This window comes from Petromyzon marinus, unplaced genomic scaffold (assembly GCF_048934315.1).
Source record: "Petromyzon marinus isolate PM22_M1 ecotype Great Lakes invasive population unplaced genomic scaffold, UKy_Petmar_22M1.pri1.0 PM_G_Scaffold_81, whole genome shotgun sequence".
Lineage (NCBI taxonomy): Eukaryota > Metazoa > Chordata > Hyperoartia > Petromyzontiformes > Petromyzontidae > Petromyzon > Petromyzon marinus.
Window position 1 is genome coordinate 223,362 of NW_027423037.1, and position 144,179 is coordinate 367,540.

At 46.2% G+C, this 144,179-nt stretch overlaps 1 long non-coding RNA gene across 1 annotated transcript; it reads right to left on the reverse strand.

The window, feature by feature from the left end:
* Positions 1-1,552: 1,552 nt before the first annotated feature.
* Positions 1,553-5,413, reverse strand: LOC142921538 (uncharacterized). Its single transcript, XR_012939526.1, has 2 exons — positions 5,189-5,413; positions 1,553-1,984 (listed from the first exon to the last, which is right to left on the reverse strand). It is a non-coding gene; the product is annotated as an uncharacterized LOC142921538 (long non-coding RNA).
* Positions 5,414-144,179: the final 138,766 nt, after the last annotated feature.

The following is a 144,179-nucleotide window of genomic DNA, read 5'->3' on the forward strand; positions in this document are numbered from 1 at the left end:
GAGGCTCTACCTTGGTAAACAACAACCACCACAACCACCACCACCACAACCGCGATGAGAATTTCTCACCTCGGATTTCAGTTCACGTGCGGAGCGGCAGATTCCTGTTACCTCGTGACGTCACGCGGCAGCAGGAGGTGACGTCACTTGAGTGGTACAAGACACTCCCCTCCCGCAACGAGCGGGTCTTAATTTAAATAAATTATGTTAATGAGTCCGGCCCATACGTGGAGGGATGGGGCGTGGGTGCTGAAACCCGTCGCAATAAACTCGCGACGGCCTTCACGAACACATTATGTTAATGAGCCGCCAGTCACCGGGCGTAGCTTTGCCCAAATAAGGATTGTACTTGAACAGATAACGGAAGTTTACCCAGGCAGAGGTGACGTCACGCTCAAGGGCGCGGTAGACGGGGTGGGGTGAATACCTTGGTGACATGACGTCACTGGCGAGGTACACCTCCCCCTGGCGTTTCACGCCGATGAGGTGATGCTGAGTGGTGACGTCACAGAGCGGGATTGGAGTTTAAGTTGATTTTGATTCATTTTCCATTGCTCCCTCCCTTGAACTCAGCAACAACAACAACGTGGACATTGCATCCCACTGGGATTTTTTAGCACACAGCGTTGGTGTACGGTGCTTTTTTCAGGAATATTTTGCTGTTTTTATTTCATGGATTTTCTGTTTGCAGTCACACAAAGTAGTCACTTTAAGATGTGTTTCTTGTTCGTTTTTGTGTTTGTTGTGGTTGCACTTGATTCAAGAGCCGAATGGCTCACAGGGGTATGCCAAAATATATAAACTGAAACTATTGTGTACACTGTGTGTACACACTGTGTACGTACACGCTGTGTGTGCACTGTGTGTGTGTACACGTACACACTGTGTGTACGTGTACACTGTGAATGTACAGTGTGTGTGTACACTGTGTGTACACACACAGTGTGCACACTGTGTGTGCACTGTGTGTGTGCACTGTGTGTGTCTGTGCACTGTGTTGTATATACACTGTGTGTGTGTGTACACTGTGGGGGGCACAGTCATCTCAGTCGACCAATGGGCATCTTTTCATCAATTTATTATTTTCCAATTTTCTTGTTTTTTTGTCTTTCTATCTACGTGACTTTACCGAAAGAACCAAGAATGTGGTAGCACATTCTCTATTTATTGCAGAGGTTCAAGGTTAAAATCCGACAGGCACACCTGGCTACCCCAGTAACATTCACCACAACATGCGCAGTGTGCTAAACGGCAGATGTAAAACAAACCACTGTCGCTCACAACGCACATTGCATGTTGGTGTCACGGTCAAAATTGTGTCAATTCCAGTAACACTATCCAGAAACTCCACAACGGAGACACGCACCCCCTGTACCAACGACGGAGGCGCAGGGACAGATGCTCGATTACGTTGGAATCGATCTGCAGACGGCCAGCAGCTCCGTGTCGCCTTATCTCGATCCCGCGATCCCTACCAGGTGATAGTCCGCATCGAACCAAACCCCCGGCAAGGCCATCGTCTACTTAACGATGAGAGAAAACTCACACGAAATGTCGTTTTCAATGAATAAGCTTTTAATGAAGAAATACAACTATACAATTCAAAACATAATACAATTAAAAGCTGTTTCATTTTCAAACTTCAAGACGGAGCATCGGGAGCTTGCGTGGAGGCGTCGTTCGCGTGCAATTTTTTTCGTGACTTTCCTGGCCCAAGGCCGCAAATGGTTGTGAGGGGTGCCGCAGGCGGTCAGGCTTGCTTCAACTCTTGGTCGTGAACATCCAGACGTGAATCAGCAAGGAGCATTTTATGTCCTAGTTCGAGAAAATCTACGTCAACACGTAATACAAAACTACAATTCGTGTTGCAGAGAATGAACCTCCTCTACGTGTAACCTTTGAGTGGTGTGCCACGTAACTGATTAATGATCCGAGTATGCTCCTTATTTCAAAGACGATGAGTTGCTGCAGAGGGAGATGCTTCCTGAAAACACAAAAATACCCTTTGACCTGTATCACAAGAACAATGAGTCTCACCTGAGTTCTCTGTACAGGTTACTTCCAAACACACACACACGCTTTGTCCTAACATCACTTATTCAATGTTTGACCCTTATAGACAACATTTTACATGTATGCACACAATCAGACAAGTATTCATTCTAAATTGAATTACTGCACTGAAATATACTGCATCAGGTTACATCGCATTAACAAGAAGCTATTTTAAAAAAATACGCACCGTCTGCTTAACCGTGTATGTACAACGTACTATTGTTGCGTCATTCAAAACGAGTAGGCCGTTGCATGCTGGCGTCTGGGTCAAAATTTATCAAATTCGAAACATTGCCTACAAACTCCACAACTAAGATGCCACATCAACCATCGCCCCCTACTGACAGGCTCTTGTCCACATGCAGGCCGGTGCAGGGCCACCACCTTGTACCACACAGGGGCAGCTGCTTCTTGGGGATGCTCTTCGTGTGTATGAGACGATACAAGACTCCGAATTGCCAGAGGCGATTAAGCAAGCACCATATAAGTGGAATAATTGAATAACAAAAATCACGACGTTTCGGCCAAAACACAAGTGGCCTTCATCAGGTGAAGGGACCGTGCTGTCATGATGAAGGCCACTTGTGTTGTGGCCGAAACGTCGTGATTTTTGTTATTTTATCTTTTTACCTACGTGACTTTACCGAATAGAACCAAAGAGTATGGATCCTTGCAGTCACGAAAGCTTCAAATTTAGAATGTAATTATTAAAACCGAGTGAATGCCTGGGAGCTTATTGGCTCTCGCTGCTGGTTAGAGATTAACCCAACGCACAGGTCCACAAAGACTGGCCGCTCTTACCCTGCAGGTTTAACCTAGGAGCTGAGTGTTCAACTTCACATTCTTGTCATTAAAGGCCTGTGACAAAGGTGCATCTATTGGAGCGACCAGAGTGGAGTCGGCTCCGGGAGAGGCAACCACCTCGCCCCACGCTGCTCCTCCACTTCGAGCTCTGCGGAGAACTTCGCCACCACCACCACCAGCGTGGCGATCTTCACGGCTGTGCTCACTGTGGTTTTGCTGCTCACGCAGCCGGTGGTGGAACTCCTCGGAGGATCTCGGCGTGGGGGTTCGAACATCAACGGCTCCAACGCCACCACCACCACGATCAACAACTACTCGGGACTCGTGAAGGACGTCTCTCCACCGGCAGCGGTCGCCACCTGGGGACCGATGTTCACCAGCGGCCACGCAGACGGACAGGAGAGGGACGGCCCAGCCTGGCCCCCCCGGGATGTCTTGGCTCATGGACAGCGCGCCGACTCCTCTCCTGCACGCTGCGGGTCAGCTGTGCAGTAGCCACAGTGAGGACATAGTGGACAGCGTGCTCCCTGCCCTAGTGCAGGCTATGGGTCAGCTGTGCAGTAGCCACAGTGAGGACATTGTGGACAGCATGCTCCCTGCCCTACTGCAGGCTATTGGTCAGCTGTGCAGTAGCCACAGTGAGGACATTGTGGACAGCGTGCTCCCTGCCCTACTGCAGGCTATGGGTCAGCTGAGCGGCAGCTGCCAGGATATAGTGGACAGCGTGCTCCCTGCCCTACTGCAGGCTATGGGTCAGCTGTGCAGTAGCCACAGTGAGGACATAGTGGACAGCGTGCTCCCTTCCCTGCTCCACGTCGTGCGTCAACTGTACAGCGGCTGCAAGGAGGCCATCGGCTCCACCGTGCCGCTGAACACCCCGCACATCGCCGTGCGTCTTCGGCGTTTCGTACGTCGCAGAGTTGAGTGAGCAACATCCATCATCGTCATCGTTACCATCAGCCACGGTCAATCCACTGGCGGGTAGAGACTCCCCGTGCCGTCGCCACCTCCCACGATGCCGCTGTGCGGTGATCCATCCAGCACCTGACACGTGGAGCGATTTCATTGCTTCGTCTCCCCACTGGGCATCCTCTCGGATGACCACCTCACCGCCCATCAGCATCACTCGCCCCCTTCACACCATAATCTTTGGTTCTATTCGGTAAAGTCACGTAGGTAAAAAACAAAACAAAAAATCACGACGTTTCGGCCACAACACAAGCAGCCTTCATCAGGTGACTTTACCGAATAGCACCTTGCAGTCACGAAAGCTTTAAATCTAGAATTGATAACCCCTTCACACCCTCCACCGATCACCCTCAACTCCACCCGCGGTGTTTTCAGCAGCCTGGTTGGGCACTGGAACGGTATCCCGGACAGTGCCGGATTAAGCTCGTGCGGGTCCTGTGGCATGTATTATAAAGGTGCCCAAAATAAAATAAAAAAAACACAATTATTAAAACGCAAAGTTTACACATTTACCGGGTCACCATTTGACTTTGTATTGCCTCGGAGGAAGTCCACCCACACCTCCACTTCCACAAACTGCTGGGAGTTGCCTCGCTCTGCCTCACAGTCAGAATTCTCCTCCTGCTTCACGTTGCCTCTGTCGATGTAAAGGTCCCATTTTCGAGTTGAATATTCATCTTCACATTTCACCTTCACTCCTTTGCTCTTCACTTCTTCACATTTCACCATCACCTCTTCATGTTTCACCCCGATACCTTTAAAAGTGTCCAAGCTGGGATTTTCTTCCGGTTCTTGTTTAATGAGGGATGGGCTCATGGTGGCACTTTGACTTTCACAAGCTGATTTCAGACTCCGCTCCTTGTGATCTTCTGATGCTTCTGTGTTCTCTGGTGTACTTTAAGTTGTTGTTGCTGTGCAAACGCCTTCCCGCACGGAGTGCACCTGAAGGGTTTCTCTCCTGTGTGTTCTCTGGTATACTTGAAGATTTGATGAATCTGCAAACGCCTTCCCACACACACTGCACTTGAAGGGTTTCTCTCCCGGGTGTGTTCTCTGGTGTACTACAAGAAGAGATGAACGTACAAACGATTTCACGCACAGAGTGCACTTGAAGGGTTTCTCTCCTGTGTGTGTCCTCTGGTGTACTACAAGAGTAGATGAATGTGCAAACGCCTTCACGCACACACTGCACTTGAAGGGTTTCTCTCCCGTGTGTGTTCTCTGGTGTATTTTAAGAGTAGATGAATCTGGAAATGCCTTCCCACACACAGTGCACGTGAAGGGTTTCTCTCCCGTGTGTGTTCTCTGGTGTATTTTAAGAGCAGATGACCGTGAAAATGCCTTCCCACACACACTGCACCTGAAGGGTTTCACTCCTGTGTGAGTTCTCTGGTGGGTCTGAAGAACTGATGGCCATGCAAATGCCTTGTCACACACTCTGCACTTGAAGGGTTTCTCTCCTGTGTGAGTTCTCTGGTGCTGTGTCAAATTTCCAGTCCAATCCGTGCTGTATGCACGCTGGTCGCAATGTTGACTTGTCGTACCGAGCTGCTGTGCTGACTGCCTTTGCTCCATCAGACCAGCGTCAGCTGCAGACAGAAAATAAGAATATCCACACCATCTACACGTCAGTATCGAGCCATGGAGGAATGAATATATACAGTCACAAGTGACTTACACGTCTATATTCATTCATGTATTCATGACTAGCTGTACTACCCGGCTTCGCCCGGGACTTGGATCCACCACGTCCGGCCGCCTTTGTCTCCCCAGTGGCGATGTTCACACCACGACAGTTACTCGTTTGAGGCTGAGTCTACCTAGGGGAGGCCCAGAAGCGGTTCAAATAATCGTCACCGGTGGTGGCCATGAGCGGGAATCGAACTCGGGTCACCGGGTTCGTAGCATGGCGTAGCGTTAACCGATACACTACAATGCGTTATGCTTACACACACAGACACACACAGACACACACACTGACACACACACACACACACAGACACACACACACAGACACACACACACAGACACACACACACACAGACACGCACACAGACACACACACACACAGACGCACACACACAGACACACACACACAGACGCACACACAGACAACGCTAACCGCTACACTACAATGCGTTACGCTTCCACATGCGAGGGTCACGTGACAGATTTGACGTCACAGCTCACTTGCCGTGCAAAACATCTATACATTATTGAGCTCCCCCCCCCCAACAAAAACACAAAAGTGTATTTGTATAATGTTTGCATGGTGTACAGTCTGGAAAGTACCCACATGGCAAAATTTCCAGTTTGTTGCATGTCAGGAAGTACGCTAAACATTTTGAACAGACGGACGCAATCACAACTTTGCCTTTTATATATATTTGGAGATGCAGTGAAAAACTTTCCCAAATTCATCACACGGTTTCAGTTTTTTGATTTTCAGTTTGATTTATTTTGGTTATAGTCCCGTGAGCCATTCGGCTCTTGAATCGGGTGCAACCACAACAAGCAACAAAACAAAAACACGACCAAGAAAATCATCTTACAGTGACTATGTGTGACTGTGCAAACAGCACTGTCATGGCACGCAATGAGAGGGCAAATGTCATAAACATTCCTGTAAGCCCTCGCACCTTCAACATTAATGTTGCCATAGAAACGTTGTGGGGTGTTTTGCTTCATTTAAAAAAAGATAATTATCTGTTATTTTCATTTTATTTTCTATCTACGTGACTTTACCGAAAGAACCAAGAATATTAATTCCTGCGGTCACCAAAGTTTTAAGTCAAAACATTCACACACGTTGACAAAGCCTCACCTTGTGTTGTTGTGGGCAGGTCGCTTCTGATAACAGCGGTATAGCAGCTCAAGCGGGCTTGGCCTGCTAACAAAAGAAAATAAAAACTGCGTGAATATTGACAATAAAACAAAGTTACAAAGTAGCGAGCCGGGTGAAGACAAATAAAACTTAAGCGAGATCATTAAAGTGAATGCAATCAGGCGAGGGCAGGAGGCAAGGCCCCACGTGGCTAGGCCCCGCGTTGTAAAGTTCCAACCTGGACATCGATTCCCATGCTCGCTGCTACTCAACTGACATCCCTACGAGAGAGAGAGGCTCTACCTTGGTAAACAACAACAACCACAACAACCACCACCACCACAACCACGACCACCAACACGATAATAATTTCTCAACTCGGATTTCAATGCAAGAGCGAAGCGATCGCTTCCTGTTACTTCGTGACGTCACGCGGCAGCTGCAGGTGACATGACGTCACGTCCGGGGTACAAGACACTCCTCTCCCACGAGCGGCTCCGTAACTGAATAAATTATGTTAATGAGCCCGGGCCATATGTCGAGGAATGGGGGCGTGGGTGCTGAACCCGTCCCAATAAACTCGCGGCGGCTTTCACGAAAACATTATGTTAATGAGCCACCAGTCACTGGGCGTAGCTTTGCCCAAATAAGGATTGTACCAGAACAGATATCGGCAGTGACCAACCAGAGGTGACGTCACGCTCAAGGGCGCGGTGGACGGGGGTGGGGTGAATACCTTGGTGACATGACGTCACTAGCGAGGCACACCTCCCCCTGGCGTTTCACAGCGATGTCATGTTGAGTGGTGACGTCACAGAGCGGGAATGGAGTTTAAGTTGATTTAGATTCATTTTCCATTGCTCCATCTCTTGAACAGAGACCCCTTGCGTGCGTGAGCTCAGCAACTACAACGTGGACATTACTGTGTGTACACACTGTTTCTTTGTGTACACACTGTTTCTGTGTGTACACTATGTGTATACACTGTGTGTGTGTACACTATGTGTATACACACTGTGTGTATACACTGTGTGTGTGTACTCTGTGTGTGTACACTGTGTGTATACACTGTCTACATTGTGTGTGTGTACACTGTGTGTACACTGTGTGTGTACACTGTGTGTGTACACACTGTGCCTGTATCTCTGTGTGTGCCTGAGTCTCTGTGTGTGTGCCTGTGTGTGACACCTGATGATGATTGCTTGTGTTGCAGTCGAAACGTCGTGAGAATTTAATTGTTTTATATTTTTGTTATTTTGTTTCCCTTCTACGTGACTTTACCGAAATAACCAAGAATAAATATCAGCTCTATGTTTTCAAGTAAATACAATTTGGGTAGTGAATAAATTATAGTCTAAAGAAGCTACACATGACGAATTGTAGGCAATTATAGTTATAATCAAAGACTTTTTTAAACAATAACGTGGTCCCTGTAGTTGCCGTTAGAGACACAAAATCTGCTTGAAAACAGTTCATCAACATATATGAATACATTGATTCGAATAAGCAGAGTTAATTTCATATTTATGGCATGCCAGCTATGTGTCAGTTTTCGATATCAACATCACCTTATAAAAGAATAATATTTAAAAAATAAGTGCACAACTTTATCCGTGATTAACGCTGCACTTTCCGTCGTATTCCTGCAGGGGGCGGTGTAAACCTACACCCGCCCCCTGCATGCGAACGACGGACGCGCAGGGACAGACGTTCGATTACGTTGGAATCGATCTGCAGACGGCCAGCAGCTCCGTGTCGCCTCATCTCGATCCCGCAATCCCAAACAGGTGAAAGTCCGCATCGAACCGAACCCCCGGCAAGGCCATCGTCTACTTAACGACGAGAGAACATTCACACGAAATGTCCTTTTCAACGAAGTCTTCCAGATGTAAAATTTACTTTTAATGAAGAAAATAATCTAAATCAAAACACAACACAATGCAAAGATGTTTCATTTTAAAACTTCAAAACGGAGCATGGGGTACTTGCGTGAATGCGTCCATCGTGTGCAAATGTTGTGACTTTCCTGGCCTGAAGGCCGTCAATGTGTTGGACCATTATTGGTGTACAGCGTCTCAACAACAGCAGTGGGGTTTGCTTCAACCGATAGGTACGAACATCCAGACGTGAATCAGCAAGGAGCATTTCTAATCCCAGTTAGACAAAATCTACATCAACACGTAAGACAAAACTATAATTCGTGTTGTAGAGAATGTACCTCCTCCTATACGTGTAACTTTCAAGTGGTATGATTTGTAACTGATGAATGATCCGAGCGTGCTCCCTATTTCAAAGACAATGAGCTCCAGAGGCAGACGCTTCGTGGAACACAAAAACACTGTTTGACCTGTATCACAAGAACAACGGGTCTCACCTGAGTTCTCTGTACAGGTTATTTCCAAACACACACACACTTTGTCCTTACATCACTTATTCAATGTTTGACCATTATAGATCAAATGTTACAAGAATGCACAAAACCAGACAAGTATACATTCTAAATTATTGACAGGCATATTAACAAAATTGGATTACTGCAGTGAAATATACTGCATCACATTACATCGTCTTGACAAGAAGCTTTAAAAAAAAGTTGCACATTCTGCTTCACAGTGTATGTAAAACATGCTATTGTCATTCAAAACGAGGCCATTGCATGCTGGCGTCTGAGTGAAAATGTAGCAAATTCTAAACATTACCTACAAACTACACAACTGAGATGACACATCAATCATCGTCCCCTACTGACAGGCTCTTGTCCACATGCAGGCTGGTGCAGGGCCACCACCTTGTGCCACACAGAGGCAGCTGCTACTTGGGGATGCTCTTCGAGTGTTTCAGACGAGGTACGACACAAAACTCCGAGGTGCTGAGGCGGTTAAGCAAGCACCATGTAAATGCAATTATTATAACATAGTGAATGATTGGAAGCTTATTGGCTCTTGCACCTGGTTAGAGATCTACCCAACCCACGGGCCCACAAAGACTGGCCGCTCTTACTCTGCAGGATGAACCTAGTAGCTGAGTGTTCAACTTCACATTCTTGTCATTAAAGGCCTGTGACAAAGGTGCATCTATTGTAGCGACATCGTCTCTGGCTTACACATCTATCGGGTCTCCACTTGACTTTGTATTGTCTAGGAGCAAGTCCACCCATACCTCCACTTCCACAAACTGCTGGGAGTTGCCTCACTCTGACTCACAGTCAGAATTCTCCTCCTGCTTTACAATGTGAAGGTCCCATTTTGGAGTTGAATCTTCATCTTCACATTTCACCTTCACTTCTTCGCTATTCACCATCACTTCTTCCCTCTTCACCATCACCTCTTCATATTTCACCTTGATACCTTTAAAAGTGTCCAAGCTGGGATTTTCTTCCGGTTCTTGTTTCATGAGGGATGGGCTTATTGTGGCACTTTGACTTTCACAAGCTGATTTCAGACTCCACTCCTTGCAGATCTTCTGATGCTTCCGTGTTCTCTGGTGTACTTGAAGATTTTATGAATGTGTAAACGCCTTCCTGCAGAGCGCACCTGAAGGGTTTCTCTCCCATGTGAGTTCTCTGGTGTACTTTAAGATGTGGTGATTGTGAAAATGCATTTCTGCACAGTGTACCTCAAGGGTTTCTCTCCAATGTGTGTACTCTGGTGTTTTTTAACAACAGATGACCGTGAAAATGCCTTCCCACACACACTGCACCTGAAGGGTTTCTCTCCCGTGTGTGTTCTCTGGTGTACTTTAAGATGTGGTGACTGTGAAAACGCCTTCCCGCACAGAGTGCACTTGAAGGGTTTCTCTCCCGTGTGTGTTCTCTCGTGTACTTGAAGATTTGATGACTGTGCAAACATCATCCCACACAAAATGCACCTGAAGAGTTTCTCTCCAGTGTGTATTCTCTGGTGTTTTTTAAGAACAGATGACAGTGAAAATGCCTTCCCACACACAGTGCACTTGAATGGTTTCTCTCCTGTGTGTTCTCTGGTGTTTTTTAAGAACAGTTGACTGTGAAAATGCCTTCCCACACACACTGCACTTGAAGGGTTTCTCTCCCGTGTGTGTTCTCTGGTGTTCTACAAGAGTAGATGAATGTGCAAACGCCTTCCGACACATCGTGCACCTGAAGGGTTTCACTCCCGTGTATGTTCTCTGGTGTGTTACAAGAGCAGATGAACGTGGAAATGCCTTCCCACACACAGTGCACTTGAAGGGTTTCTCTCCTGTGTGTGTTCTCTGGAGGGTCTGAAGAACTGATGGCCATGCAAATGCCTTCCCAGACACAGTGTCTTAAAGGGTTTCTCTCCTGTGTGTTCTCTGGTGTACTTGAAGATGTGAGGACTGTGAAAATGCCTTCCCACACACAGTGCACTTGAAGGGTTTCACTCCCGTGTGTGTTCTCTGGTGTGTTACAAGAGCAGATGAACGTGCAAACGCCTTCCCACACACACTGCACTTGAAGGGTTTCTCTCCCGTGTGTGTTCTCTGGTGTGATTTAAGACCAGATGACTGTGAAAATGCCTTCCCACACACACTGCACTTGAAGGGTTTCTCTCCCGTGTGTGTTTTCTGGTGTGTTTTAAGAGCAGATGACTGTGAAAATGCCTTCACACACACAGTGCACTTGAAAGGTTTCTCTCCCGTGTGTGTTCTCTGGTGTTTTTTAAGAGCAGATGACCGTGAAAATGTCTTCCCACAAACACTGCACTTGAAGGGTTTCTCTCCCGTGTGTGTTCTCTGGTGTGTTTTAAGAGCAGATGAATCAGAAAATGTCTTCCCACACACACTGCACAAGAAGGGTTTCTCTCCCGTGTGTGTTCTCTGGTGTGTTTTAAGAGCAGATGACCGTGAAAATGCCTTCACACACACACTGCACTTGAAGGGTTTCTCTCCCGTGTGTGTTCTCTGGTGTGTTTTAAGAGCAAATGAACCTGAAAATGTCTTCCGACACACACTGCACCTGAAGGGTTTCTCTCCCGTGTGTGTTCTCTGGTGTTTTTTAAGAGTAGATGAATCTGAAAATGTCCTCCCACACACTGCACTTGAAGCGTTTCTCTCCCGTGTGTGTTCTCTGGTGTGTTTTAAGAGTAGATGAATCTGAAAAAGTCTTCCCACACACACTGCACTTGAAGGGTTTCACTCCCGTGTGTGTTCTCTGGTGTCTTTGAAGATGAGATGAATCTGAAAATGCCTTCGCACACACACTGCACTTGAAGAGTTTCTCTCCCGTGTGTGTTCTCTGGTGTGTTTTAAGAGCAAATGAATCTGAAAATGCCTTCCCACACACACTGCACTTGAAGGGTTTCTCTCCCGTGTGTGTTCTCTGGTGTTTTTTAAGAGTAGATGAATCTGAAAATGCCTTCCCACACACACTGCACATGAAAGGTTTCTCTCCCGTGTGTGTTCTCTGGTGTGTTTTAAGAGCAGATGAATCTGAAAATGTCTTCCCACACACACTGCACTTGAAGGGTTTCTCTCCCGTGTGTGTTCTCTGGTGAATTTTAAGAGCAGATGACTGTGAAAATGCCTTCCCACACACAGTGCACTTGAAGGGTTTCTCTCCCGTGTGTGTTCTCTGGTGTTTTTTAAGAGTCGAGGAATCTGAAAATGCCTTGTCACACACAGTGCACTTGAAGGGTTTCTCTCCTGCGCGAGTTCTCTGGTGCTGTGTCAAATTTCCAGTCCGATCCGTGCCGTATGCACACTGGTCACATTGTTGACTTGTCGTACCGAGCTGCTGTGCTGAGTGCATTTGCTCCATCAGACCAGCATCAGCTGCAGACAGAAAATAAGAATATCCACACCATCGACACGTCAGTATCGAGCCATGGAGGAATTAATATATACAGTCACACGTGACTTACACGTCTATATTCATTCATGTATTCATGACTAGCTGTACTACCCGGCTTCGCCCGGGACTTGGATCCACCACGTCCGGCCGCCTTTGTCTCCCCAGTGGCGATGTTCACACCACAACAGTTACTCGTTTGAGGCTGAGTCGACCTAGGGGAGGCCCAGAAGCAGTTCAAATAATCATCACCGGTGGTGGCCGTGAGTGGGAATCGAACTCGGGTCGCCGGGTTCGTAGCGCAGCGTAGCGCTAACCGCTACACTACAATGCGTTACGCTTCCACACACACACACACAGATACACACAGACACACACACAGACACACACAGACAGACACACACACAGACACACACAGACAGACACACACACACAGACACACACACAGACACACACAGACACAAACACACAGACACAAACACACACACAGACACACACACACACAGACACACACACACACAGACACACACACACAAACACACACACAGACACACACACAGACACACACAGACACACACACAGACAACGCTAACCGCTACACTACAATGCGTGACGCTTCCAAGTGCGAGGGTCACGTGACAGATGTGACGTCACAGCTCACTTGCCGTGCAAAAAATCTATACATTATTGACCTCCCCCCCTCCCCTTAAAACAACACAAAAGTGTATTTGTATAATGTTTGTATGGTGTACGGTCTGGAAAGTACCCACATGGCAAATTTCCAGTTTGTTGCATGTCGGGAAGTACGCTAAACATTTTGAACAGACAACACACACAATCACAACTTTGCCTTTTATATATATTTGGAGATGCAGTGAAAAACTTTCCCAAATTCATCACGCGGTTTCAGTTTTTTGATTTTCAGTTTGATTTATTTTGGTTATAGTCCCGTGAGCCATTCGGCTCTTGAATCGGGTGCAACCACAACAAGCAAAAATACAAAAACACGACCGAGAAAAACATCTTACAGTGACTATGTGTGACTGTGCAAACAGCACTGTCATGGCACGCAATGAGAGGGCAAATGTCATAAATATTCCTGTAAGCCCTCGCATCTTCAACATTAATGTTGCCATAGAAACGTTGTGGGGTGTTTTGCTTCATTTAAAAAAGAAAAATTATTATCTGTTATTTGATATTTTATTTTCTATCTACGTGACTTTACCGAAAGAACCAAGAATATTAATTCCTGCAGTCACCAAAGTTTTAAGTCAAAACATTCACACACGTTGACAAAGCCTCACCTTGTGTTGTTGTGGGCAGGTCACTTCTGATAACAAGAGCGGTATAGCAGCTCAAGCGGGCTTGGCCTGCTAACAAAAGAACGAAAATAAAAACTGCGTGAATATTGACAATAAAACAAAGTTACAAAGTGGCGAGCCTGGTGAAGACAAATTAAACTTAAGCGAGATAATTAAAGTGAATGCAATCAGGTGAGGGCAGGAAGCAAGGCCCCGCGTGGCTAGGCCCCGCGTTGTAAAGTTCCAACCTGGACATCGATTCCCATGCTCGCTGCTACTCAACTGACATCCCTACGAGAGAGAGCGAGGCTCTACCTTGGTAAACAACAACAACAACCACCACCACCACAACCACCACCACAACGATGAGAATTTCTCACCTCGGATTTCAGTGCAAGCTCGGATCGGCAACCTCCTGTTACCTCGCGACGTCACGCGGGTAAGCAGGTAACATGACGTCACTTCCGGGGTAAGAGACACGCCCCTCCCACAACGAGCTGCTCTGTAACTGAATAAATTATGTTAATGAGCCCGGCCCATATGTCGAGGGAAGGGGCGTGGCTGCTGAACCCGTCACAATAAACTCTCGACGGCTTCAATGAACACATTATGTTCATGAACCGCCAGTCACTGGGCGTAGCTTTGCCCAAATAAGGATTGCCACTGGATTGATATCGGCAGTGACCCAAGCGGAGGTGACGTCACGCTCAAGAGCGCTGTGGACGGGGGAGGGCTGAATACCTTGGTGACATGACGTCATTAGCTGCCACTTCATGCCGATGAGGTCATGGGGATGGAGTTTAATACTCTTTGGTTCTATTTACCCAATATAACCAAAGAGTATGGATCCTAGCAGTCACGAAAGCTTTAAATCTAGATGGAGTTTAAGTTGATTTAGATTCATTTTCCATTGCCCCCTCCCTTGAGTGCGTGAACTCAGCAACAACGTGGACATTATTGTGTATACGTACACACTGTGTACACTTTGAGGCCACGTGAAGTGTCAAAGGCTCGCTGGAAGGAGGAAGTCGCGTGACAGACTCAGCAGTTGCGATGGGTTAACCGACGGATGGCTATCGATTAGAAATCACATATCCCTGCGTCTCACCTGTGAGTGGCACCGCCTCACGCTGTTGTGGATCCCCACGTGGCTCGGAGCCTCAAAAGCTCCGTGACTCCTGGGTGGTGATACAAAGACAAAGATCCCCCATGTAGCCTTAACAGACTGTTGGGGCAAGTGCAGTTTGCAAGTAGCAGCACCACCTATGAAGGCCAGAACGGCACGCGAAGGGAGTGGGTGGCCAGCACCATGCCCGACCACCTTTGTCTCCCCAGTAATGATGTTTACACACCGCACCGGGCACTCATTTGAGGCTGAATTGACATAGGGGAGGCCCAGAACCGGTTCAAATAATCGTCACTGGGTGTTGGCTGTGAGCGGGAATCAAACTCGGGTCGTTATGTTCGTAGAGCAGCGTACTAACCGCTAGACTACCGCCACACACACGGTACACACACACACACACGTTACACACACACACGGTACACACACACGGTACACACACACAGTATACACACAGTACACACACACACACGGTACACACACACACGGTACACACACACACGTTACACACACAGTACACACACACAGTACACACACACACGCACAGTACACACACACACACACGGTACACACACACGCACGGTACACACACACGCACGGTACACATACACGCACAGTAAACACACGCACAGTACACACACACAGTACACACACACGCACGGCACGCCCACACTGCTTCCGTCACGTGACTAAGGTTGACGCGCCGCCCCGTCTCCCGAGGTGACCTCTTGGCTCTCTCGTCTCTCCTCGACACGTAGATTCATTTCTTACTCTTACCTAGAAACGTCATTGTCTGTCTGTCTCTGTGGACGCAACTTGCGAGGAATTGTACTCACAAACTGTGGGGTTTACGTTTCAAATGAAGTGCCCAGATACCACGCGATAAGCCCCGTGGTGAGCCAGTGCTATTCCTATTTCCAATCCATCAACATGAAAGTAGTTAAATTAACAATTTATTACCAATCTACATATATATCAAAGGCAAGTTGTGAATGTGTGCGTCTGTTCAAAATGTTTAGCGTACTTCCCGATACGCACCAAGCTTGAAATTTGCCATGTGGGTAATTTCCAGACTGTACACCATGCAAACATTATAAAAATAGACTTTTGTATATATTTTTTTTTGGGTGGGGGGCAAATAATGGATAAGCATGAAAACACCACGATACATAGGACTTACTTTGATAAGACTCTTGGAATTGATTGTGTACATGTTGAAATTGGTAAATTTGCATTTTGAGCATACTGCTGTTTTAATAAATGTTCATGATTCTGAGAATATAAGTGTAATGCTGAGCATCATAATGACCATATTGGAATTGTCATCATGAATGGGGGTACAATGATTTTTATAACAATAGGAATGCAGTTTTGAGCATGACTATTGATATTTCGGACTCATTTATGACAATAAATTGATGATTTTGTTTTGCTCATCAATCAGGATACTGTTAATGATTCGCATGCCCATAAATTGTTGAAATGACTAGAAATGCAAGTTGTGTATACTCTCCAACCCCATTCCTCTACCTACCCATTCCCTTGACGGGCTCCGTGCCCACTTAAACCCATGACGATGGCGGTGACGATTCCACCTCGCTGTAACAATCAAAGCACCTCCAATTTCTGAATGCAAAGGTGCTGGTTGGTGTAACGCCAAAACACATCGTCAACGCCGCTCCCAAGCCCGCCCTACGTTAGTTACATCGTTAGGATCAACAAAATAAAAAAGTTCCACAGAGGAAACTAAAATGACATTATGCAATCCCCAAAGTCGCACGCGGTAGGCTACACGACTCGGAGAACAACGTCAGACTTCAAGACTTGCATCGCCATCATCATCATTCTTCCTCTCCACAAGTCATCGCACGTCAATATTCAACAAGCTGCACACACGTGCAAGTCACCTCTCGACCCGCCACCTGCACAGTTAACGCGATCAGACCCGGGGGTCAAATTAAAATTGTGTCGTCTTTGGTGACGTATTGCAATCGGTGTCATTGACAACGGTGTCCGCTTTTGCGATATCTGCGTGTGGTCTTTTAATTATATAGATACGTAGTCAGTTCATTAGTATGGGGTTCCTCTATAAGGAATTGTAATTGTAAAATGTATTACTTAATAATACGCTTCCAGGCCGCACTTAGCTTGTAGCAGTCAGAGCAGTTAAAATGACTGTACCTGTGTAGGTATAAAATAAATTTAATTAAAATAAAATAAATTTTAGTTATTAAAACATTTAATTTAACGTAGGTATAAAATAAATTTAAATTAAACAAACTTACTAAAAAAAATAATTTAACATAGGTATAAAATAAATGTAATTTATTAAAAATTTAATTTAACGTAGGTATAAAATAAATGTAATTTATTAAAAATTGAAATTAAACGTAGGTATAAAATACATTTAAATAAATTTAATTTATAAAAAAATTTCAATTTAATTTAACGTATGTATGAAATAAAATTTAATTTATTACAATTTAAATTAAATTTAACGTGGGTATAAAATAAATTTTAATTACATTATAAAAACTCATTCATTTACAAAAAAATACGTAGGTATAAAATAAGTTTCAATTAACTTAATAAAAATTATTAAATTTAACGTAGGTATAAAATAATTTAAATAATAAATAAATTGTATTTTCTACCTCCGTGACTTCACCGAAAGAAGCAAAAAGTGTGGACCCACGTGACATCAAGGCTGTCCTAGTCTAGGCAAGGCCTCAGGGTGTACCGGGCCTTTCACAACAACAGCAGCAGCAACAACGGTTCTCTTGAGAAAATGCTTTAAAAAAAAAGTCAACGTAGCTTACCTTGACACTCGCGAACTTTAATGATTAAAATAATTAAACAAAACTAAACACTCACACGCACATGGGCGCGCGGCGTTCAGCGTGTAGGGCTTTAAAAATGGTAGCGTCCTCCCGCGATCTGATTGGTCGCCGCGTGCCAAAGTGGGGAGGGGGGGGGGCAGCGATCCGATTGGTCGAGAGGCAAACCTGGGAGCGTCTCCGGCGATGGTGCGCAGCGATTGGTCAACAGTTGTCATATGCTAATTTTGGTATGCTAATTAATTTTAATCTGTATGCTAATGCAGTATATTTATCCATACTCATTAAGTTTAATGTTTATCCTAAATTAGTTAAAAATGTATGCTCGTTTAGTTAACCTTCTATGATAGTATTGTTATATTTTTTTATGCTATGATAACAGCAGTGCATATTGCTGTGGTGGTACCTGCTATGATTACAGCAGGTATACTGACTAGTGGTACCTGACACCTCTCCTTCTTTCCACAGAGCTACAAGACAATCAGAGTCTAGTCGTCCTTCACATCGTCAGCAAGACGGATGAGGTGAGCTACGTCTGGCTGTGTGTGGCGCCGAGCGTGAAGATTTTCTTCTCTTCTGCAGCGTGCGTCCACGTCAACTTTCACCATCAAGCGCGCCCAGACTCCTCCACGGCTCCGCTGTCTCTCCTGCCCTCGTCCTCCTGCTTCCGCTCCGTCCGATCGCCCCCCTCTCCTCCCGCCCCTTGCCGTCTCTCTTCACACGCGCACTCCGACCTCCCTCGCCTTCCACGTCAGGAGGTACGCCCGAGATCACTCGTCCTGCCCGCACCAACGGCTCACCCATCGTCTGACCGCGTCTCCGTTCAGGCAGGTAAGGGCACCATCACGGCGTAGCGGTTAGCGGCGCTGCGCCATTCTCGCTCAAGGCCAATGCCAGCGACAATTAGGGGCCGTCCGTGAATGACGTCACGCACCTAGAGGGGGGGGCGGGGTCAGACATTTGTGACAATGTGTGACAAGGGGGGGGGGGGGTTTGAGAAAAGTGACGTCACATCAAATTGCGCAACTATAAATAAATATAAACACGTTCTACTTAAATTTTGATTTAAAGCTTTCGTGACTGCAGTAATTCATATTCTTAGTTTTTTCGGTAAAGTCACGTTGAAGAGAAACAACAAAATAACAAAATATATATAAAACAATAAAAAAAAATTCTCACGACGTTTGAGTTATGGTCGAAACGTCGTGAGAATTTTTTATTGTTTTATATATATTTTGTTATTTTGTTGTTTCTCTTCAACGTGACTTTACCGAAAAAACTAAGAATACGTTCTACTTAATTAGACTTTGTAATAAATGTTTTTTACCTACAACATCAGTATGCAGCGCCACATTAACAACGCACTACAATGACAATAGTTTAAAGTGATTTGAAGCATGTTTTATTTTTTGGGGGGGTGGGGGGGAGAGCTTTGTGACGTCATATTTGAGGGAGGGGTCTGATTTTGTGACGTCGTGTGACGATGGGGGCGGGGGTCAAAAATCCTCTAAAATCGCGTGACGTCATTTAAGGTCGGCCCCTTACCTGAAGCAGTCCCGAGCGTCACTTAGGTGGACTCAGCCATAATTAAGGAGGTGGTGAGGTGGGTGGGGGTGCTAACATCAGAATTGGAGAGACGAGCGGCCAGCCGTGGTTCTGTCCACACCAGCCCCTGGTGTTGTTCCATTGCGACCCTCACCGGTGCTCGCTAACAGCGCACGCCCAGTGGGAGTCGATGAGTCCGTGGGTTTCTGTGCGAGTCCGTGGGTCCACGTGTGGGTCTGTGGATGCGTCAGTCTACATTGGGGAGCCTTTGTCTTTGCAGTGTGGGGACTAGTGCAGCACTAGTATGTAGTAGTGTATGGTGCAGTGTATAGTAGTTTATAGTAGTGTAGTGTATAGTGTAGTAGTGTAGTGTATAGTGTAGTGTATAGTAGTGTATAGCTTAGTGTATAGTGTAGTGTATAGTAGTGTAGTGTATAGTAGTGTGTAGTGTATAGTGTAGTGTATAGTAGTGCATATTGTAGTTTTGATTGTAGTGTATAAGTGTATAGTGTAGTGTATAATAGTGTATTGTATAGTAGTGTAGTGTATAATAGTGTATATTGTAGTGTATAAGTGTATAGTGTAGTGTATAGTAGTGTATAGTGTAGTGTATAGTGTAGTGTAAAGTAGTGCATATTGTAGTGTATAAGTGTATAGTGTAGTGTATAATAGTGTATTGTATAGTAGTGTATATTATAGTGTATAGTGTAGTGTATAATAGTGTTCAGTATAGTGTAGTGTATAGTAGTATAATGTATAGTGTAGTGTATAGTTTAGTATACTAGTGTAGCTAGCCAGGTGGTGACCACACTAGTGCGTGCATCTCCACTCGTCCGTGTTTGCAAGTAAGCGCTCGTGTGTGTATGTGCACCCGCGTGTTTGTTCCTGTCTGTATGTACGCACACTGTTGCACATGGTTCGCTCGTGTGAGTGTGTAGTGGAACGCACTGCTCATGAAAACATTGCCTCGTTACGTGGTAAATGATGCGGCACAACAGGAGGGCACTATAGGGATGAGGCTCTCCAGTCTTGGTGCTGTGAATTAAAACAGCGCCAGGGTGGAGCGTCCCGTCCCTACAGCTCGTAGCTGTGACGGAGCGAGAGTGATCAGCGGACAGCCACCATGGTTGCCAGGTAAGGGGAGACTTCACCCGGAACTCTCCTCCACACGTGTTCCCCGTGAACGTTGTCGCAATAAACGTACGATCAGGAATCTTTAAAATATCCGACCTTTGTTGTTCCGCAAGAATATTGACGCTCAAACTCGTATCGAACTCTTCATGAATTCACTTGGTCAAACAGTTCAGGTACTCGGCAAAGCATTTCACCACCTGGTATGCAACAGTTAAACAATCTACTCCAAATCAACACCGAAATGTCAAATTATCATCCACCATTGACTTCCACATCCTTGGAAGCCATTTGCCATGACGTCCAAGCCATTAAACACCGGAACAACGAACGTGCCATTCAAGTACATCTTGAAACCCATTATCTGAAGAAGTTTGTATTAAACAATAACTAAATAATAGAAACACGTTTACAATATTGAGCGAAGTTATAGTCACGGACTTTTTCCAACTTGAGCTCAACAGGACCACAAAAGCTCGGATATGTGGTGTATAATAAATGAATAAATCTGATTGAAATCATCAACTGGCCAAACACTTTCCGATTTCAACATCACCTTATAAAAGAATAACATTTTAAATATAAGCGCACAACTTTATCTATCTGTGATGAACGCTGCACTTTCCGTTGTTTTCATGCAGGGGGCGCTGCAAACCTACGCACCCCCTGCATGGACGACGGAGGCGCAGGGACAGACGTTCGATTACGTTGGAATCGATCTGCAGACGGCGGTCTTCTCGCACGGCCAGCTCAGTGTCGCCTTATCTCGATCCCGCAATCCCAAACAGGTGAAAGTCCGCATCGAACCGAACCCCCGGCAAGGCCATCTACTTAACGACGAGAGAAAATTCACATGAAATGTCCTTTCAATTAAGTCTTCCACATGTAAATTGATACAAGCTTTTAATGAAGAAATAAAATCATCTAATTCAAAACACAATTCAAAGATGTTTCATTTTAAAACTTCAAAACGGAGCATGGGGTACTTGCGTGAATGCGTCCTTCGTGTGCAAATGTTGTGACTTTCCTGGCCTGAAGGCCGTCAATGTGTCGGACCATTATTGGTGCACAGCGTCTCAACAACAGCAGTGGGGTTTGCTTCAACCAATAGGTTACGAACATCGAGACGTGAATCAGCAAGGCGCATTTCTAGTCCCAGTTAGACAAAATCTACGTCAACACGTAAGACAAAACTACAATTCGTGTTGTAGAGAATGTACCTCCTCCTATACGTGTAACTTTTAAGTGGTATGCCTTGTAACTGATGAATGATCCGAGCGTGCTCCCTATTTCAAAGACGATGAGTTGCTTCAGAGGCAGACGCTTCTTATAACACAAAACACCCTTTGACCTGTATCACAAGAACAACGGGTCTCACCTGAGTTCTCTGTACAGGTTACTTCCAAACACACACACACACTTTGTCCTAACATCACTTATTCAATGTTTGACCCTCAGACAAAATGTTATATGCACGCGCACAATCAAACAAGTATTCATTCTAAATCATTGACGGGCATATTAACAACATTGAATTACCGCAGCGAAATTGACTGCATCACGTTACATCGTATTAACAAGAAGTTATTTTACAAATACGCACCGTCTGCTTAACCGTGTATGTACAACGTACTATTGTTGCGTCATTCAAAACGAGTAGGCCGTTGCATGCTGGCGTCTGGGTCAAAATGTAGCAAATACAAAACATTACGCTACAAATAATAGATCACGGCGTTTCGATGGAAACACAAGCAATCGTCATCAGGTGGGACAAGCACAGCAGCAACAAGAAGAAACAGCTGGAGTAGCAGTTTCTCTTGCTGTGGTTGTCCCACCTGATGACGATTGCTTGTGTTGTGATCTAAACGCCGTGATCTGTTATGTTTCTACCCACGTGGTGACTTTACCAAAATAACTCAAGGGTGTGGATTCCTGCAGTCACGACAGCTTCGAATCAAAATTGCCTACAAACTACACAACTGAGATGACGCATCAATCATCGCCCCCTACTGACAGGCTCTTGTCCACATGCAGGCCGGTGCAGGGCCACCACCTTGTGCCACACAGGCAGCTGCTACTTTGGGGATGCTCTTCGAGTGTTTCAGACGAGGTACGACACAAAACTCCGAGTTGCTGAGGCGATTAAGCAAGCACCGTGTAAATGCAATTATTATAACATAGTGAATGATTGGGAGCTTATTGTCTCTCGCTCCTGGTTAAAGATCTACCCAACCCACAGGTCCACAAAGACTGGCCGCCCTTACTCTGCAGGTTGAACCTAGCAACTGAGTGTCCAACTTCACGTTCTTGTCATTGAAGGCCTGTGACAAAGGTGCATCTATTGTAGCGACATCGTCTCTGGCTTACACATCTACCGGGTCTCCACTTGACTTTGTATTGTCTAGGAGGAAGTCCATCCACATCTCCACTTCCACAAACTGCTGGGAGTTGCCTCACTCTGCCTCAGTCAGAATTCTCCTCCTGCTTCACGTTGCCTCCATCGATATGAAGGTCCCATTTTGGAGTTGAATCTTCATCTTCACATTTTACCTTCACTTCTTCCCTCTTCACCATCACTTCTTCACATTTCACCTTCACTTCTTCGCTCATCACTTCTTCCCTCTTCACCATCACTTCTTCATATTTCACCTCGATAACTTTAAAAGTGTCCAAGGTGGGATTTTCTTCCGGTTCGTGTTTCATGAGGGATGGGCTCATGGTGGCACTTTGACTTTCACAAGCTGATTTCAGACTGCACTCCTTGTGGATCTTCTGATGCTTCTGTGTTCTCTGGTGTTTTACAAGATCAGATGACTGTGCAAACGCCTGCATGCACACACTGCACTTGAAGGGTTTCTCTCTCGTATGTGTTCTCTGGTGTACTTCAAGATTTGATGAATGTGCAAATGCCTTCCCGCACACACTGCACTTGAAGGGTTTCTCTCCTGCGTGCGTTCTCTGGTGTGTTTTAAGAGCAGATGACTGTGAAAATGCCTTCACACACACACTGCACTTGAAGGGTTTCTCTCCCGTGTGTGTTCTCTGGTGTTTTAATATATGAATCTGGAAATGCCTTCCCACACACACTGCACTTGAAGGGTTTCTCTCCCGTGTGTGTTCTGTGGTGTTTTTTAAGAGCAGATGAATTTGAAAATGTCTTCCCACACACACTGCACCTGAAGGGTTTCTCTCCCGTGTGTGTTCTCTGGTGTTTTTTAAGAGTAGATGAATCTGAAAATGTCTTCCCACACACACTGCACCTGTATGGTTTCTCTCCCGTGTGTGTTCTCTGGTGTTTTTTAAGAGTAGATGAATCTGAAAATGTCTTCCCACACACACTGCACCTGAAGGGTTTCTCTCCCGTGTGTGTTCTCTGGTGTGATTTAAGAGCAGATGACTGTGAAAATGCCTTCACACACACAGTGCACTTGAAGGGTTTCTCTCCCGTGTGTGTTCTCTGGTGTTTTTTAAGAGCAGATGACTGTGAAAATGCCTTCACACATACACTGCACTTGAAGGGTTTCTCTCCCGTGTGTGTTCTCTGGTGCCTTTGAAGATTAAATGAATCTGGAAATGCCTTCCCACACACACTGCACCTGAAGGGTTTATCTCCCGTGTGTGTTCTCTGGTGTGTTTTAAGAGCAGATGACCGTGAAAATGCCATCCCACACACACTGCACTTGAAGGATTTCTCTCCTGTGTGTGTTCTCTGGTGTTTTTTCAGAGTAGATGAATCTGAAAATGCCTTCCCACACACACTGCACCTGAAGGGTTTCTCTCCCGTGTGTGTTCTCTGGTGTGTTTTAAGAGCAAATGAATATGAAAATGTCTTCCCACACACACTGCACTTGAAAGGTTTCTCTCCCGTGTGTGTTCTCTGGTGTGTTTTAACAGCAGATGACCGTGAAAATGCCATCCCACACACACTGCACTTGAAAGGTTTCTCTCCCGTGTGTGTTCTCTGGTGTTTTTTAAGAGCAGATGAATCTAAAAATGTCTTCCCACACACACTGCACTTGAAGAGTTTCTCTCCCGTGTGTGTTCTGTGGTGTGTTTTAAGAGCAGATGACTGTGAAAATGCCTTCCCACACACAGTGCACTTGAAGGGTTTCTCTCCTGTGTGTGTTCTCTGGTGGGTCTGAAGAACTGATGGCCGTGCAAATGCCTTCCCACACACACTGCACTTGAAGGGTTTCTCTCCCGTGTGTGTTCTCTGGTGTACTTGAAGATGTGATGAATGTGCAAAGGCCTTCCCGCACAGAGTACACCTGAAGGGTTTCTCTCCCGTGTGTGTTCTCTGGTGTCTTTTAACAACAGATGCCTGTGAAAATGCCTTCCCACACACAGTGCACTTGAAGGGTTTCTCTCCTGTGTGTGTTCTCTGGTGGGTCTGAAGAACAGATGGCCAAGTAAATGCCTTCCCACACACAGTGCACTTGAAGGGTTTCTCTCCTGTGTGAGTTCTCTGGTGCCGTGTCAAATTTCCAGTCCGATCCGTCCTGTATGCACACTGGTCGCATTGATGACTTGTCATACCGAGCTGCGCTGAGTGCATTTGCTCCATCAGACCAATTCTGCGGAGGAAGCGTCAGAGGAAGCGTCAGCTGAAGACAGAAAAAAATAATATCCACACCATCTACACGACAGTATCGAGGCACAGAGGAATGCATATATAGTCACATGTGACTTACACGTCTATATTCATATATTCAGGATGTAGTAAAAAGTTTCCCAAATTCATCACACGGGCTGTTATGGCACACAATGAGAGGGCAAATGGTTATAAACATGCCTGGAAGCCCTCGTATCTTCAAAATGAATGTTCACCCAAAACTCCGAGCACACAATTTCAGCTGTCTGGCTACAAAAGGAATATTTATGAGAGCTAAATTCAGCTGACATAGCAAAGGGTGTTGAAAACAATACTATTTGTGTTAGGCAGAAATGCATAAATTAACGTTCAATCGCAACTTAGAGGTGTGAATCCAGGCTCAGATGTCCTTGAATGCTGGGATGAACAGTTCCGACTTCAGCTGAATGTGTGTGCTGTGTTCACCTCCTGTTTCCATTCTTATAAAGAGTTCCAGAGGAAAACAAAAGTAAACTATTGCTATGATATAACCTCCGTGTTCAACAGAGTTAATAGACGTTACTTCAAACACAAACTGTACACTGTCAATGGGTAAACAGGCGGTGGCGTGTCTAGAATCACGCCTGGCCACCATCTGCTTGGCATGAATGCTTCCTCACTCCACCAAGTAATTAATCGAGGATCAACGTGGTGAGATGTTAACTACCTCACCTGGTCTACAGGAAGTCGTGGGTTCGATCCCGACCCTGACGCCTGCTGTATATTTGGAGTTTGCGCGTCTCTCCGCTGAGTGTCTTTGACCGATAGACATTGACACACGTATTCTTGTTTCTTTCGGTAAAGTTACGCAGACAGAAAATAACAATAACAGATAATACATTAAATAAATAAAGACCACTTGTGTTACGATCAACACGACGTCAGTTTTTTGCTTTATTTGGAATTATTCATTTATTTTATTGTTATTTTTATTTTATTTTCTATCTACGTGACTTTACCGAAAGAACCAAGAATATTAATTCCTGCAGTCACCAAAGTTTTAAGTCAAAACATTCACACACGTTGACAAAGCCTCACCTTGTGTTGTTGTGGGCAGGTCGCTTCTGATAACAAGAGCGGTATAGCAGCTCAAGCGGGCTTGGCCTGCTAACAAAAGAAAATAAAAACTGCGTGAATATTTACAATAAAACAAAGTTACAAAGTGGCGAGCCGGGTGAAGACAAATTAAACTTAAGCGAGATAATTAAAGTGAATGCAATCAGGCGAGGGCAGGAGGCAAGGCCCCGCGTGGCTAGGCCCCGCGTTGTAAAGTTCCAACCTGGACATCGATTCCCATGCTCGCTGCTACTCAACTGACATCCCTACGAGAGAGAGGCTCTACCTTGGTAATTAACAACAACAACCACCACCACCATGATAATTTCTCACCTCGGATTTCAGTGCAAGCGCGGATCGGCAACCTCCTGTTACCTCTCGACGTTACGCGCATAAGCAGGTAACATGACATCACTTCCGGGGTAAGAGACACGCCCCTCCCACAATGAGCGGCTCTGTAACTAAATAAATTATGTCGAGTGATGGGGCGTGGCTGCTGAACCCGTCGCAATAAACACTCAACGGCTTCAACGAACACATTATGTTAATGAACCGCCAGTCACTGGGCGTACCTTTGCCCAAATAAGGATTGGCACTGGATTGATATCGGCAGTGACCCAAGCGGAGGTGACGTCACGCTCAAGAGCGCCGTGGATGGGGTTGGGGGAGTGTGAATACCTTTGGTGACATGACGTCACTAACGAGTTACACCTCCCGTTGGCACTTCATGCCGATGAGGTCTAGCTGAGTGGTGACGTCACAGAGCGGGGATGGAGTTTAAGTTGATTTAGATTCATTTTCCATTGCCCCCTCCCTTGGGTGCGTGAACTCAGCAACAACAACGTGGACATTATTGTGTATACACTGTGTGTGTGTACACACTGTGTGTGTACGTACACACACTGTGTGTGTACATACACACAGTGTACACACAGTGTATGTACGTACACACACAGTGTACGTGTACACAGTGTATGTACGTACACACTGTGTGTGAGAGCCGGGTTCGTTTTGTACGTACACACTGTGTGTACGTACACACACTGTGTGTACACACTGTGTTTGTGTGTAGTGGGGGGCAAAGGCGGTGCATTGGCCAGTCATCTGAGTCAGTCGACCCATGGCATCTTATCATCAACTTATTTTTTAAAATGTATTTTTATTTGTTATTTGTATTAATTTTTTTAATCTTTTATTTTTTGTTTTCTATCTACGTGACTTTACTGAAAGAACCAGGAACATGGTAGCGCATTCTCTATTTGTTGCAGAGGTTCAAAGTTCAAATCCAACAGGCACACCTGGCCACCCCAGTAACATTCACCACATTATGCGCTGTTCTGCTTCACAGCGGATGTAAAACAGAGTATTGTGTCACTCATAACGCATTGGTCATTGCATGTTGGTGTCACGGTCAAAATTGTGGTAATTCCAGACATTATCCAGAAACTCTACAACGGAAATGTTTGGCTACGTAAGGTTTGAAAGAAGTGTTAGTCAAACAGAATGTGTATTTGCGTGCGAGTGTTTAAACGTATCTTTGTACGAGCGGTAGGGCAGCGGTTAGCGCTACACTGCGCTACGAACCCGGAGAGCCGGGTTCGTTTCCCGCTCACGGCCAACACCGCCAGTGACGATTATCTGAACCGGTCCTGGGCCTTCCCTAGGTCGACTCAGCCTAAAAATGAGTACCCAGTGTGATGTGAGCATCGCCACTCGGGATACAAAGGCGGCCGGGCACGGTGCTGGCTACCCACCCCCCTCGTGTGCCGTGCCAGCCTTCATAGGTGCTCGCTAACAGCACTTGCCCCTAGAGTCTGTTAATGCTCTACCGGGGATCTTTGTTCTTGCCGTTGTGTACGAGTGGGGAGCGGTGATTTAGTGGCTATCGCACTGCACTCCGTAACCCGGTGACCCAAATTAGATTCCTGCTCATGACACACAACAGTGGCAGATATTTAAACCAGTCCTGGGTTTTCCCTACACCGATGTAGTCTTGAATGACTTCCTAGTGTGGTAAATACCAGGGGAGACAAAGGCGGCCCGGTGCGGTGTTGGCCACTCTCCCCCTCGAGTGCCGTGCGTGCCGGCGTTTATAGGAGCTCACCAACAGCACTTGCCCCAGCAGTCTGTTGAAGGCTATACGGGGGATCTTTGTGTGTGAGTGTGTGAGTACCTGGTACGGTGTGTAAACATTGCCACTAGGGAGACAAAGGCAGTCGGGCGTGGTGCTGTCCACTCACCCCCTCGTGTACCGTTCCGGCCTTCATAGGTGCTCACTAACAGCACTTGCCCCTACAGTCTGTTAAGGCTATATGGGGGATCTTTGTCTTTGTGTGAATGCAATAAAATCAGGCAACATGACTGGCGGAGAAAATTGCTTCAGATTATTTTAAAAGCATGGGTTTAGAAAAGTGAACAAAGCATGTCCCTATTATGTGCATTACCATTGAAGGGTGGATTGGGTTCAAAGCCATCCGCATAGCCTCAAATCTGCATTAATGCCAATTTGTCTCCGTATCTGGTAAGATCATAGTATTACAGGAGGTCCTCTCACGTACTAACCCAGACTGATGTGAGTGCAGGATCTCTGTAAGTTTTTTTTATTGTCCTTAACTCAAATCAAACAATATGCAGTTCAGGTCAAATAAGACATTCCTTTTTAACGCTTTCCAACCAAGGTTGAGATGTTAATGCATTAGCTCTGTTCGTTCATATCTGCCCATCTGTCTGTAGCATGGCATTTCGATAACCCTCTTAAAGATGTATGGACTGATGCTGTACAGAAGGATGTGGAGCTGAGTGGACTTGCCGATGACTGGTACCAGCGGTGTCAAGATCGGCCTCTGTGGAGGAGGCTCGTGAAGCACGCTGCTGGGCAATTGGAGGCAGTCGCCCTCCAGTAACAACGGAGGGCGGATGAGCAACGCTCACGACAACGAGCGGAGCGTCAGCCACACCAAGTCGGTGCAGTGGTGCCTCTGTCAGTCATCTTATTGAGCACATGGCAACTTGGGTCTGTCCTGTGAGCTGGCAGAGAGCCTTCGACACATCACGTGGCCTCAACACGTAAGACAAAACTACAATTCGTGTTGTAGAGAATGTACCTCCTCCTATACGTGTAACTTTTAAGTGGTATGCCTTGTAACTGATGAATGATCCGAGCGTGCTACCTATTTCAAAGACAATGAGTTGCTCCAGATGCTTCGTGGAACACAAAAGTACCCTTTGACCTGTATCACAAGAACAACGGGTCTCACCTGAGTTCTCTGTACAAGTTACTTTCAAACACACACACACACTTTGCCCTAACATCACTTAATCAATGTTTGACCCTTATAGATCAAATGTTACAAGTATGCACAAAACCAGACAAGTATACATTCTAAATTATTGACAGGCATATTAACAAAATTGGATTACTGCAGTGAAATATACTGCATCACGTTACATCGTATTAACAAGAAGCTTTTTAAAAAAGTTGCACAGTCTGCTTCACCGTGTATGTAAAACATACTATTGTGTCATTCAAAACGAGTAGGCCATTGCATGCTGGCGTCTGAGTGAAAATGTAGCAAATTCTAAACATTACCTACAAACTACACAACTGAGATGACACATCAATCATCGCCCCCTACTAACAGGCTCTTGTCCACATGCAGGCCGGTGCAGGGCCACCACCTTGTGCCACACAGGGGCAGCTGCTACTTGGGGATGCTCTTTTGAGTGTTTCAGGCGAGGTACGACACAAAACTCCGAGTTGCTGAGGCGATTAAGCAAGCACCGTGTAAAAGCAATTATTATGATAACATAGTGAATGCTTGGGAGCTTATTGGCTCTTGCTCCTGGTTAGAGATCTACCCAACCCACGGGCCCACAAAGTGTTCAACTTCACATTCTTGTCATTAAAGGCCTGTGACAAAGGTGCATATATTGTAGCGACATCGTCTCTGGCTTACACATCTACCGGGTCTCCACTTGACTTTGGATTGTCTCGGAAGTCCACCCACACCTCCACTTCCACAAACTGCTGGGAGTTGCCTCGCTCTGCCTCACAGTCAGAATTCTCCTCCTGCTTCACGTTGCCTCCATCAATGTGAAGGTCCCATTTTGCAGTTGAATCTTCATCTTCACATTTCACCTTCACTTCTTCCCTCTTCACCATCACTTCTTCCCTCTTCACCATCACCTCTTCATAGTTCACCTCGATACCTTTAAAAGTGTCCAAGCTGGGATTTTCGTCCGGTTCTTGTTTCATGAGGGATGGGCTTATTGTGGCACTTTGACTTTCACAAGCTGATTTCAGATTCCACTCCTTGCAGATCTTCTGATGCTTCCGTGTTCTCTGGTGTACTTGAAGATTTTATGAATGTGCAAACGCCTTCCCGCAGAGTGCACCTGAAGGGTTTCTCTCCCGTGTGTTCTCTGGTGTACTTTAAGATGTGATGACTGTGCAAACATCATCCCACACAGAGTGTACCTCAAGGGTTTCTCTCCTGTCTGTGTTCTCTGGTGTACTTGAAGATTTGATGAATGAGCAAATGCCTTCCCACACACACTGCACTTGAAGGGTTTCTCTCCCGTGTGTACTCTGGTGTTTTTTAAGAGCAGATGACTGTGAAAATGCCTTCCCACACACACTGCACTTGAAGGGTTTCTCTCCCGTGTGTTCTCTGGTGTGATTTAAGACCAGATGACTGTGAAAATGCCTTCCCACACACACTGCACTTGAAGGGTTTCTCTCCCGTGTGTGTATTCTGGTGTGTTTTAAGAGCAGATGACTGTGAAAATGCCTTCACACACAGTGCACTTGAAGGGTTTCTCTCCCGTGTGTGTTCTCTGGTGTTTTTTAAGAGCAGATGACTGTGAAAATGTCTTCCCACAAACACTGCACTTGAAGGGTTTCTCTCCCGTGTGTGTTCTCTGGTGTTTTTTAAGAGTAGATGAATCTAAAAATGTCTTCCCACACACACTGCACCTGAAAGGTTTCTCTCCCGTGTGTGTTCTCTGGTGTTTTTTAAGAGCAGATGAATCAGAAAATGTCTTCCCACACACACTGCACAAGGGTTTCTCTCCCGTGTGTGTTCTCTGGTGTGTTTTAAGAGCAGATGACCGTGAAAATGCCTTCACACACACACTGCACTTGAAGGGTTTCTCTCCCGTGTGTGTTCTCTGGTGTGTTTTAAGAGTAGATGAATCTGAAAATGTCTTCCCACACACACTGCATTTGAAGGGTTTCTCTCCCGTGTGTGTTCTCTGGTGTTTTTTAAGAGTAGATGAATCTGAAAATGTCCTCCCACACACACTGCACTTGAAGGGTTTCTCTCCCGTGTGTGTTCTCTGGTGTGTTTTAAGAGTAGATGAATCTGAAAAAGTCTTCCCACACACACTGCACTTGAAGGGTTTCTCTCCCGTGTGTGTTCTCTGGTGTGATTTAAGACCAGATGACTGTGAAAATGCCTTCCCACACACACTGCACTTGAAGGGTTTCTCTCCCGTGTGTGTTCTCTGGTGTTTTTTAAGAGCAGATGAATCAGAAAATGTCTTCCCACACACACTGCACAAGAAGGGTTTCTCTCCCGTGTGTTCTCTGGTGTGTTTTAAGAGCAGATGACCATGAAAATGTCTTCCCACACACACTGCATTTGAAGGGTTTCTCTCCCGTGTGTGTTCTCTGGTGTTTTTTAAGAGTAGATGAATCTGAAAATGTCCTCCCACACACACTTGAAGGGTTTCTCTCCCGTGTGTGTTCTCTGGTGTGTTTTAAGAGTAGATGAATCTGAAAAAGTCTTCCCACACACACTGCACTTGAAGGGTTTCTCTCCCGTGTGTGTTCTCTGGTGTCTTTGAAGATGAGATGAATCTGAAAATGCCTTCCCACACACACTGCACTTGAAGGGGTTCTCTCTCGTGTGTGTTCTCTGGTGTGTTTTAAGAGCAAATGAATCTGAAAATGCCTTCCCACACACACTGCACGTGAAAGGTTTCTCTCCCGTGTGTGTTCTCTGGTGTTTTTTAAGAGTAGATGAATCTGAAAATGCCTTCCCACACACAGTGCACTTGAAGGGTTTCTCTCCCGTGTGTGTTCTCTGGTGTTTTTTAAGAGTCGATGAATCTGAAAATGCCTTGTCACACACAGTACACTTGAAGGGTTTCTCTCCTGTGCGAGTTCTCTGGTGCTGTGTCAAATTCCCAGTCCGATCCGTGCCGTATGCACGCTGGTCGCATTGTTGACTTGTCGTACCCAGCTGCTGTGCTGACTGCATTTGCTCCATCAGACCAGCGTCAGCTGCAGACAGAAAATAAGAATATCCACACCATCGACACGTCAGTATCGAGCCATGGAGAAATTAATATATACAGTCACACGTGACTTACACGTCTATATTCATTCATGTACTACCAGGCTTTGCCCGGGACTTGGATCCACCACGTCCGGCCGCCTTTGTCTCCCCAGTGGCGATGTTCACACCACAACAGTTACTCGTTTGAGGCTGAGTCGACCTAGGGGAGGCCCAGAAGCGGTTCAAATAATCATCACCGGTGGTGGCCGTGAGCGGGAATCGAACTCGGGTCGCCGGGTTCGTTGCGCAGCGTAGCGCTAACCGCTACACTACAATGCGTTACGCTTACACACACACACACAGATACACACACACACACAGATACACACAGACACACACAGATACACACACACAGACACACATACACACACACAGACACACACACAGACACACACACAGACAACGCTAACCGCTACACTACAATGCGTTACTCTTCCACATGGGAGGGTCACGTGACAGATTTGACGTCACAGCTCACTTGCCGTGGAAAAAATCTATACATTATTGAGCTCCCCCCCCCCCCCCCAATAAAAACCAAAAGTGTATTTGTATAATGTTTGTACGGTGTACAGTCTGGAAAGTACCCACATGGCAAATTTCCAGTTTGTTGCGTGTCGGGAAGTACGCTAAACATTTTGAACAGACAACACACACAATCACAACTTTGCCTTTTATATATATTTGGAGATGCAGTGAAAAACTTTTCCAAATTCATCACGCGGTTTCAGTTTTTTGATTTTCAGTTGATTTATTTTGATTATAGTCCCGTGAGCCATTCGGCTCTTGAATCGGGTGCAACCACAAGCAAAATAGAAAAACACGACCAAGAAAAACATCTTACAGTGACTGTGTGTGACTGTGCAAACAGCACTGTCATGGCACGCAATGAGAGGGCAAATGTCATAAATATTCCTGTAAGCCCTCGCATCTTCAACATTAATGTTGCCATAGAAACGTTGTGGGGTTTTTTGCTTCATTGTAAAAAAGAAAAATTATTATCTGTTATTTTCATTTTATTTTCTATCTACGTGACTTTACCGAAAGAACCAAGAATATTAATTCCTGCAGTCACCAAAGTTTTAAGTCAAAACATTCACACACGTTGACAAAGCCTCACCTTGTGTTGTTGTGGGCAGGTCGCTTCTGATAACAAGAGTGGTATAGCAGCTCAAGCGGGCTTGGCCTGCTAACAAAATAACGACAATAAAAAAAACTGCGTGAATATTGACAATAAAACAAAGTTACAAAGTGGCGAGCCGGGTGAAGACAAATTAAACTTAAGCGAGATAATTAAAGTAAACGCAATCAGGCGAGGGCAGGAGGCAAGGCCCCGCGTGGCTAGGCCCCGCGTTGTAAAGTTCCAACCTGGACATCGATTCCCATGCTCGCTGCTACTCAACTGACATCCCTACGAGAGAGAGAGGCTCTACCTTGGTAAACAACAACAACCACAACAACCACCACCACCACAACCACGACCACCAACACGATAATAATTTCTCAACTCGGATTTCAATGCAAGAGCGAAGCGATCGCTTCCTGTTACTTCGTGACGTCACGCGGCAGCTGCAGGTGACATGACGTCACGTCCGGGGTACAAGACACTCCTCTCCCACGAGCGGCTCCGTAACTGAATAAATTATGTTAATGAGCCCGGGCCATATGTCGAGGAATGGGGGCGTGGGTGCTGAACCCGTCCCAATAAACTCGCGGCGGCTTTCACGAAAACATTATGTTAATGAGCCACCAGTCACTGGGCGTAGCTTTGCCCAAATAAGGATTGTACCAGAACAGATATCGGCAGTGACCAACCAGAGGTGACGTCACGCTCAAGGGCGCGGTGGACGGGGGTGGGGTGAATACCTTGGTGACATGACGTCACTAGCGAGGCACACCTCCCCCTGGCGTTTCACAGCGATGTCATGTTGAGTGGTGACGTCACAGAGCGGGAATGGAGTTTAAGTTGATTTAGATTCATTTTCCATTGCTCCATCTCTTGAACAGAGACCCCTTGCGTGCGTGAGCTCAGCAACTACAACGTGGACATTACTGTGTGTACACACTGTTTCTTTGTGTACACACTGTTTCTGTGTGTACACTATGTGTATACACTGTGTGTGTGTACACTATGTGTATACACACTGTGTGTATACACTGTGTGTGTGTACTCTGTGTGTGTACACTGTGTGTGTACACACTGTGCCTGTATCTCTGTGTGTGCCTGAGTCTCTGTGTGTGTGCCTGTGTGTGACACCTGATGATGATTGCTTGTGTTGCAGTCGAAACGTCGTGAGAATTTAATTGTTTTATATTTTTGTTATTTTGTTTCCCTTCTACGTGACTTTACCGAAATAACCAAGAATAAATATCAGCTCTATGTTTTCAAGTAAATACAATTTGGGTAGTGAATAAATTATAGTCTAAAGAAGCTACACATGACGAATTGTAGGCAATTATAGTTATAATCAAAGACTTTTTTAAACAATAACGTGGTCCCTGTAGTTGCCGTTAGAGACACAAAATCTGCTTGAAAACAGTTCATCAACATATATGAATACATTGATTCGAATAAGCAGAGTTAATTTCATATTTATGGCATGCCAGCTATGTGTCAGTTTTCGATATCAACATCACCTTATAAAAGAATAATATTTAAAAAATAAGTGCACAACTTTATCCGTGATTAACGCTGCACTTTCCGTCGTATTCCTGCAGGGGGCGGTGTAAACCTACACCCGCCCCCTGCATGCGAACGACGGACGCGCAGGGACAGACGTTCGATTACGTTGGAATCGATCTGCAGACGGCCAGCAGCTCCGTGTCGCCTCATCTCGATCCCGCAATCCCAAACAGGTGAAAGTCCGCATCGAACCGAACCCCCGGCAAGGCCATCGTCTACTTAACGACGAGAGAACATTCACACGAAATGTCCTTTTCAACGAAGTCTTCCAGATGTAAAATTTACTTTTAATGAAGAAAATAATCTAAATCAAAACACAACACAATGCAAAGATGTTTCATTTTAAAACTTCAAAACGGAGCATGGGGTACTTGCGTGAATGCGTCCATCGTGTGCAAATGTTGTGACTTTCCTGGCCTGAAGGCCGTCAATGTGTTGGACCATTATTGGTGTACAGCGTCTCAACAACAGCAGTGGGGTTTGCTTCAACCGATAGGTACGAACATCCAGACGTGAATCAGCAAGGAGCATTTCTAATCCCAGTTAGACAAAATCTACATCAACACGTAAGACAAAACTATAATTCGTGTTGTAGAGAATGTACCTCCTCCTATACGTGTAACTTTCAAGTGGTATGATTTGTAACTGATGAATGATCCGAGCGTGCTCCCTATTTCAAAGACAATGAGCTCCAGAGGCAGACGCTTCGTGGAACACAAAAACACTGTTTGACCTGTATCACAAGAACAACGGGTCTCACCTGAGTTCTCTGTACAGGTTATTTCCAAACACACACACACTTTGTCCTTACATCACTTATTCAATGTTTGACCATTATAGATCAAATGTTACAAGAATGCACAAAACCAGACAAGTATACATTCTAAATTATTGACAGGCATATTAACAAAATTGGATTACTGCAGTGAAATATACTGCATCACATTACATCGTCTTGACAAGAAGCTTTAAAAAAAAGTTGCACATTCTGCTTCACAGTGTATGTAAAACATGCTATTGTCATTCAAAACGAGGCCATTGCATGCTGGCGTCTGAGTGAAAATGTAGCAAATTCTAAACATTACCTACAAACTACACAACTGAGATGACACATCAATCATCGTCCCCTACTGACAGGCTCTTGTCCACATGCAGGCTGGTGCAGGGCCACCACCTTGTGCCACACAGAGGCAGCTGCTACTTGGGGATGCTCTTCGAGTGTTTCAGACGAGGTACGACACAAAACTCCGAGGTGCTGAGGCGGTTAAGCAAGCACCATGTAAATGCAATTATTATAACATAGTGAATGATTGGAAGCTTATTGGCTCTTGCACCTGGTTAGAGATCTACCCAACCCACGGGCCCACAAAGACTGGCCGCTCTTACTCTGCAGGATGAACCTAGTAGCTGAGTGTTCAACTTCACATTCTTGTCATTAAAGGCCTGTGACAAAGGTGCATCTATTGTAGCGACATCGTCTCTGGCTTACACATCTATCGGGTCTCCACTTGACTTTGTATTGTCTAGGAGCAAGTCCACCCATACCTCCACTTCCACAAACTGCTGGGAGTTGCCTCACTCTGACTCACAGTCAGAATTCTCCTCCTGCTTTACAATGTGAAGGTCCCATTTTGGAGTTGAATCTTCATCTTCACATTTCACCTTCACTTCTTCGCTATTCACCATCACTTCTTCCCTCTTCACCATCACCTCTTCATATTTCACCTTGATACCTTTAAAAGTGTCCAAGCTGGGATTTTCTTCCGGTTCTTGTTTCATGAGGGATGGGCTTATTGTGGCACTTTGACTTTCACAAGCTGATTTCAGACTCCACTCCTTGCAGATCTTCTGATGCTTCCGTGTTCTCTGGTGTACTTGAAGATTTTATGAATGTGCAAACGCCTTCCTGCAGAGCGCACCTGAAGGGTTTCTCTCCCATGTGAGTTCTCTGGTGTACTTTAAGATGTGGTGATTGTGAAAATGCCTTTCTGCACAGTGTACCTCAAGGGTTTCTCTCCAATGTGTGTACTCTGGTGTTTTTTAACAACAGATGACCGTGAAAATGCCTTCCCACACACACTGCACCTGAAGGGTTTCTCTCCCGTGTGTGTTCTCTGGTGTACTTTAAGATGTGGTGACTGTGAAAACGCCTTCCCGCACAGAGTGCACTTGAAGGGTTTCTCTCCCGTGTGTGTTCTCTCGTGTACTTGAAGATTTGATGACTGTGCAAACATCATCCCACACAAAATGCACCTGAAGAGTTTCTCTCCAGTGTGTATTCTCTGGTGTTTTTTAAGAACAGATGACAGTGAAAATGCCTTCCCACACACAGTGCACTTGAATGGTTTCTCTCCTGTGTGTTCTCTGGTGTTTTTTTAAGAACAGTTGACTGTGAAAATGCCTTCCCACACACACTGCACTTGAAGGGTTTCTCTCCCGTGTGTGTTCTCTGGTGTTCTACAAGAGTAGATGAATGTGCAAACGCCTTCCGACACATCGTGCACCTGAAGGGTTTCACTCCCGTGTATGTTCTCTGGTGTGTTACAAGAGCAGATGAACGTGGAAATGCCTTCCCACACACAGTGCACTTGAAGGGTTTCTCTCCTGTGTGTGTTCTCTGGAGGGTCTGAAGAACTGATGGCCATGCAAATGCCTTCCCAGACACAGTGTCTTAAAGGGTTTCTCTCCTGTGTGTTCTCTGGTGTACTTGAAGATGTGAGGACTGTGAAAATGCCTTCCCACACACAGTGCACTTGAAGGGTTTCACTCCCGTGTGTGTTCTCTGGTGTGTTACAAGAGCAGATGAACGTGCAAACGCCTTCCCACACACACTGCACTTGAAGGGTTTCTCTCCCGTGTGTGTTCTCTGGTGTGATTTAAGACCAGATGACTGTGAAAATGCCTTCCCACACACACTGCACTTGAGGGGTTTCTCTCCCGTGTGTGTTTTCTGGTGTGTTTTAAGAGCAGATGACTGTGAAAATGCCTTCACACACACAGTGCACTTGAAAGGTTTCTCTCCCGTGTGTGTTCTCTGGTGTTTTTTAAGAGCAGATGACCGTGAAAATGTCTTCCCACAAACACTGCACTTGAAGGGTTTCTCTCCCGTGTGTGTTCTCTGGTGTTTTTTAAGAGTAGATGAATCTGAAAATGTCTTCCCACACACACTGCACCTGAAGGGTTTCTCTCCCGTGTGTGTTCTCTGGTGTGTTTTAAGAGCAGATGAATCAGAAAATGTCTTCCCACACACACTGCACAAGAAGGGTTTCTCTCCCGTGTGTGTTCTCTGGTGTGTTTTAAGAGCAGATGACCGTGAAAATGCCTTCACACACACACTGCACTTGAAGGGTTTCTCTCCCATGTGTGTTCTCTGGTGTGTTTTAAGAGCAAATGAACCTGAAAATGTCTTCCGACACACACTGCACCTGAAGGGTTTCTCTCCCGTGTGTGTTCTCTGGTGTTTTTTAAGAGTAGATGAATCTGAAAATGTCCTCCCACACACTGCACTTGAAGCGTTTCTCTCCCGTGTGTGTTCTCTGGTGTGTTTTAAGAGTAGATGAATCTGAAAAAGTCTTCCCACACACACTGCACTTGAAGGGTTTCACTCCCGTGTGTGTTCTCTGGTGTCTTTGAAGATGAGATGAATCTGAAAATGCCTTCGCACACACACTGCACTTGAAGAGTTTCTCTCCCGTGTGTGTTCTCTGGTGTGTTTTAAGAGCAAATGAATCTGAAAATGCCTTCCCACACACACTGCACTTGAAGGGTTTCTCTCCCGTGTGTGTTCTCTGGTGTTTTTTAAGAGTAGATGAATCTGAAAATGCCTTCCCACACACACTGCACATGAAAGGTTTCTCTCCCGTGTGTGTTCTCTGGTGTGTTTTAAGAGCAGATGAATCTGAAAATGTCTTCCCACACACACTGCACTTGAAGGGTTTCTCTCCCGTGTGTGTTCTCTGGTGAATTTTAAGAGCAGATGACTGTGAAAATGCCTTCCCACACACAGTGCACTTGAAGGGTTTCTCTCCCGTGTGTGTTCTCTGGTGTTTTTTAAGAGTCGAGGAATCTGAAAATGCCTTGTCACACACAGTGCACTTGAAGGGTTTCTCTCCTGCGCGAGTTCTCTGGTGCTGTGTCAAATTTCCAGTCCGATCCGTGCCGTATGCACACTGGTCACATTGTTGACTTGTCGTACCGAGCTGCTGTGCTGAGTGCATTTGCTCCATCAGACCAGCATCAGCTGCAGACAGAAAATAAGAATATCCACACCATCGACACGTCAGTATCGAGCCATGGAGGAATTAATATATACAGTCACACGTGACTTACACGTCTATATTCATTCATGTATTCATGACTAGCTGTACTACCCGGCTTCGCCCGGGACTTGGATCCACCACGTCCGGCCGCCTTTGTCTCCCCAGTGGCGATGTTCACACCACAACAGTTACTCGTTTGAGGCTGAGTCGACCTAGGGGAGGCCCAGAAGCAGTTCAAATAATCATCACCGGTGGTGGCCGTGAGTGGGAATCGAACTCGGGTCGCCGGGTTCGTAGCGCAGCGTAGCGCTAACCGCTACACTACAATGCGTTACGCTTCCACACACACAGATACACACAGACACACACACAGACACACACAGACAGACACACACACAGACACACACAGACAGACACACACACACAGACACACACACAGACACACACAGACACAAACACACAGACACAAACACACACACAGACACACACACACAGACACACACACACACAGACACACACACACAAACACACACACAGACACACACACAGACACACACAGACACACACACAGACAACGCTAACCGCTACACTACAATGCGTGACGCTTCCAAGTGCGAGGGTCACGTGACAGATGTGACGTCACAGCTCACTTGCCGTGCAAAAAATCTATACATTATTGACCTCCCCCCCTCCCCTTAAAACAACACAAAAGTGTATTTGTATAATGTTTGTATGGTGTACGGTCTGGAAAGTACCCACATGGCAAATTTCCAGTTTGTTGCATGTCGGGAAGTACGCTAAACATTTTGAACAGACAACACACACAATCACAACTTTGCCTTTTATATATATTTGGAGATGCAGTGAAAAACTTTCCCAAATTCATCACGCGGTTTCAGTTTTTTGATTTTCAGTTTGATTTATTTTGGTTATAGTCCCGTGAGCCATTCGGCTCTTGAATCGGGTGCAACCACAACAAGCAAAAATACAAAAACACGACCGAGAAAAACATCTTACAGTGACTATGTGTGACTGTGCAAACAGCACTGTCATGGCACGCAATGAGAGGGCAAATGTCATAAATATTCCTGTAAGCCCTCGCATCTTCAACATTAATGTTGCCATAGAAACGTTGTGGGGTGTTTTGCTTCATTTAAAAAAGAAAAATTATTATCTGTTATTTGATATTTTATTTTCTATCTACGTGACTTTACCGAAAGAACCAAGAATATTAATTCCTGCAGTCACCAAAGTTTTAAGTCAAAACATTCACACACGTTGACAAAGCCTCACCTTGTGTTGTTGTGGGCAGGTCACTTCTGATAACAAGAGCGGTATAGCAGCTCAAGCGGGCTTGGCCTGCTAACAAAAGAACGAAAATAAAAACTGCGTGAATATTGACAATAAAACAAAGTTACAAAGTGGCGAGCCTGGTGAAGACAAATTAAACTTAAGCGAGATAATTAAAGTGAATGCAATCAGGTGAGGGCAGGAAGCAAGGCCCCGCGTGGCTAGGCCCCGCGTTGTAAAGTTCCAACCTGGACATCGATTCCCATGCTCGCTGCTACTCAACTGACATCCCTACGAGAGAGAGCGAGGCTCTACCTTGGTAAACAACAACAACAACCACCACCACCACAACCACCACCACAACGATGAGAATTTCTCACCTCGGATTTCAGTGCAAGCTCGGATCGGCAACCTCCTGTTACCTCGCGACGTCACGCGGGTAAGCAGGTAACATGACGTCACTTCCGGGGTAAGAGACACGCCCCTCCCACAACGAGCTGCTCTGTAACTGAATAAATTATGTTAATGAGCCCGGCCCATATGTCGAGGGAAGGGGCGTGGCTGCTGAACCCGTCACAATAAACTCTCGACGGCTTCCATGAACACATTATGTTCATGAACCGCCAGTCACTGGGCGTAGCTTTGCCCAAATAAGGATTGCCACTGGATTGATATCGGCAGTGACCCAAGCGGAGGTGACGTCACGCTCAAGAGCGCTGTGGACGGGGGAGGGCTGAATACCTTGGTGACATGACGTCATTAGCTGCCACTTCATGCCGATGAGGTCATGGGGATGGAGTTTAATACTCTTTGGTTCTATTTACCCAATATAACCAAAGAGTATGGATCCTAGCAGTCACGAAAGCTTTAAATCTAGATGGAGTTTAAGTTGATTTAGATTCATTTTCCATTGCCCCCTCCCTTGAGTGCGTGAACTCAGCAACAACGTGGACATTATTGTGTATACGTACACACTGTGTACACTTTGAGGCCACGTGAAGTGTCAAAGGCTCGCTGGAAGGAGGAAGTCGCGTGACAGACTCAGCAGTTGCGATGGGTTAACCGACGGATGGCTATCGATTAGAAATCACATATCCCTGCGTCTCACCTGTGAGTGGCACCGCCTCACGCTGTTGTGGATCCCCACGTGGCTCGGAGCCTCAAAAGCTCCGTGACTCCTGGGTGGTGATACAAAGACAAAGATCCCCCATGTAGCCTTAACAGACTGTTGGGGCAAGTGCAGTTTGCAAGTAGCAGCACCACCTATGAAGGCCAGAACGGCACGCGAAGGGAGTGGGTGGCCAGCACCATGCCCGACCACCTTTGTCTCCCCAGTAATGATGTTTACACACCGCACCGGGCACTCATTTGAGGCTGAATTGACATAGGGGAGGCCCAGAACCGGTTCAAATAATCGTCACTGGGTGTTGGCTGTGAGCGGGAATCAAACTCGGGTCGTTATGTTCGTAGAGCAGCGTACTAACCGCTAGACTACCGCCACACACACGGTACACACACACACACGTTACACACACACACGGTACACACACACGGTACACACACACAGTATACACACAGTACACACACACACACGGTACACACACACACGGTACACACACACACGTTACACACACAGTACACACACACAGTACACACACACACGCACAGTACACACACACACACACGGTACACACACACGCACGGTACACACACACGCACGGTACACATACACGCACAGTAAACACACGCACAGTACACACACACAGTACACACACACGCACGGCACGCCCACACTGCTTCCGTCACGTGACTAAGGTTGACGCGCCGCCCCGTCTCCCGAGGTGACCTCTTGGCTCTCTCGTCTCTCCTCGACACGTAGATTCATTTCTTACTCTTACCTAGAAACGTCATTGTCTGTCTGTCTCTGTGGACGCAACTTGCGAGGAATTGTACTCACAAACTGTGGGGTTTACGTTTCAAATGAAGTGCCCAGATACCACGCGATAAGCCCCGTGGTGAGCCAGTGCTATTCCTATTTCCAATCCATCAACATGAAAGTAGTTAAATTAACAATTTATTACCAATCTACATATATATCAAAGGCAAGTTGTGAATGTGTGCGTCTGTTCAAAATGTTTAGCGTACTTCCCGATACGCACCAAGCTTGAAATTTGCCATGTGGGTAATTTCCAGACTGTACACCATGCAAACATTATAAAAATAGACTTTTGTATATATTTTTTTTTGGGGGGGGGGCAAATAATGGATAAGCATGAAAACACCACGATACATAGGACTTACTTTGATAAGACTCTTGGAATTGATTGTGTACATGTTGAAATTGGTAAATTTGCATTTTGAGCATACTGCTGTTTTAATAAATGTTCATGATTCTGAGAATATAAGTGTAATGCTGAGCATCATAATGACCATATTGGAATTGTCATCATGAATGGGGGTACAATGATTTTTATAACAATAGGAATGCAGTTTTGAGCATGACTATTGATATTTCGGACTCATTTATGACAATAAATTGATGATTTTGTTTTGCTCATCAATCAGGATACTGTTAATGATTCGCATGCCCATAAATTGTTGAAATGACTAGAAATGCAAGTTGTGTATACTCTCCAACCCCATTCCTCTACCTACCCATTCCCTTGACGGGCTCCGTGCCCACTTAAACCCATGACGATGGCGGTGACGATTCCACCTCGCTGTAACAATCAAAGCACCTCCAATTTCTGAATGCAAAGGTGCTGGTTGGTGTAACGCCAAAACACATCGTCAACGCCGCTCCCAAGCCCGCCCTACGTTAGTTACATCGTTAGGATCAACAAAATAAAAAAGTTCCACAGAGGAAACTAAAATGACATTATGCAATCCCCAAAGTCGCACGCGGTAGGCTACACGACTCGGAGAACAACGTCAGACTTCAAGACTTGCATCGCCATCATCATCATTCTTCCTCTCCACAAGTCATCGCACGTCAATATTCAACAAGCTGCACACACGTGCAAGTCACCTCTCGACCCGCCACCTGCACAGTTAACGCGATCAGACCCGGGGGTCAAATTAAAATTGTGTCGTCTTTGGTGACGTATTGCAATCGGTGTCATTGACAACGGTGTCCGCTTTTGCGATATCTGCGTGTGGTCTTTTAATTATATAGATACGTAGTCAGTTCATTAGTATGGGGTTCCTCTATAAGGAATTGTAATTGTAAAATGTATTACTTAATAATACGCTTCCAGGCCGCACTTAGCTTGTAGCAGTCAGAGCAGTTAAAATGACTGTACCTGTGTAGGTATAAAATAAATTTAATTAAAATAAAATAAATTTTAGTTATTAAAACATTTAATTTAACGTAGGTATAAAATAAATTTAAATTAAACAAACTTACTAAAAAAAATAATTTAACATAGGTATAAAATAAATGTAATTTATTAAAAATTTAATTTAACGTAGGTATAAAATAAATGTAATTTATTAAAAATTGAAATTAAACGTAGGTATAAAATACATTTAAATAAATTTAATTTATAAAAAAATTTCAATTTAATTTAACGTATGTATGAAATAAACTTTAATTTATTACAATTTAAATTAAATTTAACGTGGGTATAAAATAAATTTTAATTACATTATAAAAACTCATTCATTTACAAAAAAATACGTAGGTATAAAATAAGTTTCAATTAACTTAATAAAAATTATTAAATTTAACGTAGGTATAAAATAATTTAAATAATAAATAAATTTTATTTTCTACCTCCGTGACTTCACCGAAAGAAGCAAAAAGTGTGGACCCACGTGACATCAAGGCTGTCCTAGTCTAGGCAAGGCCTCAGGGTGTACCGGGCCTTTCACAACAACAGCAGCAGCAACAACGGTTCTCTTGAGAAAATGCTTTAAAAAAAAAGTCAACGTAGCTTACCTTGACACTCGCGAACTTTAATGATTAAAATAATTAAACAAAACTAAACACTCACACGCACATGGGCGCGCGGCGTTCAGCGTGTAGGGCTTTAAAAATGGTAGCGTCCTCCCGCGATCTGATTGGTCGCCGCGTGCCAAAGTGGGGAGGGGGGGGGGCAGCGATCCGATTGGTCGAGAGGCAAACCTGGGAGCGTCTCCGGCGATGGTGCGCAGCGATTGGTCAACAGTTGTCATATGCTAATTTTGGTATGCTAATTAATTTTAATCTGTATGCTAATGCAGTATATTTATCCATACTCATTAAGTTTAATGTTTATCCTAAATTAGTTAAAAATGTATGCTCGTTTAGTTAACCTTCTATGATAGTATTGTTATATTTTTTTATGCTATGATAACAGCAGTGCATATTGCTGTGGTGGTACCTGCTATGATTACAGCAGGTATACTGACTAGTGGTACCTGACACCTCTCCTTCTTTCCACAGAGCTACAAGACAATCAGAGTCTAGTCGTCCTTCACATCGTCAGCAAGACGGATGAGGTGAGCTACGTCTGGCTGTGTGTGGCGCCGAGCGTGAAGATTTTCTTCTCTTCTGCAGCGTGCGTCCACGTCAACTTTCACCATCAAGCGCGCCCAGACTCCTCCATGGCTCCGCTGTCTCTCCTGCCCTCGTCCTCCTGCTTCCGCTCCGTCCGATCGCCCCCCTCTCCTCCCGCCCCTTGCCGTCTCTCTTCACACGCGCACTCCGACCTCCCTCGCCTTCCACGTCAGGAGGTACGCCCGAGATCACTCGTCCTGCCCGCACCAACGGCTCACCCATCGTCTGACCGCGTCTCCGTTCAGGCAGGTAAGGGCACCATCACGGCGTAGCGGTTAGCGGCGCTGCGCCATTCTCGCTCAAGGCCAATGCCAGCGACAATTAGGGGCCGTCCGTGAATGACGTCACGCACCTAGAGGGGGGGGCGGGGTCAGACATTTGTGACAATGTGTGACAAGGGGGGGGGGGGGTTTGAGAAAAGTGACGTCACATCAAATTGCGCAACTATAAATAAATATAAACACGTTCTACTTACATTTTGATTTAAAGCTTTCGTGACTGCAGTAATTCATATTCTTAGTTTTTTCGGTAAAGTCACGTTGAAGAGAAACAACAAAATAACAAAATATATATAAAACAATAAAAAAAATTCTCACGACGTTTGAGTTATGGTCGAAACGTCGTGAGAATTTTTTATTGTTTTATATATATTTTGTTATTTTGTTGTTTCTCTTCAACGTGACTTTACCGAAAAAACTAAGAATACGTTCTACTTAATTAGACTTTGTAATAAATGTTTTTTACCTACAACATCAGTATGCAGCGCCACATTAACAACGCACTACAATGACAATAGTTTAAAGTGATTTGAAGCATGTTTTATTTTTTGGGGGGGTGGGGGGGAGAGCTTTGTGACGTCATATTTGAGGGAGGGGTCTGATTTTGTGACGTCGTGTGACGATGGGGGCGGGGGTCAAAAATCCTCTAAAATCGCGTGACGTCATTTAAGGTCGGCCCCTTACCTGAAGCAGTCCCGAGCGTCACTTAGGTGGACTCAGCCATAATTAAGGAGGTGGTGAGGTGGGTGGGGGTGCTAACATCAGAATTGGAGAGACGAGCGGCCAGCCGTGGTTCTGTCCACACCAGCCCCTGGTGTTGTTCCATTGCGACCCTCACCGGTGCTCGCTAACAGCGCACGCCCAGTGGGAGTCGATGAGTCCGTGGGTTTCTGTGCGAGTCCGTGGGTCCACGTGTGGGTCTGTGGATGCGTCAGTCTACATTGGGGAGCCTTTGTCTTTGCAGTGTGGGGACTAGTGCAGCACTAGTATGTAGTAGTGTATGGTGCAGTGTATAGTAGTTTATAGTAGTGTAGTGTATAGTGTAGTAGTGTAGTGTATAGTGTAGTGTATAGTAGTGTATAGCTTAGTGTATAGTGTAGTGTATAGTAGTGTAGTGTATAGTAGTGTGTAGTGTATAGTGTAGTGTATAGTAGTGCATATTGTAGTTTTGATTGTAGTGTATAAGTGTATAGTGTAGTGTATAATAGTGTATTGTATAGTAGTGTAGTGTATAATAGTGTATATTGTAGTGTATAAGTGTATAGTGTAGTGTATAGTAGTGTATAGTGTAGTGTATAGTGTAGTGTATAGTGTAGTGTAAAGTAGTGCATATTGTAGTGTATAAGTGTATAGTGTAGTGTATAATAGTGTATTGTATAGTAGTGTATATTATAGTGTATAGTGTAGTGTATAATAGTGTTCAGTATAGTGTAGTGTATAGTAGTATAATGTATAGTGTAGTGTATAGTTTAGTATACTAGTGTAGCTAGCCAGGTGGTGACCACACTAGTGCGTGCATCTCCACTCGTCCGTGTTTGCAAGTAAGCGCTCGTGTGTGTATGTGCACCCGCGTGTTTGTTCCTGTCTGTATGTACGCACACTGTTGCACATGGTTCGCTCGTGTGAGTGTGTAGTGGAACGCACTGCTCATGAAAACATTGCCTCGTTACGTGGTAAATGATGCGGCACAACAGGAGGGCACTATAGGGATGAGGCTCTCCAGTCTTGGTGCTGTGAATTAAAACAGCGCCAGGGTGGAGCGTCCCGTCCCTACAGCTCGTAGCTGTGACGGAGCGAGAGTGATCAGCGGACAGCCACCATGGTTGCCAGGTAAGGGGAGACTTCACCCGGAACTCTCCTCCACACGTGTTCCCCGTGAACGTTGTCGCAATAAACGTACGATCAGGAATCTTTAAAATATCCGACCTTTGTTGTTCCGCAAGAATATTGACGCTCAAACTCGTATCGAACTCTTCATGAATTCACTTGGTCAAACAGTTCAGGTACTCGGCAAAGCATTTCACCACCTGGTATGCAACAGTTAAACAATCTACTCCAAATCAACACCGAAATGTCAAATTATCATCCACCATTGACTTCCACATCCTTGGAAGCCATTTGCCATGACGTCCAAGCCATTAAACACCGGAACAACGAACGTGCCAATCAAGTACATCTTGAAACCCATTATCTGAAGAAGTTTGTATTAAACAATAACTAAATAATAGAAACACGTTTACAATATTGAGCGAAGTTATAGTCACGGACTTTTTCCAACTTGAGCTCAACAGGACCACAAAAGCTCGGATATGTGGTGTATAATAAATGAATAAATCTGATTGAAATCATCAACTGGCCAAACACTTTCCGATTTCAACATCACCTTATAAAAGAATAACATTTTAAATATAAGCGCACAACTTTATCTATCTGTGATGAACGCTGCACTTTCCGTTGTTTTCATGCAGGGGGCGCTGCAAACCTACGCACCCCCTGCATGGACGACGGAGGCGCAGGGACAGACGTTCGATTACGTTGGAATCGATCTGCAGACGGCGGTCTTCTCGCACGGCCAGCTCAGTGTCGCCTTATCTCGATCCCGCAATCCCAAACAGGTGAAAGTCCGCATCGAACCGAACCCCCGGCAAGGCCATCTACTTAACGACGAGAGAAAATTCACATGAAATGTCCTTTCAATTAAGTCTTCCACATGTAAATTGATACAAGCTTTTAATGAAGAAATAAAATCATCTAATTCAAAACACAATTCAAAGATGTTTCATTTTAAAACTTCAAAACGGAGCATGGGGTACTTGCGTGAATGCGTCCTTCGTGTGCAAATGTTGTGACTTTCCTGGCCTGAAGGCCGTCAATGTGTCGGACCATTATTGGTGCACAGCGTCTCAACAACAGCAGTGGGGTTTGCTTCAACCAATAGGTTACGAACATCGAGACGTGAATCAGCAAGGCGCATTTCTAGTCCCAGTTAGACAAAATCTACGTCAACACGTAAGACAAAACTACAATTCGTGTTGTAGAGAATGTACCTCCTCCTATACGTGTAACTTTTAAGTGGTATGCCTTGTAACTGATGAATGATCCGAGCGTGCTCCCTATTTCAAAGACGATGAGTTGCTTCAGAGGCAGACGCTTCTTATAACACAAAACACCCTTTGACCTGTATCACAAGAACAACGGGTCTCACCTGAGTTCTCTGTACAGGTTACTTCCAAACACACACACACACTTTGTCCTAACATCACTTATTCAATGTTTGACCCTCAGACAAAATGTTATATGCACGCGCACAATCAAACAAGTATTCATTCTAAATCATTGACGGGCATATTAACAACATTGAATTACCGCAGCGAAATTGACTGCATCACGTTACATCGTATTAACAAGAAGTTATTTTACAAATACGCACCGTCTGCTTAACCGTGTATGTACAACGTACTATTGTTGCGTCATTCAAAACGAGTAGGCCGTTGCATGCTGGCGTCTGGGTCAAAATGTAGCAAATACAAAACATTACGCTACAAATAATAGATCACGGCGTTTCGATGGAAACACAAGCAATCGTCATCAGGTGGGACAAGCACAGCAGCAACAAGAAGAAACTGCTGGAGTAGCAGTTTCTCTTGCTGTGGTTGTCCCACCTGATGACGATTGCTTGTGTTGTGATCTAAACGCCGTGATCTGTTATGTTTCTACCCACGTGGTGACTTTACCAAAATAACTCAAGGGTGTGGATTCCTGCAGTCACGACAGCTTCGAATCAAAATTGCCTACAAACTACACAACTGAGATGACGCATCAATCATCGCCCCCTACTGACAGGCTCTTGTCCACATGCAGGCCGGTGCAGGGCCACCACCTTGTGCCACACAGGCAGCTGCTACTTTGGGGATGCTCTTCGAGTGTTTCAGACGAGGTACGACACAAAACTCCGAGTTGCTGAGGCGATTAAGCAAGCACCGTGTAAATGCAATTATTATAACATAGTGAATGATTGGGAGCTTATTGTCTCTCGCTCCTGGTTAAAGATCTACCCAACCCACAGGTCCACAAAGACTGGCCGCCCTTACTCTGCAGGTTGAACCTAGCAACTGAGTGTCCAACTTCACGTTCTTGTCATTGAAGGCCTGTGACAAAGGTGCATCTATTGTAGCGACATCGTCTCTGGCTTACACATCTACCGGGTCTCCACTTGACTTTGTATTGTCTAGGAGGAAGTCCATCCACATCTCCACTTCCACAAACTGCTGGGAGTTGCCTCACTCTGCCTCAGTCAGAATTCTCCTCCTGCTTCACGTTGCCTCCATCGATATGAAGGTCCCATTTTGGAGTTGAATCTTCATCTTCACATTTTACCTTCACTTCTTCCCTCTTCACCATCACTTCTTCACATTTCACCTTCACTTCTTCGCTCATCACTTCTTCCCTCTTCACCATCACTTCTTCATATTTCACCTCGATAACTTTAAAAGTGTCCAAGGTGGGATTTTCTTCCGGTTCGTGTTTCATGAGGGATGGGCTCATGGTGGCACTTTGACTTTCACAAGCTGATTTCAGACTGCACTCCTTGTGGATCTTCTGATGCTTCTGTGTTCTCTGGTGTTTTACAAGATCAGATGACTGTGCAAACGCCTGCATGCACACACTGCACTTGAAGGGTTTCTCTCTCGTATGTGTTCTCTGGTGTACTTCAAGATTTGATGAATGTGCAAATGCCTTCCCGCACACACTGCACTTGAAGGGTTTCTCTCCTGCGTGCGTTCTCTGGTGTGTTTTAAGAGCAGATGACTGTGAAAATGCCTTCACACACACACTGCACTTGAAGGGTTTCTCTCCCGTGTGTGTTCTCTGGTGTTTTAATATATGAATCTGGAAATGCCTTCCCACACACACTGCACTTGAAGGGTTTCTCTCCCGTGTGTGTTCTGTGGTGTTTTTTAAGAGCAGATGAATTTGAAAATGTCTTCCCACACACACTGCACCTGAAGGGTTTCTCTCCCGTGTGTGTTCTCTGGTGTTTTTTAAGAGTAGATGAATCTGAAAATGTCTTCCCACACACACTGCACCTGTATGGTTTCTCTCCCGTGTGTGTTCTCTGGTGTTTTTTAAGAGTAGATGAATCTGAAAATGTCTTCCCACACACACTGCACCTGAAGGGTTTCTCTCCCGTGTGTGTTCTCTGGTGTGATTTAAGAGCAGATGACTGTGAAAATGCCTTCACACACACAGTGCACTTGAAGGGTTTCTCTCCCGTGTGTGTTCTCTGGTGTTTTTTAAGAGCAGATGACTGTGAAAATGCCTTCACACATACACTGCACTTGAAGGGTTTCTCTCCCGTGTGTGTTCTCTGGTGCCTTTGAAGATTAAATGAATCTGGAAATGCCTTCCCACACACACTGCACCTGAAGGGTTTATCTCCCGTGTGTGTTCTCTGGTGTGTTTTAAGAGCAGATGACCGTGAAAATGCCATCCCACACACACTGCACTTGAAGGATTTCTCTCCTGTGTGTGTTCTCTGGTGTTTTTTCAGAGTAGATGAATCTGAAAATGCCTTCCCACACACACTGCACTTGAAGGGTTTCTCTCCCGTGTGTGTTCTCTGGTGTTTTTTAAGAGCAGATGAATCAGAAAATGTCTTCCCACACACACTGCACAAGAAGGGTTTCTCTCCCGTGTGTTCTCTGGTGTGTTTTAAGAGCAGATGACCATGAAAATGTCTTCCCACACACACTGCATTTGAAGGGTTTCTCTCCCGTGTGTGTTCTCTGGTGTTTTTTAAGAGTAGATGAATCTGAAAATGTCCTCCCACACACACTTGAAGGGTTTCTCTCCCGTGTGTGTTCTCTGGTGTGTTTTAAGAGTAGATGAATCTGAAAAAGTCTTCCCACACACACTGCACTTGAAGGGTTTCTCTCCCGTGTGTGTTCTCTGGTGTCTTTGAAGATGAGATGAATCTGAAAATGCCTTCCCACACACACTGCACTTGAAGGGGTTCTCTCTCGTGTGTGTTCTCTGGTGTGTTTTAAGAGCAAATGAATCTGAAAATGCCTTCCCACACACACTGCACGTGAAAGGTTTCTCTCCCGTGTGTGTTCTCTGGTGTTTTTTAAGAGTAGATGAATCTGAAAATGCCTTCCCACACACAGTGCACTTGAAGGGTTTCTCTCCCGTGTGTGTTCTCTGGTGTTTTTTAAGAGTCGATGAATCTGAAAATGCCTTGTCACACACAGTACACTTGAAGGGTTTCTCTCCTGTGCGAGTTCTCTGGTGCTGTGTCAAATTCCCAGTCCGATCCGTGCCGTATGCACGCTGGTCGCATTGTTGACTTGTCGTACCCAGCTGCTGTGCTGACTGCATTTGCTCCATCAGACCAGCGTCAGCTGCAGACAGAAAATAAGAATATCCACACCATCGACACGTCAGTATCGAGCCATGGAGAAATTAATATATACAGTCACACGTGACTTACACGTCTATATTCATTCATGTACTACCAGGCTTTGCCCGGGACTTGGATCCACCACGTCCGGCCGCCTTTGTCTCCCCAGTGGCGATGTTCACACCACAACAGTTACTCGTTTGAGGCTGAGTCGACCTAGGGGAGGCCCAGAAGCGGTTCAAATAATCATCACCGGTGGTGGCCGTGAGCGGGAATCGAACTCGGGTCGCCGGGTTCGTTGCGCAGCGTAGCGCTAACCGCTACACTACAATGCGTTACGCTTACACACACACACACAGATACACACACACACACAGATACACACAGACACACACAGATACACACACACAGACACACATACACACACACAGACACACACACAGACACACACACAGACAACGCTAACCGCTACACTACAATGCGTTACTCTTCCACATGGGAGGGTCACGTGACAGATTTGACGTCACAGCTCACTTGCCGTGGAAAAAATCTATACATTATTGAGCTCCCCCCCCCCCCCCCCCCAATAAAAACCAAAAGTGTATTTGTATAATGTTTGTACGGTGTACAGTCTGGAAAGTACCCACATGGCAAATTTCCAGTTTGTTGCGTGTCGGGAAGTACGCTAAACATTTTGAACAGACAACACACACAATCACAACTTTGCCTTTTATATATATTTGGAGATGCAGTGAAAAACTTTTCCAAATTCATCACGCGGTTTCAGTTTTTTGATTTTCAGTTGATTTATTTTGATTATAGTCCCGTGAGCCATTCGGCTCTTGAATCGGGTGCAACCACAAGCAAAATAGAAAAACACGACCAAGAAAAACATCTTACAGTGACTGTGTGTGACTGTGCAAACAGCACTGTCATGGCACGCAATGAGAGGGCAAATGTCATAAATATTCCTGTAAGCCCTCGCATCTTCAACATTAATGTTGCCATAGAAACGTTGTGGGGTTTTTTGCTTCATTGTAAAAAAGAAAAATTATTATCTGTTATTTTCATTTTATTTTCTATCTACGTGACTTTACCGAAAGAACCAAGAATATTAATTCCTGCAGTCACCAAAGTTTTAAGTCAAAACATTCACACACGTTGACAAAGCCTCACCTTGTGTTGTTGTGGGCAGGTCGCTTCTGATAACAAGAGTGGTATAGCAGCTCAAGCGGGCTTGGCCTGCTAACAAAATAACGACAATAAAAAAAACTGCGTGAATATTGACAATAAAACAAAGTTACAAAGTGGCGAGCCGGGTGAAGACAAATTAAACTTAAGCGAGATAATTAAAGTAAACGCAATCAGGCGAGGGCAGGAGGCAAGGCCCCGCGTGGCTAGGCCCCGCGTTGTAAAGTTCCAACCTGGACATCGATTCCCATGCTCGCTGCTACTCAACTGACATCCCTGAGAGAGAGAGGCTCTACCTTGGTAAACAACAACAACCACCACAACAACAACCACCACCACAGTGTACACTGTGTGTACACTGTGTGTACACTGTGTGTGTGTACACTGTGGGGGGCACAGTCATCTCAGTCGAACAATGGGCATCTTTTCATAAATTTATTATTTTCCAATTTTCTTGTTTTTGTTACTTTCTATCTACGTGACTTTACCGAAAGAAGCAAGACTATAAATGTTAATGAGCTGCACCACGCTGTGTGGGAGCTGCCTGGCCTGTCGCTCCGCACGAAGCTGCGTGGAGCCTCTGCGTGGAAGTTCTGCGCCGGTGAGAAACTCTCTCAGGCTGACCCCCACCCCCTCCACGCAGATTGAGGCGAGCCGAGTGGTGGCGCATTCTCTTTTGACTTAAAACGTTCGCGACTGCAGGAATTAACGTTCTTGGTTCTTTCCGTCAAGTCACGTAAATTCATATTGTTAGCTCTTTCGGTAAAGTCACATTGAAGGGAAACAATAAAATAATAAAATATATAAAACAATTAAAAAATAATAACACAAATTTTTTTAGAACACAAACGGTCGTCATCATCACCTGATGACGACCGTTTGTGTTACATTCGAAACGTCGTGAGAATTTTTATTGTTTTATATATTTTTTATTATTTTATTGCTTCCCTTCAACGTGACTTTACCGAAAGAGCTAAGAATATGAATTACTGCAGTCACGAAAGCTTTAAATCAAAATTTAAAAAGTCACGTAAATTAAAATGTTTCATTAAAGAAAAAAATAAAATGACGATTTAAATAATAAAAATAAACGCATTTTTTCTTTATTTTTGTTTTCCATCTACGTGACTTTACCGAAAAAACCAAGAATGTGGTAGCACATTCTCTATTTGTTGCAAAGGTTCAAGGTTAAAATCCAACAGGCACACCTGGCTACCCCAGTAACATTCACCACAATATGCGCGGTCTGCTAAACGGCAGATGTAAAATATAACGTTGCGTCATTCACAACGCACAGGTCATTGCATGTTGGTGTCACGGTCAAAATTGGGGCAATTCCAAACATTATCCAGAAACTCCACAAGGGAGACACGCACCCCCTGTACCAACGACGGAGGCGCAGGGACAGACGTTCGATTACGTTGGAATCGATCTGCAGACGGCCAGCAGCTCCGTGTCGCCTTATCTCGATCCCGCGATCCCAACCAGGTGAAAGTCCGCATCGAACCGAACCCCCGGCAAGGCCATCGTCTACTTAACGACGAGAGAAAATTCACACCAAATGTCGTTTTCAATGAATAAGCTTTTAATGAAGAAATACAATTATACAATTCAAGACATAATACAATTCAAAATTGTTTCATTTTCAAACTTCAAGACGGAGCATCGGGAGCTTGCGTGGAGGCGTCGTTCGCGTGCAATTTTTTTCGTGACTTTCCTGGCCCAAGGCCGCAAATGGTTGTGAGGGGCGCCGCAGGCGGTCAGGTTCGCTTCAACCCTTGGTCGTGAACATCCAGACGTGAATCAGCAAGGAGCATTTCATGTCCTAGTTCGACAAAATCTACGTCAACACGTAAGACAAAACTACAATTCGTGTTGCAGAGAATGTACCTCCTCTACGTGTAACCTTTGAGTGGTATGCCACTAACTGATGAATGATCCGAGTGTGCTCCTTATTTCAAAGACGATGAGTTGCTGCAGAGGGAGATGCTCCTGAAAACACAAAAGTACCCTTTGACCTGTATCACACGAACAATGAGTCTCACCTGAGTTATCGGTACAGGTTACTTCCAAAACACACACTTTGTCCTAACATCACTTATTCAATGTTTGACCCTTATAGACAAAATGTTACATGTACGCACACAATCGGACAAGTATTCATTCTAAATTATTGACAGGCATATTAACAAAATTTAATTACTGCACTGAAATATACTGCATCAGGTTACATCGCATTGACAAGAAGCTATTTTAAAAAATACGCACCGTCTGCTTAACAGTGTATGTACAACGTACTATTGCGTCATTCAAAACGAGTGGGCAATTGCATGCTGGCGTCTGGGTCAACATTTATAAAATTCTAAACATTGCCTACAAACTCCACAACTAAGTTGCCACATCAACCAACGCCCCCTACTGACAGGCTCTTGTCCACATGCAGGCCGGTGCAGGGCCACCACCCTGTGCCACACAGGGGCAGCTGCTACTTGGGGATGCTCTTCGAGTGTCTGAGACGAGATACAAAACTCCGAATTGCCAGAGGCGATTAAGCAAGCACCATATAAATGGAATTAGTAAATAACAAAAATCACGTTTCGGCCACAACACAAGTGGCCTTCATCAGGTGAAGGGACCGTGCTGTCATGATGAAGGCCACTTGTGTTGTGGCCGAAACGTCGTGATTTTTGTTATTTTATCTTTTTACCTACGTGAATTTACCGAATAGAACCAAAGAGTATGTATCCTTGCAGTCACGAAAGCTTCAAATCCAGAATGGAATTATAATAACATAGTGAATGCTTGGGAGCTTATTGGCTCTCGCTCCTGGTTAGAGATTAACCCAACCCACAGGTCCACAAAGACTGGCCACTCTTACTCTGCAGGTTTAACCTAGGAACTGAGTGTTCAACTTCACATTCTTGTCATTAAAGGCCTGTGACAAAGGTGCATCCATTGGAGCGACCAGAGTGGAGTCGGCTCTGGGAGAGGCAACCACCTCGCCCTACGCCGCTCCTCCACTTCGAGGTCTGCGGAGAACTTCGCCACCACCACCACCACCAGCGTGGCGATCTTCACGGCTGTGCTCACTGTGGTTCTGCTGCTCACGCAGCCGGTGGTGGAACTGCTCGGAGGATCTCGGCGTGGGGGTTCGAACATCAACGGCTCCAACGCCACCACCACCACGATCAACAACTACTCAGGACTCGTGAAGGACGTCTCTCCACCGGCAGCGGTCGCCACCTGGGGACTGATGTTCACCAGCGGCCACGCAGACGGACAGGAGAGGGACGGCCCAGCCTGGCCCCCCGGGATGTCCTGGCTCATGGACAGCGCGCCGACTCCTCTCCTGCACGCTGCGGGTCAGCTGTGCAGTAGCCACAGTGAGGACATAGTGGACAGCGTGCTCCCTGTCCTACTGCAGGCTATGGGTCAGCTGTGCAGTAGCCACAGTGAGGACATTGTGGACAGCTCGCTCCCTGCCCTACTGCAGGCTATGGGTCAGCTGTGCAGTAGCCACAGTGAGGACATAGTGGACAGCATGCTCCCTGCCCTACTGCAGGCTATGGGTCAGCTGTGCAGTAGCCACAGTGAGGACATAGTGAACAGCGTGCTCCCTGCCCTAGTGCAGGCTATGGGTCAGCTGAGCGGCAGCTGCCAGGACATAGTGGACAGCGTGCTCCCTGCCCTGGTGCGGGCTATGGGTCAGCTGAGCGGCAGCTGCCAGGACATAGTGGACAGCGTGCTCCCTGCCCTGCTCCACGTCGTGCGTCAAGCGGCTGCAAGGAGGCTATCGGCTCCACCGTGCCGCTGAACACCCCGCACATCGCCGTGCGTCTCCAGCGTTTCGTACATCGCAAAGTTGAGTGAGCAACATCCATCGTCGTCGTCATCACCATCAGCCACGGTCAATCCACTGGCGGGTAGAGACCTCCCCGTGCCGTCGCCACCTCCCACGATGCCGCTGTGCGGTGATCCACCCAGCGCCTGACACGTGGAGCGATTTCATTGCTTCGTCTCCCCACTGGGCATCCTCTCGGGTGACCCCCTCGCTGCCCATCGGCATCACTCGCCCCCTTCGCGCCCTCCACCGCCACCCTCAACTCCACCCGCGGTGGTTTCAACAGCCTGGTTGGGCACTGGAACGGTATCCCGGACAGTGCCGGATTAAGCTCATGCGGGTCCTGTGGCATATATTATAAAGATGCCCAAAATAAAATAAAATAACACAATTATTAAAACACAAAGTTTACACATCTACCGGGTCTCCACTTGACTTTGTATTGTCTAGGAAGTCCACCCACACCTCCACTTCCACAAACTGCTGAGAGTTGCCTCGCTCTGCCTCACAGTCAGAATTCACCTCCTGCTTCACATTGCCTCCATCGATGTGAAGGTCCCATTTTGGAGTTGAATCTTCATCTTCACATTTCACCTTCACTTCTTCGCTCTTCACCATCACCTCTTCACATTTCACCATCACTTCTTCTCTCTTCACCATCACCTCTTCATATTTCACCTCGATAACTTCAAAAGTGTCCACGCTGGGATTTTCTTCCGGTTCTTGTTTAATGAAGGATGGGCTCATCGTGGCACTTTTACTTTCACAAGCTGATTTCAGACTCCGACTCCGCTCCTTGTGATGCTTTTGTGTTCTCTGATGTCTTAGAAGATGTTGTTGCTGCGAAAACTCTATCCCGCACGGAGTGCACCTGAAGGGTTTCTCCCCCTTGTGTGTTCTCTTGTGTGTTACAAGAGTAGATGAATGTGCAAATGCCTTCCCACACACACTGCACTTGAAGGGTTTCTCTCCCGTGTGTGTTCTCTGGTGTTCTACAAGATTATATGAATGTGCAAATGCCTTCCCACAGACACTGCACTTGAAGGGTTTCTCTCCTGTGTGAGTTCTCTGGTGCCGTGTCAAATCTACAGTACGATCCGTGCTGTATGCACACCGGTCGCATTGGAGCCTTGTCATACCGAGCTGCGCTGAGTGCATTTGCTCCATCAGACCAATTCTGCGGAGGAAGCGTCAGAGGAAGCGTCAGCTGCAGACAGAAAAAAATATCCACACCATCTACACGTCAGTATCGAGGCACAGAGGAATGCATATATAGTCACATGTGACTTACACGTCTATACTTATACATATATTCATGATGTAGTGGAAGTGTCCCAAATTCATCATGGCACACAATGAGAGGGCAAATGGTTATAAACATGCCTGGAAGCCTTCGTATCTTCAAAATGAATGTTCACCAAAAACTCCGAGCACATAATTTCAGCTTTCTGGCTTCAAAAGGAATATTTATGAAAGCTAAATTCAGCTGACATAGCAAAGAGTGTTGAAAATAATATTATTTGTGTTCGGAAGAAATGCATAAATTAATGTTCAATCGCAACTTAGAGGTGTGAAGCCAGGCACAGATGTCCTTGAATGCTGGGATGAACAGTTCCGACTTCAGCGGCACGTATGTGCTGTGTTAACTTCCTGACTCCATTCTTACAAAGAGTTGCAGAGGAAAACAAAACTAAACTACTGTTTTGATATAACCTCCGTGCTCAATAGTGTTAATAGACTTTACTGCAAACACAAACTTGACACTGTCACACACTCAGAGGTGGAGCCAGGTTTTCAGGTAGGGGGAGCAACCCTTCCAGAAATGAAAAATGATAGGAGTTGTTAGTAAGGAGTTGTTGGTAAGGAGTTGTTAGTAAGGAGTTGTTAGTAAGGAGTTGTTAGTAAGGAGTTGTTAGTAAGGAGTTGTTAGTACGTAAGGAGTTGTTAGTAAGTAATGACTTGTCCCTTGCTTTTTATTCGACGCGTGTGATCGGCATTGCGCTCGCTGAAGGTGTTTGCCTTCAGGGAAGTCGTGTACTGTATACGCAACTGCGCAAAATTCTGTGAGTCACTTACAACTGCTCTGCCGTTACTTATTGCCAATTAAGGACTCGGACTGTTGTCCTCTCATAGAGTCCCTGGCACGTAATAATATGCCACACGGTGGCAGTGGGGGTCGCAAAATGGTGATTTATCTATATATGAAAGGGAAATGTGTGGATACGTGTGTCTGTTCGAAATGTTTAGCATACTTCCCAACGTGCCACACACTTGAAATTTGGCATGTGGGTATGTTCCATACTGTACACAATGTAAAAAATATAAAGTCTTTTAATCAAACAAAGTGAGTAAATTTTTGAAATATAATGCAATGCAACACAGAGAGTCGGTCAACACAATAAACGCAAAGCCTGGTAGATTACTTTCTTACAAAGATTGCTCAACTAAGCGAGATAATTGAAGCAAACGCAATCAGGCGAGGGCAGGAGGCAAGGCCCCGCGTGGCTAGGCCCCGCGTTGTAAAGTTCCAACCTGGACATCGATTCCCATGCTCGCTGCTACTCAATTGACATCCCTACGAGAGAGAGGCTCTACCTTGGTAAACAACAACAACCACGACCACCACGAGAATTTCTCACCTCGGATTTCAGTGCAGGAAGCGATAGCTTCCTGTTACCTCATGACGCCACGCGGCAGCAGGTGACGTGACGTCACTTTCGGAATACAAGACACGCTCCTCCCACAATGAGCTTCTCCGCAAATAAATAAATTAGAGTATGAATAAATTATGCTAATGTGGCATGCGATATATAGGTGCTGAACCCGTCGCAATAAACTCGCGACGGCTTTAACACATTATGTTAATGAGCCGCCAGTCACTGGGCGTAGCTTTGCCCAAATAAGGATTGGCACTGGAACGATAACGGCAGTGACCCAAGCGGAGGTGACGTCACGCTCAAGAGCGCGGTGGAATACCTTGGTGACATGACGTCACTAGCAAGGTACACCTCCCCCTGGCGTTTCACGCTGATGAAGTAATGCTGAGTGGTGACGTGACAGAGCGGGATTGGAGTTTAAGTTGATTTAGATTAATTTTCCATTGCTCCCTCCCTTGGGTGCGTGGGCTCAGCTACAACAACGTGGACATTATTGTGTATACGCTGTGTGTGTGTACACTGTGTGTACGTATATATACACTGTATGTACATACACAGGGTATACACTGTGTGTACACTATGTGTGTGTACACTATGTGTGTGTGTACACTATGTGTGTGTGTACACTGTGTGTGTATACACTGTGTGTGTGTACTGTGTACACTGTGTGTGTACACTGTGTGTGTATTCTGTGTGTGTGTATACTGTGTGTGTACACTGTGTGTGTACAGTGTGAACAGTGTGTGTGTACACTGTGTGTGTGTACACTGTGTGTGTGTACACTGTGTGTGTACATTGTGTGTGTACACTGTGTATATACACTGTGTGTACAGTGTGTGTACACTGTATATACACTGTGTGTGTGTACACTGTGTATATACACTGTGTGTGTATACTGTGTGTGTGTACACTGTGTGTATACACTGTGTGTGTACACTGTGTGTACAGTGTGTACACTGTGTGAACAGTGTGTATAAACTGTGTGTACACTATGTGTGTACACTGTGTGTGTACACTATGTGTGTCCGCATTGAAACCAAACCCCCGGCAAGGCCATCTACTTAATGACGAGAGAAAATTCACACGAAATGTCCTTTTCAATGAAGTCTTCCAGATGTAAATTGATACAAGCTTTTAATGAAGAAATACAATCATCTAACTCAAAACACAACACAATTCAAAGATGTTTAATTTTAAAACTTCAAAACGGAGCATGGGGTACTTGCGTGAATGCGTCCTTCGTGTGCAAATGTTGTGACTTTCCTGGCCTGAAGGCCGTCAATGTGTTGGACCATTAAACGGTGCACAGCGTCTCAACAACAGCAGTGGGGTTTGCTTCAACCGATGGTTACGAACATCCAGACATCAACAGGGAGCATTTCTAGTCCCAGTTAGACAAAATCTACGTCAAAACGTAAGACAAAACTACAATTCGTGTTGTAGAGAATGTACCTCCTCCTATACGTGTAACTTTCAAGTGGTATGCCTTGTAACTGATGAATGATCCGAGCGTGCTCCCTATTTCAAAGACAATGAGTTGCTCCAGATGCTTCGTGGAACACAAAAACACCGTTTGACCTGTATCACAAGAACAACGGGTCTCACCTGAGTTCTCTGTACAGGTTACTTTCAAACACACACACTTTGTCCTAACATCACTTATTCAATGTTTGACCCTTATAGATCAAATGTTACAAGTATGCACAAAATCAAACAAGTATTCATTCTAAATTATTGACAGGCATATTAACAAAATTGGATTACTGCAGTGGAATATACTGCATCACGTTACATCGTATTAACAAGAAGTTTTTTTAAAAAGTTGCACATTCTGCTTCACAGTGTATGTATAAACATACTATATTGTCATTCAAAACGAGTAGGCCATTGCATGCTGGCGTCTGAGTGAAAATTTAGCAAATTCTAAACATTACCTACAAACTACACAACTGAGATGACACATCAATCATCGCCCCATACTGACAGGCTCTTGTCCACATGCAGGCTGGTGCAGGGCCACCACCTTGTGCCACACAGGGGCAGCTGCTACTTGGGGATGCTCTTCGAGTGTTTCAGACGAGATACAAAACTCCGAGTTGCTGAGGTGATTAAGCAAGCACCATGTAAAAGCAATTATTATGATAACATAGTGAATGCTTGGGAGCTTATTGGCTCTTGCTCCTGGTTAGAGATCTACCCAACCCACAGGTCTACAAAGACTGGCCACTCGTTCTTACTCTGTAGGTTGAACCTAGGAATTGAGTGTTCAACTTCACATTCTTGACATTAAAGGCCTGTGACAAAGGTGCATCCATTGGAGCGACATCATATCAAGCTTACACATCTACTGGGTCTCCACTTGACTTTGTATTGTCTAGGAGCAAGTCCACCCACACCTCCACTGCCACAAACTGCTGGGAGTTGCCTCGCTCTGCCTCAGTCAGAATTCTCCTCCTGCTTCACGATGTGAAGGTCCCATTTTGGAGTTGAATCTTCATCTTCACATTTTACCTTCACTTCTTCGCTCATCACTTCTTCACATTTCACCATTACCTCTTCATATTTCACCTCGATACCTTTAAAAGTGTCCAAGCTGGGATTTTCGTCCGGTTCTTGTTTCATGATGGGCTCATTGCGGCACTTTGACTTTCACAAGCTGATTTCAGACTCCGCTCCTTGTGATGTTTTTGTGTTCTCTGGTGTCTTCGAAGATTTGATGAATCTGCAAACGCCATCCCGCACAGAGTGCACCTGAAGGGTTTCTCTCCCGTGTGTGTTCTCTGGTGTTTTACAAGGGCAGATGACTGTGCAAATGCCTTCACGCACACACTGCACTTGAAGGGTTTCTCTCCCGTGTGTGTTCTCTGGTGGGTCTCAAGAACTAATGGCCTTGCAAATGCCTTGTCACACACACTGCATTTGAAGGGTTTCTCTCCCGTGTGTGTTCTCTGGTGTATTACAAGATTACGTGACTGTGCAAACGCCATCCTGCACATCGTGCACCTGAAGGGTTTCACTCCCGTGTGTGTTCTCTGGTGTTTTTTAAGAACAGATGACAGTGAAAATGCCTTCCCACACACACTGCACTTGAAGGGTTTCTCTCCCGTGTGTGTTCTCTGGTGTACTTTAAGATGTGGTGACTGTGAAAACGCCTTCCCGCACAGAGTGCACTTGAAGGGTTTCTCTCCCGTGTGTGTTCTCTCGTGTACTTGAAGATTTGATGACTGTGCAAACATCATCCCGCACAAAATGCACCTGAAGGGTTTATCTCCTGTGTGTATTCTCTGGTGTTTTTTAAGAACAGATGACAGTGAAAATGCCTTCCTACACACAGTGCACTTGAAGGGTTTCTCTCCCGTGTGTATTCTCTGGTGTTTTTTTAGAACAGATGACTGTGAAAATGCCTTCCCACACACACTGCACTTGAAGGGTTTCTCTCCCGTGTGTGTTCTCTGGTGTCTTTGCAGATTTGATGAATGTGCAAATGCCTTCCCACACACAGTGCACCTGAAGGGTTTCACTCCTGTGTGTGTTCTCTGGTGGGTCTGAAGAACTGATGGCCATGCAAATGCCTTGTCACACACAGTGCACTTGAAGAGTTTCTCTTCTGTGTGAGTTCTCTGGTGCCATGTCAAATTTCCAGTCCGATCCGTGCTGTATGCACGCTGGTCGCATTGTTGCCTTGTCATACCGAGCTGCGCTGAGTGCATTTGCTCCATCAGACCAATTCTGCGGAGGAAGCGTCAGAGGAAGTGTCAGCTGCAGACAGAAAAAAATAATATCCACACCATCTACACGTCAGTATCGAGGCACAGAGGAATGCATATATAGTCACATGTGACTTACACGTCTATATGCATATATTCATGATGTAGTAAAAACGTTTCCCAAATTCATCACACGGGCTGTTATGTCACACAATGAGAGGGCAAATGGTTATAAATATGCCTGGAAGCCCTTGTATCTTCAAAATGAATGTTCACCCAAAACTCCAAGCACACAATTTCGGCTGTCTGGCTACAAAAGGAATATTTATGAGTGCTAAATTCAGCTGACATAGCAGAGGGTGTTGAAAACAATACTATTTGTGTTATGCAGAAATTCATAAATTGATGTTCAATCGCAACTTAGAGGTGTGAATCCAGGCTTAGATGTCCGTAAATGCTGGGATGAACAGTTCCGACTTCAGCTGAATGTGTGTGCTGTGTTCACCTCCTGTTTCCATTCTTATAAAGAGTTCCAGAGGAAAACAAAAGTAAACTATTGTTATGATATAACCTCCGTGTTCAACAGAGTTAATAGACGTTACTGCAAACACAAACTGTACACTGTCACTGGGTAAACAGGCGGTGGCGTGTCTAGAATCACGCCTGGCCACCTTCATCTGCTTGGCATGAATGCTTCCTCACTCCACCAAGTAATTGAGGATCAACGAACACAGCCGAGGCTAACTGGAGTTTGCGTGTCTCTCTCCGTGGTGAGATGTTAACTACCTCACCTGGTATACAGGAAGTCGTGGGTTCGATCCCGACCCTGACGCCTGCTGTATATTTTGAGTTTTGAGCGTTTCTCCGTTTAGCGTCTTTGACCGATAGACATTGACACACGTATTCTTGGTTCTTTCGGTAAAGTTACGTAGACAGAAAATAACAATAACAGATAATACAATTACATTAAATAAAGACCACTTGTGTTGCAATCAAAACGTGGAGTTTTTTTGCTTTATTTACTATTTTTTATTATCTGTTATTTTTATTTAATTTTCTATCTACGTGACTTTACCGAAAGAACCTAGAATATTAATTCCTGCAGTCACCAAAATTTCAAGTCAAAACATTCACACACGTTGGCAAAGCCTCACCTTGTGTTGTTGTGGGCAGGTCGCTTCTGATAACAAGAGCGGTATAGCAGCTCAAGCGGGCTTGGCCTGCTAACAAAAGAAAATAAAAACTGCGTGAATATTTACAATAAAACAAAGTTACAAAGTGGCGAGCCGGGTGAAGACAAATTAAACTTAAGCGAGATAATTAAAGTGAATGCAATCAGGCGAGGCCAGGAGGCAAGGCCCTGCGTGGCTAGGCCCCGCGTTGTAAAGTTCCAACCTGGACATCGATTCCCATGCTCGCTGCTACTCAACTGACATCCCTACGAGAGAGAGCGAGGCTCTACCTTGGTAAACAACAACAACCACCACCACCACAACGACCACCACCACCACAACGATGAGAATTTCTCACCTCGGATTTCAATGCAAGCGCGCACGCGGCAGCTTCCTGTTACCTCGCGACAGCAGGAAGTAGTATGACGTCACTTCTCTCCCACGAGCGGCTCTCTAACTGAATAAATTATGTTAATGAGACCCGACCTACGTCGAGGGATGGGGGCGTGGGCGCTGAACCCGTCGCAATAAACTCGCGACGGCTTTAACGGACACATTATGCTAATGAGCCACCAGTCACTGGGCGTAACTGTGCCCAAATAAGGATTGCCACTGGAACGATATCGGCAGTGACCCATGCGGAGGGGACGTCATGCTCAAGAGCGTGGTGGACGGGGGAGGGGTGAATACCTTGGTGACATGACGTCACTAGCGAGGTACACCTCCGCCTGGCGTTTCACGCCGATGAGGTAATGCAGAGTGGTGACGTCACAGAGTTGGAGTTTAAGTTGATTTAGATTCATTTTCCATTGCTCCCTCCCTTGGGTGTGTGAGCTCAGCAACAACGTGGACATTATTGTGTATACACTGTGTGTGTGTGTACACTGTGTGTGTGTACACTATGTGTATACACTGTCACTGTGTGTCACTGTGTGTGTGTCACTGTGTTTCACTGTGTGCGTGTCACTGTGTGTGTATACACTGTGTGTACCCTGTGTGTGTACACTGTGTATACCCTGTGTGTGTACACTGTGTGTGTGTACACTGTATACACTGTGTATACACTGTGTGTATACACTGTGTGTGTGTACACTGTGTGTGTACAGTGTATGTGTACACTGTGTGTGTACACTGTGTATAAACTTTGTGTCACTGCGTGTGTGTACACTGTGTGTGTGTATATATACACTGTGTGTGTACCCTGTGTGTGTACACTGTGTGTATACACTGTATGTACACTGTGTGTACACTGTGTATACCCTGTGTGTGTACACTGTATACACTGTGTGTGTGTACACTGTGTGTGTGTACACTATGTGTATACACTGTGTGTGTACACTGTGTGTATAAACTGTGTCCACTGTGTGTGTACACTGTGTATACACTGTGTGTGTACATTGTGTGTGTACACTGTGTGTGTACATTGTGTGTGTGTGTACACTGTGTGTGTACATTGTGTGTGTGTACACTGTGTGTGTACATTGTGTGTACATTGTGTGCACTGTGTGTCGCTGTGTGTGTCACTGTGTCACTGTGTGTCACTGTGCCTGGCACAACCGTCGTGGTGACGTCACCACTTAGTGGCGAATGGCGATTGTTGTTGTGTCAGTGTCACTGTGCGTCTGTCACTGTGTGTCAGTGTGTGTACACTATGTGTGTACACTGTGTGTGTGTACACTATGTGTATACACTGTGTGTGTACACTGTGTGTACAGTGTGTGTGTGTAAACTATGTATATACACTGTGTGTGTGTACACTGTGTGTACACTGTGTGTGTACAGTGTGTGTGTACATTGTGTGTGTACACTGTTTGTGTATACTGTGTGTATACTGTGTGTGCAGTGTGTTCACTGTGTGTATACACTGTGTGTGTACACTGTTTGTGTGTACACTGTGTGTGTACACTGTTTGTGTATGTACACTGTGTGTACACTGTGTCTACACTGTGTGTGTACACTGTGTATATACTGTGTGTGTACACTGTGTGTGTGTACACTGTGTGTATACACTGTGTGTACACTGTGTATAAACTGTGTGTGTACATTGTGTATGTACCCTGTTTGTGTCCGCATTGAACCGAACCCCCGGCAAGGCCATCTACTTAATGACGAGAGAAAATTCACACGACATGTCCTTTTCAATGAAGTCTTCCAGATGTAAATTGATAAAAGCTTTTAATGAAGAAATAAAATCATCTAATTCAAAACACAACACAATTCAAAGATGTTTCATTTTAAAACTTCAAAACGGAGCATGGGGTACTTGCGTGAATGCGTCCTTCGTGTGCAAATGTTGTGACTTTCCTGGCCTGAAGGCCGTCAATGTGTTGGACCATTAAATGGTGCACAGCGTCTCAACAGCAGTTGGGTTTGCTTCAACCGATGGTCATGAACATCCAGACGTGAATCAGCAAGGAGCATTTCTAGTCCCAGTTAGACAAAATCTACGTCAACACGTAAGACAAAACTACAATTCGTGTTGTAGAGAATGTACCTCGTCCTATACGTGTAACTTTTAAGTGGCATGCCTTGTGACTGATGAATGATCCGAGCGTGCTCCCTATTTCAAAGAGAATGAGTTGCTCCAGAGGCAGATGCTTCGTGAAACACAAAAGTACCCTTTGACCTGTATCACAAGAACAACGGGTCTCACCTGAGTTCTCTGTACAGGTTACTTCCAAAACACACACACACTTTGTCCTAACATCACTTATTCAATGTTTGTTCCTCATACAAAATGTTACATGTACGCGCACAATCAGACACGGTATTCATTCTAAATCATTGACGGGCATATTAACATTGATTACTGCAGCGAAATTGACTGCATCACGTTACATCGTATTAACAAGAAGTTATTTTACAAATACGCACCGTCTGCTTAACAGTGTATGTACACCGTACTATTGTTGCGTCATTCAAAACGAATAGGCCGTTGCATGCTGGCGTCTGAGTCAAAATGTAGCAAATTTTAAACATTACGCTACAAACAATAAATCACGGCGTTTCGATGGCAACACAAGCAATCATCATCAGGTGGGACAAGCACAGCAGCAATAAGGAGAAACTGCTGGAGTAGGCACCTACTACTTCAGCAGTTTCTCTTGCTGTGGTTGTCCCACCTGATGACGATTGCTTGTGTTGTGATCTAAACGCCGTGATCTGTTATGTTTCTACCCACGTGGTGACTTTACCGAAAGAACTCAAGAGTGTGGATTCCTGCAGTCACAAAAGCTTCGAATCAAGATTACCTACAAACTACACAACTGAGATGACGCATCAATCATCGCCCCCTACTGACAGGCTCTTGTCCACATGCAGGACGGTGCAGGACCACCACCTTGTGCCACACAGGGGCAGCTGCTACTTGGGGATGCTCTTCGAGTGCTTCAGACGAGACACTAAACTCCGAGTTGCTGAGGCGGTTAAGCAAGCACCGTGTAAATGCAATTATGATAACATAGTGAATGCTTGGGGGCATATTGTCTCTCGCTCCTGGTTAAAGATCTACCCAACCCACAGGTCCACAAAGACTGGCCGCCCTTACTCTGCAGGTTGAACCTAAAAATTGAGTGTCCAACTTCACGTTCTTGTCATTAAAGGCCTGTGACAAAGGTGCATCTATTGGAGCGACATTATATCAAGCTTACACATCTACCGGGTCTTCACTTGACTTTGTATTGTCTAGGAGGAAGTCCACCCACACCTCCACTTCCACAAACTGCTGGGAGTTGCCTCGCTCTGCCTCACAGTGAGAATTCTCCTCCTGCTTCACGTTGCCTCCATCGATGTGAAGGTCCCATTTTGGAGTTGAATCATCTTCACAATTTACCTTCACTTCTTCGCTCTTCACCATCACCTCTTCACATTTCGCCTTCACCTCTTCATATTTCACCTCGATAACTTTAAAAGTGTCTAAGCTGGGATTTTCTTCTGGTTCTTGTTTCATGAGGGATGGGCTCATGGTGGCACTTTGACTTTCACAAGCTGATTTCAGACTCCACTCCTTGTGGATCTTCTGATGCTTGTGTTCTCTGGTGTACTTGAAGATTTGATGAATGTGCAAATGCCTTCCCGCACAAACTGCACTTGAAGGGTTTCTCTCCCGTGTGTGTTCTCCGGTGTGATTTAAGACCAGATGACTCTAAAAATGCCTTCCCACACACACTGCACTGGAAGGGTTTCTCTCCCGTGTGTGTTCTCCGGTGTGATTTAAGAGCAGATGACTGTGAAAATGCCTTCCCACACACACTGCACTTGAAGGGTTTCTCACCCGTGTGTGTTCTGTGGTGTTTTTAAGAGTAGATGAATCTGAAAATGTCTTCCCACACACAGTGCACCTGAAGGGTTTCTCTCCCGTGTGTGTTCTCTGGTGTGTTTTAAGAGCGGATGAATCAGAAAATGTCTTCCCACACACACTGCACAAGAAGGATTTCTCTCCCGTGTGTGTTCTCTGGTGTGTTTTAAGAGCAAATGACTGTGAAAATGCCTTCACACACACACTGCACTTGAAGGGTTTCTCTCCAGTGTGTGTTCTCTGGTGTTTTTTAAGAGTAGATAAATCTGAAAATTTCTTCCCTCACACAGTGCACTTGAAGGGTTTCTCTCCCGTGTGTGTTCTCTGGTGTGTTTTAAGAACAATTGACTGTGAAAATGCCTTCACACACACACTGCACTTGAAGGGTTTCTCTCCCGTGTGTGTTCTCTGGTGTTTTTTAAGAGTAGATAAATCTGAAAATTTCTTCCCTCACACAGTGCACTTGAAGGGTTTCTCTCCCGTGTGTGTTCTCTGGTGTGTTTTAAGAACAAATGACTGTGAAAATGCCTTCACACACACACTGCACTTGAAGGGTTTCTCTCCCGTGTGTGTTCTCTGGTGTTTTTTAAGAGTAGATAAATCTGAAAATTTCTTCCCGCACAAACTGCACTTTAAGGGTTTCTCTCCCGTGTGTGTTCTCCGGTGTGATTTAAGACCAGATGACTCTAAAAATGCCTTCCCACACACACTGCACTGGAAGGGTTTCTCTCCCGTGTGTGTTCTCCGGTGTGATTTAAGAGCAGATGACTGTGAAAATGCCTTCCCACACACACTGCACTTGAAGGGTTTCTCTCCCGTGTGTGTTCTGTGGTGTTTTTTAAGAGTAGATGAATCTGAAAATGTCTTCCCACACACAGTGCACCTGAAGGGTTTCTCTCCCGTGTGTGTTCTCTGGTGTGTTTTAAGAGCGGATGAATCAGAAAATGTCTTCCCACACACACTGCACAAGAAGGATTTCTCTCCCGTGTGTGTTCTCTGGTGTGTTTTAAGAGCAAATGACTGTGAAAATGCCTTCACACACACACTGCACTTGAAGGGTTTCTCTCCAGTGTGTGTTCTCTGGTGTTTTTTAAGAGTAGATAAATCTGAAAATTTCTTCCCTCACACAGTGCACTTGAAGGGTTTCTCTCCCATGTGTGTTCTCTGGTGTGTTTTAAGAACAAATGACTGTGAAAATGCCTTCACACACACACTGCACTTGAAGGGTTTCTCTCCAGTGTGTGTTCTCTGGTGTTTTTTAAGAGTAGATAAATCTGAAAATTTCTTCCCTCACACAGTGCACTTGAAGGGTTTCTCTCCCGTGTGTGTTCTCTGGTGTGTTTTAAGAGCAAATGAATCTGAAAATGTCTTCACACACATACTGCACTTGAAGGGTTTCTCTCCCGTGTGTGTTCTCTGGTGTTTTTTAAGAGTAGATAAATCTGAAAATTTCTTCCCACACACAGTGCACTTGAAGGGTTTCTCTCCCGTGTGTGTTCTCTGGTGTGTTTTAAGAGCAAATGAATCTGAAAATGTCTTCACACACATACTGCACTTGAAGGGTTTCTCTCCCGTGTGTGTTCTCTGGTGTTTTTTAAGACTCGATGAATCTGAAAATGCCTTGTCACACACAGTGCACTTGAAGGGTTTCTCTCCTGTACGAGTTCTCTGGTGCTGTGTCAAATTTCCAGTCCGATCCGTGCCGTATGCACGCTGGTCGCATTGTTGACTTGTCGTACCGAGCTGCGCTGAGTGCATTTGCTCCATCAGACCAGCGTCAGCTGCAGACAGAAAATAAGAATATCCACACCATCTACACGTCAGTATCGAGGCACAGAGGAATGAATATATACAGTCACATGTGCCTTACACGTCTATACTTATTCATATATTCACGACTAGCTGTACTACCCGGCTTCGCCTGGGACTTGGATCCACCACGTTCGGCCGCCTTTGTCTCCCCAGTGGCGATGTTCACACCACAACAGTTACTCGTTTGAGGCCGAGTCGACCTAGGGGAGGCCCAGAAGCGGTTCAAATAATCGTCGCCGGTGGTGGCCGTGAGCGGGAATCGAACTCGGGTCGCCGGGTTCAAAGCGCGGCGTAGCGCTAACCGCTACACTACAATGCGTTACGCTTCCACACACACACAGACACACACAGACACACACACACACAAGACACACACACACACAGACACACACACAGACACACACACAGACACAAACACACAGACACAAACACACACACAGACACACACACACAAACACACACACAGACACACACACAGACAACGCTAACGGCTACACTACAATGCGTTACGCTTACACGTGCGCGGGTCACGTGACAGATTTGACGGCACAGCTCACTTGCCGTGCAAAAAATCTATACATTATTGAGCTCCCCTCCCCCCCCTAAAAACAACACAAAAGTGTATTTGCATAATGTTTGTACGGTGTACAGTCTGGAAAGTACCCACATGGCAAATTTACAGTTTGTTGCATGTCGGGAAGTACGCTAAACATTGTGAACAGACAACACACACAATCACAACTTTGCCTTTTATATATATTTGGAGATGCAGTGAAAAACTTTCCCAAAATTCATCACGCGGTTTCAGTTTTTTTATTTTCAGTTTTATTTATTTTGGTTATAGTCCCGTGAGCCATTCGGCTCTTGAATCGGGTGCAACCACAACAAGAAAAAAAAACAAAAACACGACCAAGAGAAACATCTTACAGTGACTATGTGTGACTGTGCAAACAGCACTGTCATGGCACGCAATGAGAGGGCAAATGTCATGAATATTCCTGTAAGCCCTCGCATCTTCAACATTAATGTTGCCATAGAAACGTTGTGGGGTTTTTTGCTTCATTGTAAAAAAGAAAAATTATTATCTGTTATTTTTATTTTATTTTCTATCTACGTGACTTTACCGAAAGAACCAAGAATATTAATTCCTGCAGTCACCAAAGTTTAAAGTCAAAACATTCACACACGTTGACAAAGCCTCACCTTGTGTTGTTGTGGGCAGGTGGCTTCTGATAACAAGAGCGGTATAGCAGCTCAAGCGGGTTTGGCCTGCTAACAAAAGAACGACAATAAAAAAACTGCGTGAATATTTACAATAAAACAAAGAATATTTACAATAAAACAAAGTTTAATTTGAAGACAAATTAAACTTAAGCGAGATAATTAAAGTGAATGCAATCAGGCGAGGGCAGGAGGCAAGGCCCCGCGTGGCTAGGCCCCGCGTTGTAAAGTTCCAACCTGGACATCGATTCCCATGCTCGCTGCTACTCAACTGACATCCCTACGAGAGGGAGAGGCTCTACCTTAGTAAAAAAAACAACTACCACCACCACAACAACCACAATCGCAATGAGAATTTCTCACTTCGGATTTCAGTGCAGGAAGCGATAGCTTCGTTACCTCGTGACGTCACGCAGCAGCAGGTGTCATGACGTCACATCCGGGGAACGGGACACGCTCCTCCCACAATGAGCAGCTCCGTAACTAAATTATCGAGTGAATAAATTATGTTAATGTTGCGCCCATATGTCGTGAGTGCTGAACCCGTCGTAATAAACTCGCCACGGCTTTAACGGAAACATTATGTTAATGAGCCACCAGTCACTGGGCGTAGCTTTGCCCAAATAAGGATTGTACTTGAACAATATCGGCAGTGACCCAAGCGGAGCTGACGTCACGCTCAAGAGCGCGGTGGACGGGGTTGGAGTGAATACCTTGGTGACATGACGTCACTAGCGAGGTACACCTCCCCCTGGCGTTTCACGCCGATGAAGTAATGCTGAGTGGTGACGTCACAGAGAGGGGTTTGAGTTTAAGTTGATTTAGATTTTTTTCATTGCTCCCTCCCTTGGGTGCGTGGGCTCAGCTACAACAACGTGGACATTATTGTGTATACACTGTGTCTGTGTGTACACTGTGTATACTGTGTGTGTGTACACTGTGTGTGTACACTGTGTGTGTGTGTACACTGTGTGTGTGTGTACACTGTGTGTGTACACTATGTCTGTGTGTACACTGTGTGTGTACACTGTGTGTGTGTGTACACTGTGTGTACACTGTGTGTGTACTGTGTGTGTACACTGTGTGTACAGTGTGTGTGTACACTGTGTGTGTACACTGTGTGTACACTGTGTGTGTACACTGTGTGTGTGTACACTGTGTGTGCAAGCCAACTGTGGACCGGTTTTGGTGGACAATGTCTCAACAGCAGTGGGGCTTGCTTCAAGCCATGGTTGAGAACATCCAGACGTTAATCAGCTAGGAGCATTTATAGTCCGAGTTCGACAAAATCTACGTCAACACGTAAGACAAAATTATAATTCGTGTTGCAGAGAATGTATCTCCTCTACGTGTAACTTTAAGGTGGTATGTCTTGTGACTGATGAATGATCCGAGTGTGCTTCCTATGTAAAGCCAATGAGTTGCTCCAGATACTTCATGAAACACAAAAGTACCGTTTGACCTGTATCACAAGAACAACAGGTCTCACCTGAGTTACAAGTACAGGTTGCTTCCAAAACACACACACACACACTTTGTCCTAACATCACTTATTCAATGTTTGACCCTTATAAATAAAATGTTGCATGTACACACAAAATCAGATAAGCGTTCAATCGAAATAATTAACAGGAATTTTAACAAAATTTAATTACTGCAGTGAAATATACTGCATCAGATAACATCTGATTAAGAAGCTATTTGAAAAAAAAGAATATGCACCGTCTGCTTAACAGTGGATGTAAAACATACTATTGTCATTCAAAACGAGTAGGCCATTGCATGCTGGCGAATTCAAAACATTAGCGACAAATTACATAACTGAGATGAAACATCAACCATCGCCCCCTACTGACAGCCTCTTGTTCACATACTCTTTGGTTCTTTCAGTAAAGTCACGTAGGTAGAACAAATAATAATATATCACGACGTTTCGCTCGTAACACAAGCGGTCGTCCTCAGGCGGAAAAAAATAATAAATGCAGGCCGGTGCAGGGCCACCACCCTGTGCCACACAGGGGCAGCTGCTACTTGGGGATGCTCTTCGAGTGTTTCAGACGAGGTACGATACAAAACTCAGAGTTGCCGAGGCGATTAAGCAAGCACCGTGTAAAAGCAATTATCATGAGAACATCGTGAATGCTTGGGAGCTTATTGGCTCTCGCTCCTGGTCAGAGATCTCCCCAACCCACAGGTCCACAAAGACTGGCCGCTCGCTCTTACTCTGCAGGTTGAACCTAGGACCTGAGTGTTCAACGTCGCATTCTTTTCGTTAAAGGCCGGTGACAAAGGTGCATCTATTGTAACAACATTGTCTCATGCTTACACATCTACCGGGTCTCCATTTAACTTTGTATTGTCTAGGAAGTCCACCCACACCTCCACTTCCACAAACTGCTGGGAGTTGCCTCGCTCTGCCTCACAGTCAGAATTCTCCTCCTGGTTCACGTTGCCTCCATCAATGTGAAGGTCCCATTTTGGAGTTGAATCTTCATCTTCACATTTCACCTTCACTTCTTCGCTCTTCACCATCACTTCTTCACATTTCACCTAGATACCTTTAAAACTGTCCAAGCTGGGATTTTCCTCCGGTTCTTGTTTCATGAGGGATGGGCTCATTGCGGCACTTTGACTTTCACAAGCTGATTTCAGACTCCACTCCTTGTGGATCTTCTGATGCTTCTGTGTTCTAAGGTGTACTTGAAGGTTTGATGAATTTGCAAACATCTGCCTGCACAGAGTACACTTGAAGGGTTTCTCTCCCGTGTGTGTTCTCTGGTGTGTTACAAGAGCAACCGACTGTGAAAATGCCTTCACACACACACTGCACTTGAAGGGTTTCTCTCCCGTGTGAGTTCTCTGGTGTGCTACAAGAGCAGATGACTGCGCAAATGCCTTCCCACACACACTGCACTTGAAGGGTTTCTCTCCCGTGTGTGTTCTCTGGTGTTCTACAAGAGCAGATGACCCTGCAAATGCCTTCCCACACACACTGCACTTGAAGGGTTTCTCTCCCGTGTGAGTTCTCTGGTGTGCTACAAGAGTAGATGACTGTGAAAATGCCTTCACACACACACTGCACTTGAAGGGTTTCTCTCCCGTGTGTGTTCTCTGGTGTATTTTAAGAGCAGATGACTGTGAAAATGCCTTCCCACACACAGTGCACTCGAAGGGTTTCTCTCCTGTGTGTGTTCTCTGGTGTGTTTTAAGAACTGATGGCCATGCAAATGCCTTGTCACACACAGTGCACTTGAAGGGTTTCTCTCCTGCGTGAGTTCTCTGGTGCTGTGTCAAATTTCCAGTCCGATCCGTGCTGTATGCACGCTGGTCGCAATGTTGACTTGTCGTACCGAGCTGCTGTGCTGACTGCCTTTGCTCCATCAGACCAGCGTCAGCTGCAGACAGAAAATAAGAATATCCACACCATCTACACGTCAGTATCGAGGCACAGAGGAATGCATATATACAGTCACATGTGACTTACACGTCTATACTTATTAATATATTCATGAAGTAGTGAAAAAGTTTCCCAAATTCATCACAGGGCTGTTATGGCACACAATGAGAGGGCAAATGGTTATAAATATGCCTGGAAGCCCTCGTATCTTCAAAATGAATGTTAACTCAAAACTCCGAGCACACAATATCGGCTGTCTGGATACAAAAGGAATATTTATGAGAGCTAAATTCAGCTGACATAGCAAAGGGTGTTGAAAACAATACCATTTGTGTTATGCATAAATTAATGTTCAATCGCAACTTAGAGGTGTGAATCCAGGCTCAGATGTCCTTAAACGCTGGGATGAACAGTTCCGACTTCAGCTGCATGTGTGTGCTATGTTAACTTCCTGTTTCCATTCTTATAAAGAGTTCCAGAAGAAAACAAAAGTAAACTACTGTTATGATATAACCTCCGTGTTCAACAGAGTTAATAGACTTTACTGCAAACACAAACTGTACACTGTCACTGGGTAAACAGGCGGTGGCGTGTCTAGAATCACGCCTGGCCACCTTCATCTGCTTGGCATGAATGCTTCCTCACTCCACCAAGTAATTAATCGAGGATCAACGAACATAGCCGAGGCTAACTGGAGTTTGCGTGTCTCTCTCCGTGGTGAGATGTTAACTACCTCACCTGGTATACAGGAAGTCGTGGGTTCGATCCCGACCCTGACGCCTGCTGTATATTTGGAGTTTAAGCGTTTCTCCGTTTAGCGTCTTTGACCGATAGACATTGACACACGTATTCTTGTTTCTTTCTGTAAAGTTACGTAGATAGAAAATAACAATAACAGATAATACAATTACATTAACTAAAGACTACTTGTGTTGCGATCAAAACGACGTGAGTTGTTTTTCTTTATTTGGAATTATTCATTTATTTTATTGTTATTTTTATTTTCTATCTACGTGACTTTACCGAAAGAACCAAGAATATTAATTCCTGCAGTCACCAAAGTTTTAAGTCAAAACATTCACACACGTTGACAAAGCCTCACCTTGTGTTGTTGTGGGCAGGTCGCTTCTGATAACAAGAGCGGTATAGCAGCTCAAGCGGGCTTGGCCTGGTAACAAAAGAAAATAAAAACTGCGTGAATATTTACAATAAAACAAAGTTACAAAGTAGCGAGCCGGGTGAAGACAAATTAAACTTAAGCGAGATAATTAAAGTGAACGCAATCAGGCGAGGGCAGGAGGCAAGGCCCCGCGTGGCTAGGCCCCGCGTTGTAAAGTTCCAACCTGGACATCGATTCCCATGCTCGCTGCTACTCAACTGACATCCCTACGAGAGAGAGAGAGGCTCTACCTTGGTAAACAACAACAACCACAACCACAACAACAACCACCACCACCACCACAACGACCACCACCACAACGATGAGAATTTCTCACCTCGGATTTCAGTGCAAGCGCGCACACGGCAGCTTCCTGTTACCTCGCGACAGCAGGACGTAGTATGACGTCACTTCCCTCCCACGAGCGGCTCTCCAACTGAATAAATTATACTCTTTGGTTCTATTGGGTAAAGTCACGTAGGTGAAAATAAAATAACAAAAAAATCACGTTTCGGCCACAACACAAGCGGCCTTCATCAGGTGAAGGGACGAGACTGTCTGGAGGACAGCGCTGGAGTGGAAGAAGCCACGCTTAGATCACGACCTTTAAGCTGTGTGAGAAGAAAAAGCCAAGTGCCTTGACAAAGGAATTATCATATAATTCAGCATTGAAATGGCTCATTGAAATAGCTAAGTTAAAGTATACACATCCGCAGAGGTACCCCTTGACAAAGGAATTAGCATAGAATTTAGCATTGAAATAGCTGAGTGATTAGCTTGTAACTGGTCACAGAAATAGCTATGTTAAAGTCAGAGCATATACATTCACCTAGGCTGTCTGAGCGGAACAACCACGCTCAGACAGCGGACCTTTAAACTGTGTGCGAGCAAACAAGGTGTTCTGTGACCAGTTACAAGCGAATCACTCAGCTATTTCAATGCTAAATTCGATGCTAATTCCTTTGTCAAGGGGTACCTCTGCTGATGTGTATACTTTAACTTAGCTGTTTCAATGAGCCATTTCAATGCTAAATTAGATGCTAATTCCTTTGTCAAGGCGCTTGGTCTTTTTCTTCTCACACAGCTTAAAGGTCGTGATCTAAGTGTGGCTTCTTCCACTCCAGCGCTAATTCCTTTGTCAAGGGGTACCTCTGCGGATGTGTATAACTTAGCTATTTCAATGAGCCATTTCAATGCTAAATTATATGCTAATTCCTTTGTCAAGGCGCTTGGTTTTTTTCTTCTCACACAGCTTAAAGGTCGTGATCTAAGCGTGGCTTCTTCCACTCCAGCGCTGTCCTCCAGACAGTCTCGTCCCTTCACCTGATGAAGGCCGCTTGTGTTGTGGCCGAAACGTCGTGATTTTTTTGTTATTTTATTTTCACCTATGTGACTTTACCCAATAGAACCATATGGATCCTAGCAGTCACGAAAGCTTTAAATCTAGAAATGAATAAATTTGTAGATCTGAATTGCTTCATGAACAAATCTCTGATAAAAGCCCGTGGGTTTGCAAAGAACCTTGGTATCGGAGAAAATTATATCGTGATCCCCCACAGCGTTTTAACAGTGATCAGCCACGGCAGAAGAATTCGTTTTGCCGTGTTTAAAATCTGATTTGTGCTCGCGAATTCGGTCAGAGACATGTCGCTTTGTCTCACCGATATAGCAATCACCGCAGGTACAACTCAATTTGTAAACTGTGTGTACACTGTGTGTACACTGTGTATATACTGTGTGTGTACATTGTGTGTGTGCACACTGTGTGTGTACTGTGTGTACACTGTGTGTGCACACTGTGTGTATGTGTAGACTGTAGAGGAATAAAATGGGGACGTGACGTCATGTGTGCCATCCAGTGCGATGACGTCACGGAACGTGGCGTCACGCGTGCTGGGCGGCTCGATGACGTCACGTCTCCTCTAGTATTTAAGGGGGACCCCCGTGACGAAGGCGGGGTCACCGTGGGAACGGGTGGAGTGAGAAGGGTGGAGAGGGAACCAGGGGTAGAGAGGGATCGACGAGAGTCAGAAGTGAAGCCGGTGGTAGCCGTAGGAGGCGCCGCTCTTCCCGGTCGGTGGGGTTGACAAGTTCCCCCATCCGACTCGAGGGAGAGAGACCGGAGCTAGCCGGGCTGGACCAGGACTTAGTGTGGGACCCCTAACCCCTGGGAGTTTGCCACACCCTTTGTGCTATTGTGATACACTTAATAAACATTTGGCGAAAGCCCTTACCTTCAAGCCGTCTCCGAGTCGTCGTCGGGAACTCCTCAACAATTGTAACGATACGCCCAGGAGGAGGTCGTACGTCAAGTAGGTTCATAAGCTATCCGCGATCGTTAATGGAAAGTTTGAGTCTCATCTGGTTAAGTACTCAGTGACCTCCCGTAAAAAAAAAGCATTACTTTGAGTCATTCTCAATCCGCTGCTGGATAAAGGCCTCCCCATACCGTGCTAGTCGTAACATTTTCTTGACTGTACTTCCAAAACTATAGTATAAACTAAAATTATTTTATGTTGCCAAATGAGGTCCACTGACCTGTATAGCTCTTTTGTCAGAAGCGACCTGGCCACAAATGATAGCTCAAACGAATTGGCTTATATTTCGATTTGAATCTTTCGTGACTGCAAGGATTCATCTTCTTTGGTTCTTTTGGTAAAGTCACGTAGAATGAGAATAAAATAATACAATAACACAATAAGCTCTGTCGTCCTGACAGTTCTGTACCTTTCACCTGAAGAAGGCCGCTTGCGTTGTGGCCGAAACGTCGTGAGAATTTTATTTGTGTTATTTTATTATTTATTCTCATTCTACATGGTGACTTTACCGAAAGAACCAAAAAAGATGAATTGGCTTATCACGTGGAAATTTAAAGCAGCCGAGCACTCTAAAGGCGCGTTTATAAATGTGGAGGGAACAAAACCGTGGGGCCTAGAGAAAAATCCACGCGCCCACGGGGAGAAGCACTCAGACACCTCCTGTATACCAGGGCGAGGTAGTTAACAACTCACCATCGCGAGATATTAACTACCTGGTGGAGGACCTGGACCCGTTCAGGCCTCACTAGCTCCTGATGTTAGATGCTGTTAAGAATCAGACCCAGGTCACCAGGTTTAGCCCGCAGTGTAACAAGCACTCCTGCCACCGCTCCTCCCCAGACACACATTGAATTAACGACCATATTCCAATATTGGGTAATACGACGATGCATCTTGGTCTGAAGAGTTATTTCGAGAGAACGTCCGTGCCTCTTGCCGTGGTGGGTAACGATGCTGGGTGGAATATCTCACGGTGCTCCTTGCGTGTTGTACGTAACTCGCGTCGGTGCGCGCCGCATGATGGATTTTTATCCGTCACTGATCTTGAAGAGGCACAGAGCGTCCGCCCTCAGTAAGTCATGGCGATGCATCACATACGTGCACCTTCGTCGTAATGGCATGGGGCGGGTCCAGTGGTGGCGCTCGGCACAGCGGAGCAAAAGCTCAGGGGCCCCGAGAAGCTAAAGAGGGCCCGAGATTCATGAACAATAAAACTCATAGTGCCAACCTACATAAGAAACATCAATCTGTCGTTAAACCCGCCACCACCAGACACAGCCGACTGGTAAGATTTGTCACATATTCTTGGTTCTTTCGGTAAAGTCATCACGTTGAAGGGAAACAATAAAATAATAAAACAATAAAATTCTCACGTTTCGACTGCAACACAAGCAGTCGAAACGTCGTGAGAATTTTATTGTTTTATATATATTTTATTGTTTCCCTTCAACGTGACTTTACCGAAAGAACAAAGAATATGAATCACTGCAGTCACGAAAGCTTTAAATCAAGATTTGTCACGTAAACAAAACGTGCCAATTAGTTACTATTTGAGCACACCGATGTGTTGGAGAATCATCCCACAACACTTGCAATTCGGGTACGACGTTTCGCTGGCGATTACAACAGCCAGCTTCATCAGGCGCCAGCCGAAATTGTGACGTGCTCCTCCTGTTCCGGTCTTAATCAGAGGGAGTAAAGGGGATGTCATCACGCTGGGCCTATCAGGTGCGAGGACGAGAGAGGGGGGGGGAGTTAATGTAGTCATGTACCGTTACAACGCATCGTTTTAATCGAATATGCAATTTCGACTTGTAGCACCTCGATGCATTCGCTCGCTCTCAAAGAGAGAGAACGACTCAGAGGCACGAGGGGGTAACCACAGGCAAGCGGGGAGGCAGAGAGGCCACAAGGTTCCATTTTAGTTCATTAGTTCCATTTATTTGGTATAGCCCTGTGAGCCATTCGGGTGCAGCCTCAACAAACAAAAAACATGAACAAGAAAACATCTTAAAGTGACTTTGTGTGACTGTGCAAACAGAAAATCTAGGAATAAAACATCAAAATATTCCTGAAATAGCACCGTACACCAACGCTGTGTGCAAACATCCCAGTGGGATGCAAGTCAAATAACAACAATAACAACCACAAGACAACTAAGATTTAGGCCATCAGTCTAACTCCGTACTACAATAAACAAAAACATGGCCAAAACAAAAAAAAACGTTTTCGAAATCACCAAAATGAAAGCCATAAATGCAATGTAACAGTGATCACAGGTAAGTCGGCACCAACGATTTCTGGAGCTCTGCGGTCCCCTGCATATTAAGGTGTGTTAAACTAACGCGGAGTGGTGCAGAGAAGATCGGCTGAACATTCTAATCCTCATAAAAAAACACGACGACGTATTTTAAATACAAAGCTGCGTAATTGATGTCCAAGGCGGATTGCGAGCACGCACGCGGGTGAAGGGACTTCAGTGCTTATCAAAGGTCACTTTCTTGATGATCCCCAGGTAACGCTAAGAGGTCACACAGCAGGTTGCCCACGCTCCAGCAGACTCCCCTCTCTCTCTCTCTCTTATCCCCTTTCTGCACCCCCTACTTCTGCTCCACCCCCCCCCATCTCCACTCACCAAATCCCCTCCTCCTCTCTTCATCCAACTGTCCTACCCTTACCCTGTACAGTTTCCTCTCCTTGCCCTTTAATCGTTGTCTCAGGGCTATTGACTGGCGCTCCCCCCCCCCCCCCCCCCGAAGTCTGATCAGAGTGGGCTCAGGAAGGTGCCCCTCTATCTCCCCTACACACAAACTGGGTCCCCCTCGTGGGGGTTGACCCCCCCCCCCCCCACCAACAACGCATGGATCGGACGAATCCACCAGGACACCGGAACTAGCGGCAGTCACAGCGTTTGGACGTATTGGCGGCACGCCGGTGCAGCGTGCCACACCGGACCTCACAAAACAGTCTGATGATGGCGCTCTTGCCCCTTGAGGGAGCCGCAGGACTCTCGGTCAGAAGCTGCACTCAGATGCAGCAGCCACTTTCCCCGATCGAACGTGACACCACGATTTAAAGCTTTCGTGACTGCGGTGATTCATATTGTTGGTTCTTTCGGTAAAGTCACGTTGAAGGGAAAACAATGAAATAATAAAAAATATTTAAAACAATAAAATTTTCACGACGTTTCGACTGCAGCACAAGCAGTCATCATCAGGTGTGAAAACCAATGGCAAGAACACCTGATGACTGCTTGTGTTGCAGTCGAAACGTCATGAGAATTTTATTGTTTCATATATATTTTATGATTTTATTGTTTTTCCCCTCAACGTGACTTTACCGAAAGAACCAACAATATGTGACACCACGAGTCGCAATCTTTTTGATTCCGTAAACGAGTCGAGGAACCGTCCGACCAAGTCTCGGGCACAAGGAGTCAAAATCTGCCATTTGGAACGTGAAGCAGTCAATCATCATCATCATCATCAGGCCGGGTGCTGTACGGCAACAGACTGTGAAGCGTCGTGTTCAGCTGCTCACGTAAACATTCGTCTTTCGACCGCTTTGAGGCACCCGCAATACTTTACGACCGGGTGTTGCGCATCGTAGGAAAATTAATAATTATTGCGAAATTTGAACTTTTTCTTATACCGCACACGACCGATGTACCGCCAATGCTTTCATTTGCTGCTATTCCGGCTGTTGTAGTGGACGCTCTCCTCACCAACCCGCTGAGACAGGTAAGGGTACCAGTCCGTTTACTCCGCCTCCATCACACACAGCTCCCTCCTTCATCCACAGCTCTCTCCTCTCGTCCCTCCTCTGACGTGCCCTCTTATCCCCGCGCTCCCTCTCCCATATCCCTCTCCTTCCCTGTCACATCATCTCCAGCAACCAATCACATCTCGTCACACTTCATCTCCAGCCACCAATCCGCTTGCTCCACACCGCGGGGTTCCTCCGCCGTCAACTCGGCTCAGGGATTGACGTGGGCGTGTCGGGGCTGGGGACTTCCGATGCTGTGGAGACCGCCTTTGTCTCCCCAGTGACGATGTTTACACACCGCACCAGGTACTCATTTGAGGCTGAGTCGACCTAGGGGAGGCCCAGGACCGGTTCAGATCACCCTCACTGGTGTTGGCCGTGGACTTAATACCTTGCAATAAGTGTCTATTAGGTGTTTGAACGGTTTAACGCCTGCATTTGTGCCATTCGATACCTTATTCACCTTCGATTAGCATGTTTGGCTACGTACGGTTTGAAAGAAGTGTTAGTCAAACAGAATGTGAATTTGCGTGCGCGTGTTTAAACGTATCTTTGTATGAGCGGTAGGGCAGCGGTTAGCGCTACGCTGCGCTACGAACCCGGAGACCCGGGATCGTTTCCCGCTCACGGCCAACACCGCCAGTGACGATTATCTGAACCGGTCCTGGGCCTTCCCTAGGTCGACTCAGCCTAAAAATTAGTACTTCGTTTGATGTGAGCATCCCCACTCGGGATACAAAGGCGGCTGGGCGCAGTGCTGGCTACCCACCCCCCTCGTGTGCCGTGCCAGCCTTCATAGGTGCTCGCTAACAGCACTTGCCCCTAGAGTCTGTTAATGCTCTACCGGGGATCTTTGTTCTTGTTGTTGTGTACGAGTGGGGAGCGGTAATTTAGTGGCTATCGCACTGCACTCCGTAACCCGGTGACCCAAATTGGATTCCTGCTCATGACACACAACAGTGGCAGATATTTAAACCAGTCCTGGGTTTTCCCTACATCGATGTAGTCTTGAATGACTTCCTAGTGTGGTGTGCAAATATCAGGGGAGACAAAGGCGGCCCGGTGCGGTGTTGGCCACCCTCCCCCTCGAGTGCCGTGCGTGCCGGCGTTTATAGGAGCTCACCAACAGCACTTGCCCCAGCAGTCTGTTGAAGGCTGTACGGAGGCTCTTTGTGTGTGTGTGAGTGTGTGAGTACCTGGTACAGTGTGTAAACATTGCCACTAGGGAGACAAAGGCGGTCGGGCGTGGTGCTGGCCACCCACCACCTCGTGTACCGTTCTGGCCTTCATAGGTGCTCGCTAACAGCACTTGCTCCTACAGTCTGTTAAGGCTATATGGGGGATCTTTGTCTTTGTGTGAGTGCAAAAAGATCAGGCAACATGACTGGCAGAGAAAATTGCTTGAGATTATTTTAAAAGCATGGGTTTAGAAAAGTGAACAAAGCATGTCTCTATTATGTGCATTACCATTGAAGGGTGCATTGGGTTCAAAACCATCCGTATAGCCTCAAATCTGCATTAATGCCAATTTGTCTCCGTATCTGGTAAGATCATAGTATTACAGGTGGTCCTCTCACGCGCTAACCCAGACTGATGTGAGTGCACGATCTCTGTATTAGTTTTTTTATTGTCCTTAACTCAAATCAAACAATATGCAGTTCAGGTCAAATAAGACATTCCTTTTTAACGCTTTCCAACCAAGGTTGAGATGTTCATGCATTAGCTCTGTTCGTTCATATCTGCCCATCTGTCTGTTGCATGGCATTTCGATAACCCTCTTAAAGATGTATGGACTGATGCTGTACATAAAGATGTGGAGCTGAGTGGACTTGCCGATGACCGGTACCAGCGGTGTCAAGATCGGCCTCTGTGGAGGAGGCTCGTGAAGCACGCTGCTGGGCAGTTGGAGGCAGTCGCCCTCCAGTAACAACGGAGGGCGGATGAGCGACGCTCACGACAACGAGCGGAGCGTCTACCACACCAAGTCGGTGCAGTGGTGCCTGTCAGTCATCTTATTGAGCACATGGCAACTTGGGTCTGTCCTGTGAGCTGGCAGAGAGCCTTCGACATATCACGTGGCCTGAACACGTAAGACAAAACTATAATTCGTGTTGTAGAGAATGTACCTCCTCCTATACGTGTAACTTTCAAGTGGTATGCCTTGTAACTGATGAATGATCCGAGCGTGCTCCCTATTTCAAAGACAATGCGTTGCTCCAGATGCTTCGTGGAACACAAAAACACCGTTTGACCTGTATCACAAGAACAACGGGTCTCACCTGAGTTCTCTGTACAGGTTACTTTCAAACACACGCACACTTTGTCCTAACATCACTTATTCAATGTTTGACCCTTACAAATCAAATGTTACAAGTATGCACAAAATCAAATAAGTATTCATTCTAAATTATTGACAGGCATATTAACAAAATTTGATTACTGCAGTTAAATATACTGCATCACGTTACATCGTATTAACAAGAAGCTTTTAAAAAAAAGTTGCACAGTCTGCTTCAGTGTATGTAAACCATTATTGTGTCATTCAAAACGAGTAGGCCATTGCATGCTGGCGTCTGAGTGAAAATGTAGCAAATTCTAAACATTACCTACAAACTACACAACTGAGATGACGCATCAATCATCGCCCCCTACTGACAGGCTCTTGTCCACATGCAGGCCGGTGCAGGGCCACCACCTTGTGCCACACAGGGGCAGCTACTACTTGGGGTTGCTCTTCGAGTGTTTCAGGCGAGGTACGACACAAAACTCCGAGTTGCTGAGGCGATTAAGCAAGCACCGTGTAAATGCAATTATTATAACAGTGAATGCTTGGGAGCTTATTGGCTCTTGCTCCTGGTTAGAGATCTACCCAACCCATGGGCCCACAAAGTGTTCAACTTAACATTCTTGTCATTAAAGGCCTGTGACAAAGGTGCATTTATTGTAGCGACATCGTCTCTGGCTTACACAACTACCGGGTCTCCACTTGACTTTGGTTTGTCTCGGAGGAAGTCCACCCACACCTCCACTTCCACAAACTGCTGGGAGTTTCCTCGCTCTGCCTCACAGTCAGAATTCTCTTCCTGCTTCACGTTGCCTCCATTGATGTGAAGGTCCCATTTTGGAGTTGAATCTTCATCTTCACATTTCACCTTCACTTCTTCGCTCTTCACCATCACTTCTTCCCTCTTCACCATCACCTCTTCATATTTCACCTCGATACCTTTAAAAGTGTCCAAGCTGAGATTTTTGTCCGGTTCTTGTTTCATGAGGGATGGGCTTATTGTGGCACTTTGACTTTCACAAGCTGATTTCAGATTCCACTCCTTGCAGATCTTCTGATGCTTCGGTGTTCTCTGGTGTACTTGAATATTTTATGACTGTGCAAACGCCTTCCCGCAGAGTGCACCTGAAGGGTCTCTCTCCCGTGTGTGTTCTCTGGTGTACTTTAAGATGTGATGACTGTGCAAACATCATCCCACACAGAGTGTACCTCAAGGGTTTCTCTCCTGTGTGTTCTCTGGTGTACCTGAAGATTTGATGAATGTGCAAATGCCTTCCCGCACACACTGCACTTGAAGGGTTTCTCTCCCGTGTGTACTCTGGTGTTTTTTAAGAGCAGATGAATGTGAAAATGCCTTCCTACAAACACTGCACTTGAAGGGTTTCTCTCCCATGTGTGTTCTCTGGTGTTTTTTAAGAGCAGATGACCGTGAAAATGTCTTCCCACAAATACTGCACTTGAAGGGTTTCTCTCCCATGTGTGTTCTCTGGTGTTTTATTAGATGAATCTGGAAATGCCTTCCCATACACTCTGCACTTGAAGGGTTTCTCTCCCGTGTGTGTTCTCTGGTGTTTTTTAAGAGTAGATAAATCTGAAAATGTCTTCCCACACACACTGCACCTGAAGGGTTTCTCTCCCGTGTGTGTTCTCTGGTGTTTTTTAAGAGCAGACGAATCAGAAAATGTCTTCCCACACACACTGCACAAGGGTTTCTCTCCCGTGTGTTCTCTGGTGTGTTTTAAGAGCAGATGACCGTGAAAATGCCTTCACACACACACTGCACTTGAAGGGTTTCTCTCCCGTGTGTGTTCTCTGGTGTGTTTTAAGAGCAGATGACCATGAAAATGTCTTCCCACACACACTGCACCTGAAGGGTTTCTCTCCCGTGTGTGTTCTCTGGTATGTTTTAAGAGTAGATGAATCTGAAAATGTCTTCCCACACACACTGCATTTGAAGGGTTTCTCTCCCGTGTGTGTTCTCTGGTGTGTTTTAAGAGCAAATGAACCTGAAAATGTCTTCCGACACACACTGCACCTGAAGGGTTTCTCTCCCGTGTGTGTTCTCTGGTGTTTTTTAAGAGCAGATGACCGTGAAAATGTCTTCCCACAAATACTGCATTTGAAGGGTTTCTCTCCCGTGTGTGTTCTCTGGTGTTTTATTAGATGAATCTGGAAATGCCTTCCCACACACACTGCACTTGAAGGGTTTCTCTCCCGTGTGTGTTCTCTGGTGTGTTTTAAGAGTAGATGAATCTGAAAAAGTCTTCCCACACACAGTGCATTTGAAGGGTTTCTCTCCCGTGTGTGTTCTCTGGTGTTTTTTAAGAGCAAATGACTGTGAAAATGCCTTTCCACACACACTGCACTTGAAGGGTTTCTCTCCCGTGTGTGTTCTCTGGTGTGTTTTAAGAGCAAATGAATCTGAAAATGTCTTCCCACACACACTGCACTTGAAGGGTTTCTCTCCCGTGTGTGTTCTCTGGTGTCTTTGAAGATGAGATGAATCTGAAAATGCCTTCCCACACACACTGCATTTGAAGGGTTTCTCTCCCGTGTGTGTTCTCTGGTGTGTTTTAAGAGCAGATGAATCTGAAAATGTCTTCCCACACACACTGCACTTGAAGGGTTTCTCTCCCGTGTGTGTTCTCTGGTGAATTTTAAGAGCAGATGACTGTGAAAATGCCTTCCCACACACAGTGCACTTGAAGGGTTTCTCTCCCGTGTGTGTTCTCTGGTGTTTTTTAAGAGTCGATGAATCTGAAAATGCCTTCCCACACACAGTGCACTTGAAGGGTTTCTCTCCCGTGTGTGTTCTCTGGTGTTTTTTAAGAGTCGATGAATCTGAAAATGCCTTGTCACACACAGTGCACTTGAAGGGTTTCTCTCCTGTGCGAGTTCTCTGGTGCTGTGTCCGATTTCCAGTCCAATCCGTGCAGTATGCATGCTGGTCGCATTGTTGACTTGTCGTCCCGGCTTGCTGTGCTGAGTGCATTTGCTCCATCAGACCAGCGTGAGCTGCAGACAGAAAATAAGAATATCCACACAATCTACACGTCAGTATCGAGCCATGGAGGAATGAATATATACAGTCACACGTGACTTACACGTCTATATTCATTCATGTATTCATGACTAGGTGTACTACCCGGCTTCGACCGGGACTTGGATCCACCACGTCCGGCCGCCTTTGTCTCCCCAGTGGCGATGTTCACACCACAGCAGTTACTCGTTTGAGGCTGAGTCTACCTAGGGGAGGCCCAGAAGCTGTTCAAATAATCGTCACCGGTGGTGGCCGTGAGCGGGAATCGAACTCGGGTCGCCGGGTTCATAGCGCGGCGTAGCGCTAACCGCTACACTACAATCCGTTAGGCTTCCACACACACACAGACACACACACAGACACACACACAGACACACACACACAGATACACACACAGACACACACACAGATACACACACAGACACACACAGACAACGCTAACCGCTACACTACAATGCGTTACTCTTCCACGTGCGAGGGTCACGTGACAGATTTGACGTCACAGCTCACTTGCCGTGCAAAAAATCTATACATTATTGAGCTCCCCTCCCCCCCCCCAATAAAAACTAAAAGTGTATTTGTATAATGTTTGCACGGTGTACAGTCTGGAAAGTACCCACATGGCAAATTTCCAGTTTGTTGTATGTTGGGAAGTACGCTAAACATTTTGAACAGACACACACAATCACAACTTTGCCTTTTATATATATTTGGAGATGCAGTGAAAAACTTTCCCAAAATTCATCACGCGGTTTCAGTTTTTTGATTTTCAGTTTTATTTATTTTGGTTATAGTCCCGTGAGCCATTCGGCTCTTGAATCGGGTGCAACCACAACAAGCAACAAAACAAAAACACGACCAAGAAAAACATCTTACAGTGACTCTGTGTGACTGTGCAAACAGCACTGTCATGGCACGCAATGAGAGGGCAAATGTCATAAATATTCCTGTAAGCCCTCGCATCTTCAACATTAATGTTGCCATCGCAACGTTGTGGGGTTTTTGCTTCATTGTAAAAAAAGAAAAATTATTATCTGTTATTTTATTTTCTATCTACGTGACTTTACCGAAAGAACCCAGAATATGAATTCCTGCAGTCACCAAAGTTTTAAGTCAAAACATTCACACACGTTGACAAAGCCTCACCTTGTGTTGTTGTGGGCAGGTTGCTTCTGATAACAAGAGCGGTATAGCAGCTCAAGCGGGCTTGGCCTGTTAACAAAAGAACGACAATAAAACCTGCGTGAATATTTACAATAAAACAAAGTTACAAAGTGGCGAGCCGGGTGAAGACAAATTAAACTTAAGCGAGATAATTAAAGTGAATGCAATCAGGCGAGGGCAGGAGGCAAGGCCCAGCGTGGCTAGGCCCCGTGTTGTAAAGTTCCAACCTGGACATCGATCCCCATGCTCGCTGCTACTCAACTGACATCCCTACGAGAGAGAGGCTCTACCTTGGTAAACAACAACAACAACCACCACCACCACAACGACCACCACCACCACAACGATGAGAATTTCTCACCTCGGATTTCAGTGCAAGCGCACACACAGCAGCTTCCTGTTACCTAGCGACAGCAGGAAGTAGTATGACGTCACTTCCCTTCCACGAGTGGCTCTCTAACTGAATAAATTATGTTAATGAGGCCGGCCCAAACTGCGAGGGATGGGAGCGTGAGCGCCGAACCCGTCGCAATAAACTCGCGACGTCTTTAACGGACACATTATGTTAATGAGCCACCAGTCACTGGGCGTAACTGTGCCCAAATAAGGATTGCCACTGGAACGATATCGGCAGTGACCCATGCGGAGGGGACGTCTCGCTCAAGAGCGCGGTGGACGTGGGAGGGGTGAATACCTTGGTGACATGACGTCACTAGCGAGGTACACCTCCGCCTGGCGTTTCACGCCGATGAGGTAATGCAGAGTGGTGACGTCACAGAGTTGGAGTTTAAGTTGATTTAGATTCATTTTCCATTGCTCCCTCTCTTGGGTGTGTGAGCTCAGCAACAACGTGGACATTATTGTGTATACACTGTGTGTGTGTACACTGTGTGTGTGTGTACACTGTGTGTGTGTACACTATGTGTATACACTGTGTCACTGTGTGTCACTGTGTGTGTGTCACTGTGTGTCACTGTGTGCGTGTCACTGTGTGTATACACTGTGTGTACCCTGTGTGTGTACACTGTGTATACACTGTATGTACACCGTGTGTACACTGTGTATACACTGTATGTACACCGTGTGTACACTGTGTGTGTGTACACTGTGTATACCCTGTGTGTGTGTACACTGTGTATACCCTGTGTGTGTACACTGTGTGTGTGTACACTGTGTATACACTGTGTATACACTATGTGTGTGTGTACACTGTGTGTGTGTACACTGTGTGTGTACAGTGTATGTGTACACTGTGTGTGTACACTGTGTATAAACTCTGTGTCACTGCGTGTGTGTACACTGTGTGTGTATATATACACTGTGTGTGTACCCTGTGTGTATACACTGTATGTACACTGTGTACACTGTGTGTGTACACTGTGTATACCCTGTGTGTGTACACTGTGTATACACTGTGTGTGTGTACACTATGTGTATACACTGTGTGTGTACACTGTGTGTGTACACTATGTGTATACACTGTGTGTGTACACTGTGTGTGTACACTGTGTGTGCACTGTGTGTCGCTGTGTGTGTTACTGTGTGTGTGTCACTGTGCCTGGCACAAGCGTCGTGGTGACGTCACCACCACTTAGTGGCGAATGGCGGTTGTTGTTGTGTCACTGTGTCACTGTGCGTCTGTCACTATGTGTGTGTCAGTGTGTGTACACTGTGTGTATGTGTACACTATGTGTGTACACTGTGTGTGTACACTGTGTGTGTGTACACTATGTGTATACACTGTGTGTGTACACTGTGTGTACAGTGTGTGTGTAAACTATGTATATACACTGTGTGTGTGTACACTGTGTGTGTGTACACTGTGTGTGTGTACACTATGTGTGTACAGTGTGTGTGTACACTGTTTGTGTATACTGTGTATACTGTGTGTGCACAGTGTGTTCACTGTGTATACACTGTGTGTGTACACTGTTTGTGTGTACACTGTGTGTACACTGTGTGTGTATGTACACTGTGTGTACACTGTCTACACTTTGTGTGTACACTGTGTATATACTGTGTGTACACTGTGTGTGTGTACACTGTGTGTATACACTGTGTGTACACTGTGTATAAACTGTGTGTGTACATTGTGTATGTACCCTGTTTGTGTCTGCATTGAACTGAACCCCCGGCAAGGCCATCTACTTAATGACGAGAGAAAATTCACACGAAATGTCCTTTTCAATGAAGTCTTCCAGATGTAAATTGATACAAGCTTTTAATGAAGAAATAAAATCATCTAATTCAAAACACAACACAATTCAAAGATGTTTCATTTTAAAACTTCAAAACGGAGCATGGGGTACTTGCGTGAATGCGTCCTTCGTGTGCAAATGTTGTGACTTTCCTGGCCTGAAGGCCGTCAATGTGTTGGACCATTATTGGTGCACAGCGTCTCAACAACAGCAGTGGGGTTTGCTTCAACCGATGGTTACGAACATCCAGACGTGAATCAGCAAGGAGCATTTTTAGTCCCAGTTAGACAAAATCTACGTCAACACGTAAGACAAAACTACAATTCGTGTTGTAGAGAATGTACCTCCTCCTATACGTGTAACTTTCAAGTGGTATGCCTTGTAACTGATGAATGATCCGAGCATGCTTCCTATTTCAAAGAGAATGAGTTGCTGCAGAGGCAGACGCTTCGTGAAACACAAAAGTACCCTTTGACCTGTATCACAAGAACAACGGGTATCGAGTTCTCTGTACAGGTTACTTCCAAAACACACACACACACATTGTCCTAACATCACTTATTCAATGTTTGTTCCTCATACAAAATGTTACACGTACGCACACAATCAGACAAGTATTCATTCTAAATCATTGACGGGCATATTAACATTGGATTACTGCAGCGAAATTGACTGCATCACGTTACATCGTATTAACAAGAAGTTATTTAACAAATACGCACCGTCTGCTTAACAGTGTATGCACAACGTACTATTGTTGCGTCATTCAAAACGAGTAGACCGTTGCATGCTGGCGTCTGGGTCAAAATGTAGCAAATTTAAAACATTACACTACAAAAAATAGATGACGGCGTTTCGATGGCAACACAAGCAATCGTCATCAGGTGGGACAAGCACAGCAGCAAGAAGAAGAAACTGCTGGAGTAGGCGCCTATTACTTCAGCAGTATCTCTTGCTGTGGTTGTCCCACCTGATGACGATTGTTCGTGTTGTGATCTAAACGCCGTGATCTGTTATGTTTCTACCCACGTGGTGACTTTACCGAAAGAACTCAAGAGTGTGGATTCCTGCAGTCACGAAAGCTTCGAATCAAGATTGCCTACAAACTACACAACTGAGATGACGCATCAATCATCGCCCCCTACTGACAGGCTCTTGGTCACATGCAGGCCGGTGCAGGGCCACCACCTTGTGCCACACAGGGGCAGCTGCTACTTGGGGATGCTCCTTCGAGTGTTTCAGACGAGGTACGACACAAAAGTCCGAGTTGCTGAGGCGGTTAAGCAAGCACCGAGTAAATGCAATTATAACATAGTGAATGCTTGGGGGCTTATTGTCTCTCACTCCTGGTTAAAGATCTACCCAATCCACAGGTCCACAAAGACTGGCCGCCCTTACTCTGCAGGTTGAACCTAGGAGCTGAGTGTCCAACTACACATTCCTGTCATTAAAGGCCTGTGACAAAGGTGCATCTATTAGAGCGACATCATCTCAGGCTTACACATCTACCGGGTCTCCACTTGACTTTGTATTGCCTCGGAGGAAGTCCACCCACACCTCCACTTCCACAAACTGCTGGGAGTTGCCTCGCTCTGCCTCACAGTCAGAATTCTCCTCCTGTTTCACGTTGTCTCCATCGATGTGAAGGTCCCATTTTGGAGTTGAATCTTCATCTTCACATTTCACCTTCACTTCTTCACTCTTCACCATCACTTCTTCACATTTCACCTTCACTTCTTCACATTTCAACATCACCTCTTCATATTTCACCTCGATACCTTTAAAAGTGTGCAAGCTGGGATTTTCCTCCGGTTCGTGTTTCATGAGGGATGGGCTTATTGTGGCACTTTCACTTTCACAAGCTGATTTCAGACTCCACTCCTTGTGGATCTTCTGATGCTTGTGCGTTCTCTGGTGTACTTGAAGATTTAATGAATTTGCAAATGCCTTCCCACACACACTGCACTTGAGGGGTTTCTCTCCCATGTGTGTTCTCTGGTGTTTTTTAAGAGCAGATGACCGTGAAAATGCCTTCCCACACACAGTGCACTTGAAGGGTTTCTCTCCCGTGTGTGTTCTCTGGTGTGTTTTAAGAGCAAATGAATCCGAAAATGTCTTCCCACACACACTGCACTTGAAGGGTTTCTCTCCCGTGTGTGTTCTCTGGTGTCTTTGAAGATGAGATGAATCTGAAAATGCCTTCCCACACACACTGCACTTAAAGGCATTCTCTCCCGTGTGTGTTCTCTGGTGTTTTTTAAGAGCAGATGACCATGAAAATGTCTTCCCACACACACTGCACTTGAAGGGTTTCTCTCCCGTGTGTTCTTTGGTGTGTTTTAAGAGCAAATGAATCTGAAAATGCCTTCCCACACACACTGCACTTGAAGGGTTTCTCTCCCGTGTGTGTTCTCTGGTGTGTTTTAAGAGTAGATTAATCTGAAAAAGTCTTCCCACACACAGTGCACTTGAAGGGTTTCTCTCCCGTGTGTGTTCTCTGGTGTCTTTGAAGATCATGATGAATCTGAAAATGCCTTCCCACACACACTGCACTTGAAGGGTTTCTCTCCGGTGTGTGTTCTCTGGTGTGTTTTAAGAGCAAATGAATCTGAAAATGCCTTCCCACACACACTGCACTTGAAGGGTTTCTCTCCCGTGTGTGTTCTCTGGTGTGTTTTAAGAGTGGATGACCATGAAAATGTCTTCCCACACACACTGCACCTGAGGGGTTTCTCTCCCGTGTGTGTTCTCTGGTGTGTTACAAGATTACATGACTGTGTAAACGCCATCCTGCACATTGTGCACCTGAAGGGTTTCTCTCCCGTGTGTGTTCTCTGGTGTACTTTAAGATGACATGAATGTGCAAACGCCTTCCCGCACAGAGTGCACCTGAAGGGTTTCTCTCCCGTGTGTGTTCTCTGGTGTATTACAAGATTACATGAATCTGAAAATGTTTTGCCGCACAGAGTACACTTGAAGGGTTTCTCTCCTGTGTGTGTTCTCTGGTGTTTTTTAAGAGCAGATGACCATGAAAATGCCTTCCCACACACAGTACATTTGAAGGGTTTCTCTCCTGTGTGAGTTCTCTGGTGCTGCGTCAAATTTCCAGTCCGGTCCGTGCTGTATGCACGCTGGTCGCATTGTTGACTTGTCGTACCGAGCTGCGCTGACTGCCTTTGCTCCATCAGACCAATTCTGCAGAGGAAGCGTCAGCTGCAGACAGAAACAAAGAATATCCACACCATCTACACGTCAGGCACAGAGGAATGCACACGTGACTTACACGTCTATACTTATTAATATATTCATGATGTAGTGAAAAAGTTTCCCAAATTCATCAGATTTGATGAACGTGCAAACGCCTTCCCGCACAGAGTGCACCTGAAGGGTTTCTCTCCACGGGCTGTTATGGCACACAATGAGAGGGCAAATGTCATTAATATGCCTGAGAGCCTTCATATCTTCAAGATGAATGTTAACTCAAAACTCTAAGCACACAATTTCGGCTGTCTGACTACAAAAGGAATATTTATGAAAGTTCAATTCGGCTGACATAGCAAAGGGTGTTGAAAACAATACTATTTGTATTATGCAGAAATGCATAAATTAATGTTCAATCGCAACTTAGAGGTGTGAATCCAGGCTCAGATGTCCTTGAATGCTGGGGATGAACAGTTCCGACTTCAGCTGAATGTGTGTGCTGTGTTCACCTCCTGTTTACATTCTTACAAAGAGTTCCAGAGGAAAACAAAAATAAACTATTGTTTTGATATAACCTCCGTGTTCAACAGAGTTAATAGACTTTACTGCAAACACAAACTTGACACTGTTACACACTGCCATGGGTAAACAGGTGGCGGTGTGACCAGAACAATGCCTGGCCACCTTCATCTGCTCAGCATTAATTCTTCCTTACTCCACCAAGTAATGAATCGAGGATCAATCAACATAGCCGAGGCTATCCGTGTCTCTGTCTCTCTCTCCCCGTGGTGAAGGTGTTCCCCTCCACACAGAGTCAACAGCGGCACGTGCTTAGCGTCTTTGACCGATAGATACATTGACGCACGTATTGTTGGTTCTTTCAGTAAAGTCACGTAGATTGAAAATAAAAATAACAGATTAAATTTAATAAGATAAAGACCACTTGTGTTGCGATCGAAACGTCGTGGGTTTTTTGCTTTATTTTCAATTTTTTATTTTTCATTTAATTTATAATCTGTTATTTTTATTTGATTTTCAATCTACGTGACTTTACCGAAAGAACCAAGAATATTAATTCCTGCAGTCACCAAAGTTTTAAGTCAAAACATTCACACACGTTGACAAAGCCTCACCTTGTGTTGTTGTGGGCAGGTCGCTTCTGATAACAAGAGCGGTATAGCAGCTCAAGCGGGCTTGGCCTGGTGAAAAACATAAAAACTGCGTGAATATTTACAATAAAACAAAGTTACAAAGTGGCGAGCCGGGTGAAGACAAATTAAACTTAAGCGAGATAATTAAAGTGAACGCAATCAGGCGAGGGCAGGAGGCAAGGCCCCGCGTGGCTAGGCCCCGCGTTGTAAAGTTCCAACCTGGACATCGATTCCCATGCTCGCTGCTACTCAACTGACATCCCTACGAGAGAGAGAGAGGCTCTACCTTGGTAAACAACAACGACCACCACCACAACGATGAGAATTTCTCACCTCGGATTTCAGTGCAAGCGCGCACACGGCAGCTTCCTGTTACCTCGCGACAGCAGGAAGTAGTATGACGTCACTTGCCTCCCACGAGCGGCTCTGTAACTGAATAAATTATGTTAATGAAGCCGTCCCATATGTCGAGGGATGGGGGCGTGGGCGCTGAACCCGTCGAAATAAACTCGCGACGGCTTTAACGGAACATTATGTTAATGAGCCACCAGTTACTGGGCGTAGCTTTGCCCAAATAAGGATTGCCACTGGACCGATATCGGCAGTGACCAATGCGGAGGTGACGTCACGCTCAAGAGCGCGGGGGACGGGTGAATACCTTGGTGACATGACGTCACTAGCGAGGTACACCTCCCCCTGGCGTTTCACGCCGATGAGGTAATGTAGAGTGGTGACGTCACAGAGTTGGAGTTTAAGTTGATTTAGATTCATTTTCCATTGCTCCTTCCCTTGGGTGTGTGAGCTCAGCTACAACAACGTGGACATTATTGTGTATACACTGTGTGTGTGTACACTGTGTGTATGTACACTATGTGTATACACTGTGTCACTGTGTGTCGCTGTGTCACTGTGTGTGTCACTGTGTGTGTGTACACTGAAAATGCCTTCACACACACACTGCACTTGAAGGGTTTCTCTCCCGTGTGTGTTCTCTGGTGTGTTTTAAGAGCAAATGAATCTGAAAATGTCTTCACACACATACTGCACTTGAAGGGTTTCTCTCCCGTGTGTGTTCTCTGGTGTATTTTAAGAGTCGATTAATCTGAAAATGCCTTCCCACACACAGTTCACTTGAAGGGTTTCTCTCCCGTGTGTGTTCTCTGGTGTGTTTTAAGAGCAAATGAATCTGAAAATGTCTTCACACACATACTGCACTTGAAAGGTTTCTCTCCCGTGTGTGTTCTCTGGTGTATTTTAAGAGCAGATAACCGTGAAAATGCCTTCCCACACACACTGCACTTGAAGGGTTTCTCTCCTGTGTGAGTTCTCTGGTGGGTCTCAAGAACTGATGGTCATGCAAATGCCTTGTCACACACAGTGCACTTAAAGGGTTTCTCTCCCGTGTGTGTTCTGTGGTGTTTTTTAAGAGTTGATGAATCTGAAAATGTCTTCCTACACACACTGCACCTGAAGGGTTTCTCTCCCGTGTGTGTTCTCTGGTGTGTTTTAAGAGCAGATGAATCAGAAAATGTCTTCCCACACACACTGCACAAGGATTTCTCTCCCGTGTGTGTTTTCTGGTGTGTTTTAAGAGCAGATGACCGTGAAAATGCCTTCACACACACACTGCACTTGAAGGGTTTCTCTCCCGTGTGTGTTCTCTGGTGTTTTTTAAGAGTAGATAAATCTGAAAATTTCTTCCCACACACAGTGCACTTGAAGGGTTTCTCTCCCGTGTGTGTTCTCTGGTGTGCTTTAAGAGCAGATGACCATGAAAATGCCGTCCCACACACAGTGCACCTGAAGGGTTTCTCTCCTGTGTGTGTTCTCTGGTGTGTTTTAAGAGCAGATGACCGTGAAAATGCCTTCACACACACTGCACTTGAAGGGTTTCTCTCCCGTGTGTGTTCTCTGGTGTTTTTTAAGAATAGATGAATCTGAAAATGCCTTCCCACACACACTGCACTTGAAGGGTTTCTCTCCTGTGTGAGTTCTCTGGTGGGTCTCAAGAACTGATGGCCATGCAAATGCCGTGTCACACACAGTGCACTTAAAGGGTTTCTCTCCCGTGTGTGTTCTGTGGTGTTTTTTAAGAGTAGATGAATCTGAAAATGTCTTCCCACACACAGTGCACCTAAAGGGTTTCTCTCCCGTGTGTGTTCTCTGGTGTGTTTTAAGAGAAGATGACCGTGAAAATGCCTTCACACACACACTGCACTTGAAGGGTTTCTCTCCCGTGTGTGTTCTCTGGTGTTTTTTAAGAGTAGATAAATCTGAAAATTTCTTCCCACACACAGTGCACTTGAAGGGTTTATCTCCCGTGTGTGTTCTCTGGTGGGTCTCAAGAACTGATGGCCATGCAAATGCCTTGTTACACACAGTGCACCTGAAGGGTTTCTCTCCTGTGCGAGTTCTCTGGTGCTGTGTAAAATTTACAGTCCGATCTGTGCTGTATGCACGTTGGTCGCATTGTTGACTTGTCGTACCAAGCTGCTGTGCTGACTGCCTTTGCTCCATCAGACCAGCATCAGCTGCAGACAGAAAAAAAGAATATCCACACCATCTACACGTCAGTATCGAGGCACAGAGGAATGGAAATATACACAGTCATATATCACTTGCACGTCTTTACTTATTCATGATATAGTGAAAAAGTTTCAAAAATTCATCACACGGGCTGTTGTGGCACACAATGAGAGGGCAAATGGTTATAAACATGCCTGGAAGCCCTCGTATCTTCAAAATGAATGTTCACCCAAAACTCCATGCACACAATTTCGGCTGTCTGGCTACAAAAGGAATATTTATGAAAGCTAAATTCAGCTGACATAGCAAAGGGTGTTGATGAAGCCTACACAACACGGGGGGGTGGGACCTCAAGGCCAGCACCCAGCGGCAAGGTAAACAGTGGGGTGGGAGGGAAAAGCCCCTAGGCAGATAAGAGTTGACTTAAGTTGGAGGGAGCGAGGGGATTATCGATGAGTCAACGGCGAGGAACGCAGGCACAGAGACAATGGGAAGGGGGGGGATGACGCGACCCCCCCCCCCCCCAACGGCCAGAGCGCTCAAAACGTCCGAAAAGAGGATTCGATTGGATGCGCAAGGATGACGTCATATGACCCGGGGGTTAAGGGGGGCTTTGGAGACATAAGGGGGCCGGAGGGGCGGATTGAATCAGAGCTCTTCTGGAGCGGCGGAGGAGACCAGCCGTCCCCAGCGTCCGGGCGACGCGTGCAGGGTGGAGCTGGAAACGATCGGCCAGAAAAAGTCCCCGAGGCGAGCATCTTCCCCAGCCCCCATGGGGCAGCTGAAGAGGTGAGTGGGTACGGGGAGGGGGGCCAATTGAGTCAGCTCGAGCTTGGGGGATAGATGCACTCTGCGACGGCCAGGTGACAGGAGGTTAGGCGCTGTCCGAAGGGTGCTGGCTGGAGGGGGCCATAAACGGGGGTCCCTATTCGGAAATAAATCTGAGCACAGACTGACGTTGTGACGCGTGGTGCATGTGTGCGTGTGAAGAGCGGTGGGACAGCGATCGGCGTACGACGGTGTGTGGGTGACTATAAATCAGTGTGGGTGTGACGCACGCGCATATGAAAATACCAACGGTTGCCCGCGCCGGCGCGTGTCTGTGCGAGCCCCACGGTGTTAAGGGTGAGACACGCGCGAGTGTCACTAGTTTCTGTGCGTGCACCGAGTGTTAACGGTGAGACACACGCGAGTGGGTGGGGGGAGGCATCAGCCCCCACCCATTAGACGTGGCGCCCCCCCCCCCACCGCTCGTGGTGAGTGAGAGGGAGATCAGCCCCCACGTAATGGGGAGTGGGGGGGGGCATGAGCCCCCACAAACGCTGGGGATGAACAGATCCGACTTCAGCTGAATGTGTGTGCTGTGTTCACCTCCTGTTTCCATTCTTACAAAGAGTTCCAGAGGAAAACAAAAATAAACTATTGTTGTGATATAACCTCCGTGTGCAATAGAGTTAATAGATGTTACTGCAAACACAAACTTGACACTGTCACACACTGCCATGAGTAAACAGGTGGTGGTGTGACTAGAACCATGCCTGGCCACCTTCATCTGCTCAGCATTAATTCTTCCTCACTCCACCAAGTAATGAATCGAGGATCAATCAACATAGCCGAGGCTATCCGTGTCTCTGTCTCTCTCTCCCCGTGGTGAAGGTGTTCCCCTCCACACATTCAGAGTCAACAGCGGCACGCGCTTAGCGTCTTTGACCGATAGATACATTGACGCACGTATTGTTGGTTCTTTCAGTAAAGTCACGTAGATAGAAAATAAAAATAACAGATTAAATTCAATAAGATAAAGACCACTTGTGTTGCGATCGAAACGTCGTGGGTTTATTACTTTATTTTTTTATTTTTCTTATTTTATTTTTTATCTACGTGACTTTACCGAAAGAACCAAGAATATTAATTCCTGCAGTCACCAAAGTTTTAAGTCAAAACATTCACACACGTTGACAAAGCCTCACCTTGTGTTGTTGTGGGCAGGTCGCTTCTGATAACAAGAGCGGTATAACAGCTCAAGCGGGCTTGGCCTGCTAACAAAAGAACGAAAATAAAAACTGCGTGAATATTTACAATAAAACAAAGTTACAAAGTGGCGAGCCGGGTGAAGACAAATTAAACCTAAGCGAGATAAAGTGAATGCAATCAGGCGAGGGCAGGAGGCAAGGCCCCGCGTGGCTAGGCCCCGCGTTGTAAAGTTCCAACCTGGACATCGATTCCCATGCTCGCTGCTACTCAATTGACATCCCTACGAGAGAGAGGCTCTACCTTGGTAAACAACAACAACCACCACAACGATGAGAATTTCTCACCTCGGATTTCAGTGCAAGCGCGCACACGGCAGCTTCCTGTTGCCTCGCGACAGCAGGAAGTAGTATGACGTCACTTCCCTCCCACGAGCGACTCTTTAACTGAATAAATTATGTTAATGAGGCCGGCCCCTATGTCGAGGGATGGGGGCGTGGGCGCAGAACCCGTCGCAATAAACTCGCAACGGCTTTAACGGACATATTATGTTAATGAGCCACCAGTCACTGGGCGTAGCTTTGCCCAAATAAGGATTGGCACTGGAACGATATCGGCAGTGACCCAAGCGGAGGTGACATCATGTGCAAGAGCGCGGTGGACGGGGGAGGGGTGAATACGTTGGTGACATGATGTCACTTGCGAGGTACACCTCCCCCTGGCGTTTCACGCCGATGAGGTATTGCAGAGTTGTGACGTCACAGACTTGGAGTTTAAGTTGATTTAGATTCATTTTCCTTTGCTCCCTCCCTTGGGTGTGTGAGCTCAGCAACAACGTGGACATTATTGTGTATACACTGTGTGTGTGTACACTGTGTGTGTGTACACTATGTGTATACACTGTGTCACTGTGTGTCGCTGTGTGTCACTGTGTGTCACTGGGTGCGTCACTGTGTGTCACTGTGTGTGTGTCACTATGTCACTGTGTGTGTACACTGTGTGTGTATACACTGTGTGTACCCTGTGTGTGTACACTGTGTATACACTGTATGTACACCGTGTGTACACTGTGTGTGTACACTGTGTATACCCTGTGTGTGGACACTGTGTGTGTGTGTACACTGTGTATACCCTGTGTGTGTACACTGTGTATACACTGTGTGTGTGTGTGTACACTATGTGTATACACTGTGTGTACACTGTGTGTGTACACTGTGTGTGTGTACACTATGTGTATACACTGTGTGTGTACACTGTGTGTGTGTACACTGTGTGTATAAACTGTGTGTCCACTGTGTGTGTACGCTGTGTATACACTGTGTGTGTACATTGTGTGTGTACACTGTGTGTGTACACTGCGTGTGTGTACACTGTGTGTACACTGTGTGTGTGTACACTGTGTGTACACTGTGTCGCTGTGTGTGTCACTGTGTGTGTCACTGTGTGTGTGTCACTGTGTCACTGTGTGTGTCACTGTGTGTGTGTCACTGTGTCAGTGTCACTGTGTGTGTGTCACTGTGCCTGGCACAAGCGTCGTGGTGACGTCACCACCACTTAGTTGCGAATGGCGATTGTTGTTGTGTCACTGTGTCACTGTGCGTCTGTCACTGTGTGTGTGTCAGTGTGTGTACACTGTGTGTGTACACTGTGTGTGTATGTGTACACTATGTGTGTACACTGTGTGTGTACACTGTGTGTGTGTACACTATGTGTATACACTGTGTGTACACTGTGTGTGTACAGTGGGTGTGTGTAAACTATGTGTATACACTGTGTGTGTGTACACTGTGTGTGTACACTGTGTGTGTACATTGTGTGTACAGTTTGTGTATACTGTGTGTATACTGTGTGTGCATAGTGTCTGTGTACACTGTGTATACACTGTGTGTGTACAGTGTGTGTGTGTACACTGTTTGTGTGTACACTGTGTATGTACTCTGTGTGTGTACACTGTGTCTACACTGTGTGTGTACACTGTGTATACACTGTGTGTATACACTGTGTGTGTGTACACTGTGTATAAACTGCGTGTGTACACTGTGTGTGTACACTGTTTGTGTCCGCATTGAACCGAACCCCCGGCAAGGCCATCTACTTAATGACGAGAGAAAATTCACACGAAATGTCCTTTTCAATGAAGTCTTCCAGATGTAAATTGATACAAGCTTTTAATGAAGAAATAAAATCATCTAATTCAAAACACAACACAATTCAAAGATGTTTCATTTTAAAACTTCAAAAGGGAGCATGGGGTGCTTGCGTGAATGCGTCCTTCATGTGCAAATGTTGTGACTTTCCTGGCCTGAATGCCGTCAATGTGTTGGACCCTTATTGGTGCACAGCGTCTCAACAACAGCAGTGGGGTTTGCTTCAACCGATGGTTACGAACATCCAGACGAGAATCAGCAAGGTGCATTTCTAGTCCCAATTAGACAAAATCTACGTCAACACGTAAGACAAAACTATAATTCGTGTTGTAGAGAATGTACCTCCTCCTATACGTGTAACTTTCAAGTGGTATGCCTTGTAACTGATGAATGATCCGAGCGTGCTCCCTATTTCAAAGACGATGAGTTGCTTCAGAGGCAGATGCTTCGTGAAACACAAAAGTACCCTTTGACCTGTATCACAAGAACAACGGGTCTCACCTGAGTTCTCTGTACAGGTTACTTCCAATCACACACACACTTTGTCCTAACATCACTTATTCAATGTTTGACCCTCAGACAAAATGTTACATGTACGCGCACAATCAGACAAGTATTCATTCTAAATCATTGACGGCCATATTAACAACATTGAATTACTGCAGCGAAATTGACTGCATCACGTTACATCGTATTAACAAGAAGTTATTTTACAAATACGCACCGTCTGCTTAACAGTGTATGTACAACGTACTATTGTTGCGTCATTCAAAACGAGTAGGCCGTTGCATGCTGGCGTCTGGGTCAAAATGTATCAAATTTTAAACATTACGCTACAAATAGATCACGGCGTTTCGATGGCAACACAAGCAATCGTCATCAGGTGGGACAAGCACAGCAGCAACAAGAAACTGCTGGAGTAGGCGCCTACTACTTCAGCAGTTTCTCTTGCTGTGGTTGTCCCACCTGATGACGATTGCTTGTGTTGTGATCTAAATGCCGTGATCTGTTATGTTTCTACTACGTGGTGACTTTACTGAAAGAATTCAAGAGTGTGGATTCCTGCAGTCACGAAAGCTTCGAATCAAGATTGCCTACAAACTACACAACTGAGATGACGCATCAATCATCGCCCCCTACTGACAGGCTCTTGTCCACATGCAGGCCGGTGCAGGGCCACCACCTTGTGCCACACAGGGGCAGCTGCTACTTGGGGATGTTTCAGACGAGGTACGACACAAAACTCTTGAGTTGCTGAGGCGGTTAAGAAAGCACCGTGTAAATGCAATTATTATAACATAGTGAATGCTTGGGGGCTTATTGTCTCTCCCTCCTGGTTAAAGATCTACCCAACCCACAGGTCCACAAAGACTGGCCGCTCTTACCCTGCAGGTTGAACCAAGGAACTGAGTGTCCAACTTCACGTTCTTGTCATTAAAGGCCTGTGACAAAGGTGCATCTATTGGAGCGACATTGTCTCAAGCTTACACATCTACCGGGTCTCCACTTGACTTTGTATTGTCTCGGAGGAAGTCCACCCACACCTCCACTTCCACAAACTGCTGGGAGTTGCCTCGCTCTGCCTCACAGTCAGAATTCTCCTCCTGCTTCACGTTGCCTCCATCGATGTGAAGGTCCCATTTTGGATTTGAATCATCTTCACATTTCACCTTCACTTCTTCACTCTTCACCATCACTTCTTCACATTTCACCTTCACTTCTTCACATTTCACCATCACCTCTTCATATTTCACCTCGATACCTTTAAAAGTGTCGAAGCTGGGATTTTCCTCCGGTTCGTGTTTCATGAGGGATGGGCTCATTGCGGCACTTTGACTTTCACAAGCTGATTTCAGACTGCACTCCTTGTGGATCTTCTGATGCTTGTGCGTTCTCTGGTGTACTTGAAGATTTGATGAATTTGCAAATGCCTTCCCACACACACTGCACTTGAAGGGTTTCTCTCCCATGTGTGTTCTCTGGTGTTTTTTAAGAGCAGATGACCGTGAAAATGCCTTCCCACAAACAGTGCACTTGAAGGGTTTCTCTCCCGTGTGTATTTTCTGGTGTCTTTGAAGATTAGATGAATCTGAAAATGCCTTCCCACAAACACTGCACTTGAAGGGTTTCTCTCCCGTGTGCATTCTCTGGTGTTTTTTAAGAGCAAATGAACCTGAAAATGTCTTCCCACACACACTGCACTTGAAGGGTTTCTCTCCCGTGTGTGTTCTCTGGTGTGTTTTAAGAGCAAATGAATCTGAAAATGCCTTCCCACACACACTGCACCTGAAGGGTTTCTCTCCCGTGTGTGTTCTCTGGTGTTTTTTAAGAGTAGATGAATCTGAAAATGTCTTCCCACACACACTGCACCTGAAGGGTTTCTCTCCTGTGTGTGTTCGCTGGTGTGTTTTAAGAGCAGATGACCGTGAAAATGCCTTCACACAGACACTGCACTTGAAGGGGTTCTCTCCCGTGTGTGTTCTCTGGTGTACTTTAAGATGTGGTGACTGTGAAAACGCCTTCCCGCACAGAGTGCACTTGAAGGGTTTCTCTCCCGTGTGTGTTCTCTCGTGTACTTGAAGATTTGATGACTGTGCAAACATCATCCCACACACACTGCACCTGAAGGGTTTCTCTCCTGTGTGAGTTCTCTGGTGGGTCTTAAGAACTGATGGCCATGCAAATGCCTTGTCACACACACTGCACTTGAAGGGTTTCTCTCCCGTGTGTGTTGTCTGGTGTCTTTGAAGATCAGATGAATCTGAAAATGCCTTCCCACACACACTGCACTTGAAGGGTTTCTCTCCCGTGTGTCTTCTATGGTGTGTTTTAAGAGCAAATGAACCTGAAAATGTCTTCCGACACACACTGCACCTGAAGGGTTTCTCTCCCGTGTGTGTTCTCTGGTGTTTTTTAAGAGTAGATGAATCTGAAAACGTCTTCCCACACACACTGCACTTGAAGGGTTTCTCTCCCGTGTGTGTTCTCTGGTGTGTTTTAAGAGCAGATGACCATGAAAATGTCTTCCCACACACACTGCACCTGAAGGGTTTCTCTCCCGTGTGTGTTCTCTGGTGTGTTTTAAGAGTAGATGAATCTGAAAATGTCTTCCCACACACAGTGCATTTGAAGGGTTTCTTTCCCGTGTGTGTTCTCTGGTGTTTTTTAAGAGCAAATGACTGTGAAAATGCCTTTACACACACAGTGCACTTGAAGGGTTTCTCTCCTGTGTGTGTTCGCTGGTGGGTCTCAAGAACTGATGACCATGCAAATGCCTTGTCACACACAGTGCACTTGAAGGCTTTCTCTCCTGTGCGAGTTCTCTGGTGCTGTGTCAAATTTCCAGTCCGATCCGTGCTGTATGCACGCTGGTCGCATTGTTGACTTGTCGTACCGAGCTGCTGTGCTGACTGCCTTTGCTCCATCAGACCAGCGTCAGCTGCAGACAGAAAATAAGAATATCCACACCATCTACACGTCAGTATCGAGCCATGGAGGAATTAATATATACAGTCACACGTGACTTACACGTCTATATTCATTCATATATTCATGACTAGCTGTACTACCCGGCTTCGCCCGGGACTTGGATCCACCACGTCCGGCCGCCTTTGTCTCCCCAGTGGCGATGTTCACACCACCACAGCAGTTACTCGTTTGAGGCTGAGTCGACCTAGGGGAGGCCCAGAAGCGGTTCAAATAATCATCACCGGTGGTGGCCGTGAGCGGGAATCGAACTCGGGTCGCCGGGTTCATAGCGCGGCGTAGCGCTAACCGCTACACTACAATGCGTGACGCTTCCACACACACACACACAGATACAAAGATCCCCCGTATAGCCTTAACAGACTGTAGGGACAAGTGCTGTTAGCGGGCACCTATGAAGGCCGGAACGGTACACGAGGGGGTGGGTGGCCAGCACCACGCCCGACCGCCTTTGTCTCCCTAGTGACGATGTTTACACACCACACCAGGTACTCATTTGAGGCTGAGTCGACCTAGATACACAGATACACACACACAGAAACACACACAGACACACAGACAACGCTAACCGCTACACTACAATGCGTGACGCTTCCACATACGAGGGTCACGTGACAGATTTGACGTCACAGCTCACTTGCCGTGCAAAAAATCTATACATTATTGAGCTCCCCCCCCCCCAAAAAAACACAAAAGTGTATTTGTATAATGTTTGCACGGTGTACAGTCTGGAAAGTACCCACATGGCAAATTTCCAGTTTGTTGCATGTCGGGAAGTACGCTAAACATTTTGAACAGACAACACACACAATCACAACTTTGCCTTTTATATATATTTGGAGATGCAGTGAAAAACTTTCCCAAAATTCATCACGCGGTTTCAGTTTTTTGATTTTCAGTTTGATTTATTTTGGTTATAGTCCCGTGAGCCATTCGGCTCTTGAATCGGGTGCAACCACAACAAGCAACAAAACAAAACCACGACCAAGAAAAACATCTTACAGTGACTATGTGTGACTGTGCAAACAGCACTGTCATGGCACGCAATGAGAGGGCAAATGTCATAAATATTCCTGTAAGCCCTCGCATCTTCAACATTAATGTTGCCATAGAAATGTTGTTGGGTGTTTTGCTTCATTTAAAAAAAGAAAAAATATTATGTTATTTTGTTATTTAATTTTCTATCTACATGACTTTACCGAAAGAACCAAGAATATTAATTCCTGCAGTCACCAAAGTTTTAAGTCAAAACATTCACACACGTTGACAAAGCCTCACCTTGTGTTGTTGTGGGCAGGTCGCTTCTGATAACAAGAGCGGTATAGCAGCTCAAGCGGGCTTGGCCTGCTAACAAAAGAACGAAAATAAAAACTGCGTGAATATTTACAATAAAACAAAGTTACAAAGTGGCGAGCCGGGTGAAGACAAATTAAACTTAAGCGAGATAATTAAAGTAAATGCAATCAGGCGAGGGCAGGAGGCAAGGCCCCGCGTGGCTAGGCCCCGCGCTGTAAAGTTCCAACCTGGACATCGATTCCCATGCTCGCTGCTACTCAACTGACATCCCTACGAGAGAGAGCGAGGCTCTACCTTGGTAAACAACAACAACAACCACCACCACAACGATGAGAATTTTTCACCTCGGATTTCAGTGCAAGCGCGCACACGGCAGCTTCCTGTTACCTCGCGACAGCAGGAAGTAGTATGACGTCACTTCCCTCCCACAAGCGGCTCTCCAACTGAATAAATTATGTTAATGACGTCGGCCCATATGTCGAGGGATGGGGGCGTGGGCGCTGAACCCGTCGAAATAAACTTGCGACTGCTTTAAGGGACACATTATGTTAATGATCCACCAGTCACTGGGCGTAGCTTTGCCCAAATAAGGATAGCCACTGGACCGATATCGGCAGTGACCCAAGCGGAGGTGACGTCACGCTCAAGAGCGCGGGGGACGGGGGAGGGGTGAATACCTTGGTGACATGACGTCACTAGCGAGGTACACCTCCCCTGGCGTTTCACGCCGATGAGGTAATGCAGAGTAGTGACGTCACAGAGTTGGAGTTTAAGTTGATTTAGATTCATTTTCCATTGCTCCTTCCCTTGGGTGTGTGAGCTCAGCTACAACAACGTGGACATTATTGTGTATACACTGTGTGTGTGTACACTGTGTGTATGTACACTATGTGTATACACTGTGTCACTGTGTGTCGCTGTGTGTCACTGTGTGTGTCACTGTGTGTGTGTACACTGTGTATATATACACTGTTCCCTGTGTGTGTACACTGTGTGTATACTGTATGTATAGTGTGTGTGTACACTGTGTGTGTACAATGTGTACATTGTGTGTGTACACTATATGTACACTGTGTGTACAGTGTGTATACACTGTGTGTACACTGTGTGTGTACACTGTGTGTGCACACTGTGTGTGTACACTGTATGTACACACACACAGTGTACACTGTGTGTGTGTGTGTACACTGTGTGTACACTGTGTGCTTGTGTACACTGTGTGTGTACACTGTGTGTACACTGTGTGTGTGTACAGTTTGTGTCCGCATTGAACCGAACCCCCGGCAAGGCCATCTACTTAATGACGAGAGAAAATTCACACGAAATGTCCTTTTCAATGAAGTCTTCCAGATGAAAATTGATACAAGCTTTTAATGAAGAAATAAAATCATCTAATTCAAAACACAACACAATTCAAAGATGTTTCATTTTAAAACTTCAAAACGGAGCAAGGGGTGCTTGTGTGAATTCGTCCTTCGTGTGCAAATGTTGTGACTTTCCTGGCCTGAAGGCCGTCAATGTGTTGGACCCTTATTGGTGCACAGCGTCTCAACAACAGCAGTGGGGTTTGCTTCAACCGATAGGTAACGAACATCCAGACGTCAATCACAAGGTGCATTTCTAGTCCCAGTTAGACAAAATCTACATCAACACGTACGACAAAACTACAATTCGTGTTGTAGAGAATGTACCTCCTCCTATACGTGTAACCTTTAAGTGGTATACCTTGTAACTGATGAATGATCCGAGCGTGCTACCTATTTCAAAGACAATGAGTTGCTCCAGATGCTTCGTGGAACACAAAAACACCGTTTGACCTGTATCACAAGAACAACGGGTCTCACCTGAGTTCTCTGTACAGGTTACTTTCAAACACACACACACTTTGTTCTAACATCACTGATTCAATGTTTGACCCTTATAGATCAAATGTTACAAGTATGCACAAAACCAGACAAGTATACATTCTAAATTCTTGACAGGCATATTAACAAAATTGGATTACTGCAGTGAAATATACTGCATCACGTTACATCGTATTAACAAGAAGCTTTTAAAAAAAGTTGCACATTCTGCTTCACAGTGTATGTAAAACATACTATCGTGTCATTCCAAACGAGGCCATTGCATGCTGGCGTCTGAGTGAAAATGTAGCAAATTCTAAACATTACCTACAAACTACACAACTGAGATGACACATCAATCATCGCCCCCTACTGACAGGCTCTTGTCCACATGCAGGCCAGTGCAGGGCCACCACCTTGTGCCACACAGGGGCAGCTGCTACTTGGGGATGCTCTTCAAGTGTTTGTGATGAGACACAAAACTCCGAGTTGCTGAGGCGATTAAGCAAGCAGCATGTAAAAGCAATTATGATAAGATAGTGAATGCTTGGGAGCTTATTGGCTCTTGCTCCTGGTTAGAGATCTCCCCAACCCACGGGCCCACAAAGTGTTCAACTTCACATTCTTGTCATTAAAGGCCTTTGACAAAGGTGCATCTATTGTAGCGACATAGTCTCTGGCTTACACATCTACCGGGTCTCCACTTGACTTTGTATTGTCTAGGAGCAAGTCCACCCACACCTCCACTTCCACAAACTGCTGGGAGTTGCCTCACTCTGACTCACAGTCAGAATTCTCCTCCTGCTTCACGATGTGAAGGTCCCATTTTGGAGTTGAATCTTCATCTTCACATTTTACCTTCACTTCTTCGCTCATCACTTCTTCACATTTCACCATCACCTCTTCATATTTCACCTTTATACCTTTAAAAGTGTCCAAGCTGGGATTTTCTTCTGGTTCTTGTTTCATGAGGGATGGGCTCATTGCGGCACTTTGACTTTCACGAGCTGATTTCAGACTCCACTCCTTGTGGATCTTCTGATGCTTCTGTGTTCTCTGGTGTACTTGAAGGTTTGATGAATCTGCAAACGGCTTCCCGCACAGAGTACACTTGAAGGGTTTCTCTCCCGTGTGTGTTCTCTGGTGTTTTACAAGAGCAGATGAGTGTGCAAATGCCTTCACGCACACACTGCACTTGAAGGGTTTCTCTCCCGTGTGTGTTCTCTGGTGTGTTACAAGATTACATGACTGTGTAAACGCCATCCCGCACATCGTGCACCTGAAGGGTTTCTCTCCCGTGTGTGTTTTCTGGTGTTTTACAAGATCAGATGACTGTGCAAATGCCTTTACGCACACACTGCACTTGAAGGGTTTCTCTCCTGTGTGTGTTCTCTGGTGTTTTTTAAGAGTAGATAAATCTGAAAATGTCTTCCCACACACACTGCACTTGAAGGGTTTCTCTCCCGTGTGTGTTCTCTGGTGTGTTACAAGATTACATGACTGTGCAAATGCCATCCTGCACATCGTGCACCTGAAGGGTTTCTCTCCCGTGTGTGTTCTCTGGTGTGTTACAAGATTACATGACTGTGCAAACGCCTTCACGCACACACTGCACTTGAAGGGTTTCTCTCCCGTGTGTGTTCTCTGGTGTTTTACAAGATCAGATGACTGTGCAAACGCCTTCACGCACACACTGCACTTGAAGGGTTTCTCTCCCGTGTGTGTTCTCTGGTGGTTCTGAAAAACTGATGGCCATGCAAATGCCTTGTTACACACAGTACATTTGAAGGGTTTCTCTCCTGTGTGAGTTCTCTGGTGCCGTGTCAAATTTCCAGTCCGGTCCGTGCTGTATGCACGCTGGTCGCATGGTTGACTTGTCGTGCCGAGCTGCGCTGAGTGCCTTTGCTCCATCAGAACAATTCTGCAGAGAAAGCGTCAGCTGCAGACATAAAAAAAGAATATCCACACCATCTACACGTCAGGCACAGAGGAATGCACACGTGACTTACACGTCTATACTTATTAATATATTCATGATGTAGTGAAAAAGTTTCCCAAATTCATCAGATTTGATGAACGTGCAAACGCCTTCCCGCACAGAGTGCACCTGAAGGGTTTCTCTCCACGGGCTGTTATGGCACACAATGAGAGGGCAAATGTTATTAATCTGCCTGGAAGCCTTCATATCTTTAAGATGAATGTTAACCGAAAACTCTAAGCACACAATTTTGGCTGACTACAAAAGGAATATTTACGAAAGCTAAATTTGGCTGACATAGCAAAGGGTGTTGAAAACAATACTATTTCTGTTATGCAGAAATGCATTAATGTTCAATCACAACTTAGAAGTGTCAATCCAGGCTATGTCCTTGAATGCTGGGGATGAACAGTTCTGACTTCAGCTGAATGTGTGTGCTGTGTTCACCTCCTATTTCCATTCGTATAAAGAGTTCCAGAGGAAAACAAAAATAAACTATTGCTTTGATACAACCTCCGTGTGCAACAGAGTTAATAGACTTTACTTCAAACACAAACTTGACACTGTCACACACTGCCATGAGTAAACAGGTGGTGGTGTGACCATAACCATGCCTGGCCACCTTCATCTGCTCAGCATCAATTCTTCCTCACTCCACCAAGTAATGAATCGAGGATCAATCAACATAGCCGAGGCTATCCGTGTCTCTGTCTCTCTCTCCCCGTGGTGAAGGTGTTCCCCTCCACACATTCAGAGTCAACAGCGGCACGCGCTTAGCGTCTTTGACCGATAGATACATTGACGCACGTATTGTTGGTTCTTTCAGTAAAGTCATGTAGATAGAAAATAAAAATAACAGATTAAATTCAATAAGATAAAGACCACTTGTGTTGCGATCGAAACGTCGTGGGTTTTTTGCTTTATTTTCAATTTTTTATTTTTCATTTAATTTATAATCTGTTATTTTTATTTTATTTTCTATCTACGTGACTTTACCGAAAGAACCAAGAATATTAATTCCTGCAGTCACCAAAGTTTTAAGTCAAAACATTCACACACGTTGACAAAGCTTCACCTTGTGTTGTTGTGGGTAGGTCGCTTCTGATAACAAGAGCGGTATAGCAGCTCAAGCGGGCTTGGCCTGGTGAAAAAAATAAAAACTGCGTGAATATTTACAATAAAACAAAGTCACAAAGTGGCGAGCCGGGTGAAGGCAAATTAAACTTAAGCGAGATAATTAAAGTGAACGCAATCAGGCGAGGGCAGGAGGCAAGGCCCCGCGTGGCTAGGCCCCGCGCTGTAAAGTTCCAACCTGGACATCCATTCCCATGCTCGCTGCTACTCAACTGACATCCCTACGAGAGAGAGCGAGGCTCTACCTTGGTAAACAACAACAACCACCACAACCACCACCACCACAACAACCACAATCGCAATGAGAATTTCTCACCTCGGATTTCAGTGCAGGAAGCGATAGCTTCCTTTTACCTCGTGACGTCACGCGGCAGCAGGTGACGTGACGTCACATTCGGGGTACGAGACACGCTCCTCCCACAATGAGCGGCTCCCTAGCTAAATTATCGAGTGAATAAATTATGTTAATGTTGCGCCCATATGTCGTGAGTGCTGAACCCGTCGCAATAAACTCGCGACGGCTTTAACGAAAACATTATGTTAATGAGCCGCCAGTCACTGGGCGTAGCTTTGCCCAAATAAGGATTGGCACTGGAACGATATCGGCAGTGACCCAACCGGAGGTGACGTCATGTTCAAGAGCGCGGGGGAGGAGTGAATACCTTGGTGACATGACGTCACTAGCAAGGTACACCTCCCCCTGGCGCTACAACAACAACGTGGACATTATTGTGTATACACTGTGTGTGTGTACACTGTGTGTGTGTACACTGTGTGTGTGTGTACACTATGTGTGTGTGTACACTGTGTGTGTGTACACTGTGTGTACACTGTGTGTGTGTGTACACTGTGTGCGTGTGTGTACACTGTGTGTACACTGTGTGCGTGTGTGTACACTGTGTGTGTGTACACTGTGTGTGTACACTGTGTGTGTACACTGTGTGTGTGTACACTGTGTGTATACACTGTGTGTGTGTACACATACAGACACAGGCCACCACTTGGCAGTCCCGGGGAGTCCTCCACCCACCCCACCACCCTTCACCACCCCCCACCACCCCCCACCACTGCCCCCACCACCCCCACCACCCTTCACCACCACCCCCCCCCACCTCCCCCCCACCACCCTCCACCACTACCCCCACCACCCCCACCACCCTTCACCACCCCCCATCACCCTATACCCCCCCACCACGCCCCCCATTACCCTCCACCACCCCCATCACCCTGGTGGTGGTTGTTGTGATGTTCTGACACCAGTCAGATCAACACCTTCACAGCCACTGCTGCTGCTGCTGTTTGTTTATAGGCAGAAGGTGTTCACGCCACGTCCCTTTCTCTGTGTGTACACTCTGTGTGTGTGTACACTGAGTGTGTGTAGGTGTTCACGCCACGTCCCTTTCTCTGTGTGTGTACACTCTGTGTGTGTGTACACTGAGTGTGTGTAGGTGTTCACGCCACGTCCCTTTCTCTGTGTGTGTACACTCTGTGTGTGTGTACACTGAGTGTGTGTAGGTGTTCACGCCACGTCGCTTTCTCTGTCACCATTTTAATTCTGGGCCAAAGAGGTCCCGCAAACATAAGCATTTTCTGTTTAATATGTAACACAAACATAACAAACAATGAATTATATTCTTGGTTCTTTCGGTAAAGTCACGTTGAAGGGAAACAATAAAATAACAAAAAATATATAAAACAATAAAGTCTCACGACGTATCGACTGTAACACAAGCAGTCATCATCAGGTGTGAAAACCAACGGCAAGAAACATTTGAAAGAAGTGGCGGTTCGTATTTACTTATTTATAAAACGTTAGCACCACGGAGAGCGATTTGGCAGTTTATTTAGAAGGACGAGTCCATCTATGTTCGGAAAAGAGGAGGGGGGAGACGAAAAATTAATGTATGCTGTCTGAAAGCCACTGTAAGCGTGAACAATCAATTAAGACCTGAAATGGTTTATCACATCTTTCCAATGATTGCTAAGCCAGAATCCATCTTCTCGGTTGAAATTGTTTCTGTTTGTATATGTGGATAGCCTCATGAACGAATCTCTCATGGTAGCCCGATGGATTGCAAAGAACCTCCGTCTTGGAGAAGTCAATGTCATGTGAGCCTACTGAATTATAACAGTGATCTGCCACGGCCGAGGTGTTGGTCCTACCGTGTTTCAGGTCTGCTTTGTGTTCACGAATGAGGTCCGAGACATGTCGTTTGGTTTCTCCAATGTAACTACTACCACAGAGGCAACTTAGTTTGTAGACACCAGGGTACTGTATGTCCGGAATCACATCTTTTACAGATGGAACCAGATCACGGATTTTATGTAATGTGTTGAATCGGACCTGGATCTTGTGTTCATTCAAGATTTTGGAGATCTTTTTTGCGATCCCCGCAATGTAGGGCAAAGTGATGGTTTTGAAAGGCTCCTCAAGAGGGTCCTTCTTCATGGTTGGAGTGATAGCTTTGCGGATTGTAGTCGGAGTAACCATTAGCCTTAAGAGCTTGGTGTACGTGCTTGAGTTCACTGGCTATGTGTTCCTGGTCGGATATGCATTGGGCTCTATGGTGCAGAGTCTTGATGAGGGAATTCTTCTGGGATGGATGGTGGTGGGAATCCGGTTTCAGCTAAGCATCCGTATGGGTAGCTTTCCCGTAGACAGAGTGGCTCATTGAACCATCAATTTTTTTTTCACCAATTCCACTTTACAGTAAAATTGTAGACACGGCACAATATATATTTCTGAATCTTTATTTTTACCAACATTTAAAAAAATATTCTCCGTTAAGGCAAAATTCTGAAATATTGGATTTTTTTACAAAGCCTTGTGAATTCACCTTGTATCTGAACAAGTTCAATTTGTGCAAATATCTTTTTTCCAAACGTAGAAATAAAAAAGACATTGCTTACAAATATCAGCTCTATGTTTTCAAGTAAATACATTTTGGGTAGTGAATAAATTATAGTCTAAATAAGCTACACATGACGAATTGTAGGCAATTATAGTTATAATCAAAGACATTTTTAAACAATCACGTGGTCCCTGTAGTCGCCGTTAGAGACAATCTGCTTGAAACAGTTTATCAACATATATGAATAAATTGATTCAAATAAGCAGAGTTAATTTCCTATTTATGGCATGCCAGTTATGTGTCAGTTTTCGATATCAACATCACCTTATAAAAGAATAACATTTAAAATACGCACAGACAAGTATTCATTCGTAATTATTGACAGGCATATGAACAAAATTTAATTATATTCTTAGTTTTTTCGGTAAAGTCACGTTGAAGAGAAACAACAAAAAAATAAAATATATATAAAACAATAAAAATTTTATATATATATTTTATTATTTTGTTGTTTCTCTTCAACGTGACTTTACCGAAAAAACTAAGAATATGAATTACTGCAGTCACCAAAGCTTTAAATAAAAAAATATATTTTTTAATTACTTCAGTAAAATATACTGCATCAGGTTACATCGTATTAACAAGCAGCTATTTTAAAAATATGCACCGCCTGCTTAACAGTGTATGTACAACAAACTATTGTAGTGTCAATCAAAACGAGTAGGCCATTGTATGCTGGCGTCTGGGTCAAAATGTAGCAAATTCTCAACATTAGCTACAAATAATAGGTCACGGAGTTTAGATCGCAACACAAGCAATCGTCATCAGGTGGGACAAGCACAGCAGCAAGAAGACAAAACTGCTGAAGTAGGCGCCTACTTCAGCGTCTTCTTCTTGCTGTGGTTGTCCCACCTGATGACGATTGCTTGTGTTGTGATCTAAACGCCGTGGTCTGTTATGTTTCTACCCACGTGGTGACTTTACCGAAATAACTAGAGAGTGTGGATTCCTGCAGTCACAAAAGCTTCGAATCAAGATTGCCTACAAACTACACAACCGAGATGACGCATCAATCATCGCCCCCTACTGACAGGCTCTTGTCCACATGCAGGCCGGTGCAGGGCCACCACCTTGTGCCACACAGGGGCAGCTGCTACTTAGGGATGCTCTTCGAGCGTCTCAGACGAGGTACGACACGAAACTCCGAGTTGCCGAGGCGATTAAGCAAGCACCGTGTAAAAGCAATTATTATAACATAGTGAATGCTTGGGAGCTTATTGGCTCTCGCTCCTGGTGAGAGATTGACCCAACCTACAGGTCCACAAAGACTGGCTGCTCTTACTCTGCAGGTTGAACCTAGCAACTGAGTGTTCAACTTCACATTCTTGTCATTAAAGGCCTGTGACAAAGGTGCATCTATTGCAGCGACATCGTCTCTGGCTTACACATCTACCGGGTCTCCACTTGACTTTGTATTGTCTAGGAAGTCCACCAACACCTCCACTTCCACAAACTGCTGGGAGTTGCCTCGCTCTGCCTCACAGTCAGAATTCTCTTCCTGCTTCACGTTGCACCCATCAATGTGAAGGTCCCATTTTGGAGTTGAAAATTCATCTTCACATTTCACCTTCACTTCTTCCCTCTTCACCATCACTTCTTCACTCTTCACCATCACTTCTTCCCTCTTCACCATCACCTCTTCATATTTCACCTCGATACCTTTAAAAGTGTCCAAGCTGTTATTTTCTTCCGGTTCGTGTTTCATGAGGGATGGGCTCATGGTGGCACTTTGACTTTCACAAGCTGATTTCAGACTCCACTCCTTGTGGATCTTCTGATGTTTTTGTGTTTTCTGGTGTACTTGAAGATGTTGTGACTGCGCAAACGCCTTCCTGCACAGAGTGCACCTGAAGGGTTTCTCTCCCGTGTGTGTTCTCTGGTGTATTACAAGAGCAGGTGACCGTGAAAATGCTTTCCCACAAACACTGCACTTGAAGGGTTTCTCTCCCGTGTGTGTTCTCTGGTGTTCTACAAGATTAGATGAACATGCAAATGCTTTCCCACAAACACTGCACTTGAAGGGTTTCTCTCCCGTGTGTGTTCTCTGGTGTTCTACAACATTAGATGAACATGCAAACGCCTTTCCACACACACTGCACTTGAAGGGTTTCTCTCCCGTGTGTGTTCTCTGGTGTATTACAAGAGTAGATGACTGTGCAAACCCCTTCCCACACACAGTGCACTTGAAGGGTTTCTCTCCTGTGTGAGTTCTCTCGTGCCGTGTTAAATCTTCAGTACGATCCGTGCTGTATGCACACCAGTCGCATTGTTGACTTGTCATACCGAGCTGCGCTGAGTGCATTTGCGCCATCAGACCAATTCTGCGGAGGAAGCATCAGAGGAAGCGTCAGCTGCAGACAGAAAAAAATAATATCCACACCATCGACACGTCAGTATCGAGACACAGAGGAATGCATATATACACAGTAACACGTGACTTACACGTCTATACTTATTCATATATTCATGATGTAGTAAAAACGCTTCCCAAATTCATCACACGGGCTGTTGTGGCACACAATGAGAGGGTAAATGGTCATAAACATGCCTGGAAGCCCTCGTATTTTCAAAATGAATGTTCATCCAAAACTCCAAGCACACAATTTCGGCTGTCTGGCTACAAAAGGAATATTTATGAGAGCCAAATTCAGCTGACATAGCAAAGGGTGTTGAAAACAATACTATTTGTGTTATGCAGAAATGCATAAATTAACGTTCAATCGCAACTTAGAGGTGTGAATCCAGGCTCAGATGTCCTTAAATGCTGGGATGAACAGTTCCGACTTCAGCTGAATGTGTGTGCTGTGTTCACCTCCTGTTTCCATTCTTATAAAGAGTTCCAGAGGAAAACAAAAGTAAACTACTGTTATGATATAACCTCCGTGTTCAACAGAGTTAATAGACTTTACTGCAAACACAAACTGGACACTGTCACTGGGTAAACAGGCGGTGGCGTGTCTAGAATCATGCCTGGCCACCTTCATCTGCTTGGCATGAATGCTTCCTCACTCCACCAAGTAATTAATTGAGGATCAACGAACATATCCGAGGCTAACTGGAGTTTGCGTGCCTCTCTCCGTGGTGAGATGTTAACTACCTCACTTGGTATACAGGAAGTCGTGGGTTCGATCCCGACCCTGACGCCTGCTGTATATTTGGAGTTTGCGCGTCACTCCGTTTAGTGTCTTTGACCGATAAGACATTGAGACACGTATTCTTGTTGATTTCGGTAAAGTTACGTAGATAGAAAATAACAATAACAGATAATGCAATTACATTAAAAAAAGAGCACTTGTGTTGCGATCAAAACGACGTGAGTTTTTTGCTTTACTTACAATTATTTGTTCATTTTATTGTTATTTTTATTTAATTTTCTATCTACGTGACTTTACCGAAAGAACCAAGAATATTAATTCCTGCAGTCACCAAAGTTTTAAGTCAAAACATTCACACACGTTGACAAAGCCTCACCTTGTGTTGTTGTGGGCAGGTCGCTTCTGATAACAAGAGCGGTATAGCAGCTCAAGCGGGCTTGGCCTGCTAACAAAAGAACGAAAATAAAAACTGCGTGAATATTTACAATAAAACAAAGTTACAAAGTGGCGAGCCGGGTGAAGACAAATTAAACTTAAGAGAGATAATTAAAGTGAATGCAATCAGGCGAGGGCAGGAGGCAAGGCCCCGCTTGGCTAGGCCCCGCGTTGTAAAGTTCCAACCTGGACATCGATTCCCATGCTCGCTGCTACTCAACTGACATCCCTACGAGAGAGAGAGGCTCTACCTTGGTAAACAACAACAACCACCACCACCACAACGATGAGAATTTCTCACCTCGGATTTCAGTGCAAGAGCGCAGGCGGAAGCAGGAAGTAGTATGACGTCACTTCCCCCACGAGCGGCTCTCCAACTGAATAAATTATGTTAATGAGGCAGGCCCATATGTCGAGGGATGGGGGCATGGGCGCTGAACCCGTCGCAATAAACTCGCGACGGCTTTAACGGACACACTATGTTAATGAGCCACCAGTCACTGGGCGTAGTTTTGCCCAAATAAGGATTGCCACTGGAACGACATCGGCAGCGACCCAAGCGGAGGTGACGTCACGCTCAAGAGCACGTTGGACGGATGAATACCTTGGTGACATTACGTCACTAGCGAGGTTGTGATGCCGCCGCCACGGAGCCGATCGGCGGGTGGCCCACCTGCGATCTCGCCGCCCCGAGCGGCGAGGCCGACATTGCTCCACCCCACCACCTCCCCACCCCCCACCCCCCCACCGGAACACACACGCATGCACTCCCCAGAAGCCCTCGTAAGGGATAATCTTCACGGTTTCCTGCAGCCAGGGAATTGGACGGTCTCCCCCGACGCTAACACCCACCGCGGCGCCGTGACTTTGGTTGTAATTACATGGTCACGACGGGGCTGCCGAGCCACCGCAGGTAGACAGCACACACAACACACACGGGTCAGCAGGCAGGTAGGAGGGCAGAGCCACGAGCGGCGGGAAAGCAGGGTCGCCCTCTGGCTGGAGGGTCGCTGAGCAGGTAAATTTAGATGCGGACGTCGCTGAAAGCAACGGCCCGGGGGATGCTGGGATACAGATGGGCCTACCGATTGGCGGGTGATCCCAGCGAGCTGATTGGCCCGCGAGTCGGCACCAGGTAGCCCCTTTGATGTAGAAAGAATAAAGCGGGTCAGGGCGAAGGAAAAAGGGCCTCTGGCTACTCGAGTCGACCCCAGGTCCGTCAACTCCCGAGTCCAGCCGCGCGAACGTCCGTGGGACGTATCGACGCGCCGCGAGGACCAGACGGCAGTGACGACGAACCGTGAGTAAGAGAGAGAGAGGGAGTTGGGACTTAGCTTAAGAGCAAAACAGGAGAGGGTAAAGGGGAGGACAGGTAGAGTGTAGTGCCGACTATCGAGAGATAGATTGGTCCTGCCCCGCTGATCCCGACTGACTCGGTTAAATAAGGGCTCGCCGGCGCGGTGGAATAAATCGTCGGCGGTTACATAACGGACTGGTGTGGTTTTTGCGGAAGCGTGGGTGCGCTTACTGTCGCGGTGGTCGTTACATAACAGACTGGTGTGGTTTTTGCGCGGGTGTGGAAAGAGAGTGGAAGCGTGGGTGAGCTTGCTGTTTGCGGCGGTCGCCGCGTGTGTGGAGCGGCGCCGCGTGGAGTGTGTGCGCTACCAACCGTCGGCTGCGGACTCCCACGTTGCGAGCGGATACCCATCTCGCACGCATGCCCATCGCATAGCCCTTTAAACCCGTTTAATCCAATCCCCCCAATCGTCGGAGTGAGCACGAACGACGTCGCTTACCCTCCGACCTTTAACCCCCCGGTTACCCGCGTGTGATTGGTGCGTGGGACTGCGCGGGCGGGGAGCGTCGCGTTTGGGTGCCGGCGAAGCGCTAGCGGGTCCCAGGGAGGTCGAGGGTGATGCCCCACCGGCAGGAAACCCGGACTCGGGGGGGGACGGCACAGGGGGGGAACAGGAGCGCGACGACCTTTCCCCGCCCGGGGAGGAGTGCGGCGGCGGCAGCTCCCACACTAGTGGAGAGTCTGGGAGCGTCGGGACTTCGCGGACAGGGTCGCAGGCAGGGGAGGTCCCGGGGGCCGGCGACCCTAACAAATGTGTACTGACCATACTTCACCACTCTGGTCAATGTGACCTGACCATACTTCACCACGCTGGTCAATGTGACCTGACCATACTTCACCACGCTGGTCAATGTGTACTGACCATACTTCACCACGCTGGTCAATGTGTACTGACCATACTTCACCAAGCTGGTCAATGTGTACTGACCATACTTCACCACGCTGGTCAATGTGACCTGACCATACTTCACCACGCTGGTCAATGTGTACTGACCATACTTCACGCTGGTCAATGTGTACTGACCATACTTCACCACGCTGGTCAATGTGTACTGACCATACTTCACCACGCTGGTCAATGTGTACTGACCATACTTCACCACTCTGGTCAATGTGACCTGACCATACTTCACCACGCTGGTCAATGTGACCTGACCATACTTCACCACGCTGGTCAATGTGTACTGACCATACTTCACCACGCTGGTCAATGTGTACTGACTATACTTCACCAAGCTGGTCAATGTGTACTGACCATACTTCACCACGCTGGTCAATGTGACCTGACCATACTTCACCACGCTGGTCAATGTGTACTGACCATACTTCACGCTGGTCAATGTGTACTGACCATACTTCACCACGCTGGTCAATGTGTACTGACCATACTTCACCACGCTGGTCAATGTGTACTGACCATACTTCACCACTCTGGTCAATGTGACCTGACCATACTTCACCACGCTGGTCAATGTGTACTGACCATACTTCACCACGCTGGTCAATGTGTACTGACCATACTTCACCACGCTGGTCAATGTGACCTGACCATACTTCACCACCCTGGTCAATGTGTACTGACCATACTTCACCACCCTGGTCAATGTGTACTGACCATACTTCACCACCCTGGTCAATGTGTACTGACCATACTTCACCACGCTGGTCAATGTGTACTGACCATACTTCACCACCCTGGTCAATGTGACCTGACCATACTTCACCACTCTGGTCAATGTGTACTGACCATACTTCACCACCCTGGTCAATGTGACCTGACCATACTTCACCACCCTGGTCAATGTGTACTGACCATACTTCACCACCCTGGTCAATGTGTACTGACCATACTTCACCACGCTGGTCAATGTGTACTGACCATACTTCACCACCCTGGTCAATGTGACCTGACCATACTTCACCACTCTGGTCAATGTGTACTGACCATACTTCACCACCCTGGTCAATGTGACCTGACCATACTTCACCACGCTGGTCAATGTGACCTGACCATACTTCACCACTCTGGTCAATGTGGACTGACCATACTTCACCACGCTGGTCAATGTGTACTGACCATACTTCACCACCCTGGTCAATGTGTACTGACCATACTTCACCACCCTGGTCAATGTGTATTGACCATACTTCACCACCCTGGTCAATGTGTACTGACCATACTTCACCACCCTGGTCAATGTGTACTGACCATACTTCACCACTCTGGTCAATGTGTACTGACCATACTTCACCACGCTGGTCAATGTGTACTGACCATACTTCACCACGCTGGTCAATGTGTACTGACCATACTTCACCACGCTGGTCAATGTGACCTGACCATACTTCACCACGCTGGTCAATGTGTACTGACCATTATTCACCACGCTGGACAATGTGTACTGACCATACTTCACCACGCTGGTCAATGTGTACTGACCATACTTCACCACTCTGGTCAATGTGACCTGACCATACTTCACCACGCTGGTCAATGTGACCTGACCATACTTCACCACGCTGGTCAATGTGTACTGACCATACTTCACCACGCTGATCAATGTGTACTGACCATACTTCACCACGCTGGTCAATGTGTACTTCCCATACTTCACCAAGCTGGTCAATGTGTACTGACCATACTTCACCACGCTGGTCATTGTGACCTGACCATACTTCACCACGCTGGTCAATGTGTACTGACAATACTTCACCACGCTGGTCAATGTGTACTGACCATACTTCACCACGCTGGTCAATGTGTACTGACCATACTTCACCACTCTGGTCAATGTGTACTGACCATACTTCACCACGCTGGTCAATGTGGACTGACCATACTTCACCACGCTGGTCAATGAGTACTGACCATACTTCACCACCCTGGTCAATGTGTACTGACCATACTTCACCACCCTGGTCAATGTGTACTGACCATACTTCACCACCCTGGTCAATGTGTACTGACCATACTTCACCACGCTGGTCAATGTGTACTGACCATACTTCACCACCCTGGTCAATGTGACCTGACCATACTTCACCACTCTGGTCAATGTGTACTGACCATACTTCACCACCCTGGTCAATGTGACCTGACCATACTTCACCACGCTGGTCAATGTGACCTGACCATACTTCACCACTCTGGTCAATGTGTACTGACCATACTTCACCACGCTGGTCAATGTGACCTGACCATACTTCACCACGCTGGTCAATGTGTACTGACCATTATTCAACACGCTGGTCAATGTGTACTGACCATACTTCACCACGCTGGTCAATGTGTACTGACCATACTTCACCACTCTGGTCAATGTGACCTGACCATACTTCACCACGCTGGTCAATGTGACCTGACCATACTTCACCACGCTGGTCAATGTGTACTGACCATACTTCACCACGCTGGTCAATGTGTACTGACCATACTTCACCAAGCTGGTCAATGTGTACTGACCATACTTCACCACGCTGGTCAATGTGTCCTGACCATACTTCACCACGCTGGTCAATGTGTACTGACCATACTTCACCACGCTGGTCAATGTGTACTGACCATACTTCACCACGCTGGTCAATGTGTACTGACCATACTTCACCACTCTGGTCAATGTGTACTGACCATACTTCACCACGCTGGTCAATGTGGACTGACCATACTTCACCACGCTGGTCAATGTGTACTGACCATACTTCACCACCCTGGTCAATGTGTACTGACCATACTTCACCACCCTGGTCAATGTGTACTGACCATATTTCACCACCCTGGTCAATGTGTACTGACCATACTTCACCACCCTGGTCAATGTGTACTGACCATACTTCACCACGCTGGTCAATGTGTACTGACCATACTTCACCAACCTGGTCAATGTGACCTGACCATACTTCACCACTCTGGTCAATGTGTACTGACCATACTTCACCACCCTGGTCAATGTGACCTGACCATACTTCACCACGCTGGTCAATGTGACCTGACCATACTTCACCACTCTGGTCAATGTGGACTGACCATACTTCACCACGCTGGTCAATGTGTACTGACCATACTTCACCACCCTGGTCAATGTGTACTGACCATACTTCACCACCCTGGTCAATGTGTACTGACCATACTTCACCACCCTGGTCAATGTGTACTGACCATACTTCACCACCCTGGTCAATGTGTACTGACCATACTTCACCACTCTGGTCAATGTGTACTGACCATACTTCACCACGCTGGTCAATGTGTACTGACCATACTTCACCACGCTGGTCAATGTGTACTGACCATACTTCACCACGCTGGTCAATGTGACCTGACCATACTTCACCACGCTGGTCAATGTGTACTGACCATTATTCACCACGCTGGACAATGTGTACTGACCATACTTCACCACGCTGGTCAATGTGTACTGACCATACTTCACCACTCTGGTCAATGTGACCTGACCATACTTCACCACGCTGGTCAATGTGTACTGACCATACTTCACCACGCTGGTCAATGTGTACTGACCATACTTCACCACGCTGGTCAATGTGTACTGACCATACTTCACCACGCTGGTCAATGTGTACTGACCATACTTCACCAAGCTGGTCAATGTGTACTGACCATACTTCACCACGCTGGTCATTGTGACCTGACCATACTTCACCACGCTGGTCAATGTGTACTGACAATACTTCACCACGCTGGTCAATGTGTACTGACCATACTTCACCACGCTGGTCAATGTGTACTGACCATACTTCACCACTCTGGTCAATGTGTACTGACCATACTTCACCACGCTGGTCAATGTGGACTGACCATACTTCACCACGCTGGTCAATGAGTACTGACCATACTTCACCACCCTGGTCAATGTGTACTGACCATACTTCACCACCCTGGTCAATGTGTACTGACCATACTTCACCACCCTGGTCAATGTGTACTGACCATACTTCACCACGCTGGTCAATGTGTACTGACCATACTTCACCACCCTGGTCAATGTGACCTGACCATACTTCACCACTCTGGTCAATGTGTACTGACCATACTTCACCACCCTGGTCAATGTGACCTGACCATACTTCACCACGCTGGTCAATGTGACCTGACCATACTTCACCACTCTGGTCAATGTGTACTGACCATACTTCACCACGCTGGTCAATGTGACCTGACCATACTTCACCACGCTGGTCAATGTGTACTGACCATTATTCAACACGCTGGTCAATGTGTACTGACCATACTTCACCACGCTGGTCAATGTGTACTGACCATACTTCACCACTCTGGTCAATGTGACCTGACCATACTTCACCACGCTGGTCAATGTGACCTGACCATACTTCACCACGCTGGTCAATGTGTACTGACCATACTTCACCACGCTGGTCAATGTGTACTGACCATACTTCACCAAGCTGGTCAATGTGTACTGACCATACTTCACCACGCTGGTCAATGTGACCTGACCATACTTCACCACGCTGGTCAATGTGTACTGACCATACTTCACCACGCTGGTCAATGTGTACTGACCATACTTCACCACGCTGGTCAATGTGTACTGACCATACTTCACCACTCTGGTCAATGTGTACTGACCATACTTCACCACGCTGGTCAATGTGGACTGACCATACTTCACCACGCTGGTCAATGTGTACTGACCATACTTCACCACCCTGGTCAATGTGTACTGACCATACTTCACCACCCTGGTCAATGTGTACTGACCATATTTCACCACCCTGGTCAATGTGTACTGACCATACTTCACCACCCTGGTCAATGTGTACTGACCATACTTCACCACGCTGGTCAATGTGTACTGACCATACTTCACCAACCTGGTCAATGTGACCTGACCATACTTCACCACTCTGGTCAATGTGTACTGACCATACTTCACCACCCTGGTCAATGTGACCTGACCATACTTCACCACGCTGGTCAATGTGACCTGACCATACTTCACCACTCTGGTCAATGTGGACTGACCATACTTCACCACGCTGGTCAATGTGTACTGACCATACTTCACCACCCTGGTCAATGTGTACTGACCATACTTCACCACCCTGGTCAATGTGTACTGACCATACTTCACCACCCTGGTCAATGTGTACTGACCATACTTCACCACCCTGGTCAATGTGTACTGACCATACTTCACCACCCTGGTCAATGTGTACTGACCATACTTCACCACGCTGGTCAATGTGTACTGACCATACTTCACCACGCTGGTCAATGTGTACTGACCATACTTCACCACGCTGGTCAATGTGTACTGACCATACTTCACCACGCTGGTCAATGTGTACTGACCATACTTCACCACGCTGGTCAATGTGTACTGACCATACTTCACCACGCTGGTCAATGTGTACTGACCATACTTCACCACGCTGGTCAATGTGACCTGACCATACTTCACCACGCTGGTCAATGTGTACTGACCATAATTCACCACGCTGGTCAATGTGTACTGACCATACTTCACCACTCTGGTCAATGTGACCTGACCATACTTCACCACGCTGGTCAATGTGACCTGACCATACTTCACCACGCTGGTCAATGTGTACTGACCATACTTCACCACGCTGGTCAATGTGTACTGACCATACTTCACCAAGCTGGTCAATGTGTACTGACCATACTTCACCACGCTGGTCAATGTGACCTGACCATACTTCACCACGCTGGTCAATGTGTACTGACCATACTTCACCACGCTGGTCAATGTGTACTGACCATACTTCACCACGCTGGTCAATGTGTACTGACCATACTTCACCACTCTGGTCAATGTGACCTGACCATACTTCACCACGCTGGTCAATGTGTACTGACCATACTTCACCACGCTGGTCAATGTGTACTGACCATACTTCACCACGCTGGTCAATGTGACCTGACCATACTTCACCACCCTGGTCAATGTGTACTGACCATACTTCACCACCCTGGTCAATGTGTACTGACCATACTTCACCACCCTGGTCAATGTGTACTGACCATACTTCACCACGCTGGTCAATGTGTACTGACCATACTTCACCACCCTGGTCAATGTGACCTGACCATACTTCACCACGCTGGTCAATGTGTACTGACCATACTTCACCACCCTGGTCAATGTGACCTGACCATACTTCACCACCCTGGTCAATGTGTACTGACCATACTTCACCACCCTGGTCAATGTGACCTGACCATACTTCACCACCCTGGTCAATGTGTACTGACCATACTTCACCACCCTGGTCAATGTGTACTGACCATACTTCACCACGCTGGTCAATGTGTACTGACCATACTTCACCACCCTGGTCAATGTGACCTGACCATACTTCACCACTCTGGTCAATGTGTACTGACCATACTTCACCACCCTGGTCAATGTGACCTGACCATACTTCACCACGCTGGTCAATGTGTACTGACCATACTTCACCAAGCTGGTCAATGTGTACTGACCATACTTCACCACGCTGGTCAATGTGACCTGACCATACTTCACCACGCTGGTCAATGTGTACTGACCATACTTCACCACGCTGGTCAATGTGTACTGACCATACTTCACCACGCTGGTCAATGTGTACTGACCATACTTCACCACTCTGGTCAATGTGTACTGACCATACTTCACCACGCTGGTCAATGTGGACTGACCATACTTCACCACCCTGGTCAATGTGTACTGACCATACTTCACCACCCTGGTCAATGTGTACTGACCATACTTCACCACGCTGGTCAATGTGTACTGACCATACTTCACCACCCTGGTCAATGTGACCTGACCATACTTCACCACTCTGGTCAATGTGTACTGACCATACTTCACCACCCTGGTCAATGTGACCTGACCATACTTCACCACGCTGGTCAATGTGTACTGACCATACTTCACCACTCTGGTCAATGTGGACTGACCATACTTCACCACGCTGGTCAATGTGTACTGACCATACTTCACCACCCTGGTCAATGTGTACTGACCATACTTCACCACCCTGGTCAATGTGTACTGACCATACTTCACCACCCTGGTCAATGTGTACTGACCATACTTCACCACCCTGGTCAATGTGTACTGACCATACTTCACCACGCTGGTCAATGTGTACTGACCATACTTCACCACGCTGGTCAATGTGTACTGACCATACTTCACCACGCTGGTCAATGTGTACTGACCATACTTCACCACGCTGGTCAATGTGTACTGACCATACTTCACCACGCTGGTCAATGTGTACTGACCATACTTCACCACGCTGGTCAATGTGTACTGACCATACTTCACCACGCTGGTCAATGTGTACTGACCATACTTCACCACGCTGGTCAATGTGACCTGACCATACTTCACCACGCTGGTCAATGTGTACTGACCATAATTCACCACGCTGGTCAATGTGTACTGACCATACTTCACCACGCTGGTCAATGTGTACTGACCATACTTCACCACTCTGGTCAATGTGACCTGACCATACTTCACCACGCTGGTCAATGTGACCTGACCATACTTCACCACGCTGGTCAATGTGTACTGACCATACTTCACCACGCTGGTCAATGTGTACTGACCATACTTCACCACGCTGGTCAATGTGTACTGACCATACTTCACCACTCTGGTCAATGTGACCTGACCATACTTCACCACGCTGGTCAATGTGTACTGACCATACTTCACCACGCTGGTCAATGTGTACTGACCATACTTCACCACTCTGGTCAATGTGTACTGACCATAATTCACCACGCTGGTCAATGTGGACTGACCATACTTCACCACGCTGGTCAATGTGTACTGACCATTCTTCACCACCCTGGTCAATGTGTACTGACCATACTTCACCACCCTGGTCAATGTGTACTGACCATACTTCACCACCCTGGTCAATGTGTACTGACCATACTTCACCACGCTGGTCAATGTGTACTGACCATACTTCACCACCCTGGTCAATGTGACCTGACCATACTTCACCACTCTGGTCAATGTGTACTGACCATACTTCACCACCCTGGTCAATGTGACCTGACCATACTTCACCACGCTGGTCAATGTGACCTGACCATACTTCACCACTCTGGTCAATGTGGACTGACCATACTTCACCACGCTGGTCAATGTGTACTGACCATACTTTACCACCTTGGTCAATGTGTACTGACCATACTTCACCACCCTGGTCAATGTGTACTGACCATACTTCACCACCCTGGTCAATGTGTACTGACCATACTTCACCACCCTGGTCAATGTGTACTGACCATACTTCACCACGCTGGTCAATGTGTACTGACCATACTTCACCACGCTGGTCAATGTGTACTGACCATACTTCACCACGCTGGTCAATGTGTACTGACCATACTTCACCACGCTGGTCAATGTGTACTGACCATACTTCACCACGCTGGTCAATGTGTACTGACCATACTTCACCACGCTGGTCAATGTGTACTGACCATACTTCACCACGCTGGTCAATGTGTACTGACCATACTTCACCACGCTGGTCAATGTGTACTGACCATACTTCACCACGCTGGTCAATGTGTACTGACCATACTTCACCACGCTGGTCAATGTGACCTGACCATACTTCACCACGCTGGTCAATGTGTACTGACCATAATTCACCACGCTGGTCAATGTGTACTGACCATACTTCACCACTCTGGTCAATGTGACCTGACCATACTTCACCACGCTGGTCAATGTGACCTGACCATACTTCACCACGCTGGTCAATGTGTACTGACCATACTTCACCACGCTGGTCAATGTGTACTGACCATACTTCACCAAGCTGGTCAATGTGTACTGACCATACTTCACCACGCTGGTCAATGTGACCTGACCATACTTCACCACGCTGGTCAATGTGTACTGACCATACTTCACCACGCTGGTCAATGTGTACTGACCATACTTCACCACGCTGGTCAATGTGTACTGACCATACTTCACCACTCTGGTCAATGTGACCTGACCATACTTCACCACGCTGGTCAATGTGTACTGACCATACTTCACCACGCTGGTCAATGTGTACTGACCATACTTCACCACGCTGGTCAATGTGACCTGACCATACTTCACCACCCTGGTCAATGTGTACTGACCATACTTCACCACCCTGGTCAATGTGTACTGACCATACTTCACCACCCTGGTCAATGTGTACTGACCATACTTCACCACGCTGGTCAATGTGTACTGACCATACTTCACCACCCTGGTCAATGTGACCTGACCATACTTCACCACGCTGGTCAATGTGTACTGACCATACTTCACCACCCTGGTCAATGTGACCTGACCATACTTCACCACCCTGGTCAATGTGTACTGACCATACTTCACCACCCTGGTCAATGTGACCTGACCATACTTCACCACCCTGGTCAATGTGTACTGACCATACTTCACCACCCTGGTCAATGTGTACTGACCATACTTCACCACGCTGGTCAATGTGTACTGACCATACTTCACCACCCTGGTCAATGTGACCTGACCATACTTCACCACTCTGGTCAATGTGTACTGACCATACTTCACCACCCTGGTCAATGTGACCTGACCATACTTCACCACGCTGGTCAATGTGTACTGACCATACTTCACCAAGCTGGTCAATGTGTACTGACCATACTTCACCACGCTGGTCAATGTGACCTGACCATACTTCACCACGCTGGTCAATGTGTACTGACCATACTTCACCACGCTGGTCAATGTGTACTGACCATACTTCACCACGCTGGTCAATGTGTACTGACCATACTTCACCACTCTGGTCAATGTGTACTGACCATACTTCACCACGCTGGTCAATGTGGACTGACCATACTTCACCACCCTGGTCAATGTGTACTGACCATACTTCACCACCCTGGTCAATGTGTACTGACCATACTTCACCACGCTGGTCAATGTGTACTGACCATACTTCACCACCCTGGTCAATGTGACCTGACCATACTTCACCACTCTGGTCAATGTGTACTGACCATACTTCACCACCCTGGTCAATGTGACCTGACCATACTTCACCACGCTGGTCAATGTGTACTGACCATACTTCACCACTCTGGTCAATGTGGACTGACCATACTTCACCACGCTGGTCAATGTGTACTGACCATACTTCACCACCCTGGTCAATGTGTACTGACCATACTTCACCACCCTGGTCAATGTGTACTGACCATACTTCACCACCCTGGTCAATGTGTACTGACCATACTTCACCACCCTGGTCAATGTGTACTGACCATACTTCACCACGCTGGTCAATGTGTACTGACCATACTTCACCACCCTGGTCAATGTGTACTGACCATACTTCACCACGCTGGTCAATGTGTACTGACCATACTTCACCACGCTGGTCAATGTGTACTGACCATACTTCACCACGCTGGTCAATGTGTACTGACCATACTTCACCACGCTGGTCAATGTGACCTGACCATACTTCACCACGCTGGTCAATGTGTACTGACCATAATTCACCACGCTGGTCAATGTGTACTGACCATACTTCACCACGCTGGTCAATGTGTACTGACCATACTTCACCACTCTGGTCAATGTGACCTGACCATACTTCACCACGCTGGTCATTGTGACCTGACCATACTTCACCACGCTGGTCAATGTGTACTGACCATACTTCACCACGCTGGTCAATGTATACTGACCATACTTCACCACGCTGGTCAATGTGTACTGACCATACTTCACCACTCTGGTCAATGTGTACCTGACCATACTTCACCACCCTGGTCAATGTGACCTGACCATACTTCACCACTCTGGTCAATGTGTACTGACCATACTTCACCACCCTGGTCAATGTGACCTGACCATACTTCACCACGCTGGTCAATGTGTACTGACCATACTTCACCACTCTGGTCAATGTGGACTGACCATACTTCACCACGCTGGTCAATGTGTACTGACCATACTTCACCACCCTGGTCAATGTGTACTGACCATACTTCACCACCCTGGTCAATGTGTACTGACCATACTTCACCACCCTGGTCAATGTGTACTGACCATACTTCACCACCCTGGTCAATGTGTACTGACCATACTTCACCACGCTGGTCAATGTGTACTGACCATACTTCACCACGCTGGTCAATGTGTACTGACCATACTTCACCACGCTGGTCAATGTGTACTGACCATACTTCACCACGCTGGTCAATGTGTACTGACCATACTTCACCACGCTGGTCAATGTGTACTGACCATACTTCACCACGCTGGTCAATGTGTACTGACCATACTTCACCACGCTGGTCAATGTGTACCTGACCATACTTCACCACGCTGGTCAATGTGACCTGACCATACTTCACCACGCTGGTCAATGTGTACTGACCATAATTCACCACGCTGGTCAATGTGTACTGACCATACTTCACCACGCTGGTCAATGTGTACTGACCATACTTCACCACTCTGGTCAATGTGACCTGACCATACTTCACCACGCTGGTCAATGTGACCTGACCATACTTCACCACGCTGGTCAATGTGTACTGACCATACTTCACCACGCTGGTCAATGTGTACTGACCATACTTCACCACGCTGGTCAATGTGTACTGACCATACTTCACCACTCTGGTCAATGTGACCTGACCATACTTCACCACGCTGGTCAATGTGTACTGACCATACTTCACCACGCTGGTCAATGTGTACTGACCATACTTCACCACTCTGGTCAATGTGTACTGACCATAATTCACCACGCTGGTCAATGTGGACTGACCATACTTCACCACGCTGGTCAATGTGTACTGACCATTCTTCACCACCCTGGTCAATGTGTACTGACCATACTTCACCACCCTGGTCAATGTGTACTGACCATACTTCACCACCCTGGTCAATGTGTACTGACCATACTTCACCACGCTGGTCAATGTGTACTGACCATACTTCACCACCTGGTCAATGTGACCTGACCATACTTCACCACTCTGGTCAATGTGTACTGACCATACTTCACCACCCTGGTCAATGTGACTGACCATACTTCACCACGCTGGTCAATGTGACCTGACCATACTTCACCACTCTGGTCAATGTGGACTGACCATACTTCACCACGCTGGTCAATGTGTACTGACCATACTTTACCACCTTGGTCAATGTGTACTGACCATACTTCACCACCCTGGTCAATGTGTACTGACCATACTTCACCACCCTGGTCAATGTGTACTGACCATACTTCACCACCCTGGTCAATGTGTACTGACCATACTTCACCACGCTGGTCAATGTGTACTGACCATACTTCACCACGCTGGTCAATGTGTACTGACCATACTTCACCACGCTGGTCAATGTGTACTGACCATACTTCACCACGCTGGTCAATGTGTACTGACCAATACTTCACCACGCTGGTCAATGTGTACTGACCATACTTCACCACGCTGGTCAATGTGTACTGACCATACTTCACCACGCTGGGTCAATGTGTACTGACCATACTTCACCACGCTGGTCAATGTGTACTGACCATACTTCACCACGCTGGTCAATGTGTACTGACCATACTTCACCACGCTGGTCAATGTGACCTGACCATACTTCACCACGCTGGTCAATGTGTACTGACCATAATTCACCACGCTGGTCAATGTGTACTGACCATACTTCACCACTCTGGTCAATGTGACCTGACCATACTTCACCACGCTGGTCAATGTGACCTGACCATACTTCACCACGCTGGTCAATGTGTACTGACCATACTTCACCACGCTGGTCAATGTGTACTGACCATACTTCACCAAGCTGGTCAATGTGTACTGACCATACTTCACCACGCTGGTCAATGTGACCTGACCATACTTCACCACGCTGGTCAATGTGTACTGACCATACTTCACCACGCTGGTCAATGTGTACTGACCATACTTCACCACGCTGGTCAATGTGTACTGACCATACTTCACCACTCTGGTCAATGTGACCTGACCATACTTCACCACGCTGGTCAATGTGTACTGACCATACTTCACCACGCTGGTCAATGTGTACTGACCATACTTCACCACGCTGGTCAATGTGACCTGACCATACTTCACCACCCTGGTCAATGTGTACTGACCATACTTCACCACCCTGGTCAATGTGTACTGACCATACTTCACCACCCTGGTCAATGTGTACTGACCATACTTCACCACGCTGGTCAATGTGACTGACCATACTTCACCACGCTGGTCAATGTACTGACCATACTTCACCACGCTGGTCAATGTGACTGACCATACTTCACCACCCTGGTCAATGTGTACTGACCATACTTCACCACCCTGGTCAATGTGTACTGACCATACTTCACCACCCTGGTCAAGTGTACTGCACTTCACCACCCTGGTCAATGTGTACTGACCATACTTCACCACCCTGGTCAATGTGTACTGACCATACTTCACCACGCTGGTCAATGTGTACTGACCATACTTCACCACCCTGGTCAATGTGACCTGACCATACTTCACCACTCTGGTCAATGTGTACTGACCATACTTCACCACCCTGGTCAATGTGACCTGACCATACTTCACCACGCTGGTCAATGTGTACTGACCATACTTCACCAAGCTGGTCAATGTGTACTGACCATACTTCACCACGCTGGTCAATGTGACCTGACCATACTTCACCGCTGGTCAATGTGTACTGACCATACTTCACCACGCTGGTCAATGTGTACTGACCATACTTCACCACGCTGAGGGGGGGTCAATGTGTACTGACCATACTTCACCACTCTGGTCAATGTGTACTGACCATACTTCACCACGCTGGTCAATGTGGACTGACGTGGACTGACCATACTTCACCACCCTGGTCAATGTGTACTGACCATACTTCACCACCCTGGTCAATGTGTACTGACCATACTTCACCACGCTGGTCAATGTGTACTGACCATACTTCACCACCCTGGTCAATGTGACCTGACCATACTTCACCACTCTGGTCAATGTGTACTGACCATACTTCACCACCCTGGTCAATGTGACCTGACCATACTTCACCACGCTGGTCAATGTGTACTGACCATACTTCACCACTCTGGTCAATGTGGACTGACCATACTTCACCACGCTGGTCAATGTGTACTGACCATACTTCACCACCCTGGTCAATGTGTACTGACCATACTTCACCACCCTGGTCAATGTGTACTGACCATACTTCACCACCCTGGTCAATGTGTACTGACCATACTTCACCACCCTGGTCAATGTGTACTGACCATACTTCACCACGCTGGTCAATGTGTACTGACCATACTTCACCACCCTGGTCAATGTGTACTGACCATACTTCACCACGCTGGTCAATGTGTACTGACCATACTTCACCACGCTGGTCAATGTGTACTGACCATACTTCACCACGCTGGTCAATGTGTACTGACCATACTTCACCACGCTGGTCAATGTGACCTGACCATACTTCACCACGCTGGTCAATGTGTACTGACCATAATTCACCACGCTGGTCAATGTTTACTGACCATACTTCACCACGCTGGTCAATGTGTACTGACCATACTTCACCACTCTGGTCAATGTGACCTGACCATACTTCACCACGCTGGTCATTGTGACCTGACCATACTTCACCACGCTGGTCAATGTGTACTGACCATACTTCACCACGCTGGTCAATGTGTACTGACCATACTTCACCACGCTGGTCAATGTGTACTGACCATACTTCACCACTCTGGTCAATGTGTACTGACCATACTTCACCACGCTGGTCAATGTGGACTGACCATACTTCACCACGCTGGTCAATGAGTACTGACCATACTTCACCACCCTGGTCAATGTGTACTGACCATACTTCACCACCCTGGTCAATGTGTACTGACCATACTTCACCACCCTGGTCAATGTGTACTGACCATACTTCACCACGCTGGTCAATGTGTACTGACCATACTTCACCACCCTGGTCAATGTGACCTGACCATACTTCACCACTCTGGTCAATGTGTACTGACCATACTTCACCACCCTGGTCAATGTGACCTGACCATACTTCACCACGCTGGTCAATGTGACCTGACCATACTTCACCACTCTGGTCAATGTGTACTGACCATACTTCACCACGCTGGTCAATGTGACCTGACCATACTTCACCACGCTGGTCAATGTGTACTGACCATTATTCAACACGCTGGTCAATGTGTACTGACCATACTTCACCACGCTGGTCAATGTGTACTGACCATACTTCACCACTCTGGTCAATGTGACCTGACCATACTTCACCACGCTGGTCAATGTGACCTGACCATACTTCACCACGCTGGTCAATGTGTACTGACCATACTTCACCACGCTGGTCAATGTGTACTGACCATACTTCACCAAGCTGGTCAATGTGTACTGACCATACTTCACCACGCTGGTCAATGTGTCCTGACCATACTTCACCACGCTGGTCAATGTGTACTGACCATACTTCACCACGCTGGTCAATGTGTACTGACCATACTTCACCACGCTGGTCAATGTGTACTGACCATACTTCACCACTCTGGTCAATGTGTACTGACCATACTTCACCACGCTGGTCAATGTGGACTGACCATACTTCACCACGCTGGTCAATGTGTACTGACCATACTTCACCACCCTGGTCAATGTGTACTGACCATACTTCACCACCCTGGTCAATGTGTACTGACCATATTTCACCACCCTGGTCAATGTGTACTGACCATACTTCACCACCCTGGTCAATGTGTACTGACCATACTTCACCACGCTGGTCAATGTGTACTGACCATACTTCACCAACCTGGTCAATGTGACCTGACCATACTTCACCACTCTGGTCAATGTGTACTGACCATACTTCACCACCCTGGTCAATGTGACCTGACCATACTTCACCACGCTGGTCAATGTGACCTGACCATACTTCACCACTCTGGTCAATGTGGACTGACCATACTTCACCACGCTGGTCAATGTGTACTGACCATACTTCACCACCCTGGTCAATGTGTACTGACCATACTTCACCACCCTGGTCAATGTGTACTGACCATACTTCACCACCCTGGTCAATGTGTACTGACCATACTTCACCACCCTGGTCAATGTGTACTGACCATACTTCACCACTCTGGTCAATGTGTACTGACCATACTTCACCACGCTGGTCAATGTGTACTGACCATACTTCACCACGCTGGTCAATGTGTACTGACCATACTTCACCACGATGGTCAATGTGACCTGACCATACTTCACCACGCTGGTCAATGTGTACTGACCATTATTCACCACGCTGGACAATGTGTACTGACCATACTTCACCACGCTGGTCAATGTGTACTGACCATACTTCACCACTCTGGTCAATGTGACCTGACCATACTTCACCACGCTGGTCAATGTGTACTGACCATACTTCACCACGCTGGTCAATGTGTACTGACCATACTTCACCACGCTGGTCAATGTGTACTGACCATACTTCACCACGCTGGTCAATGTGTACTGACCATACTTCACCAAGCTGGTCAATGTGTACTGACCATACTTCACCACGCTGGTCATTGTGACCTGACCATACTTCACCACGCTGGTCAATGTGTACTGACAATACTTCACCACGCTGGTCAATGTGTACTGACCATACTTCACCACGCTGGTCAATGTGTACTGACCATACTTCACCACTCTGGTCAATGTGTACTGACCATACTTCACCACGCTGGTCAATGTGGACTGACCATACTTCACCACGCTGGTCAATGAGTACTGACCATACTTCACCACCCTGGTCAATGTGTACTGACCATACTTCACCACCCTGGTCAATGTGTACTGACCATACTTCACCACCCTGGTCAATGTGTACTGACCATACTTCACCACGCTGGTCAATGTGTACTGACCATACTTCACCACCCTGGTCAATGTGACCTGACCATACTTCACCACTCTGGTCAATGTGTACTGACCATACTTCACCACCCTGGTCAATGTGACCTGACCATACTTCACCACGCTGGTCAATGTGACCTGACCATACTTCACCACTCTGGTCAATGTGTACTGACCATACTTCACCACGCTGGTCAATGTGACCTGACCATACTTCACCACGCTGGTCAATGTGTACTGACCATTATTCAACACGCTGGTCAATGTGTACTGACCATACTTCACCACGCTGGTCAATGTGTACTGACCATACTTCACCACTCTGGTCAATGTGACCTGACCATACTTCACCACGCTGGTCAATGTGACCTGACCATACTTCACCACGCTGGTCAATGTGTACTGACCATACTTCACCACGCTGGTCAATGTGTACTGACCATACTTCACCAAGCTGGTCAATGTGTACTGACCATACTTCACCACGCTGGTCAATGTGACCTGACCATACTTCACCACGCTGGTCAATGTGTACTGACCATACTTCACCACGCTGGTCAATGTGTACTGACCATACTTCACCACGCTGGTCAATGTGTACTGACCATACTTCACCACTCTGGTCAATGTGTACTGACCATACTTCACCACGCTGGTCAATGTGGACTGACCATACTTCACCACGCTGGTCAATGTGTACTGACCATACTTCACCACCCTGGTCAATGTGTACTGACCATACTTCACCACCCTGGTCAATGTGTACTGACCATATTTCACCACCCTGGTCAATGTGTACTGACCATACTTCACCACCCTGGTCAATGTGTACTGACCATACTTCACCACGCTGGTCAATGTGTACTGACCATACTTCACCAACCTGGTCAATGTGACCTGACCATACTTCACCACTCTGGTCAATGTGTACTGACCATACTTCACCACCCTGGTCAATGTGACCTGACCATACTTCACCACGCTGGTCAATGTGACCTGACCATACTTCACCACTCTGGTCAATGTGGACTGACCATACTTCACCACGCTGGTCAATGTGTACTGACCATACTTCACCACCCTGGTCAATGTGTACTGACCATACTTCACCACCCTGGTCAATGTGTACTGACCATACTTCACCACCCTGGTCAATGTGTACTGACCATACTTCACCACCCTGGTCAATGTGTACTGACCATACTTCACCACCCTGGTCAATGTGTACTGACCATACTTCACCACGCTGGTCAATGTGTACTGACCATACTTCACCACGCTGGTCAATGTGTACTGACCATACTTCACCACGCTGGTCAATGTGTACTGACCATACTTCACCACGCTGGTCAATGTGTACTGACCATACTTCACCACGCTGGTCAATGTGTACTGACCATACTTCACCACGCTGGTCAATGTGTACTGACCATACTTCACCACGCTGGTCAATGTGACCTGACCATACTTCACCACGCTGGTCAATGTGTACTGACCATAATTCACCACGCTGGTCAATGTGTACTGACCATACTTCACCACTCTGGTCAATGTGACCTGACCATACTTCACCACGCTGGTCAATGTGACCTGACCATACTTCACCACGCTGGTCAATGTGTACTGACCATACTTCACCACGCTGGTCAATGTGTACTGACCATACTTCACCAAGCTGGTTAATGTGTACTGACCATACTTCACCACGCTGGTCAATGTGACCTGACCATACTTCACCACGCTGGTCAATGTGTACTGACCATACTTCACCACGCTGGTCAATGTGTACTGACCATACTTCACCACGCTGGTCAATGTGTACTGACCATACTTCACCACTCTGGTCAATGTGACCTGACCATACTTCACCACGCTGGTCAATGTGTACTGACCATACTTCACCACGCTGGTCAATGTGTACTGACCATACTTCACCACGCTGGTCAATGTGACCTGACCATACTTCACCACCCTGGTCAATGTGTACTGACCATACTTCACCACCCTGGTCAATGTGTACTGACCATACTTCACCACCCTGGTCAATGTGTACTGACCATACTTCACCACGCTGGTCAATGTGTACTGACCATACTTCACCACCCTGGTCAATGTGACCTGACCATACTTCACCACGCTGGTCAATGTGTACTGACCATACTTCACCACCCTGGTCAATGTGACCTGACCATACTTCACCACCCTGGTCAATGTGTACTGACCATACTTCACCACCCTGGTCAATGTGACCTGACCATACTTCACCACCCTGGTCAATGTGTACTGACCATACTTCACCACCCTGGTCAATGTGTACTGACCATACTTCACCACGCTGGTCAATGTGTACTGACCATACTTCACCACCCTGGTCAATGTGACCTGACCATACTTCACCACTCTGGTCAATGTGTACTGACCATACTTCACCACCCTGGTCAATGTGACCTGACCATACTTCACCACGCTGGTCAATGTGTACTGACCATACTTCACCAAGCTGGTCAATGTGTACTGACCATACTTCACCACGCTGGTCAATGTGACCTGACCATACTTCACCACGCTGGTCAATGTGTACTGACCATACTTCACCACGCTGGTCAATGTGTACTGACCATACTTCACCACGCTGGTCAATGTGTACTGACCATACTTCACCACTCTGGTCAATGTGTACTGACCATACTTCACCACGCTGGTCAATGTGGACTGACCATACTTCACCACCCTGGTCAATGTGTACTGACCATACTTCACCACCCTGGTCAATGTGTACTGACCATACTTCACCACGCTGGTCAATGTGTACTGACCATACTTCACCACCCTGGTCAATGTGACCTGACCATACTTCACCACTCTGGTCAATGTGTACTGACCATACTTCACCACCCTGGTCAATGTGACCTGACCATACTTCACCACGCTGGTCAATGTGTACTGACCATACTTCACCACTCTGGTCAATGTGGACTGACCATACTTCACCACGCTGGTCAATGTGTACTGACATACCTCCACCAACCCTGGTCAATGTGTACTGACCATACTTTCACCACCCTGGCTCAATGTGTACTGACCATACTTCACCACCCTGGTCAATGTGTACTGACCATACTTCACCACCCTGGTCAATGTGTACTGACCATACTTCACCACGCTGGTCAATGTGTACTGACCATACTTCACCACGCTGGTCAATGTGTACTGACCATACTTCACCACGCTGGTCAATGTGTACTGACCATACTTCACCACGCTGGTCAATGTGTACTGACCATACTTCACCACGCTGGTCAATGTGTACTGACCATACTTCACCACGCTGGTCAATGTGTACTGACCATACTTCACCACGCTGGTCAATGTGTACTGACCATACTTCACCACGCTGGTCAATGTGACCTGACCATACTTCACCACGCTGGTCAATGTGTACTGACCATAATTCACCACGCTGGTCAATGTGTACTGACCATACTTCACCACGCTGGTCAATGTGTACTGACCATACTTCACCACTCTGGTCAATGTGACCTGACCATACTTCACCACGCTGGTCAATGTGACCTGACCATACTTCACCACGCTGGTCAATGTGTACTGACCATACTTCACCACGCTGGTCAATGTGTACTGACCATACTTCACCACGCTGGTCAATGTGTACTGACCATACTTCACCACTCTGGTCAATGTGACCTGACCATACTTCACCACGCTGGTCAATGTGTACTGACCATACTTCACCACGCTGGTCAATGTGTACTGACCATACTTCACCACTCTGGTCAATGTGTACTGACCATAATTCACCACGCTGGTCAATGTGGACTGACCATACTTCACCACGCTGGTCAATGTGTACTGACCATTCTTCACCACCCTGGTCAATGTGTACTGACCATACTTCACCACCCTGGTCAATGTGTACTGACCATACTTCACCACCCTGGTCAATGTGTACTGACCATACTTCACCACGCTGGTCAATGTGTACTGACCATACTTCACCACCCTGGTCAATGTGACCTGACCATACTTCACCACTCTGGTCAATGTGTACTGACCATACTTCACCACCCTGGTCAATGTGACCTGACCATACTTCACCACGCTGGTCAATGTGACCTGACCATACTTCACCACTCTGGTCAATGTGGACTGACCATACTTCACCACGCTGGTCAATGTGTACTGACCATACTTTACCACCTTGGTCAATGTGTACTGACCATACTTCACCACCCTGGTCAATGTGTACTGACCATACTTCACCACCCTGGTCAATGTGTACTGACCATACTTCACCACCCTGGTCAATGTGTACTGACCATACTTCACCACGCTGGTCAATGTGTACTGACCATACTTCACCACGCTGGTCAATGTGTACTGACCATACTTCACCACGCTGGTCAATGTGTACTGACCATACTTCACCACGCTGGTCAATGTGTACTGACCATACTTCACCACGCTGGTCAATGTGTACTGACCATACTTCACCACGCTGGTCAATGTGTACTGACCATACTTCACCACGCTGGTCAATGTGTACTGACCATACTTCACCACGCTGGTCAATGTGTACTGACCATACTTCACCACGCTGGTCAATGTGTACTGACCATACTTCACCACGCTGGTCAATGTGACCTGACCATACTTCACCACGCTGGTCAATGTGTACTGACCATAATTCACCACGCTGGTCAATGTGTACTGACCATACTTCACCACTCTGGTCAATGTGACCTGACCATACTTCACCACGCTGGTCAATGTGACCTGACCATACTTCACCACGCTGGTCAATGTGTACTGACCATACTTCACCACGCTGGTCAATGTGTACTGACCATACTTCACCAAGCTGGTCAATGTGTACTGACCATACTTCACCACGCTGGTCAATGTGACCTGACCATACTTCACCACGCTGGTCAATGTGTACTGACCATACTTCACCACGCTGGTCAATGTGTACTGACCATACTTCACCACGCTGGTCAATGTGTACTGACCATACTTCACCACTCTGGTCAATGTGACCTGACCATACTTCACCACGCTGGTCAATGTGTACTGACCATACTTCACCACGCTGGTCAATGTGTACTGACCATACTTCACCACGCTGGTCAATGTGACCTGACCATACTTCACCACCCTGGTCAATGTGTACTGACCATACTTCACCACCCTGGTCAATGTGTACTGACCATACTTCACCACCCTGGTCAATGTGTACTGACCATACTTCACCACGCTGGTCAATGTGTACTGACCATACTTCACCACCCTGGTCAATGTGACCTGACCATACTTCACCACGCTGGTCAATGTGTACTGACCATACTTCACCACCCTGGTCAATGTGACCTGACCATACTTCACCACCCTGGTCAATGTGTACTGACCATACTTCACCACCCTGGTCAATGTGACCTGACCATACTTCACCACCCTGGTCAATGTGTACTGACCATACTTCACCACCCTGGTCAATGTGTACTGACCATACTTCACCACGCTGGTCAATGTGTACTGACCATACTTCACCACCCTGGTCAATGTGACCTGACCATACTTCACCACTCTGGTCAATGTGTACTGACCATACTTCACCACCCTGGTCAATGTGACCTGACCATACTTCACCACGCTGGTCAATGTGTACTGACCATACTTCACCAAGCTGGTCAATGTGTACTGACCATACTTCACCACGCTGGTCAATGTGACCTGACCATACTTCACCACGCTGGTCAATGTGTACTGACCATACTTCACCACGCTGGTCAATGTGTACTGACCATACTTCACCACGCTGGTCAATGTGTACTGACCATACTTCACCACTCTGGTCAATGTGTACTGACCATACTTCACCACGCTGGTCAATGTGGACTGACCATACTTCACCACCCTGGTCAATGTGTACTGACCATACTTCACCACCCTGGTCAATGTGTACTGACCATACTTCACCACGCTGGTCAATGTGTACTGACCATACTTCACCACCCTGGTCAATGTGACCTGACCATACTTCACCACTCTGGTCAATGTGTACTGACCATACTTCACCACCCTGGTCAATGTGACCTGACCATACTTCACCACGCTGGTCAATGTGTACTGACCATACTTCACCACTCTGGTCAATGTAGACTGACCATACTTCACCACGCTGGTCAATGTGTACTGACCATACTTCACCACCCTGGTCAATGTGTACTGACCATACTTCACCACCGCTGGTCAATGTGTACTGACCATACTTCACCACCCTGGTCAATGTGTACTGACCATACTTCACCACCCTGGTCAATGTGTACTGACCATACTTCACCACGCTGGTCAATGTGTACTGACCATACTTCACCACGCTGGTCAATGTGTACTGACCATACTTCACCACGCTGGTCAATGTGTACTGACCATACTTCACCACGCTGGTCAATGTGTACTGACCATACTTCACCACGCTGGTCAATGTGTACTGACCATACTTCACCACGCTGGTCAATGTGTACTGACCATACTTCACCAC